The sequence below is a fragment of the Cryptomeria japonica genome, chromosome 5 (genome assembly GCF_030272615.1).
Source record: "Cryptomeria japonica chromosome 5, Sugi_1.0, whole genome shotgun sequence".
NCBI classification, from domain to species: domain Eukaryota; kingdom Viridiplantae; phylum Streptophyta; class Pinopsida; order Cupressales; family Cupressaceae; genus Cryptomeria; species Cryptomeria japonica.
In genome coordinates this window covers 381205112-381349290 of record NC_081409.1, presented here as the reverse complement: position 1 = coordinate 381349290, position 144179 = coordinate 381205112, and the positions used below count along the sequence as shown (strand labels likewise).

At 37.2% G+C, this 144179-nt stretch overlaps 2 protein-coding genes across 2 annotated transcripts; both read left to right on the top strand.

Annotated features, from left to right (window-relative positions):
* Positions 1-22818: 22818 nt before the first annotated feature.
* LOC131060470 (uncharacterized) lies at positions 22819-23859 on the top strand. Its single transcript, XM_057993710.2, has one exon. The coding sequence runs from the start codon at positions 22819-22821 to the stop codon at positions 23857-23859; it is 1041 nt and encodes a 346-aa protein (XP_057849693.2).
* A 10947-nt stretch (positions 23860-34806) lies between these two features.
* Positions 34807-108818, top strand: LOC131060463 (calcium uptake protein, mitochondrial). Its single transcript, XM_057993696.2, has 10 exons — positions 34807-34962; positions 35104-35493; positions 85000-85067; positions 85621-85844; positions 86177-86260; positions 104388-104601; positions 107320-107496; positions 107613-107732; positions 107864-108209; positions 108294-108818. Exons 2-9 carry the CDS (start codon positions 35181-35183, stop codon positions 108077-108079), a joined length of 1416 nt encoding a protein of 471 aa, XP_057849679.1. The 5' UTR covers positions 34807-34962; positions 35104-35180; the 3' UTR covers positions 108080-108209; positions 108294-108818.
* The last annotated feature ends 35361 nt before the right edge of the window (positions 108819-144179 follow it).

Below are 144179 nucleotides of genomic sequence, written 5' to 3'. Positions count from 1 at the left end.
ATTACACCCAACCAGTAACATCTGGGTTACAACATACCAACACATAGGTCTGGTAGAATAAGTCACAATCGGGACCTTGAATCAAAATGAGAATCACACTCTATCCACACCGGTTGTATCTGCTCTGCACAACGCCTGTTTTCTTCTTACACCTTCAACTCTACACTCAGTCAATCCTATGTCCCTCAGCTCTGCACTCTCCCTATCCTCTGACCTTCAGCTCTGCACTCAGCTAGTCCTCTGACCTTTGGCTCTACACTTTATCGATCCTCTGACCTTCGGCTCTGCACTCAGTCGGTCCTCTGACCTTCGGCTCTGCACTCTGTCGGTCCTCTGACCTTCAGCTCTACACTCAGCCGGTCTACCTCAAGCACCCTCTACTCTGCTAAATCCTTTTAGCACTTCCTCTCTCTCTTTACTCTTCACTTTGGATCGCCTTCTACAAGATCGTTTTGCAAATTTTACGATCAAGTATTTCTGAATGAACTCAAAATACTTTATACATTTTCTGCCGACACCTTCAAGTGTTCCCTCAATCAAAGCAATCACAAATTTTGAAAGATTTAAAATTCAAAATCTCCCACTCTTTCTCTATGTGCCCTGCAATAATTCTGCCAAGTGTTCAACTTAGCAATCATCTGACCCCATGTCTTAAGCTTTTCTTTACCTCTTATTTGTCTATCAGCTTGCAAATGCTCCCACCAAAGAGATGCATGACCTTTCAACTAGGTACAGACATATTTCACCTTCCTCTCTTCTAAAGTGTTTTAAAAATTGAAATACTTCTCCATCTCCGAGATCCAATCCATCAATTCATCTGAATATAACTTCCCATCATATTACAGTGGGGTAAAATGAGGTTTAGTGTTTGCCCTACTTAAAACCCTTAAAAACTTGTCTTCATCTGTATCAACTACCGGTAGGTTTACTTGTTATGTTGGGGCTTCTTCTCCTTCATCTTCACTTACATCTTCAATATGTCGGGCTCTTCTCTGGGCTATCTCCATGACTTCTAACCGGGCTGCTATTCCTCGCAACATCTCCATCACAGCAGGGTCTTCATTCCCACGCGCTCCACCATTCCTAGTTCCTCTTTGCGCCATTGATTCATGCTAGTCCTCTGCAATTGTAGGTCTAGTCCGCAATCCACCACCCTACAACAAAAATTCAGGATACACAACCTCTAGAATGAAACTTTGCTCTGATACCACTTGAAGCAGTCACTGATGATGAGAGACCTCAAAGAGATCAATCCGGACCGATCAACAATAGTAAACACAACGGAAACACACAGATATGATGGAGGCAATACAAAACAAATAGTTTTATTGCATGAAATTTGATTACACCCAATTGGTAACAATTGGGTTACAACATACTGACACATAGGCCTGGTAGAATAGGTCACAATCATGACCTTGAATCGAAATATCTATCTTCTAGGAACAATCTATCTATCTGATACTCTAATTGATTCTAATTGATTACATTCTAAAGCATGATTACAAATATATATATCGATCCAAAAGATCTAGTCAACCCAAAGGGGATCAAAACCCGAAGAACAAGACCTAACATGCAAATAAACAAGGTCAACCTCCGCCAAGAGATTCCTCTGGAAAATCCAAAGGATAAAATGTAGATCATGGAAAAAGGTCGGCCACACACCAAGGAACATCAAAATAAATGCCCAAGGCTCCGCAAGCTTCAAAATATGTTCCGGTAGATCACCAAAATAGGTCTTAGGCAACCGGTAACAAGAAATTGTCATGAAAACCGATAACGATATCTTGTCGGTAAGTGATCCAAATAAGATGCGGTCTGAAAGAAAGAAAGATGATCAAGTCTTCAAGTAGAATCCAACTCCACAGGATCCGGTGAGCCAAAACCAGGACACACAAAAATGAAAACTGAAACTACAAACATAAAACAAAACAAAAAGGAAAATGTTTTTTTGGTTGATGCAAGATTGCTATGAACCGCAGATGCTCCTGCATCACCTGTCCAATGATAACATCTTGAGGAGGAATAGGAATCTCAACATGCTTATTCTTATTCTTATCAACTTTTACCCTCGACAAATTTTTGGCTTTCTTGACCATCTTGGACTTCACAGGAACAAGCTGAATGAAATCAAAGTCTTTAGGAGAAATAACTTATTTCTTTCTTTTAGGCACATTTGACATTAACCAAGGAGGTAAATTCATGTCATCATCCTCACCAACTACCATCTCCTAAGAGGGATTGATAGAATCCTGAATGATGATGGTTACTATAGGAGAGGTCTGTTGGCATTGACAAAACCAGTCAATCCAGTGAACCAGTATATGATCTAAGATTTGTCATTGATGTCTAACATTGACCGGTGAAGTGGTATCGGTAGAGTGGTGTATTTCAGTAAGCAAAGGTGATGACTCACAAACACATGGAAACAGATGACCAAAAAATCAGTCAGCTCAAGGGAAGATAGAGTAAGACAATCAGTCTGCCATTCAAGAAGATCAGTCATTCTAATGATGATGAAGTCACAAAAGATGACTCAAGCAAGAAGACAATGGGTTATGGGAAAACCAGAACCTCATTTGCAAACAGGGGAAGAGACTTGATGCTAGCACAACAAATTGGCAATCAAAGGATAAATTGGTAATATAGAAGTGCAATGGTATACCAGTACATTGGTATGACAGAAGGAAGACAGGTGATCACCATAAATCTCATAGCGGTGATCGGTTATTCAGTTCCAATTGCAAAAGGTGAGTTGGTGAGCTTGTGTCTATGCCAAATCATAATTTGGTAAGGTAAACTTCATTTATCATGCAGTCAAGCATGATTACCTGTGGATTTTTTGGTTCACACTTAATTGATTGAACTCAACCCAGAAGTTACTATCTTTGGGAGATGCGGTGGCAGAATTCGTTGAACACTTGGCGGAATTGTTGTAGGGCACGCAGAGAAAGAGTGGGATATTTTGAATTTGAAATCTTCTGAAATCTATGATTTCTTTGATTGAGGGAACACCTGAAGGTGTCAACAGAAAATGTATAAAGTATTTTGAGTTCATTCAGAAATACTTGATTGTAAAATTTATAAAAAGAAGATCTTGTATAAGGCGATCCAAAGTGAAGAGCAAAGAGAGAGAGAGGAAGTGCTAAAAGGATTTAGCATAGCAGAGGGTGCTTGAGGTAGACCGGCTAAGTATAGAGCTGAAGGTCAGAGGACCGACAAAGTGTAGAGCCTAAGCTTAGAGGACCGACATAGTGCAGAGCCAAAGGTCAAAGGACCGACAGAGTGTAGAGCCAAAGGTCAGAGGATCGATTGAGTGCAGAGCTGAAGGTCAGAGGATAGGGAGAGTGCAGAGCCGAGGGACATAGGACCTACTGAGTGCAAACTCGAAGGTGTAAGAAGAAAATCGGCGTTGTGCAGAGCAGACACAACCAGTGTGGATAGAGTGTGATTCTCATTGTGATCTGATCAAGCTATCAGTAGCTAATTCAACAGATCATCCATTTGTTGCTTTCTAACCATTGCAACTTAAATCCCTTAACTGGGTGGACATTGACAGGTCCCTTTTGTAAAATCCCTTAATCGGGTGACATTTTAATTGATGTTCTTAAGTCCTTTAATCAAGCTACCTTTAACAGGGTAAAGGAACTAACCGACCTTAAACAAAATCCTTTAATTGGGTGGAACCTAACAAGTGTATTTGTAATCTCCTAACAGGGATGGCTCCTCACCGAGCATACTCTAGAAGAGTACAAATTTTGTGAGTTCCTACTCACACCGTGGTTGGGTTTCCATGAGATAAATCTTGGTGTCACTGTCAACTTTTCATGCATGCATATTATACTTCAGTGATTAAGTACATTGATGAATATTAAATAAGTGCAGATTAGAGTTACAAAATTTAATTGTGAAAATTGATCAAGTGTTGATTCACCCCTCCCCTCTCAACACTGGTTGGGACTAACATCTTGAGGAGGAATAGCAATCTCAACATGCTTATTCTTATTCTTATCAACTTTTACCCTCGACAAAGTTTTGGCTTTCTTGACTATCTTGGACTTCACAGGACCAAGCTGGCTGAAATCAAAGTCTTCAGGAGAAATAACTTGTTTCTTTCTTTTAGGCACATTTGACATTAACCAAGGAGGTAAATTCATGTCATCATCCTCACCAACTACCATCTCCTGAGAGGGATTGATAGAATCCTGAATGGTGGTGGTTACTATAGGAGAGGTCTATTGGCATTGATAGAATCCTAAATAGTGGTGGTTACTATAGGAGAGGTTTGTTCGGGTTTATGAACCTGATTTGCACCTATGAGGTGTAAATCAGGTTTATGAACACAAAATACACCTAAAAGGTGAAAAGAGCCAAAAGAGATATAAATTGGGTCTATGAACCCAATTTACACCTAAAATGTCTAACTTAGTGTAATTCGGGTTCGTAAACCCGATTTACACCTAGACTTCACATAAAAGTGAATAAGTGTAAAGCATGGGAAAAACATGCTTATGACAACAAAAATGTCTCGTAAAGTGAACCATAGAACAGGAAAAACCACAAATGAGTCAAAATTTGTGGGGTACCCTTTTTTTGGCTAATGTTAAAAATGAGGATAACAAAACTAGTTTAAGGAGAAGCCATTATGATAAAGATAATAAAGTTGTAATAATTATTTGGGTGCAACTGGATTGATCTTGTGTGCTTACTTTTCATGTATCTATGTAATCAATTACCAATATTATGCTTTGGCCTCAAAGAAAATCAGTTTCACCATCAATGTTTTCTTTATAAGGATAGGTTTTACAGAGCAACTTAAACTATATTGCATGGAGAAAAGAGAAAATGTCATAGAATGAGCACAAAGAGCCCCATGGACTGTATTAGAACAAAGGATGAGAAATGTTTCGAATGAGCTATCTAGAAAATGCAAGGAAAAAATTTATTCATGATGCCAAAATAGAGAAGACCATATGCTACAACTTATTGGAAATTACTTTGCAATTGTATACAAAGCATCAATAGTATGAGAAGTCCCAGATTTCAGCCCTACCTAGTTCATGGAAATAACACTATCTACTTGTTACACTATCTAAATTTTCAGTGTTTACCATAGTGCAAAGGAAGCTCTTAAACATACGATGATCTATAATTCGAACTCGAGTATAAAAAAACCCAACTAGAAGTCTTGGGTTTTAAAGGCAAGGTTGTAGGGTGGAATCCCAATACTATCTTTGTGAACCTCAACTGTAGAATTCTAGTCTTGTAGGGATTTTGTCTATACATGCATTTTCTCTATAGTGCTAGTATGCAAATATCTCAATTTTAAAGTTCGAAATAGCATACTAGATCTCCTTTTCTTCATTAATTCTTGTAAGATGTTTTTAACAAAAAAATATAAATTAGGGTTTTCTTGTTTTCATTGAAATTCATGCAAAAAGAAGAGGAAATATGTGCAATAATAACAAAGGCTAAGTGTCGAGAAACCCTAAACAATGTTCAACCAAATCCTGGGCAAGTTTATAAATAATTAAATTTTATAAAATATTAACTTATAATATTCAAACGACTTTTACCTATGTATAGCCATTGACATGAGTAATCTTAAACCTTGAAAAATGGAGAAATAAGAAACATTATGACCCATTTGCAGAAATGGGTTTTAGCAATGTATGACAATTTATGCTCATCTCATGCAAAATTTAAACAAAATAGTCTAGTATTAGCATAAATAGTAAAAAAAAATTGAAAATATTATTAGCAAAACAAATACACAAAATGCAACTGTAACATTTACATTTTCTATTCTTTGTAGATATCCATGTATGAAGCTTTGTGAATCAAATAACATTTCAATGAAAAATTTAAATAGGAAAATAAGAATCTGATTATGAGGGGAAGACATTATGCATGACAGACAACAAAGCCTGGTAAGGAGGAGTTGTCAGGATTGGCATCGAAAAAATGCATCTGTCCACGAAAAAATAGTAGAGATTGTGTGTGCTTATGAAAAACCCATGTATAAGAAGCAAAAAAGTATTAGCGAATCATTCACAAGAAAAATAATTTTTTCATAAATTATAAAGTTAAAAAATATGCATGTATACTTTAAGATAAGTTAAAAAAAAAAACTTAATTGTATACAGTTATAATTTATCCAGCTTGTCCGTATAAAAACAAACCCAAAAAAATTGACTGACCAAAATAGTAAAATTTGATCACCCATTAAAATCTGCATGGAGCTACAATTTAATGGTCCGAACTCCTAAATTATCTTTATATTTTGAAGGACAACATTTAATGCATAATTAAAATTTCACTAGCAATTGCACCTTGGTGTGCAATTGGTGCACCGAATAGGTGTGGAAGGTCAAATAGAAAAAGAAAACAATCTATTTTTGCATATATTTGTGCAATATATAAGGTCAATAGGAAGAAATAAATAATAGAGAGAGGGGAAAGGAGATGGATCTAGGAGATAAAGATAGAGAGAAAGATAGAGATGAAGATGAAGATGAAGATAGAGAAGGAAATGGTTGTGAAGAGGAAACAAAGAGTCTACAGAGAGATGGATAGAGATTGAAGAGATAAGTATGTTGATAGATCTAAAGAGGGATAAATAGAGATGGAAATAGAGATGGAAGAGATAAATATATAGAGAGAGAGTGAGAGATAAAATGATAAAGATAAAGATATAGGGGTAGTGAGATATAAAGATAAAAATATATAAATAGAGGGAGAGATGGAAGAAGAAATATGGGGAGATAGAGCTACAGATGCAATGCAATATAGTTATAGAAGTCTAGGAAGAGGGAGAGAGAGAGAGAGAGGGATGCATGTATATAGATAGAGATGTAGATAAAGGGAGATAGGAAGGGGGAGAGAAATATATATAGAGATAGAGCGAGTTATGGGAAGAGATAAATATACAAAGAGATAGGGAGATAAAGAGCATGTGATACATATATATAGAGGAAGTGGGAGAGTCGGAGAGAGATATAGAGAAATGAGACAAGTAATAGATAAAGAGAGGTATAGAGATAGAGACAGGGAAGGAGAAACAAGGTGTTTGTGTGTGAATTATATATATATATATATATATGAGAGAGAGAGAGATAGAGCGAGTTATGGGAAGAGAGAGTGTAATATATAATAATATATTAATTATAGTATTTAAGAATTTTTGTTACAGATTATTATATATAATACTAATTATAGCTAATATGGTATGTATATTAAATGTATTATGCAGTAATATTATAGAGATTAATTATATATTTATTTTTTAATAAGTTCTAATTAAAAATAGAATGTGTTAGTTTTTTTTGTCAATAATACACAACTGAGGTTGAATACAATATGTAATATTTAAAAACAATATTTATCAATATTTAAAAACAATATTTAAATATATTTTTAGGTATATGGTTAGGATTATGTCTACGATTAGAGTTTATATCATAGGGTTAGAGTTATGGTTAGGGTTAAAAGAAAAAATGCGTATGTCCATAAGTTTCTATTCCATTTTCCTTTTCCCTGTAAATCAATTTAAATTCTAAAATCAAACTCTGTTTTCCTTTTTTTAAAATTTTTAAATGAATCACCAGTTTTAGAATAAAATTAAAACTAAAATTAAAATATACATTTCTAGATATACATTTCTATTCTATCAACTTCTAAAATGAAAATAAATTCTACTTTTTTAGTAGTTAAATTGGATTAACAATTAATTTATTCTCAATTGATTTTTGAGATTTACAATTGACAAATAGAAAAAATAGAAAAATTATGATTTGATTGAAAACTCATTAATCATTTTTATATTAGATATAGATGTGGGAGAAATAAAACATAATATATTATATTGTAGTTTTGATTTGACAAATTTTATCAAGAATACCAATAAAATTTATAGATATATAAACATATTAATTATCATAATGTATTAATGATTTGATACTTTGATTCCAAGATATATAAACATATTAATTGTCATAATTTATTTATCAAAATGCCCATCATATTTAAATAAACTAAATATACCAAGCTTATAAGTTAAAAACTCTCAAATCACAACAATATGCGCTTATAAATAGCAACCCTAAAAACTTTAATATCAATGCAATAACTTTAAGTTTTAGGAAAAATTAAAATCCAAACGGCAATTGAATTGGCCTAAGCAAATTTATTTTTGACTGGAGGTAACACGTGGGAGAGGGCCTCCCCATGCAGACCTCCCCACGTAGCGTGGGTGGCAGGCCTCATGCCCCTAATTGCAAGCAGCCAAAAAAAATAAAAAGAACAAACCCCAGCCATGAAACAGAAACGAGAGCCAAATTAGTATTTGAGAAGCATCATGAAACATAAACACAGAGACCGATCCAAGTACATCATAAACACGGGATTACATTATATTTTGATAATCTAATCAAACACAGAGAAGATATATTCCACAAAGAAGCTATGAAATTTGTTATTCATGTTGCTAAAAATATAAAGTAAAAACAAATAGAAACACTGATTGTTTTTTAATGGAGTGAAACTGTCTCGTAACCATTTTGAAAACTAAATCTATTAATCTATCATTTATTTTACATTCTATATTAATTAATTATTATTTTAAGTCTTAAATAATTGAAAACCAAATGACCGTCAAAATAATTGAAAACCCCCAAATGTTGACGCATAAATTTGCTGCCATTGGAGAAGCCTCTCAGCTTAATAAAATAATATCTGGTATTGTGCAAAGCCAAGCGACCCACTTATTATGCTTTCTTATGATTTTATATAGAATGGTGCATTTATTGTCTAGCTGGGAGTTGCAAATGTTACTTGATCTTCCAATGTGGACAAGTTATTACATAAGAAATTAGTGGTTGGAGAATTTTTGGAGGGGGTTAGAAAAATGAGGGAGATGGGAGTGTTCGAGGTAGCTGATTTTGATAGAAGAGGAGAAGATTTGTTGTTGTAAGAATGACTCCAAAATATTATATCCTATGCATTGAAATCTTATATCTTGTTTTAATAATAATTATTTATTGCAGAAACTTGAAGCCTCTAAAATTGAGATTTCTTGTTTATATCGTACGCATTGCAGTCTTATATCTTCTTGTTTGTTTCTTCAGGTAAACATAGTCTTCTGAAGTACAATTTCAGAATAAAGTATGCTCTAATTTTCCCAAAAAAGGTATGTCCACACTTAGTTGCCAGAAACGCGACGCTCTTTCACTTTATTTCATACCAATTATTATAAGTGCAGTAAAATAATTGTTTTTAACAAATTTGACAGTAAAGTAATTGTTATTAATAGATTTGACAGTAAAGTAATTGTCTTTTTATTGATTTAACATTAACAAATTGATTTTTTTGGCATGTGAAATCACATGTTTCATGGCTTAACTTTGGATTGACCAGTAGATGCAAATTATAGTTTTCTAAGTCATGTTAGTTACATTAAATATATAACTAAATAACATTAATTACGTCGAGAGGCGTACCACTACAACCACAGTCATCCATCATAAACTTTTATTCGTTCTCACCTTAAATCTAGGAAGCAATTTCAATTTGCACCATTCGAGGGGAATATTATGGTATCAAATCTTTTTGCATACACGTTCCTTGTTTAAAATGGAAACAAGATTGTTAGGGTAGACTGTTATCATAATTGTACAAGCTTCGTATTCACATGTACATGATAATGCTATCAAATCTTTTTGCACTTCACATTTCAAACCATTGTATCTAACATTTGAAACCATCGTATCTACTACTCTGCACAGTATTCAGCTTCCCGACACCGTTTGAGGTGAATTTGATTACCCTACTTTTAGTTGAAGCTATAAATCGACAACTTTTGTTGCATTCAATAGCACAGTTAGTTGTGTTATGATTTCTTTCAATTAATAAATTGTTTCCTCCGTGGTATTGTTTGGTGCTTTTAGATAAGATCTTCCTATTTGTAAACAAACTTTAAACAAGGCAAATTAGCGATCATCAGAGCAGGTATGTTATATGTTCACTATCTACATTTTCTTTGAACTATTTTGTAATTGCTATTTAATGTTTACATTTGTCAAACAAGGAATTGTTTGCATGGCATTGAATAAATGATAAGAAGAGGGCTCATTAGAATATAGGAGTTACAGTAAGAGGGCATTGAACAAATTATAATGCTATATAATTTTACACTGTATGTTGTTGTCAAATACAAGTTAGGTAATGAGGCAAAAATCCCCATGTAGACGGCTTTTGCAGGTCCAACTATCATGTCCCCCGATGTATCTATTTTCTTCTAACGACCACAAATACCTCTATGCATTGCATCTCCTATCATGGTGTTGGTGCATACATCCACACCCGATATCTGTTCGAGCCATTAAGTTTTGGGATGTAAAACTTTAGAGAAAACTTACCTTTAAGATGAACACTGGATCAATGCACGTATACAGGAAAATCCATGGATTATTTATTTATATTGAAACTAGAAACAATCAAAAGAGCATTTGAATTTAGCATCTTTCTACCTTGCATGGTTAGGATATACTATTATATGTGCTTTATTTGTCCATGTCATTCGTTGGTTGTTGAACAAAACTAGCTTGCACACCTGCGTAACCCTATAGCCGCATATAGTTGATTTTCAGAGTACGCAAATTAAAGAGCCCAAAGAACGTCGATAAACGTTCTCCAATGGCAGCCATATAGAGGTTAGGCATCCGTGTAAAAAAAAGCTTCAGAGTAAATCTCGCTTGAAAGTTGAATCACAACTGTTCATAACAATATTAAAACTTAAAAAACATAATGATTTTATTGTTCAATAAACGAAATGGTTGTATTGTTCAATAAATGAAATTAGTGGAACTGAAATAACTGTTTTTGACTTTTGCGTGGAATGGGAAATGATTACAGTTCCTTCATTGAGCTGCATTTATACTTTGATAGGTTTATATTTTTATTAAATTCATTTGTAATTAAGTAGATTTATGACCAAAGTATGTTGTAAAAAATATTTTGAATTATTTATTTTACTAGTGGAACTGAAATAACTTTTTTGGACCTTTGCGTGGAATGGGAAATGATTATAGTTCCTTCATTGAGCTGCATTTATACTTTGATAGGTTTATATTTTTATTAAATTCATTTGTAATTATGTAGATTTATGACCAAAGTATGTTGTAAAAAATATTTTGAATTATTTATTTTTAAAAAGAATTTTAAATTATTGAAATGGTGTCATTATTACAAGTATTGAAATATCATTAACTTTGCCAATAGATTATTTATTTTTTAAAAAGAAATTTAAATTATTGAATGTGATGAACAAATATTGTTTTACATTATTGATAGCCATTGTTTGTATGACATCATTAACAAACACACAGATAATCAATGAAATATATTTTACTAAAGTAATAATAATCCAATAATTTTCATCTTGCATGTTTGTTTACTATTTTAGATTGTACAGAAATAATGGTATTGTTGTTTATTTTTTAGGTTTTGTTTTTTGAAAGTTCATATCTATACATAGCTTTGAAATTGATATATAGTTATCATTTGTTGAAAATAATTTTTTATTGAATTTATCTTTTTTAAATAGAACATGGATGCACATTGTTATGATGAAGAGTTTTGTAATGACAAAACGGAAACTCATAAATCTGTGAAATCTATGTTAGTTAAATGAGAGGGGGGGGGGTGAATCAAATAAACTCACAATTCAATAGTTCCAATCAGATTCAACCTCGGTAGAACTTACTTGATATGCAACTATGACTGTAAATCATTCAAACTCATAAACTGATAAACTTGAAACATCAAAACACATTTAACACCAGATTTAATGTGGAAACCCAAATAGGGAAAAACCACTGTGGGATTTCGAACCCACAAAGAAAATATACTCTTCTAGAGTATGCTCGGTTAAAAGCCAATCATGTTAAAGATTACATAAACACATTGCTAGATGTGACTCGGTCAAGGGATTTCCCTCAGATCTATCAGAATCTTGCACTTTGTTAGAAGTGACCTTGTCAAAGGATTTCAAACACTCAATTAGAATGTTACCTTGCTAGAGGATTTACAAATAAGACTGTTAGGTTCACTCGGTTAAGAGATTTCCTATCACTTACAAAAATAAATAACAGTAATAAAATATATCTGCAACTTCACATCTGAAATGTTATAGCAGACTCTATGTGCTCAAAATAATCTTATCATAAGACTTATCTTCCTCCTTGCTGGGCTTCTCACTCTTTTCTTCAATCAGATCTTCAATCTTCAGTACTCTGTAATCACTTCTGCAGCATCATTGTTCTTCTTTTTGTCCGCATACTTTGTTCATCAACTTTCCTTATTTATAAGCAATTCCTAACCGCTTAATCTCCTTAATCACATTTCCCATGATTAATATTAGCCATTAGATCTTCAAACTTGACTAGGTTCATTGAATCCTTCGAACTAAAAAATGTTTTATCTTGCCTTGAAACTTGTATTCCTTCCTTGGTACTTGTGCTCAGTTATGACCGTTCAATCTGTGATGTAGATCTAACTCTTGAATTTTCTTTGACGTTTATCCTTAACAAACTTCTTGCGCGACATTCCAATCTTCTATAAATCTCCAGCTCATTGGCATTCTGCATTTAATAATGTAGTTATTCATCCAATGCATTATGTTATTGCTCGGTTGAAGCTCGGTTAATTCTGAACTTTACTCGGTAGACATTATGTATTCATCTCGGTTACTGTCTCGATAGCTTTGCTTGTTGACGACGCTCAATGACTACTTCCTTCTTTAACCGACATCGAAAACCTTGGAATTTATCGACTGGCTCCTTGCTCGGTAAAATAGAATAGTGTCAAACCTTTACTTATTGTATTGCATGAAATCTTTTCTCCTTCTTAGTCAGTCTTCAAATACACATATATAGGATATCAAAACAATCAAAATATCATAATCTCATCACTGTCTAACTCGGTAATAGTTGCTCATTGAATAACTTATTTCTCCTCTTCATTTTCACATTCTTTCTGTGTCACTTACCGACATCTTTATACTTATCAAAACATACTCTTTAAGATATGGCAACATCATACTGAATCAGAAAATCAATTGCCTGACATCAACGACAAAATAATATTATTAAGACAGTAATCATCCTTTATCAATTATATCATCAATCTCCAACAACCTTCTCAATATCATCATACCAACAAACCTATTGTAATGCCAACAATCTCCCTCTTTGGCATTGATGGCAATACCAACTTGATTTATTCCAATTGATTCGAACTGTTGTTATTCTTCTCCTATTATCCTGTTATCCTTGAGCTGTAAACTTTTCCTGTCATTTTCTCCCCCTGTCATTAGTCTTCTCCCCCTTTGACAACAATGCCAAAAGTAAAACTGATCCATGATTACTTCCCCTGTGAAGTAATTTCCTTGTTTGTTAAAACATATACAAATATATCATCTCAGTCTCGGTCAGAGCATCTAGTCTTCATTCACTATTTCCTACACAACCTTAGACAACGTCCTAAAGTGTGTAAATCGGCATCAACTCACAAATCGTATTCTGTAGAGTCATAAAATTGATGCTTTCACCGAACTTTGTCAGTGAATACTAGATAGGGGTAGGACCCCTAAATTACTTCTGAGATACTCAAAAGTGTCCCTTGGCAGTGGCTTTGTGAAGATGTCTGCTATTTGTTCCTTTGTGCTAACATATTCCAGCACAACTTTCTTTTCTTGAACTTCTTCTCTTAGATAATGATACTTTATAGAAATATGCTTTGTCTTAGAGTGCATTACCAGATTCTTTGAAATGTTAATAGCACTTGTATTATCACAAAATATAGTTACTGGCTCGGTAACTGTCTCATTCATACCTTCCAACAGTTGTTTGATCCATGCTATATTGGTACAATTCAATGCTGCAGCGACATATTCAGCTTCAACTATTGACTGTGAAATGCATCCTTATTTCTTGCTAAGCCAACTCACTAGTCTTTCTCCCAAAAAGAAAGCTCCACCGCTTGTGCTTTTCCTGTCATCAATATTTCCTGCCCAATCAGCATCAGTATAGACTTTTAAGTCAAAATCATTCCTCTTTTTATATAGTATACCATAATCTTCAGTGCCTCTCAAGTATCTGAAAATTCTCTTGATTGTTGTCATATGGGTTTCTTTGGGATCTGCAGAAAATCTTGTAGCTATACCTACTACATGTGCTATATCAAGCCTGCTGTGAACTACTTATTGCAACTTTCCAATCATAGATTGGTAAAGTGTCTCATCAACAGATGTAGATTCGTCATTCTTTGATAGTTTACAATTAGTAGTCATAGGAGTACTTACAGGTTTAGAATCCTCCATTCCAAATTTCTTCAAGATTTCCTTTATATACTTGGATTGAGTAATAAAAATCCCATTTTTCATTTGCAATATTTATAAACCTATAAAATACTTTATTTCACCGATTAATGACATCTCAAATTATTTGCACATTTCATTTCCAAAGTTCTTACATAAAGAATCATTTCCACAAAAAATAATATCATCAACAAATATGGCTGAAATCAATATTCCATTGTCCTCATCATTCTTCATATAGATGTTGTTTTCACTAGTCCTCATAAATCCAATCTTTATTAAGTAAGAGTGCAACCTTTCATACCATGCTCTAGGTGCTTGCTTCAGGCCATATAAAGCTTTGTTCAACTTACATACCTGATCTTTATTCTTCTCTTCAATAAATCCTTCAGGCTGTTCAATATAGACTTCTTCTTCTAGTATACCATTCAAAAATGTAGATTTAACATCCATTTGATATACCTTGAAATTTTTGTAAGCAGCATATGCCAACAATGTTCTCACTCCCTCAAGTCTTGCCACAAGTGCAAAAGTCTCACCATAGTCTATTCCTTCTTCTTGAGCATAACCTTTGCAAACTAGTCTTGCTTTATTTCAAATGACCTCACCTTTTTCATTGAGCTTATTTCTGAAAATCCACTTTGTACCGATTACATTTTTCTCTCTTGGTCTTGGGACCAATGTCCATGTTTCATTTTTCTTAATTTGTTCAATCTCTTCTATCATAGCATTCACCCAATCTTCATTTCTTAATGCCTCTTTTACTATCCTCGGTTCAAACTCGGATATCAGACATGTGTTCTGTCTCAGTTTGTTCCTTGTCATCACTAGAGCATCCTTATCTCCTATAATCTGACTTGATGCATGATTTCTTCTGACATATTTTGCTAATATAGGCTCGGTAGGCTCTGTATGATCTTCTTCATCACTTAGTAACTGAGTATTTTCTTCATCGACTTTCTCAGTAAGACTTCTCGGTTGTACATATACAAACTCTTCATAATCTTCTGGTTCTTTGGAATTTCCTTCATCATTCCTTTCTGCAAATTCATCAATTTTCACATTTGCACTTTCCACTATTTTGTTAGATGATTTGATCAGACATTTAAACGCTTTACTCCTAGAGGAATAACCAATAAATGTTCCTTCCTCGCTTTTCTGATCAAATTTTCCATTTTTGTCATCTTTGTGAGCATAACATCTACTTCCAAATATTTTAAAATAACTTACATTTGGTTTCTTGTCATACCAAATTTCATACGGTGTCTTCATAGTTCCTTTCTTCAGTTGTACTTGGTTCAGGGTGTAAATTGCAGTGCTTATTGCTTCTCTCCAAAATGTTTGAGGTACTCTCTTTTCTATCATCAAAGTTCTGGCATAATCTACAATTGATCTATTTCTTCTTTCAACTATTCCATTTTGTTGTGGTGTTCTCGGTGCAGACACTTGTCTCTTTATACCATGATCATTGCAAAATAAGTTAAATCCATCTGAAATGAACTCTCCTCCTCTATAAGATCTTAGACATTTCAACTGTCTTCCTGTTTCTTTTTCAACTCTTGCCTTATAACATTTGAACATTTGAAAGGCTTCTGATTTCTCTTTTAAAAACATAACTAACATCATCCTTGAGTAATCATCCACAAATAATATGAAGTATTTATCACCATAATAACTTTGAACTTTCATAGGACCACAAAGATCAGTGTGCACACGATCTAAAATTTCTTTAGAAGTGTAAGACTTACTTATAAAGCTTGACTTTGTCATCTTACCCATCTGGCATCCTTGGCATATTGCATTCTTAGGTTTTTCCAAGCTCGGTAGACCTCTTACTCGGTGCTTCTTACTTATTTTGATCAGGTTATCAAAATTTACATGACAAAACCTTTTATGCCATAACCAGGTATCTTCTATTTTTGTATACAGACAATTGTTCCGAGTTGAGTCAAGATGAAATGTATTACCTCTTGTTTGAGTCTCAGTAGCAGCCAACTTTCCATGTTTGTCATGAACTTTGACAATTCCTTTCTGAAATTCTATTCGGTGTCCTGTATTGTTTAGTTGTGCTACACTCAACAAATTGTATTTCAGACCTTCAACCCAGTATACATCATCACATTTAGCATTGTCAAGAAGTGTGATAGAACCTTTACCTTTCACAGGACATGGTGCATCATTACCAAATCTTACATAACCTCCATCATAATCTTCTAATTTACAAACTTGTGTTTATCACCTGTCATGTGATGTGAGCATCCACTATCTATGATCCAAGAATCATTATTATTTATGTGTGATATTAAGGCTTTTTCTTCATACCTTTCTTCATCTAATCCATCTTTGATAACCACATATACAACTTCCTCTGTCTCAGTCCCATCAGATTTATCATCGTTGGATTCCTCATCAGCTACTAGGCATGTCTTTCTATCTCTCCTTCTGAAGTCTCAGTGCCCTATGTATTGGTTGTCTTTCTGTCTGTCATCTCAGTATTCTCTCTTTTCACTAGATTCTTTGTCAGGACAGTTAGAAGCCATATGTCCAATTTTATCACAGTTAAAACATTTTAAAGGTAACTTTCCTTTATACTTACCTTTGCCTCTCGGTAACCTTCTGGCCAATAATGCTTCAAACTCTTCTTGCTTTCTGATTTCCTCATATAGTTTGTATACTTCTTCCATGTTTTTGCGAAATCTCTCACTTGCTCCACTGTGATTTCCTTCAGCATACTTATACATTCTATCATTGTAATCATCATATTCACCAAGATGAAAAGAACTGAATGCAGATTCAACTTTATTTACTGAAGACCCACTATTATCAAAATTACTTAACTCAAAAGCATGTAGCTTACCGATAGTAGCATCCAAAGAGACTGGCATGTTTGGTACATACCTTAATTCATTAATTGCAGAGACTCAAATGGCATAAGCAAGTAGAAGTGTTCTCATCAACTTACTTGTTACATCGTTTTCTTCAATAGTTCCTCCTGCTCCTTTGATTTGATTGACAATTTCCTTTAACCTTGTACTATATTGGATTATGTTCTCACCTTCATTCATTCTCATGGATTCAAGTTGTCCTCTTAGACTATCTACTTTTGCTCTTTGAACATGTTCATCACCACCATACACAGATGTAATCTTATTCCACATAGCTTTGGCATCAATACAACCTTCTAGATCATTAAACTCTGAGTTGGTCAATGTTGATGTTATTTCAATCATTGCTTGAATATGTTCTTGCTTTGCCTTTATTTCTTCCATTGTCATAGGGTAGGTGCTAGGTGCAGTGTAATCATTCTCCAGATAATATGTTGCATATTCTCCAATTCCTAATAAGTGCAGCTTCATCCTTTTCTGTCATGTGGTGAAACTTGACTTGTTCAACTTTGGTGCATCCCTTTTATACATCTTCGGATCTTGCCTCAAGTTCCTTTAAAATTTTCTTTCGGAGTTCCAGCTCTGATACCAATTGTTAGTTAAATGAGAGGGGGGGGGGGGGGGGGGGTGAATCAGATAAACTCACAATTCAATAGTTCCAATCATATTCAACCTCGATAGAACTTACTTGATATGCAACTATGACTGTAAATCATTCAAACTCATAAACTGATAAACTTGAAACATCAAAACACATTTAACACCAGATTTAACGTGGAAACCCAAATAGGGAAAAACCACTGTGGGATTTCGGATCCACAAAGAAAATATACTCTTCTAGAGTATGCTCAGTTAAAAGCCAATCCTATTAAAGATTACATAAACACATTGCTAGATGTGACCCGGTCAAGGGATTTCCCTCAGATCTATCAGAATCTTGCACTTTGTTAGAAGTGACCTTGTCAAAGGATTTCAAACACTCAATTAGAATGTTACCTTGCTAGAGGATTTACAAATAAGACTGTTAGGTCCACTCGGTTAAGAGATTTCCTGTCACTTACAAAAATAAATAACAGTAATAAAATATATCTGCAACTTCACATCTGAAATGTTATAGCAGACTCTATGTGCTCAAAATAATATTGTCATAAGACTTATCTTCCTCCTTGTTGGGCTTCTCACTCTTTTCTTCAATCAGATCGTCAATCTTCTGTACTCTGTAATCACTTATGCAACATCACTGTTCTTCTTTTTGCCTGCATACTTTGTTCATCAACTTTCCTTATTTATAAGCAATTCCTAACCGCTTAATCTCCTTAATCACATTTCACATGATTAATATTAGCCATCAGATCTTCAAACTTGACTAGGTTCATTGAATCCTTTGAATTGAAAAATGTTTTATCTTGCCTTGAAACTTGTATTCCTTCCTTGGTACTTGTGCTCGATTATGACCGTTCAATCTGTGTTGTAGATCTAACTCTTGAATTTTCATTGCCGTTGATCCTTAACAAACTTCTTGCACGACATTCCAATCTTCTATAAATCTCCAGCTCATTGGCATCCTTCATTTAATAATGTATTTATTCATCCAATGCATTATGTTACTGCTTTGTTGACACTCAGTTAATTGTGAACTTTACTCGGTAGACATTATGTATTCATCTCGGTTACTGTCTCGCCAGCTTTGCTTGCTGACGACGCTCAGTGACTACTTCCTTCTTTAACTGACACCGATAACCTTGGAATTTACTAACTGGCTCCTTGCTTGATAAAATAGAATAGTATCAAACCTTTACTCATTCTATTGCATGAAATCTTTTCTCCTTCTTATTCAGTCTTTGAATACACATATATAGGATATCAAAATAATCAAAATATCATAATCTCATCACTGTCTAACTCGGTAATAGTTGCCCATTGAATAACTTATTTCTCCTCTTCATTTTCACATTCTTTCTGTGTCACTTACTGACATCTTTATACTTATCAAAACATACTCTTTAAGATATGGCAACATCATACTGAATCAGAAAATCAATTGCTTGACATCAATGACAAAATAATATTATTAAGACAGTAATCATCCTTTATCAATTATATCATCAATCTCCAACAACCTTCTCAATATCATCATACCAACAAACCTATTGTAATGCCAACAATCTCTTCCTAGCCCAACTGAGTCAACAAGTTCAAACATATTTGCCCCATCATTCATGGATACAACATTCCATGAAATCGAACGTCATATCCATGGCATTCTTGATCATTTAGAGAATATTGTTGTTGAGATAGTAGCAATTAATGATCGTGACATGCAGCAAGTACATGACATTCAGGAAATGATACATTTTTTAAATTTCAAGGTTCAATCACTAGACCAATTTTTCAAAGAGATCGCACATGACAAATTGCAATATCAAGGAGAACATTACAGGGAAATCAAAGAAGGCTTTGTTTTTTTCCTCAATCAATAGATAATGCAAAAAGTTCAAACTTCACAGTTAATATGTACATAACATATGTATAGTGTCTCTTCAGAGTTTTAAGTCTTTAGAGTTTAGTTTTTGTTTTGAGTGTGTTGAGTTTGGCTTTAGAGTTTAGTTTGTCCTCTTAATTGTTGAGTTTGTTTAGATGTACATGTATGTGGAAAGGTAATTCCACATTTTGTAAAAACAAATGTACATGCTTTTTTGAACTATGAAATACATGGATAATAAATTTTCCACAATGTTTCTTTCTTTCGTTTCTTGCACTTGCACACTCTTTTTCAATGATTACTTACATATATAATATAATACTCAATATACTCAGCTTAACTACAAAAGTTTGAATTCAATTTTTTATACAATGACTAAATAAATTGAATTAGGAAAATTCAGTGTCATAATTCAATTAAACATTCATTACAAAAATATTGAATTCAATTATATTTAATAATCAACTAATAATATTGCAATAATTAGATAAATTACAATAAAAATGAATATATTGATATTAATATTAATAAAGTTGTAAACTTGAAAAAGGTTGACAATATTAATAATGATTTGATAACTTGATAAAATCTAGATAGTTTTATGAATGTTAATTAGATCGATGTATATGACTCATACATTTCTTATTTGTTTAACAAATTTGTAGAAATGGGTCGATCGAAGAAATTATTTGAATCTGATGAACAAAGAAAGGAATATAAAAGAGAATATCAAAGAGAATATCAGAAACAATATAGGAAACAAAAAAATGAACAAATGTCAAATGCCAAAAAGGAAGAGCAAAAGAGGCGAAGGAATGAAACAGAAAGAGCTACATATGCATCTAGAAGATTACAACTATCAACCCAAGAATTACCGACACAAAATAGTGAATCTGAAATTTTACAGTTCATTACATGTCAACAACTAGTTCAAGATGCACACCCACAAGAAATCAGTTTTCAGGAGGAACCTCTCCGAACAATGTTGAATCAAAATAACACACAAAACGTTGGAAATTTTTGAGAAGGGGAATCCCAACCACCAATCGATTTCAATACAGAAAACACTGCAAATCCGAATGGATTATTTCGCACTGAATTAAAAAAGGTGCAAATGGCATTTCGTAATCATTTAGATGCCTACCAATCACCATCTACGTGTCATATTTGCCAAGAATCTTATATTGGAATGAAAGTATTTCGAAATCTGAAAGGACCTATTTGCAACAGATGCAAGCAAGAGAGAGGAATAAACAGATTATCAGCTATGAATAATATGGATTTGGGAGCCAACCACCCAAACTAGCATGTTTGATGCAAGTAGAAGAAATGCTTATCGCACATGTAAATCCAATTTTACAAGTTACGCATGCCATAGGTGGTCAGTTCAAATATAGAGGACACACAATTAGCTTTCCACAACACATCGAAAAAATAGCGGAAAAATTGTCACACTGTATTGCAAGCTTGCCAATAATTATAATACGAAGGAGAGATCAATGTGGGACGAGTTACAATTTTATAGTAAATAGAGAGCGTGTGTATAGAGCACTGCAGTACAAAATTCAGAATGACAAGTTTTATGCAAACGTGACGATTGATACATGTGCACTTGAAAGTTTATCAAAAGAAGCTGATCAAAATATATTTGAACAGCTGAAAACTGTAAAAATGGAATTACATTCTGATACAAATGAAATTGTGTTTGTCGGACTGCTCTTGGAAACTGAAGAAGATAACATTATTGATCACACGACATCGATGGCATCAAAACCACCGAACGCACAAAGAGAGATGGAGTTGATTTGTGCATGGATTAACAACAAAAACACAAATCCATCGCCATTGATCGAGTGGCCAACAATTAGTGGATCTCCAATCAACGAATATACTACATTGGGACTACTCGATATGGCATTCTTGACATTGTTTCCTAATGGGAAATATGACTAGTTGGAGCATTGGATCGAACAAGTACATCTCCATGAATATATAGAGCATCTAATTCAATACAGAGATAACCGTTCTGGGAAGCATCCTAGGTTCCGATATTATATTACAAATATAATTCTGAGGCATCGAGCACAAACGTCAACTGCTATTTTCATCAAAAGAAATCTAAGCGAATTGCCAATCACTATAATGGAACTACGTGAGCATATGGAGAATATTCCAAACCCACATTTGGCTGATAGGTTGATGCGATTTGGGACAAGTCTAAGAGGTACAAGATCTTACTGGACAAAATGTTGAGCAGAACTAACATACATGCTACATCAAATTGGAACGCCGACTATATTTTTCACTTTAAGCGTCACTGATTTGTATTGGCCAGACTTACATGCATTAATGTCAGGTATAACACCGTCAAATCCACGTGAAGCTCAGCTATGGCAAAAAAAAATGTCATTGATTATCCGCATATTGTTGCACAATACATGCATCTACGAAACTCTAATTTTAGAAAACATGTCCTTGAGAAAGGATTTGATGTTAGAGATTATTGGTATCGATATGAATGGCAACACAGAGGATCTGCACATGTACATGGATTTCTCTGGATACATGGATCACTAAATATGGATGACATTGATTGGTCGGATGATGTACAATGAAAAATATTTTGACAACATTGTTCATGCATGCAACCCTAGAGAAGATAGACATCAACGAAATCTACAGGTATGTTTGCAACTATTCGTTGATCTTTGCAAAAAACTTCATTATCAACATCCTTATAAAATCATAAATTAATCAATTCAAAAATTATTTGTAGACATTTTGATATTTCTCCTTGCATCCATGTCTGAAAAACACAAGACAACTTGCAGAAGCTGATTTTGACTATGACTACGAAGAAATACTCAACACGGTTGAAAAACATATGATGTGCAAAGAAGGAGCATGTCTACGTAAGAAAAAAGGAAAAATGGTTTGCAGGTAATGTTTTTGGTAAGAAATGTAATTTGACAACAATTTTCATAATAGAATACATTGATAAATTATACAACCATCTGACAATTCTAACCAACAGATACAACACTCCATGGCCAATTAATTTGCATGGTTCAAAAATGTACAATGATCTAGAGAAGGGCGAGAATAAGTTTGAACCCGCACAGAATGATGATAGAGTAAACACACACAACAAGTATGTATTACAACTTTGGAGAGAAAACATTGACTGGCAACCCGTTCTCTCTAGACATGCAGTAATTAAATGCATCGCAAAGTATGCAGCCACTTCAGATAAAAGTTGTGAAACACACCAACAGATGTTACTATGGTTGGCAAATATTGAAACCCCAAATGATTCTGCAACAAAGGCTTATCGAAATTTACTAACTAAAACAATAATTGAGAGAGACATTGGAGCACAAGAAACAAGCCACATGCTATTGGAATTGCCATTGGTTGAAAGTAGCAAAAAAATTATTAATTTGAATGTCTCAACTGAAGTTTTCAAACGTGTGGTAGAAGATGTTGAAAACAATGATGAAGAACACACAGTCTCATTCATATATGCATATCTAAACAAGCCATTTTCTATGGAAGCTATATCATTGATTGATGTAGCAAAATCATGGATATACAATCTGAAAAGAAAAAGTGACAACAAATGGAATCCGCGAAAAAAAGAAAGTATTGTCGGAGTATTCCCCAGGTTCACGTCCATTCCGACACGTGGCTCCGAGAAATGGATCACATTTTGTTTTTCAGAATTGCTACTATACAAACCTTTTCACAACATTCAAAGGCACATTGGGAATAATGATGATACAATACAGACAAATTGGGATAACTTCAATTACAATCAATGGCATGTGCAACGAAGAATAGAAATAGAGATTGATGAAAATATTGAAGTCTCGAAAACTGAAGAAAATGATACTAGGCAAGAAGAAACTACAGAAAATGAGTGGGAGATAATATCTAGGCTTCACCGTGGCCAATTAATGCAAACTTCAGAGATAGAAATTCTCGACAGGAGAGACTTAGATAAAGAGACAAATTGGTCAACTGATTATGAAGGTGAAGAATATACTGACAAGGCCATGAGTTTCATTGCCACCATGAAAAGTATTGGTTCTCTCATCCATGATGATATACCATAGATTGTCAACTATTGCAACCTCAACAATCAACAGGAAGAGGCACTCAATATTATCATTTTGCACTACCTCATAGATGGAACAAAGCCTTCTTTATTCATGATAATTCAAGGTACGATTGGAACAGGGAAATCACATTTAATAGGAGCTATAAATGAAGCACTAAAAAATGCTTCCATGCCAAATCAATCTCCTCTACTTGTGCTTGCACCAACCGGAGTTGCTGCCTTCAATATAGGAGCATCGACCATTCATTCAAGATTAAGAATACCCATAAGAGATTTTACAGATCTTCAAGGAACAAGACTAACAACCTTCCAAGAGGAGATAGCACATGTCAGATATATCTTGATTGATGAAATGAGTTTTATTGGTGAAAGGTTATTGGAGAACATGATGAATACTAAGAGGGGGGGGTGAATTAGTATGCCAAAAATTACTGTACTTAAACACTTTACTAGTCTAGTAGTAAACCGGTAAAACAGTTTAGCAAACAAACCGGTTAGCACACATGCAAACCAAATAGCAAATAATGCATTCACCCACAGAAGCACAATCACCATAACACAAGATATTTTGACATGGAAACCCAAATGGGAAAAACCAAGGTGAGATGAAACTCACGAGTAGCTATCTGCAGAATTGGAACCAGACCGGTTAAGGTCATACAATGTTCTTTACTAGAATAGATCCTGTTAGGAATCTCAATCTCTGTTAGGAGATAAGTCCGATTAAAGACTACCTTGCTAGAGGATTTTAGATTCACAGATGTGAACCACCTTGTTAGAGGATTTACAAAAGGCTTTTTGGGCCTACCCGGTTAAGGGCTTCTGACTTGTCGAAGATGTGAGTAATTAACAAGTGAGTGATCTAGCAAATAACACAGATTGCTTGGTTAGATCCTTGATAGCTCGTTCCTAATGCATTCTAGCATTACTTAGGTCTTCAACACATTCACACTCTACCTTCTCTCACAAACCTGAACTTCTCTTCTATAATCACACTTAAAAAAACTTATCAACCATCTTAAACCCTAGCAACACACTAAAACCCTAGACATGATGTCCTTATAAAGGAATCTGATTTCATGTCGGTCCAATAGGTTTACAATACAATTTTCTAGGCTCAGTGCATCTAGACATATTTGGTAACACGACACAAAAAGCACCGCCAGAGTGTCGGCACCGCAAAACAATCGGTGGATGGTAACTCATCGCAAAATGCCGGTTGGTAACTCATCACAGAGTATTACCGGTTCAAACAAAATACCGGTTTAAGCAAAATACCGGTTGCCGGTTTGACAAAATGAAGATTGGGAAATATGAGTTGTGCCACTTCGTTCCTTCGTACCGCTTGAGATCCTCGAACCGCTTGGGGTCTTCATATCGCTTGAGACCGGTAAACACTTTCTGAAAAACACCGATAGTCTAAAGACTATAATACATCATACCGGTTGGAACAAATACCGGTTGAGCTTTAACTCATACATACAAAAAGTGATCTCAAATCAAGTGTGTGTCCATCAATGACAATCACAACATCAATCATAAAAAATGCCAACAATCTCCCCCTCTGGCATTGATGACAACACTTAGGAAAATTTTGACATCTAAGTGTTTTACAACAAAAATATGCCATAATCAAAATTACTCCCCCTAAGCATATACACTATCCCTTTTGCAGAAAATACAATGTATACTACTCCTTAACAAAAAAAACATGAAAGTATACATAGTATGCATCAAAATTTAAATACCAGTATACTTCTCCCCCTATGCCAACAATGACAAAGTATAGCTGAATAACCCGTGTTCCTTTAGCATTAATAATTGATTTAAAGAGTTTATGACAATAAAGAGTGGAACTTGTCAAAAACTGATTTAAAGTCCTGCATAAATGTCTTCATGGATAAAGACCATGATTCAAGCAATGTGGTAGCAACCTCATGATCCGTTTACATCTGATAAACCTGCTCCTCCATGACATCCATGGTACTCATATCTTGAGTAACTGTGGCATCTATATTGAGGTAGCATTTCTGGATAATTTGCAGTCTTGGTAGTAGGACCAGTTGAAGTTCTTGCAAATTTCATGTCCGGTTGCTTATCTCTGCCTCTAGTCTTGCAGACTGAAGTTGAAACTGGTGAGCAGTTTGGCCATATGTGGAGAAGGAGTCATATGGCATCTTGAAGGTGCTAATAAATGACTACATATCAGTTTGCAGTTTGTCCTTCTGAGTGAGCACATCATCACAAAATAAATGAGGTTGGCAAATCTTGCTAAGTAGTAGATTGCCCTCATCCATTGCATCTCTAATGTCCTTTTGTGCCTTCTGAAGATCAAACCAGAGCTCTGTTAACTTTCTCACCAAGGCAGTGTCCAGAGCCTTTTGATGTTCCTTCTTGGCATTTTCTTCTGCAACCTCTTCTAGGATTTGCACCTGGTCTTCTACAACTGTGCATAGGAGCTTCAATTGTGCAAGTGATGAATCAGTACTGGGAAGGTTCATACCGGGTATCAAACCAGTAAGAGTGTCCACCGTAGCTTGGATCACATCTTGCTCCTTTTTCCTCCTTATCACTTCTAGGCGTTCTTGAACAACCTTAATGCTCTACAACAACTCTGATTCGTTTGCGGACTGGAGGTCAATGGGACTAGTAATGTCAGTCGGTTTAGCCTAACTACCGGTTGCCATTGGGGTCTCCACTTGTGTGCTCTTTACCGCTGCTTCCTTGTCCTTGGCTTTTTGCTTATCTTCTTGAGTCTTCCTCTGCTCCTCTTCTTCTTTCTTTCTTTTCTCTTCTTCTTGTCTATTCTCTTCATCTTTTCGCTTCGTCTCTTCTTCATCCTTCTTCTTCTCCTCTTCCTTCTTCCTCTTCTCCTCTTCCTATTTCTTCTCTTCCTCTTTCCACTTCTCCTCTTCTTTATTTTCCTCTTCCTTCTTCTTCTTCTCTTCCTCTTGTTTCTTATTTTCCTCTTCTCTTCTCCTCTTCTCCTCTTCTTTTCTCTTATCCTCTTCCTCTTTCCTCTTTTCCTCCTCTTTTCTCTTATCCTCTTCCTCTTTCTTCTTTTTCTCCTCTTTTCTCTTATCCTCTTCATCTGCCTGTTTCTTCTTTTTTGCTTCCTGTTGCTTCTTTTCTTCTTCTGCCTGCTTCTCCTGTCCTGTTCCTTCTAATGGTGTACCCTGAGTAACTTTTTCACCATCTAAGGCATCAATGTCAATGGGTTCCATTTGTTTAGTGACTAGTTCCCCTTCACTATCATATACTTCATCCGGTTTTGATATTTCTGGTTCTTGCTCAACCTTCTTGTTGGCTTGACACACTTCATGAGTATGTACAACAGTTGTCATATGAAGATGAGTGTCTTTTTCAACATCATCAATTCTCCCTTCTAATAACCAGAGTCTTCTCCTTTAGTGAAGAAGAGTCCTTTGTTTTGGTTAATAACTTCAAATAGCTTAGAATTGGATAGGTCAGGAAAGTATTGGGCAAATACTTTCTCCCTTATTTCCTGTTCCTTCTCTATGGCAATGCACCATTTGTAGTCTAAAGAATTATACAAAGAATCTGGTGTCTCAGATCTAAAATCTGAAGACGACTGATCATTAACACACAAATACTTAATGATTTCCTGTTCAACTTCTTCCTTTTCATCATCATTGAAGTCATCAAAACAATCAATTAAATCATTCAACAATTTTCTCCTAATATTCTTTATAGTTCTTTGACAATGTGTCAAAGGTTTGTAAGAAGAAATATCAATATTTACCGGTGCAGATGTTGCCGGTTCATTCTTTGTCTTTTTCTTCATTTGCCTAGTCTTCTTAGGCGGTTCTTTTGACATAGTTTCTTTTGAGTCCAGTGTATTGCTTTTTGTCTTTCGCTTCCTCTCAAAGACTTTGGCAGGTGCCACTTTCGGTTTCTTCTTAGCTGGTGACCGCTTGGTTACTTTGGGACTGGCTACAGTAACCGGTGCCGATGCTGAAGGAACTACCTTTCCTTTCTTTAGTGAGGGTTCTACAACCGGTGTAACCCTTTCCAAATAGGTGTCGGTTCTCTTTGCCTTAGGATCAAGGGGTGAGGCGATTAGGGTAGAAGCATACCCGTCCAACATATCATACATTACCTCAAAGCCCATAGGCTCCACTTCTTCCTGTCTAGGCTCAACGGCTTCCATTATGCATTCATCCACTTTGATGGTGAAGCAGATGTCTTCCTCATACTTTTTGACTATATCACTGGATATTCTTACCCTTTGGTTCATTTTGCATCTGAACTCATCAAAGTATTTGTTCAGTACTTTCGGATAGACGGTTCCAACAGCTTGTAGACTTTCCTTGATTTGCTTTATCACCGGTTGGTCAGCAGACCACTGAACGTCACCTACTCCTGGAAAGTAGCCTTGGAAGTAAAAGAACAACCCAATCAGTAATTGTCCGAACTTAAATCTCAGTGCATTGTCTTGTTTTATCGAATTAAGATTCAACAGAATTTGTCTTTGCATACAAGTGCACAGATCAATTGATGCATCTTCCTTGATCATCCTGTAGGCGGCATTTACCGCTGTAGCAGAGACATAATTAATTCTGCTAGCAGAGAACGTCTGGTAACCTATCACCATGTAGGCATACTTGACCAGATCATCCTTGATTGAGTTGATGGTCATTCCACGTGAGTCGCTCACTGAACTGGTGAGCTTGGACATTTCAGTCTTGCTGACCTTCCTTAGGGCTGGCACTTCCCCTGTGTTACAGAAATCGGTGACAACATGAATCACTTCAGGTGTGATATCATGCGTCCGTTCTAAGTACATCTTATCACCGTGTACCCTGCTTAGAATAATGCGAATGTGATCATCCAAAAATTCTTCAAGAAAATAGACCGCGTTGTGAAGTTTATTCTTTTCCAGAATGTTGAATTTCGGTTTAATCTTCTTATCCTTCCCGCAGAACAAACTTAACTAGGAGTGGATCACAAGAGACCCTAGGTCTTCGATTTTACAGTCTATGTAATCGGAAATGCCTTGTTCTACTATAACACCAGTGGGTATTTGAGACAGGGCATTGTATTTTGACTTCTGTTGAATAAAGTCCATAGAATCAACAGGTGCAGTAGAGCTAGCATGTGATGCGGAAGCCATGATAAACAGGGAATTTTGAAAAATACCTTCATAGATCAAAATTTAGGGCTTCACAATTTGAACTTCGCTTCACACTCATTCGGTTACTGAAATACCACTTTGCGTTCTACACTTCTCCAATAGATGATTGCCTCAGATTCTTCTTCAGGATTTTGATAAATTCTTTGAATCGCAATGTAAATCGCTTTTCTTCGCTCTAAACTTGAAAAACTTCTTCGCTCGAAAAATGATAAGTGAGAAATGATTTAAAAAATTCCGTTTAAACATGTTCTCCACCTACCATAATAAATGCTCCACTATTAGGGCGTAAACCCTAATTTGCCTTTTACCATTTTCGGTCTTCTGCTGACTGACAGGTATCTTATACCGGTTGTCTTTTACCAGTGTCAACCGGGGGTTCGAGATATTTCATCGTTTGCTCCCCCTAAGCTTTTTGTAGCTTAGTTTGTCGGTTCCAAAATTTCCACACTAGGTGCAGAAACCGGTTCTTCTTGCAACACTCCTGGTTTCTTTTTCCAGGTTTTGTTCATATCCGCTTGAATAGTTTCAATATCAATCTTTCCTTCCGGAGTGACTGGTATGTCATCTGATATGTTCTTTCTTGTTTTGCAGAATTTGGCAATGTGACCCAGTTTGTTGCAATGATAGCAGACCATTCCAGGTGCTCTCCATGGTCCATTATTCATGTTACCATTCTTCCTCCTGCATGTTGCAGCAGTGTGACCATGACAATGACAAATTAAACAGTTTGCTCTCCATCCGGTTGCCGCTTGATAGCCACCGCTACCTGACTGATGATTAAAGGTCTTAAAACGGTTGGGATTCCAGTTCACAAAAGGTTCCGGACCAACTCCTTGAGTCCTCTAAGGATATCTTCCAGTGTTGTTCATAACAAACCTGCATTCAGATGCTCTATGCCCAAACTTGTTGCATGCATAACAATTACCATTGAACTTATTGGATCTAGGTACATTGTTTATAAAGTAAGGAAAATTATTGTAGGCTTTGCTCCTACACACATTAGCAGTATGTCCTTCTTTAAGATAGTTAAAGAAAACATGTTTGAACTTTTGCTTACCTTTACCTTTGAATGTTGGTTGCTTCTTCGATGCTTCAACATTTGCACCAGAGGTCTCACCTTCCTCTTGACCGGAGTAACCAAGTCCATCAGTATTCTTGACAGGTTTGGCCGATTCAAGCTTTTGCTCTAGCTTAACAGTACTCTTGTTGAACTTAGCAAGTATTTCCTTCGACTCAAAGAGTTCTTTGGAAATAGCAGCATTTGTTTCCATCAAGTTTGCATTCTCGAAGATGGCTATGTTCAGTTCTCCTTGCATGTCTTCCTTTTCCACTTTGCTCGCATGGAGTTGAGCGGTTAGGGCACTGATTTCTTGTTTTAACTTGGAGATCTCATGATCTGTGTCTTTTACAAGATCTTCAACTTTCCTCCGGTTCTCAAGCTCTTGACACATTCGGATAGTCAGTCCTTCCAACTCCTTTCTTAGGTTGGAATTAGATTCATTCAACTTTTCTACTTCTTGAATTAGGGCTTCCATGTCTGCTTCATCAGAGGAACTGTTTTCAGTTAGCTCCATCAGTTTTTCAGCATGTTCTCTCCTTTTTGCCCGAGAGGCCTTATATTTGACCATAAGTTCATCATAGGCTTGCTTAGACTGAGTGAGCCGATGAGTAAGTTCCCTCATAGTGTATTCCCCCATATCTCTTTCCAAGTGGTTAGACTTATAGAAAGGTTGGCTCTGATACCAATTGATGAATACTAAGAGGGGGAGGTGAATTAGTATGCCAAAAATTACTGTACTTAAACACTTTACTAGTCTAGCAATAAACCAGTAAAATAGTTTAGCAAACAAACTGGTTAGCACACATGCAAACCAAATAGCAAATAATGCATTCACCCATAGAAGCACAATCACCATAACACAAGAGATTCTGACGTGGAAACCCAAATGGGAAAAACCATGGTGAGATGAAACTCACAAGTAACTATTTGCAGAATAGGAACCAGACCGGTTAAGGTCAGACCGGTTAAGGTCATACAATGTTCTTTACCAGAACAGATCTTGTTAGGAATCTCAATCTCTGTTAGGAGATAAGTCCGATTAAAGACTACCTTGCTAGAGGATTTTAGATCCACAGATGTGAACCACCTTGTTAGAGGATTTACAAAAGGCTTTTTGGGCCTACCCGGTTAAGGGCTTCTGACTTGTCGAAGATGTGAGTAATCAACAAGTGAGTGATCTAGCAAATAACACAGATTGCTTGGTTAGATCCTTGATAGCTCGTTCCTAATGCATTCTAGCATTACTTCAGTCTTCAACACATTCACACTCTACCTTCTCTCACAGACTTGAACTTCTCTTCTATAATCACACTTAAAAAAACTCATCAACCATCTTAAACCCTAGCCACACACTAAAACCCTAGACATGATGTCCTTATAAAGGAATTTGATTTCATGTCGATCCAATAGGTTTACAATACAATTTTCTAGGTTCAATGCATCTAGACATATTTGGTAACACGACACAAAAAGCACCGCCAGAGTGTCGGCACTGCAAACAATCGGTGGATGGTAACTCATCGCAAAATGTCGGTTGGTAACTCATCACAGAGTATTACCGGTTCAAACAAAATACTAGTTTAAGCAAAATACCGATTGCCGGTTTGACAAAATGAAGACTGGGAAATATGAGTTGTGTCGCTTCGTTCTTTTGTACCGCTTGAGATCTTCGAACCGCTTGAGACCGGTAAACACTTTCTACAAAACACCGATAGTCTAAAGACTATAATACATCATACCGGTTGGAACAAATACCAGTTGAGCTTTAACTCATACATACAAAAAGTGATCTGAAATCAAGTGTGTGTCCATCAATGACAATCACAACATCAATCATAAAAAATGCCAACAAAACATAGATGCATGTCTATGCCAAGATTTTCCTTCAAATGCTAATGAAAATTTCGCAGGTATGTCTTCTATTAAAGTTTTAAAAATTATAATTATTCCATTCTATTTCAACTATTGTACTATTGAAATGTTTAAATGTGAATATCATGATACATACAAATTAAGATAATTAAGAGTTCTAAAAAATGTTTAGGAATATCTATGATTCTGGTTGGCGATCTTGGACAATTGCCTCCGGTGAACGATAGGCCGACATATAATAGTAGAAGACGGGAAATTTTTTTGTGGGAACAATTTAGAACTATTATTACTTTGGATCATATCTATCGACAAGAAGGCCAAGACAGTGACTAAGAACGCTTTCGACAACTGTTAATGAACATAAGAGATGCCAAACCAACATTGGATGATTGGATATTATTAATGACAAGGTCTTCTATGATAATTGATACAACAAGCAACCAATAATTTGATAGCTGTGTGCATTTATTTTCAACAAATGACAATGTTCACAACCACAACAAGAAAACAATACAATCATTAAAAAATCCAGTTGCACGTAGCATTGCATCAAAAGTACGAAATGTTACTGTGAACAAAAGTGGAATGGATGATGAACTTGATGTAGAATTATTATTATCCAAAAATACCAGAGTAATGTTGACATCAAATCTGTGGATAAAAGCAGGACTTGTCAACGAAGCTTTAGGAAATATTAGAAAAATGGTTTATAAACCCGGAAGTGCACCACCTCAACCACCAGCATACGTGTTAGTTGAATTTGACAATTACTTTGGACTACCATTCGATGATCGTTATCCATCCACAATTCCAATTCCAGCAATTGAAAGAGGTGGTTCTTCTCAAATACCATTGCGATTGGCATGGGCACTAACGATACACAAATCTCAAGGGCTTTCTTCTCACAGGGCCCTAACATAAATTTGACGACATGGAAAACACAATGAAATTTCTATGACATCAATATCTTTCTGTACAAATGAAAATGTATATTACTCCCACTCCATATTATAGAATAAGGTTTTCAGTTTTTCCAACCATTAATTATAAATAATTTTACCTCTAAATTGGCATATTGTAAAATGTTAATATTAATGTCAATTGCTTTTGTTTTTAACAGGTGCTTCACATAAATCCGAAGACGTGGACACAAATTTTACATTCATAAGTACCAATTGTAAAATGTATTGCATTGACTATCACTGCCTCAATTATATTACCCTTCCAATTTCTATTTCTCTACTTGTATAGATGTTGAATGAATTTGTACATATGTTGGAACAAACCACACTTCACTCAGTGTTCTCAAATTTGATCATCACACGCTATAATTTTTCCAATTCATGATCGCTACATGTACAATGACTATGGTGATATAAAAATCATTTCGAAATTGGAGTATATTTTTCAAATGTATTTAATTAATATATGAAAGTTGTTCAAAATATTTCAATAACCTCACTCAATTAGTTTATTTCATTATTAATTGAATTAACATTAACAACTAATTCATTATTTAAATATAATCAAAATTCTATCAGCAATTTTTAATGAATCTTTTAAAATTCAGATATTTATTATACTGATGAAATATGAAAAATGTATTTAAATAATGTATTAAACTCAATTTATTTTACTCAAAATGTTTAAAATATTCTAATACCTAAATGAACACGGTAACCCCTACAACCGTAAATCCTAAGCATAATTCCTATGCATGATTATCATTAATACAACAACCAATTTATATATTATCTACTTATTTAATGTCTTCTATCTTGTATATATAATAAGAATATATATATGCTAGTTATACAACCTCATGCAAAATATCTCAATATAAATATCTACGTTTGATGCAATGCAATATGTTAATAATTTATCTCTTAATATAAATATCTACGATTCTTGCAATGCAATATCTTAAAATAATTTATGTTTATCTTCCATTATATCAAGATGAATTTTGTATTTTAGAAATTTTAATTTCCTACATTTTTAATTATGTGAAATAATTTTTTTTAATGAAACTATATATAGAACTTGCATGTTTTTTCATTCATGTAGAATAAATTTTTATAATAAAAACTTGCATATGCATATATTTTTATTGTAATAAACTTGCATATGCATATATTTTTATAATAAATTTGTATGCGTATATATTGTTTTGTATTTTAGAAACTTTAACTTCATATTTTTATTTATGTAAAATAATTTTTTTAAATGAAACTATATATAAAACTTCATGCTTTTTCATTTATGTAAAATAATTTTTTATAATAAAAGCTTTCATATGTATATATATTGCTTGACGATAGGAATGTGGTTTCTTTGTTTATGTTTTGATCATTGATGATTTATGCTTGCCCAAGTCTCTCCAATATTATATATTGGCTACGGCTTTGGCATTGGATGCACAAATATTTAAATTGGAGAGGTTGAGTATTGACAAGCCCAGCAATCTATTCGAGTAAGAAATCTTTCGTAAAAAAATAAATTCATTACTTGTAATGTCTGTAAACAGATTCTTCGTACCAGCTTTGGTTCAGCTATTATTCTCTTTAATATTATCCTTTTTTTATTTGGCCTTCCCCATCGGCACAGCGATGTGCACGATAGCAAGAGACGACATGTGGAAGTAGTGTTTACTCAAGGCCAAAAAGGAAAGGGTAACGGACGGTGACGGCGGAAAATAAAAAACCGGCAGGAAAAAAATCTAACGGCCAACGATATTTGAATCGTCTTGCATCCCTTCTAGCTCATTGCAAGCCGTTGATTATTATGGATGTCAGGTAATAAAATTGTTTCTGTACAATGAAGTGGAAAATTGAAATTGAAGAAAAGCTACGTGGCAAAATTATAACAGTAAATATTAGAAGACAAATTCGAGCATGAGCTGTCGTCAATCCGCCTCGATCGCCTATAAGTAGCCTGCCTGTTTTTCTGGATCAGTTGGCTGCCATCAAAGTGGTTTCAGCACACCGCGTTGGCCTCAGGTTTATTCCAAAGTAAGATTTGGCCGCATTTACTTTGTTTGCTCCTTCTGTTTTCTCTAGAATCTTTTATATCGGGAGAATCGAAATCTCAAATTAGGTATTTCGTAGCCTGTTTTGCCCGTAATGTCAACTAACTGATTCCATAAAAAATAGCTGCCTTCAAATCTGAGCAAGACGCAAGGCGCTTGTTGCGGAACAATAGCTGCAATTGCTTGAAAGGCTTTTGAATTATGGCTCTGAGGAAAGCTGTGAATTCTTCTCTTCTTCGACAGTCTGTTTCTTCGCCTACATTTTGCCGTACACTGACTAGCGCAGCGGACCAGGGTTTGGAGAAAGATTGCCGTCGAGAGGCAGCATCCGGATTTAAGTATGAGTCGTGGGCATTCGTGAAGTGGGCTTCGGGACTTGCCTTGGTCGGTAGTTTGGGTTTGTTACACTTCAGCGGTTGGAAAGGCGATGCTTTTGTCGCGGATTGTGCTTCAAATGAGTTTGCTGACAAACCATCGGCATCTAAAAAACGGGCAACTGGATATGTTCTTCGAGGTTTCTATTTGAAACTCACTCTTTTTTCTCAATTTATTTTGGTTTTGCCCTGTTTATCTCTGGTGATTTACTCATTTTTTTGTAAACGCACAAGGAAAAAATCCGAGAAGCCATAAATACGGAATTTTTAATCAAAATTTATTCATCAATTTCTGAATCTTTCTATGATTGGGTCTCTATAATTGGATTTAGTTTTTGCTTGGTAAATGTTGGGTGAGGTAATTGGCTGCCTTTACTAAGCTTTCTCGTGGTGTAAGCTTCAACAGCATTTTTCAATATTATCGATTTATCGAACTCTTCTTTGCGTGGTTTAAACTTGGATCGCTTTCTTTCAGGCTAAATGCAGATCAGTTATTGTTATGCAAATTTCTATCACATTCTTAACAGAAAATACCGCTTTCTTAATACAGCAACCATGATTTATTTTTTTGGTAAATCTTGGGTGCTGTTGTGGGTCAATTTGCAATGCAGTCCACCTTAAGTCTTTAGAGTCTTAGATTGCAAACATTGGAAGTGGCGTTAAAATTCAGTTGCCTATGGAAGGTAATTGGCTACCTTTCCTAAGTTTTCACAAGGGAAAACAAATCATTGAGATGAGAAGAAATGCCTGTGGATTATCTTACTTTTATATGGAGAAAAATAAAAATGTCAATGAGATGAGATGCGTTGAAGTGCGATGCATCTTTCAGGTCAAACTGATAGGTGCTCTTTTAGAGCAGTGTTTATATGGGCAATTAGTTTTACAGGAAATTGTCCAAACTTTGTTTGATAATGATTGTCTTGGTTTAAACTTCTATATGGTAGGTGATGATTGTTTGTTTCTAGTTTCATTATACAGTGTGCAGATAAACAGTATCTTTTTCTCAAAGCATGGCATGTTTAGTCATATCTTCTCGCAAATTTGTATCTGTCAAGAACTCCTTAATTTGAGTCACAGGGATTTTTTTTTACAATTTGTTTTAGTTATCATTTTGCTTGATAAGTTTTGGGTGAAGTTGCTGGTACCGTTGAACACAGTGCGGTGCAAGTTTTGGACTGCATTGTTTTTTGGGTCAAAGCATGGACCATATTCTTAGTTTTTTTAAACTTGATGTTAATGTACCTCAGTAATCCTGGGCCACACTTGAATGTACCCCATCTTCATCCCACAAATTTTGTACGATAGGCTTGGACTGTATAATAATTTAATTTTAAACCTGGGTCATAACCAAATTCATTCTATCACAAACATAGGTATGTTGCATCATCCTGGAGTTGGGCTTTATGCCAACCTGCCCTTGAAAGTATTATTGTTATTATCGCTTGTTCTTTGGAACATGTGGAAAAATGAGATAATAAAAGAAAAACCATGTCCATAGGATCAAAACCACATCAGCCTATTCAGTTTCCAATTTTTAGCCACATGGTCTAGCATTTGAAAACCAGATAATGCCAGGTAGACTGTAAAGTGGTACTGAACATCCCAATAGAGTGCATGCAAGTTTGATCAAAGTGGCGAGCAATTGTAATGTCCCCTTTTTGTGAATGCCCTAATTCACAATTGCCAAGCAAAATAAGAAATAAGAGACGGTTAGTGATATCATTTACCTGATTGACATCTTGCAAATATGTTACGAAGTCATTTGAAATATACTTCATAAAATAGACATTCCTTATTAAGAACATTAATTTAAATCAAAAGCATATACCTTTCCTACTAGGTTTTAAACATTAACCTAGTCATAAGATATCTCTAATCTATTGGGGGAATTCAACCATAGGGAAGCTAGGATAAGGTGACTTGATAGGGTGCCCAAGAGATTGCTACCCTAGGCCCAAGAGCGGGCCTCATGTGGCCCTTGCCATCCATATGAGGTGATGTACCTAGTGAGGTGTCCTATAACTGTTTCCCCTTCATCATGCCATCCTGTTCCATTCCCTATGATTGGACTCCTTAGTCTATTGATCCATCATGATAGGGGGTTTAGGTGCATTTACAATAGGGTGCCCTGAAAGTCCTTCCTTTTCAAGCCAAAGGGTGGTACTCCTTGTACCCCCTTGGCCTCATGGGACCACCAGTCAACCACCATGAGGTGGCATACATAGAAGAGGACCTCATTGCTGTTTCGCCTCCTTGTAATCCCTTACTACCCCTATCATGGCTGATTATAGCATATAGCAAACATATAAAGAATTTCACATTATGGCTTATATTCTATATATACAAGAAATCATATAATAACATCATATTCCTAGGCTGTATACAAAGTGTTCATTAGTGAGCAATTATAATTAAGATTTATTATGCTATATATATCACAAGAATTCCATACCAAATCACAGTTATAATGTCTCCTCTTCGATGCTGGAATGATCTTTTATATCCCTCTTTCTGTGGTGGAGAGTCATGATCTTTCCCATGGTTGTGTTGGTTGTGGAGAGACGCCTTCTTTATGGTTGACTGCTGCCTCTTCATGATTCACCCTTGTTTAGAGATGCCTTGCTTCATTTTATCTGAACCGTTCACTTTTAATCTTCATTAACCAACCAATAGTTACGAATGAGATCACTGCACCATAAGGAAGGAGGATTGATCCTTTAAAATTGATGCTGTTTAATATCTAGTAAGTCCAACTACATGAGATAGGCGATTTAAAGCATGTTATTTGATCTATGAAATTGTGAAGGTGACAATTTCATATATAGGTTTGCTATTTATTTGATGTCAGATCGGGGGCATGACAGTCTAGCCTTCCCAAGATTGCTTGTCCTCAAGTAATTTTAGATTTGGATGATAGAATATCTTAGCTCCTTCCTATGTTGCATCTTCTATAGGTAGACCCTTCCGTTTGACTAGGTACTCCTCAATGGTTTTATTCTTTATTCTTTTCGCTTGCATATCAAGGATGGTCTTTGGTTCCAAAATCAACTTGCCTTCATCATCCAAGGGTGGCAACTCTAGAAATGGGGTAATATGTTGCCCTAATATGTTTTTGAGGAGAGATACGTGGAACACATCGTGAATCCTGCTATTCATGGGTAGCTCAAACTTGTAGGCAATTTCTCCTATTTTCCTCAAAATTTTGTATGGCCCATAAAACCTAGGTTGTAGTTTCTTAGCCCCACTCTTTTTGATGGATGACTGCTTATATGGTTGCAATCTCAAAAAGATTAAGGCAATTTCTCCTATTTTCCTCAAAATTTTGTATGGCCCATAAAACCTAGGTGGTAGTTTCTTAGCCCCACTCTTTTTGATGGATGACTGCTTATATGGTTGCAATCTCAAAAAGATTAAGTCCTCGATTTTGAATGTTTGTTTGGTTCTTTTCCTATCCGCATGCACTTTTTGCTGGTTTTGTGCTTCATGTAGGTTGTCCTTAAGTGTATTCATGTAATCCACATTCTGTTGTATAAAGTCTCTAGCTTCCAACATACGACTCTCTAAGTGGATCATATCTCCAAAAGATGTTGCTGTGTATCTGTATAATGCTTGGAAGGGACTCATTCCTATAGACATATGGTGGGTGGTGTTGTAGCAATACTCTCCCAAATGTAGCCATTTAGCCCATGCATTATGTTGCCTGGTGACATTGTTCCTTAAATACCCCTCCAACCATTTATTGACAATCTCCCTTTGCCCATCTGTTTGCGGATGATAATTGGTATTGGGGGTTAGTTCTATTCCGGCTAATTTGAATATCTCTTGCCAAAATAAGCTAAGGAAATGGCTGTCTCTGTTGGCATTATGTGAACCGGTATGAGGACATAATGACATTGTATGTTGTCATTGATGTCAATATGCTGAAGAGGTGAGAACCGGCATATGAGAGAACCGACATAACACTGTGAACCGACATTTGTGCCAAAGTGAAGCGGTGTGCTTGTTCAAGGTGAACCGGCATATGGTGAACCGACATTTGTGCCAAAGTGAAGCGGCGTGCTTGTTCAAGGTGAACCGGCATATGGTTATGGGAACCGACACATGGAAGCGTTGTCTGACTACCGGTTGGTAGTCTCAACTTCAGGGTTTTCGGTTGAAGTGCTTCAAGCATGTGTGGCTCAACCGATGACATTGTGTGATAAGTTAGCATTGTAACGAAGAACAGATCATGTTGCCATGTCAGCCTTGTGCGCATGAAGGATCTTGCATGAAGGAGATTGTTCCTATCTACCTCGGGAATGTGCGAAGACTGTAAAACGGTGATAACGTGTAATGGGTTATCAGCCGCCATGAAATCGGTGAAAATGGACAAGGGAGAATGTCTTGAGATTGGATCAAGACTGTTGCAATTAATGGAGTGTTCTCAACGGTCAGGATTGAACCGTTTGAATTCCTTAACCTAACAGGTTTAGGGTTTATGCTATCGACCTATCTGTCTTCCTGTAAGGTCGATGTTGTGTCTCTTTCTGAGTTTGCTGGCAAAAGTTGTGTGTGTGTATCCAAGAGAAGGGATACGTGATTCTTGCCAGACCAAAAGGAGAGAAGTGATACCTGCAGAGTGTAGTGCAGAAGGTGAAGAGGAGCTTAAGCGGATCTGCATTGGCATTGAGTGCTGTTACCAGATCATTGTAATACTTGTTGATCTCTAATCACCTTAACAGTTGGAAAATCCCTTAATAGGGTAGCCTTAACGGGCTTGCTGTAAATCCTTTAACAGGGTAATTCAAAGCTATTGTGTTCGGAATCCTTTAGCTATTGAGTTCTTGAAATCCTCTAACAAGGTAACCTTTAACAGGGTTTAACCCTTAACCGGGTATTCTAGCCATCCCTTAACCGGGTGATCCCTAACAGGATCGGTTCCTAGCAGAACCTATTGTAATGTCTCTAACCGAACAAGGCTCTTAACAGAGCAGACTTCTAAAGAGTTCAAAAACAGCTTGTGGGTATTCATCCCCACCGTGGTTTTTCCCAGTTGGGTTTCCACGTGAAAAATATGTGTGTCATGTGTGATGCTTTTATCTTGTGATGCTTTCCTATTGTCTGTCAAGCATATGATGGTTCTATGTTTTATGCCTGTCAATAAAACATGTTGAACTAGCTGTTATTATGATCTGATGATAGATTACCTGTTTATGCATAAGGGTGAAATGGTAGTGTAGTCTTGAGTTGAGTGAAAAGCTAAGTGAGTAACCGGTTAATGCTTGTCTCAGTCATTCTTAGCTTTACCGGTTGTACTCTGTTTCAAACCGGTGTCACTGTTTGCCAGTCATTTGAAGTGTTTGCTGTCAAATAGGACTGTATTTTTGTTTGTACTGATTCACCACCCCCCCCTCCCCCCCTTCTCTCAGTACCGGGTTAATACTATCTGTTCATCATTGAGTTATCAGTCTCGACCACTTACAATATTTTGAGGTAGGCCATGCAATCTTAAGACTTCTTTAAAGAAAATTTCGGCCACTTGAGGGGCTCTAAAATTCGTTGATATGGCCATGAAATGTGCATATTTGGTTAGACTGTCTACCACCACATAGATGTAGTCTTTACCTTGTACCTTGGATAGTCCTATTATGAAGTCCATAGAAATGCTTTCCCACTTTTTATTGAGTATGGGCAAGGGTTGAAGAAGACCGGCTGGGAATGCATGTTCTTCTTTATTTCTTTGGCACACCATTCACTCCCTAGTATGTTTTAGTACATCTCCTTTGAGGCCTTTTCATGAGTCTTTTCCTGATTTGTTTGTAAGTCTTATAATATCCTTGATGCTCGGATAATGGATCCCTAGCATGTTTTAGTACATCTTCTTTGAGGCCTTTTCATGAGAATCTTTCTCTGATTTGTTTGTAAGTTTTATAGCATCCTTGATGCCCGGATAATGGATTGTTGTGATAGGTTTTCAAAATTTCTTTCTTTAGTTTTGACCTGGAGTGATGTATATCTTATCTTTGTAAAGGATGAGGTCATCAATGATTCAGTATCTCTTATCTTGTGCCTTCCCTTCTATTATTTTACTTGAGAATGTGTCCTTAGCATATTATGTGATTAAGGATGTTTTCCATTCCATGGATATTGTTGTCATGGAGCCAAGTGGGATCTTCGTGATAGGGCATTGGCTAACACATTGTTTTTGCCCTTCATGTACTCGATGTCGAAATCATATGCTTGCAACTTGCTTACCATTTTTATTGCCTATCATTCAAGTCATTTTGGTTGAGAAAGAACCTCAAACTATTATGATAAGTCTTCAATACAAATCACCCACATATGGGGTATTGTCTGAACTTTGCTAAGGCATGCATGATTGCTAACATTTCTTTGTCGTAAACGGAATAGGTTCTCTTTGATTCTTTGAGTTTTCTACTTTCAAAGGCTATGGGGTGTTTGTATTGCATTAACACTGCCCCAATGCCTTCTCTCGAAGCATCACGATATAATTCAAAGGGTGAAGAGAAGTTTGGTACTGCCAAAATGGTGCAGGAACTCATTACTTCTTTAAGTCTTTCAAAGGTTGCTAGTGCTTCTTCGCTCCAAGAAAATGCCCCTTTCTTTGTTAAGTCGGTTTGGGGGGCAGTCAATTTTGAGAAATCTTGGACAAATCTCTAATAAAAGCTGCAATGTCCCAAGAAACCCCAGAGATGGGACAAAGTTCTTGGTTTTGGCCAACTCCTTATGGCCTCAATCTTCTCCTCATCCACACTAACTCCTTGAGCACTGATTTTGTGCCCTAGGTACAAAATTTCCTATATTCCAACTTTGCACTTGGATAATTTGGCAAATAGTGAATGTTGCTCAAGTAGTCCCAACACTTCGTCTGTGTATCAGATGCTCTTCCCAACTTTTACTATGAATTAGGATATCATCAAAGAAGATTGATAGGAGTTTCCTTAGCTGCCCCTTGAAGATATGGTTCATACAAGACTGGAAAGTGGCTGGGGTGTTTGTTAGTCCAAAGAGTAGGACAAGAAATTCAAAATGACCATAATGACACCTAAAGGCTGTTGTGGGTATATCTTCCTTCTTAGTCTAATATGGTGATACCTTGATCGTGAGTCATTTTTTGAGAAGTAGACTACACCATTAAGTTCATCAATTAGCTCATTGACTCAGGGAATGGGGTATTGGTTTTTTATTGTCTTTTTATTTAGTGCCTTGTAATCAATGCACATTGCCATTCTTCTTTTTTGAAATTACAACAAAAGAGGCAAAGGGACTAGAGCTTGGTTGGATATGCCCCATTTCTAACAATTCTTTTATTGCCTTTTCAATTTCCTCTTTGTATTTACGAGGATGGTGGTAGGGAGTGTTAACAACGGGTTTTGCCCCTTCCTCAAACCCAATAGAATGTTCAAAGCCTCTCTTTGGTGGGAGTCTAGGGGGAATGTTACTAAAAAATCTTCTTATGTTTGTTTAATAGTGGTTGGATGTCAACATGAATTGATTTTCCTTTTAAAGAGGATTTGTCTAGGATCAAACTTTGGGCAACCCATTCTACTTGTTCATGCTTAAGGATTTTCTCCATCTTTTTAAAAGAGACTACCCTTGGAGACCTATTGAATAGCCCTTGTAAAAGAACATTTTTATTGTTATGTTCAAAACCTCCAATTTTGGGAAGTCTAGGTGTAGCAGCCCAAGGAGTGTAGCCATGGGGTATTGTTGTGACGTATTCACACATCGCCCCATTGCAAATGGGGACCCCTACTTTTTTGCTTTCTAGGTGTTTAGGGTTTGTCTATTAGCCTTTGCATTTTGAGTGTCGCTAGGGGATCGATAGGATTGTAGGCTTTGCTTGAGCTAGGGGAGTCAGCAGGTGCTCCAGGTTAGGGTTTCTTTGAGAGTCTTCCTTAGGGCCTGGTTTTGCTCTTGTTGCTAATTGTGTCTTGGTTTGTGAGTGGGTATCATTCTTGAAGGTCCGAGCTAGGTCAAGTTGGTGAGTGATGAAGTTTGGAATGTCATCCTGATCTTCAAATGCCCTGAAATTTGGCTAAGTCTGGAATGTCCTGATCCTGAAATTTGACTAAGTCTGGGAAACTGAAGAATCCTCCAAAAACTAGATTTTGCAATATAACTCTTGGAGGTCCGAAACCACTCTCAAACATCCTGGAAGTATATATGGAATATAACTTAAAGTATAAGAAAGCACTTATACTTAAATGTTATATTCCATAAAATGATCCTGATGGAGAGTCCAAAATGTCAAATTTCGCTCCTGACCCTTCCAAAGGGTCCAAAGCGAATTTCGCTCCTGACCCTTCCAAAGGGTCCAGAGCGAAATTCTCCATAAGACATTCTACTTTGACCAAAACCTAGAACTAACGCATTCCTAGGCTTGAATGAAGGTAAAAACGCTTGTTTGAATGAAGAAATGTGAAAATGAAGTTAGGATCTTGACCAAGAATAGGGATTTCGCTCCTGACCCTTCCAAAGGGTCCAGAGCGAAAACCCTTGAAGACCTCAAATTCTCATTTATCAAGGCCAAATTTCTAGTTCCTAAGGCATGTTTGAAGGTATTTTGGAATGTTCTAGCCTTGTTAAGATTGAAATGTGAAGGATTTTGGCCAAGATTAGGAATTTCGCTCCTGACCCTTCCAAAGGGTCTAGAGCGAAATTCTTGAAAACTCTCATTTTTCCCTTGGCTAAAGTTAGGATCTTGATGGAGATGCGTGAAGAAGGATCTATGTTTGCCTCTCAAAGAGAATTGGAGTTGAAAAGGTCAAGAATCAAGCCCAAAACATGATTTTCGCTCTTGACCCTTTCAAAGGGTCCAGAGCGAAAATCTTGGTAGCTCTCATTTCCTTCCCAATTTTGGCTAACTGTTGGTTTCCAGGGCATGTTGGGGGATGAATTGGTATGTTCTTGCCTTGAGATGGAGTTGATTGATTTTGAAGAACAAGATTTTGGCCTAAAGGAGAATTTCTCTCCTGACCCTTCCAAAGGGTCTAGAGCGAAATTCATCATAAACTTCATTTGCTACCTTGTTTGACCTTGAAACCTTCTTCCTTAGGTGGAAAATGATCTAAGTTTGCTTCTTGAAGTGGTTTGAAGTTTGAAAAGTGAGTAATCTAGCCTAGAATGAGATTTTCGCTCCTGACCCTTCCAAAGGGTCCAGAGCGAAAATCTTCCTAAAGCTCATTTCCTCCCTAGTTTGACCAAATTTTGATTTGCAGAGCATCTTGAAAGGAAGGATGGACGTGTTTGGACTTTGGAAATGTGTGAGAGCTTTGAAAAAATGAAGGATTCTAGCCAAGAAGGTGAATTTCGCTCCTGACCCTTCCAAAGGGTCCAGAGCGAAATTCCTTGCAAGCCTATTCTTTTGACCTTGTTTTGGCTTAAGACCTTATCCCTTGGGTGAAGAATGATGTCTAGTTGTCTTCTAGAGTGGATTGGAGTTGAAGAAATGGAGAATCAAGCCAAGAATGAGATTTTCGCTCTTGACCCTTCCAAAGGGTCCAGAGCGAAAATCCTCCTAGACCTCATTTCCTTCCCTATTTGACCAAATTATGATGTCCAAAGCATGTTGAAAGGGAAAATGGACATGATCTTGCCTTTGAGAGTGTTTGATAGCATTGAGGAATGAGGGTTTTAGCCAAGAAAGGAATTTTCGCTCCCGACCCTTCCAAAGGGTCCAGGGCGAAATTCCTTACAAGCCTACTTTTTGACCTTTCTTAGGCTTAAACCCTTGTTCCTAGGGCGAAGAGAGATGAGATTTTAACTTGCAATGAAGTTTCAAGTTGAAAGAATGATGATTTTTGGTCAAGAATGAGATTTTTGCTCCTGACCCTTCCAAAGGGTCCGGAGTGAATTTTCTCAAAACTTATCTTTTCCCTCAAATTTATGCCAAGTCTAGTGTGGGTCAAGATTAGAGGTGTCTTTAGGCATGTCCTTGAATGGTCAATAATTATCAAGTTTGAAGGAATTGAGCCAAATGATGAAAATCGCTCCTGACCCTTCCAAAGGGTCCAGGGCGAAAATTCTTCAACCACCTATTTCCCCTTGCAAAATCATGTCAAACTTGGGTTGGATGTGAGAGGAGAAGTGTTTTCTAGCCTTTTGAGGTGAATTCAACTTGAAATGATGGAGGAATAAGCCTAAATTAAGAAATTCGCTCCTGACCCTTCCAAAGGGTCTAGAGCGAATTTTCTCTAAATCACTTTTTTTTCCCAATTTCGTTTTAGGCCAAGTGCTGACTAGGGCGAGTTTTGATGGGAGAGGTCCTCAGGAATGACTTTGACTTAGCAATGATTATCAAACTTGAAGGAATTGAGCCAAAAAGTGATTTTCGCTCCTGATCCTTCCAAAGGGTCTAGAGCGAAAATCTTAAAACCACCTATTTTCCTTGCAAGTCTAGTCAAACGTTAGGTTTTCATGGCTTGGATGGGTGCGAGGAGACATGTTCTTGCCTTTTGAAGTTAATTGGTGTTGAAAAATGATGGAAATTAGCCCAAACCAAGGATTTCGCTCCTGACCCTTCCAAAGGGTCCAGAGCGAAAATCTTAGGATCACCTACTTTCTTTGCAAGACAAGTCAAAATTTTGATTTTTATGGCCTAGTTAGGAGTGAGGCAATGTGTCGTTAGTCTTGGAGGTGAATTCAAGTTGAAATGATGAGGAATGAGCCTAAAACAAGATTTTCGCTCTCGACCCTTCCAAAGGGTCCAGAGTGAAAATCCTAAAACCCATCATTTTCTCCAAAATTTGTGCCAAGCTAAGCCTAGACCTAGGTAAGATAAGCCTTAAGATTTCCCTTGAATGGATTTTGGTCACCAAAAATGTAGATTTTGAGCTAAACCAAGGATTTCGCTCCTGACCCTTCCAAAGGGTCCAGAGCGAAATCCTAGATAAGGGTCCAGAGCGAAATCCTAGATAGGTCCTGTCCCTGGCCATGATTTTGAGCGAATTTTCCCTTTTAGGCCTTCCGGGGATCAAGCAAATGTTGTCAAGTTGAAAGATAGATCCAATTGGAGACAGAGTGAGAAGAATGAAATTGAGTGAGGGAAGACGAGCTAGGAATGAATTTCGCTCCTGACCCTTCCAAAGGGTCCAGAGCGAAATTCTTCAAATCAACTATTTTTCTCTTGTGTGAGGCCAAGACTTTGATTCTTAGGGCGTGGTTGAGGATGGAAGGATGTTATTTAGCCTTGCAAGATAGATTGGAGTGAAGAAGATGAAGGATCAAGCTTAAAACTTGAATTTCGCTCTTGACCCTTCCAAAGGGTCCAGAGTGAAAAACACTAAAACCATCATTTTCTTCAAATTTTGTGCTAAGTCAAGCTTGGACTAGGGTGAGAAAAACTGTTTGGAATGCCTTGGAAAGATGTTTGACCTTCAAAAGTGTGAATTTTGAGCTAAAATGAGAATTCCGCTCCTGACCCTTCCAAAGGGTCCAGAGCGAAATTCTGGATAGGTCTTGTCCCTGGGGAGAACCTTGAGCAAACTTCATTTTGATATCTTCTTGTTGATGATTTAAGGTGTAAAATACTATGTTGAAATGAATTTATTATGTCCTTAATCATCTTTTGATTTGTTTTTGCAGATGAAAGAAGATCAAGCCAAGACAAGGATGACCTTCTCCAGTCCAGCATCAACAAGGACGGCCTTCTCCAGTCCAGCATCAACAAGGACGACCTTCTCCAGTCCAGCATCATCAGGGATAACCTCTTCCAGTCCAACATTTGAAGGAAAGGTACACCATCCATCCTGCACATCAAAGACAAAGGAGGTTAAAGCAAGGGTTCATTGAAGAAGCAGACAGTTCTAGAAGAGTTAATTAAAGTTAGCTTCTTAGCATCATCAAATTGAACATCAACCAAGTTGCAAGTGTCAGACAAGGTCGCGTCTCAGTCATCACTCCTCCAGTCGGGTTGGTCCACCTCAGCGTGTCCAGATTCAATGTACCTGACTCATCAAAGATGGCAGAAACTTCGATGTACCTACCTCGGTTATCCATTGGTCGAATATTCCAGAGAAGACATGTGTCCAAATAATGCAATTATTTCATTGGCGAGAATTGAGTTGTTGTAACAAACCATAATTAGGGTTTTCATTGTAAAATCTTGGCCATTGAACTTAAGATGTTTGACCTTCAAAAGTGTGAATTTTGAGCTAAAATGAGAATTCCGCTCCTGACCCTTCCAAAGGGTCCAGAGCGAAATTCTGGATAGGTCCTGTCCCTAGGGAGAACCTTGAGCAAACTTCATTTTGATATCTTCTTGTTGATGATTTAAGGTGTAAAATACTATGTTGAAATGAATTTATTATGTCCTTAATCATCTTTTGATTTGTTTTTGCAGATGAAAGAAGATCAAGCCAAGACAAGGATGACCTTCTCCAGTCCAGCATCAACAAGGACGGCCTTCTCCAGTCCAGCATCAACAAGGACGACCTTCTCCAGTCCAACATCATCAGGGATGACCTCTTCTAGTCCAACATTTGAAGGAAAGGTACACCATCCATCCTGCACATCAAAGACAAAGGAGGTTAAAGCAAGGGTTCATTGAAGAAGCAGACAGTTCCAGAAGAGTTAATTAAAGTTAGCTTCTTAGCATCATCAAATTGAACATCAACCAAGTTGCAAGTGTCAGACAAGGTCGCGTCTCAGTCATCACTCCTCCAGTCGGGTTGGTCCACCTCAGCGTGTCCAGATTCAATGTACCTGACTCATCAAAGATGGCAGAAACTTCGATGTACCTACCTCGGTTATCCATTGGTCGAATATTCCAGAGAAGACATGTGTCCAAATAATGCAATTATTTCATTGGCGAGAATTGAGTTGTTGTAACAAACCATAATTAGGGTTTTCATTGTAAAATCTTGGCCATTGAACTTAAGTTGATCTGAGCCATTGAATTGTATTGAGGGCACTATATAAGCCCTGGCTCCTCATTTGTAAAGGCTAATAGTTAGTCAATGGTTAGCTAATAGACAATAATTGGTCAATAGTTGATAGTCGGTGAATAGGTAGTAGAATAGCAGATAGAATAGCAATTAGACTAGACTAGGAAGAGAAGACAAGACATTGTTGCCTTAATTGTAAAGACTTCTTTTTCATTGAAGATATGGTGAAATATGTCGTTTCGTTGCAATATGCATGGTCTCTTGTTGAATCTTCATTTTAGATGATAGATAATTAAATTGAATGAAAGAAGTCGTTGAATGCACCTGTGTGGAATTCGTCTAATCCATACCACTAGCCTCTTACTGATTGTAAGTGCGCCCTGCGTGGTCAACTGCCATAAAATGAGCTTAATCTCAAGTTGTTACATGTCTATTGCTCATGCATTAACTTGAATGATGATCAGTATCTGATGGTGTCCGATTTGAATATATTTGAAGCATCCCCTAGAAGATCGCACTGAGCTGGTGTTGAATTGTTCAACTTGATGGTGAGACCCAGCCCAGTAGGACTCCACCTAGTTGTTCATTAATCTTCTCGCATTCTAGGTAGTAGAGTAGACTTCCTGAACCTTGCATCTTTTGCCATTTGTTTGTCTTCCAGTTAGTTAATAGGACTTGTGATTCTAGCAAATCAGACGTTTAGGTCATTGAGTGTAAGTCCCCTTGTGATTCCATCAAATCACATCATACCATGAAGAGCTTATCCACACGTAGAGATCCTACATAACAGAACCTTGGAGTTACTCCGACTGATCCTTCAGCGAGATCTTCAGCAGTCGGGAACTTTGTATGCCCCTTAATAACACTCCGAATTCTAAAAGGATGATGTTTGTATGCTCGTGATGGAAGCCAAGGTTCCACACACTCATCTTCTTTATCGTACCTCATTCTTTTGTTTGGGTCTTCTTCTCCTTCATTTCTTATCCCTTCATTGGATATTGCTTCGATATTATGAGCTCGGCTTCTTTTCCCGCATATATGTCCTGGTTCCTAATCCTCTTTGCACTTGTAGCACAAGTTTTTCTTTGTAAGGTCCCTTCGATTGCAAAAATGTCTAGGCTTCCATATTTCCTTGCACTTAAAACACAACTTTTTCTCTTGGTTTTCATCTTGTTTACAAGTGTGCCCGTGTTCCCATTTTCTCTTGCAATCAAAACATAGGCCTTTTTTCTAAAACTCTTCTGGGTTGTCAATAGAAAGAAATGCTCTCTTGTGCTTGTCCTTCCCATAGAAGTGTTTATCTTTTGATGTCATTTTATTGGAGTGATCTTTCCCCTTTGCTTGGGCGGTATCAAGTCGAGTAGCTTTTAAGATTGCTCTTGGAGTGTGGGGGGATCCAAGGTGATTACTAGACCATGAGTGGTATCTAACAATCCCTCTATAAATGGGAAGGTGAGCCTTTCCTCAGATATTTAACTGCTAGTCTTTAGAACTCTATCACATAATTCCTCAAGGGTTCCTTCTTGCCTTATTCTTGTCAACTCTTTAAAGTATCTTTGGGGATGTTTTTGGTCAAACCTCTCAATGAATTTTTTTGAAGGCATCATATAGGTCTTTATTTTTCGATGGTGTTGGGTGATTAAATTGCGGTGCCACCAATCATGAGTGACCCCTTCTAGATGCAATATGGCAAATGTAATGGCATCTTCCTCTAAAATGGGGCTAGGTCTCTAGTTTTGGATCCATGCATGGGCTGTGATTTTTCCCGACCCATCAAAGTTAGGGATGGTCAAGTTACCTACTTTGTGTTGTAAATCTTTATTGGTTTGAATTGTTTCTTTTTTATGATTCATTGTTGCCTCGGCCCCAGAATATACCGTGAATGGAATGCTCCTCTTGACTTCAGGGTCAAACCTTGCATATGCTTGGGCAAGTTCACTTAAATCAAGATTGGGTGCATTAATCTCCCCTTCCCTTGATGTCCCTTCCCTAGTTAAGAAGGGAGGTCGAGTTGGGTTGACCATAGTGTAGTTCTATTGTCACCTTTGGATTGGCTAGGGGTGACATCTCTTTTCCGGGTTGGGTTTAAGAGTACTTATGGTGGTGTTTATGTTTTGTAGGGCTTGGGTTATTTGTTCCATGAAGGCCCTAAATTCATGTTCCATTTGCTCATCCCTTGTGTGGTCTTGGTTGTGGTTGTTGCTTGTGGCAATTTTCTTCTTTTCCCTCTCTAGAGCTCTCAAAGCCCTTTGATGAAGTTGCGTCAATTTCTATTTGTCCCTTAGGCTGGCAGAATCATGCTCTGATACCGATTGTAATGTCCCTTTTTTGTGAATGCCCTAATTTTTGCCCTAAATCACAATTACCGAGTAAAACAAGAAATAAGATAGGGTTAGTGATATCATTTACCTGATTGAGATCCTGCAAATATGTTAGGAAATCATTTGAAACATAATTCATAAAATAGACCTTCTTTATTAGGAACATTAATTTAAATCAAAAGCATAGATCTTTCCTACTACGTTTGAAACACTAACCTAGTCATAAGATATCTCTAATCTATTGGGGAAATCCAACAATAGGGAAGCTAGGATAAGGTGACTTGATAGGGTGCCCAAGAGATCCTCTACCCTAGGCCCAAGAGCAGATATACCATCCCTCTTAGCCTCATGTGGCCCTTGGCGTCCATATGAGGTGGCGTATCTAGTGAGGTGTCCTATAACCGTTTCCCCTTCATCATGGCTTCCTATTCTATTCCCTATGCTTGGAATCCTTAGTCTATTGATCCATCATGGTGTCCCGAAAGTCCTTCCCTTCCAAGCCCAAGGGTGGTACTCCTCATACCCACTTGGTCTCATGGAACCACCGGTCAACCACCACGAGGTGGCATACTTAGAAGAGGACCTTATCACTGTTTCCCCTCCTTGTAATCCCTTACTACACCTATCATGGTTGATTGTAGCATATAACAAACATATAAAGAATTTCACATTATGGCTCATGTTCTATATATACAAGAAATGATATAATAACATCATATTCCTAGACTGTATACACATTGTTCATAAGTGAGCAATTATAATTAAGATTCATTATGCTATATATATCACAAGAATTCCATATTAAATCACAGTTATAATATCAAACTGCTGTATGCCTGAAACTGGTTAATTTATATCAGACCTGATTCTTCGATGTCTCCTCTTTGATGCTGGAATGATCTTTTATAACCCTCTTTCTATGGTGGATAGTCATGGTTGTGTTGGTTGTGGAGAGTGTTATCACTGTTTTGAAAATTGGGTATTCTTGTCCCATAATCGGCTAATATCTGCAAAGATGTGTTTGACATAACCTTGTTGCCTCTGTGTTTTTTGGATCAAAGAGGGTTTAAGGTTTTTGAAAGATTTAACCCTTCCTATGTTTTGAAAACCCTTGCATTCTATTTCTGCATTACTTTTTCCACTTAAGTGGAAGGGTCGCTCCGTCATGAAAATGTCCCCCCCTTTAGGTTTTCCCTAGGCGGTCTTTTAAATATTTTCAATTTTTACGCCTTTACCTATGTCTTGTTTTAATCTTTGTCGGGCTTCTTAACTATTGTGCAAGTCAAGGTTGATCCTGTAGTGTGGGTTGTTTCGCTGGGCGAAGATGCCTGCAGTTTAGCGTTCGCGAAGTGGCGAAAGGGGTAAGCGGGCCCGGCCAAAGGATTTGTTCGTCAGGTAAAAGGAATGCATCTTGTATTGGATCCAACGGCTTGCGTTGCTTCGCTAGCCCAAGATACATGTGATTTACCATTTGCGAAATAGCGAAAGAGTTGGCGGGTCTCAGAGGTAAGCGGTTCCTTTGGTTAAAGGACGATCGGTGTGGAGTTGATCCAATGGTTCGCGTAGATTCGCAACCAAAAGATGTCCATGTTTTACCTTTCGCGAAGTAGCGAAAAGGTGGAGGGCCCGGGCAGGGTGGTCACGAAAAGGTTAACAGGCGAGCAGTTTCCAACTATCTAACGATTGTCGTTGCTTCGCGAAGAAGAGTTGCCTGAGGTTTAGTGTTTGCGAAATAGTGAAAGGGTTGGTGGGTCCGAAAGATAGGCAAGTCACGATTTTAAAGACCGATCAACTTGGAGTTGATCGGACGGCCCGCGTGGATTCGCAGCCCCAAATCAAACGGAGTTTACTATTTGCGAAATAGTGAAATGACATGGTAGTTACACGGTGGATGACATGGCAGGACAGGTGGGTCGCTTGGTTGAGGGAAATGATGACTTGTCAGATGCACGTGGCTCCAAAGGATTGTTTGGGGCCCGCTTTGATTTAACTGACGATAGTGTTGAAACCCATGGTGAAGTAGAACACGTGGCGGTCCTAGAATGGAGCTCACTGGAGTTCTTGAGTGAATAGGACACTGACACGTAAGATTCATTTGCCGGTGATGAAACAAAGCACGTGGTTTCCAAGCCAAGGGCCCACTTTAAAGGTTTGAGTCCGTTAAATGGTGTACATCTCGAGGTGGATCCAACGATGGGCGTTGTTTCGCAGCCCGAAGATGCCGGGTGGTTAGTTTTCGCGAAGCGACGAAGACCGCTAGCAGTGATGGTGGTGCGCGGTTAGCAAAAAAGATTGGCGGTCACCGTAAGCGGTAAAGATCGAGCAAGTGGAAAATGATCGGATGACTAGCGTTGTTTCACGCGATTGAAGTGCACAAGGTTTAGTGTTCGCGAAGTAGCGAAAAGAAGGTGGGGCCTGTTACTAATGCAGAAGGACCGGAAGAGTAAAGGCAGTGCAAGTTTCCAAGGATCCGACGAACGTCGTTGCTTCGCGAAGGAAAAGTGCGGGGGTTTTAAACTCCGCAAAATGGCGAAACAACGAAATAGTGAAATACTCAGAAAACTTGTGATCCGTTGGAGCCTGTTTTTGAATTTGATTTGCGAATTCAATTTTGAGTTGATGGCCGAAGCATGCGGGATTAATGTCTCAATTCAATACTGAGTTGCCGTATTAAGGTCCACATCAATTGAATATTGGCACCATTTCGACGAGTTTGTTGTAGAGGAGCTGGTGCAAAGCGAATTTCTTCAGGAGACTAACAGGTTTTTGTGTCTTGCTTGCTAATTACAGTTTGAAAATCGGTTCTTTATTGTGTGCTTGCCTTGTCAGAGTTTTGTTTGAATCTCAATTGATATAATTGCATTAACGGGATGGCACCAAGAAGGGAGTTCACAGGGAAGGTAAATTATCAAGATAGGAATATATGTGATGACTTCCTAGAACAATAGACCATGTCCTCAAATGCTGCGGCCAAAATCAAAGAATTAGTTCCTAAAGCCCCCCGTCTAAGGATTGGAGACGGTTTATATGACAAGGGTAGATGGTTAAGGGATTCACAAATAGGGATTTCAGGGCTGGGTCTTTTTAAAGTGGGATTCAGTCATAGACATGCCAGTGCCCCAATGAATAGCATGTGGGAACTAGACGTGGGGAAGCTCGTAGTCCCTGGGGTTTTTATGGATGTGGACTTGCTAACCCAGATTGCACACAATTATGATCCTGTTGCTAGATGTGTGAGGAATGTCAATGGAGGAGCCCTGATAGAGATCAATGATGATGAATTCAGGAATGTTTTCAAGCTCAGTGAGGCATCAAATTTATTAGAGCCTATTGATTTTGAAACATTGGCCCAGGTTTATGATGTGCAGAAAGATCACCTTAGGAGTGGCCCTTTGAAGGAGTTTTTTGTTAAAATAGGAGGGTTAACTGTAGTGGGCACTAGCACCATGGAACCCTTCTCCTTGAATTTGTTCACTTTAAGGGCCAAGGGCATGTATTGGTCACTATGTCAGATTCTTGGGGAAGATGCTGAAACAACCATGCCAATCCATTATATGTTAATGATGGCACAGATTCTGAACCCCTCTCTAGCAGTGACATTTGATTATGCACCTTACCTCACTGATGCAATTCATGCAGGGCTTGTAGGGATAGACCTTGTAGGATAGACCTTTTGGATGGTATTCTCTTCTAATGCACATATTTTTGTTCAAAGGATCTGATTATTTTGCTAAGGAAATGGATTTGATCAAAGAAAAGGAAGGTGAGGAGATGCCTGTGCAACTGTGGAGCACAATTTTGTCTTGGGACAGAGAGGATGCCAGTTATTTGAAGTAGATGCTTTGCATCTAGGCTTAGGATTCTTCTATGCCCACAGAACCCTAGGATCCCAAAGGCTCTTTTGGAGTTCCTCAGGCCTAAGGAGTTTGCTGAAGGTATTAAGATTGTTCATAATTGGGGTGATATGTATTTGTACCCTGTTTCTACAGTTTTTAGAGTTTATGGTTTCAGAGGCACTCCATATTTATTGCCTTATCAAGTCCCATTGAAAATAGGGATTGCAGAGGTCTTAAGGCAAATTGGAGGTGTGCAAGAAGCAAAGCTGACAAATAGGGGTAAAGGGACTATTTTCCCAATTATTACCATGGCCCATCAATTTGTGATCACCAAAGGTGGTTGGAAATTCTTTGATGACTTTTTTCAACTGTATAGGTTGTCTACTGCAGTAACCAGGTTTGCTGACCCTGAGGATTTTTTCAACGGTATGTTCAGGAGAAGAGCAGTATGCAAAGGTAGGCCACACCAATTTCATTTCCCTGAGGACCTAATCAGAAATGAATTCAGTTTGGATGAGCAAGAATTGAGGAAAGAAAAGTGGGTGGCATACAAAAAGGGTTTGGATTTCATTCATCAATTTGATAGTAGTTATGACCCTCTGTCTAGCTTCAACCCCGTTGAGGAAAAGATCAAATTCTTAATTCTTTACTTTGAAGATTTAATGCAAACTCTGAAAGAAAAGAGGGAGGCTGCAATAAGAGATAACCCTGACAAGGCTAAGTTAGTTCTAGCTAAGCCTATCTTTGCTAAAGCCATCCCTCCCGGTGATTATGTGATGCACAAAAAGTTAGTGTATTGATGCCAGTAACAGGTGAGCCCTCCACTTCAAGAGGGAAGAGAACAATTGAAGATGTCATTGACATCCAAGAATCCCCTAAAAGGCAGAGGGAGGGGAAAGAAGTGCAAATAGGTGAATCTCTGTACTCTCCATCTCAATCCCCTATCCATATAGGAGATGAACAGGCAGTAGCAGAACAGTTGTTGCAGTTAGGAAGCCTCAGAGAGATTGCTTACACCTATGAAGAGACACAAGAGGGAATGCCAGAAGAGCCACCTAGTGCCGAGATGAACTTAACTGAAGATGAGTTCAAAGGTAAAGAGTTAGACCTGGCTGTCAAGCAAGCTAGTGAAGAGTTCCTAGCTGACAGCAATTTTGTCACAACAGGGGCATTCATGCAATTTATATGGAAACAAAACATTGAACAATTCAAGGCAAGATGTGAAAAGAGAATGAGTGAGCAGCCTCACAAGGATACAACCTTAGTCGAGGAAGAAGTTAAACAAGAAATGATGGCTGAATTCAAAGCCATCACTCCTGAAGCAGGAAGGGAAATGGTGTCAAAGGTTGGTGTTCTACTCCTCCCTGAATGGGATATAGCAGATGCCTTGGTACTTGAAGCAGTCAGGAAAGAGACCAAGCCTATGGAGGGAGTGACATTCAGCAAAGATAATGCTGCTCTGGTCATGTGGTCCCTAAAGAGGGATGAAAGTAGAAAGGAAGGATACCTCAGGATCTAGTTTTCTAGGAGGCATGATAGTAAGAAGAGTTCAAGATATAGGGGTGGTAGAGGCTGCTAGCACAGTTTTAGAAACTGCAAAATTCAATGTAGCAGTGGCAGAAAAGGAGGCAAAGGAAAAAGCTAATCTCCAGTTGAAATTAGAAACAATCTTGAAGGCTTATAATGAGGCCAAAGAAGGAATAGCTAACCGAGATAATATCATTGCTGAATTGAAGTGTCAATTGGCAGGATAGTATCATCAAGGTGAATCCTCTACTCTAATGATAGCTTCTTCTCCTGCACAACCTCCATCCACTAGTCCCATCATCGAATTTCCCCCTTCTCCTATGCCTTCTGGTTTTCAACCAACTGAGACCATTCAGCATGAATTGGAGAAGTTAAAACAGGCTTAGGTCCTGTTTGCAAATAAATATGAGGAAAAGGTAAAAGCCACAATTTTGAGCTTTGTTGACACAATAGGGTCTTCCATGGTGCACAATAGCATGAAGAAGATTTTTGATATTTGGAATGAGATGAATGAAGACAAGGCTATTCTGGAGCCAATTTTGGATAAGTGGATGCCAAGAGAAGTGGATTTAGAACTTATGTGTGCATCCTATGATGAAGCAAGATCGGATGCTATTATTAAATCCACATGTGAGTTAGCAAAAGGTCTGACCAAGTTAGCAGAAGGAAGAACCAATGTGGAGAGGGAAGCCAACTTGTATAGGAAAGAATATACTGAGCATAAATTTGAATTGTTTCCTGGGGGTTATTGTTAACCAAAGTCAGTTAAGGACAAACAGGTATGGCTTGATGAGCTGGGAGCTAACTTGTCTCTAAGGGTGAATGGAATCATTAATATAGATGACACATCCCTATTTGTCAAGACAGTGGAAGAAATAGAAAAGATAAAGTCACATTATGGCTTTTTGAATTCAGAGGTTGATAAAGTGATAAACTCTTGGAAAAGGTTACTTAAGTTGAAGGAGAAAATTGTTGGCTACTCATGGCCTACTGATGACGTGTTCCAAGAGTGGACCAAGAAGTATGCGGTGCTAGAAGAAGGAATCCCAAAGCAATTAGAAGATGTTACAGAGGAGCAACGAACTGAAGAAGCTGTTGATACTGAAAAGGATGTGTAACTGTTTCTTGGAGGACATTGCAGTTTGTAACAAACTTTTCTTAGGAATGTCCGAAGCTTGTATGCATCCATGATGTTATAAATGGATACCAGGACTAATAGAAAGAGGGGTCACAAGAATTTTTGTAAAGAAACTCTGCAGAAATATATCTGGGTTTTTTTTAGCTATCACAGAGAATACTTTGAATCATGTAAGATTATTTTTCAAAAATGAATATAAAGATACATATCAACACTTTTCAGGCCTAAATCTGTGTTGTCTTCTGGTGTGCACTCGTTAATTTGCTGGTTTCATTTGAATAGTCTAGGGTTATTTGATTGAACATGGATTGTAAGGCAATCATATGGATGTGTTTCTAGCTTTTCTCTTCAAGGGAGAGGAATTAAATATGCATGAAATACCTCTATCAGTAAATCAATTGATTGCTCATTTTGAATTTGATGAACGGTTTTAGTTTTAAGAGGATAAAACTCATGTATATGTTAGGCATGTATGGGGTTAATTAAGGCCGAGGTGGTGAAATTTATGCGATTGTTCAGTTTTGGAATTCTAATTTGATTTGGGTGACTTTGTAGCCCGAATAAGGCACTGGTATCCAGTTGTGGTTTTCTTTCTATTTCTCTTGGAGATCAATACTGAAAATGAGTATAAGCTTTTCTATTAATGTTTCAGTTCTATTAAGGTGATGAAGTCCATAGGTTTCTAGCATTGGTTTACTATGGATCTCAAATTTTAAAAGTGTGAAAGTTTTCACAGAAGGTATACCCACCTGAACTTTGGATAAGTTCGAAGTGTAGAAGGTTTTGTTTAAAACCCTGTTATATGTTTTTCTGGAGTTCTGTTCTTCTTCGGTGTCCTCTTCATATGCAAACAGAGTTTATTGTATTCCTAACAGGGAGGAGAGAAGGGAATCAGAATTTGAGAACAACAGAGAGATGCCTTTATATGGTTGACCGCTGCCTCTTCATAATTCACCCTTGTTTAGAGACGCCTTGTTTCATCTTATCTGAACCGTTCCACTTTTAATCTTCATTAACTAACCAATAATTCTGAATGAGATCGCTGCACCATAAGGGAGGAGGATTTATCCTTTAAAACTGATGCTGTTTAATATCTAGCAAGTCTGACCACATGAGATAGGTGATTTAAAGCATGCTGTTCGATCTATGAAATTGTGAATTTCATATTTAGGTTTGCTATTTATTTGATGTCAGATCGGGGGCACGACAGCAATGGAATTAACTAGAGTAGAACACAAGCATGACAGTGGTAAATCCGAGGCTGCAAATAAATCCTTCTGTAACATAAATGCAACAAAAATCATTGGGTGCCTACCCTGTTCTTGTCAACCATAACAAAAAGGTGAGTATAATCACAAATTTCTTGGAGTTCTTCCTAGCCGTTTTGGAGAGGATGAAAACACTAATTAGAGAAGGTTGGGGCGGAGGCAACTTTGTAAAGAATTTACAAAAGCATGCAAGAAGATGACCACCAACAACCATGTTCTAAGGAAACAAGGAGGCAATGAAAACCAACTTGTTCACATCAGGCAGACCATTGTGAGAAGTTGAGCATGGCCTCAGGTGGCTGTTAGAGAATGGTATGGATGGGGACATCTTGCGGTTCTTCCAGGACTTTCTTGAAGAGAAAATATACTATCACTGGCATCATGCCAACAACCCAGTCATTGATACAAATGACAATAAGAGCAAGAATGCAAGCAGTGTTGTAGAGGGATAGCATAACTAAACAACCTACATGAGAGGAAAACACCATCAGAGCATTACCCTAGCAGTATCTCATCAGACTCAAAATAAGATAGTGAAAGACATTTGCAGATGCAAATTGAAAAATTGAAAACCAATAATGGGAAGTAGAAAATTTCTGGCAGTACTTACCAGCTTTTATTTAAATTATCTTGATGCCACCTCATCTCAATGAATGTTTTAAGTGGGGTAAGGAGTGATGTTAATTAGTTTAACATGTCCGAATGGAACTAAAGAACCAGTAAACAAATGACCATCTACAACCATATTCCAAAGACACAAGGGCAGCAACAAAAATCATTTTGGATTCATTCAGGTGTAATATTGTGAGAATCAGAGCATTGATGTAGGCTGCCACAAGCTGATTGTAGATTTGTGAATGCCTTGCAGGTCTTTTCACAAAGATTTTCTAGATGTGCATATGGTACAGCTACACAAATCCTAAGAACAACCCAGCCACTGATACAAATGTGTCATGCCCCTTCTTAAACCCTAGTCACAGCAGTCATAAACCCTAGATGCGGCAGTCTTAAAACCTAGTTGCAGATTTAGGTAATTAAGTATAAATAAATGCAAGGGGCCGACCTAGGGCTAATTAAATCCAGTACAGGGGCCGACTTGAAGCAAAAGGATTAGTAGATAAATTAATATTAAGTAAGGCTGACTTGAGATAAGGAAAATAAATAATAATAAAAAAACAAAAAAGAAGAAATTATTAATTGAATAAAGGCCGACCCTTGAAAGGGAATGGATTGCTTGAAGAGTTATTGATGCAGAGAGTCTTGGAGCCTTGTTTGTTACACCTTCTTGAGTGACTTGTCCTACTCAACCCTACAATTACTCAGGTCCTTCCTATGGCACTTGGCAGGGGTTATGATAATGAGACCTCCAAGGTCTGAACCTTCTTGACTTGCCTCCTAGGTATAGCCAATGGTTTCTGGACAATCAACTCCACCACTTGAGGTTGCCACTTCAGTTTCCCACACACTCCTCTCTTGGGCTCCAACCACTACTGCAAGGATCTAAACACACAACCACTTCCTATGGTTTCCCAATGCATCTACAAGGTGTCTTCAATGTATTTTGAGGTTTAAGGCTCACCAAAACCATCGCCTTAGCTTCCTAACCCTTTTAGGTCTCTACCGGCACCAAAATAGGCCTAATTGCATTAGCCTTCCCTAGGTGGTTTTAGGGTCTTAATTTGCAAAAGTCCCAAACAAGCCTAGAAATAAATCATGGATTTGAGTACCCTTTTGGAAGTTGCAAACAATACTGGAAAAGTGCATCTGGGTTATCCGTACAAGTGGGGTTTCCAATGCTGCACTATTTCTAAGGGTTTTAGGCTTAACCGGTGACTTGGCAAGATGGGTCTAAAACTCTTCACCAGTCAAGTCTCTTGCTTTAAACAATTTGGGAACCTTCAAGGGCACTCAGAGGGCTTTCTATTCATGTGCCACTTGGTCTTGCACCAATCCCCATGTGCTCACAAATCGCTCTTTTCTTGCTGTCCTAACTCACCTACTCCCAGCGGTGAGCCTAGGGCTTCATTGTTTCTCCTCCTCCTGGACCTGCAACACCACACACCCTATTCTAAAGCTATGTACAGACCCTAACCTAGCATTCTTAGTGATTTCAACAGGTGCCATCAAAGAATGCCTAGGTTAGAGCCATTTTCTTGCTCTTAAACCCTACTTATAAGGGTTTTGCTCCTATTTGCAAAGAATGGAAGAAATCTTTACAACCTAGGACAATCAAACCTGCAAATCAACCTTAATGAAAGCTAATACAATGAATACCTAGAATTGCAATGGATTTACACCATCTAGTCCGTACTGGACCATACAAACAATGGAAAACAACACAAAACTGTCCAAAACCGGTGGAAACAAAGTTGTTTCACAAACCAAAAACTTGCTCTTGCATTTCCAATCCTCTAACCCGCGGTTCAACCAACTTTTAACACCTAAAACCAAAAAATGCAACTTTTGCAAGAAATTGCAAAATGTTGCTCAACAACTTTTGACAACTTTTGCTTCAGGATGCAATTTTGCATTCTAATGCATTTTAAGACTCCCGAAGGCCCTCAAACACCCTAGAAGACCTAAACACAACTCAATTGACCTCTAATACATGAATACATTCATCTGGAGTATTTTACCTATGAACTACCTAAGCATCTCACCTCTCAGGCTGTCAGCATCCTGAGCACAATTGACTCAAACCAAAACTTGGACAACTCAACCATGGTTCTACTGAGTCCTCAATGGTTGGTCCATTATTACATCACAAATATAACACACAAACTTAAAAGAAAACAAAGCTTTCATACTTGGAGCGTTAGGTGCCCTGCACCAGTTATTATCCTCTTTCGATGGGAGAAAAGAAGGGATATATTTGGATAGAAAACAAAGATTTAGGAGCATACCTAAATAAGGATTATAAGGAAATCTAAAGGAGAATTGACCTTTAGCAGACCTAGAAGAAAAGGTAAGCAGAACAAGAATTGAAGAAGATAAGCATCCATTATCTAATACGGACTCATCAAACAAGGGCAGAAGTCAGCATTCAACAAAGGAAGTAGAATCAGATCCGATTAAAAGCACTCATTTAGTTGTGAATTAATATTAGGATGAACCTCTACAAGTATTAACCTATTCGCTCATTAAAAGAAATCAGACCAGGTATACACATCTGCAAACACTAATCAGTAGACTGGTAATTCCAGCAGGCCTTAAATCAAGACTGAAAATTGGCAATTTGCATTTCATAAATATACTTCATACCTTGTTAGGGAATTATAGGGTAAAATAGAGGAAGATCCTATTAGGGGACATTACAAAATGCCAGTAAGATTGAGATTACGAGTGCTGCTGTAGGGAGAAGTCTTAATGACACCACCAGCCATAGGGGAAAATGCCTTTACATTATGGTCCCCTAGTTTCTCTTCATACTTAGATTTTGATAGAGACTAGCATTTTCATAGAAGCAAATTGGGAAAGTGAAAACCAAGAAAGGGAGGTGGTAATGATTGACAGTAGTCACTAAGTTTCCAGTACTCACTAAATTTCCACGCAGTGCAATCTCATGTCAATGATTGTTTTTAGTGTGGGCTTGTCATTTTTGTGTGAGGGAGTCCTCCTCTCTAGAGCATTAATCCCACCAATGATTTCATAGAGACTTTTAAAGAGCAGTATATTTGATGCAGATTTTTCTCCGATTTGTAAGGAAAACTCTAGATACAGCTCATAACAGTGAGCAGGAAATTAAATTAAACTAACAGCAGAAGTAGAATTTATAACAAATTGGACAAACACTCTTATTTTTGAGCTTGATTGCAATGCGAATTCTCTTCAATTTCTATCACAGCCTAGTCACTATAACTCTTCTATCTCATCCCAGCAATGCATCCCCCTAATAAACAAAGCTGATGTTCAAGAAAGGAAGAGCTCCTAAATAAGTCACTGCAGTAGCTACCATGGCAGTTGCAACAAAACTTCCATTATTAACTAAGCACAAAAAGAAATTGATGGTTAGTGGGAGACATGGCATTAAAGGTTCTCCACATTATCTTCCCCATATTTAAAAAAAATTTGAACCTTCTCATTCAAAGACCTCAAGAACCTGACTGCCATGGCTTGCCCTTCTACCATGTTAGATACTTATGCAATTTTTCACATAATTCTTCCTCTGCTTCCAGCCTCTTGTTGGACCATAAATTTTCCTCCTTTGCCAATTTGTTTTCTTTTTATTTTCCCAACTTCTTGCTGCCTTAGACCCATTTCTAGTGGTCCTACTCCCCTAAAAGCCATCATGGCTCTTCTCATTGCTTTTCCAATCTTCTGTTGTGCTTGCACATAAATCATTAAAAATAGAAAACAAGTGAATAAAAAAATTCTCGTAGGTGTTTCATCTTTCTCTGCATTATCCCAGGTAGGCATGCATTCCAATTTTTTTTGTAGCTTGTATCTTTTCTATGGTTTTTTGCCCTATAACAGATTATCAAGATTCCATTTTCCTCTGTCTATTTTGGCAGCTATTTCAACTTCTGACATGCTCACAAAATCGTGCCCATAACATGCATTCTTCACTGTGTCATCCTCTTTTATGAGATTTTCTTCTCTGTCATCAAATATTGGGCCTCCAAAGATCTTCGTCTCTGTTGCTTTATCTCTAATGTGGATTGCTTTCAGAATTGCAACATCTTGGGCCACATTTAGTGATAGGTTGCATCCTTCTTCCTTGCAGTCCAATTCGTCTCCTTTTCCATTGTTATCATCAACATTTTCTCCTTCTTTGGGTAACGCAATTCAATGTCTTTCATCCCACTCATCCTCTTCATCTTCATCCCACCCATCAATTTCCTCTCTCAAACTCTTGGCAGAGCACATTTAAGGGTCTTGCATCCTCTAGTAATTTTGCTAACTCTTCAAGGGATTTAATCATTCCATGCAGCTCTATCCCTTGGCTAATCCTAGATTGTATGGTTTTCCTATTTGAAAATAGCTCTTGCTTACAAGGTGAGAATTTATCCTCATCTATCTGTGTTTTATTCTCACAAACCTTGAATGCCTTTGCTTTGGCTTTCTCATTATTACTTGCCTCATACTTCTCCAGAATCCACCATAATTCCTCTGATTCAAACTCTAGCTTTTGCACCTTGGTTGCTTATCTTTTGTTTTCTTTGGCCTCTTCCTTTGTCTTGTTTCTTCTTCCAACTTGGTTATCCTCTTTTTCATATCATGCAACAGCTCCACCTTTGCATCCATAGCCATAACCACAACTCTCTTGTAAAGTAGTTAGAACCCTTTAATAGCTAAGGCTGTCCCACAAACACTCTACTCCTTGCATCTTGGGATGCTCTGTACCAAAACTGGTGTAGATTTTTCTCTGATTTGCAAGGAAAACTTTAGTTGTGGTTCATAGCAGTGAATAGAAAACTAAATAAATAACAACATAAGTAGAATTAACAATTTGGACAAATATTTTAATTTTGAGCTTGGTAACAACACAAATTCTCTTCAATGGCTATCCCAACCCAGACCCTAAAACTCTCCTGTCTCATTCCAACAATGCACCACCCTAGTAAAAAGAGTTGACACCCTAGTAAAAAGAGTTGATATTTAAAAAAAAGAAAGCTTATAAATAACCTATTAAAATAGTCAACAATGATAGTTCAACAAAATGTCCAAAATATCTAAGCAGAAAAAGAAACTGACGGGTAATGGGAGACATGACATTTAAGGTATTCCATACCAATATTGAAGCATCCCTTAGACATAGTGGTAATCTAATAATGCTCATCCCTTCTAAACCCATTTTTTAAGGCTCTAGAGGTAAAAGGGAAAGCAATCTGAGTAGCTTTCTCCATTAATTATTGTGTCGTAATCAGGTCATTAGTAATGTCTACATGAAATTTTTCATCTTGGGGAAGGAGGAGAAATTTTTAGCATATTAATCTGTTTCAAACAAATTATGTGCATCTTTCTATTTAGACAAATTAAAAAAGACTATTTTATGGGTAAATATTTGACAAATGTTAATCCTTCGAAGTTTTCACAATTGCATAAACATTTGGCTAATTGTTCTTTGAAAATTTGTTTGTTAGTTATTAACTAAAAAATAGATATCAAAAGTTTTTGAGTTATAGTGCAATTTTTTTAAGTCAAGTATGATTGTTCCTGTTGGTTGGTGTTTTGTGACCACACCAACACATAATAAAGTTTTCCAACGGTCACTTTATCCTCTCTTGATCAAAATCAGATGTATGCTAAGATTGCAGGAAGGCCATACATTGACTCTAGGTTCCAATTGTGTGTACTAGCGACTTTACTGTGGATATAGACTCGTTTGGTTGATGTTGCTGGTAATCCAAGGGGACTTACGCACACTTAAAGAAGACTTAGACAAATTTATAACTTTAAGTAGACTCTCGCAAATGATTTGGCAATGATAACTCTCTTTTTTTTGGTGAATTTTCAATTAGATGATGCAGAAAATAAAATGGGAAAGGGTCTAGGAAAGCTATTCTAATCTAAGAACTCAATAGATAGCAATGATTCGGATGAGATCAACCAAACTTTACTTTGCCACTAGCATACAACTACATAAAGAGGGTGCAATCTTCAGAGGGTGTGTTTGTAAGATTTTAAACCATTAACGAACACCATCAGAGAACAATGTTCATGCAATAGTTCAAATTAAGCACACACATATAAGAGCTCAGTCCAACCTTGCACTGTGGCTAGAAATCATCTATCAACAAAAGGTATGAGCAAGTGATCTCACCATAAAACATTGCAATCAACTTCATTCATCTAAATGCTTAAAACAAATCTAAACTAAGTGAGGAAGGTGAAACCATGCAAGTTTTGAAAATAACTTAAGTGAACACCAAAAGCCAATGTATCACTATTATTATGCCAGAAACTTATCACAACAATTTCATACAAATCTCACTCCCTTACAAATGAAGGGGTGACCACCTTTTATAGGCCTCCAAGAGGAAAATGGATGATCGAGATTACAAGCCAATCAACGGCTAAGATCAACATGCAAAAACCCTAATAAGGTGATTGACCAATAAATTCCCAAAAACATGATTCCAAGTAGTGGGGAGAGTCATAAATAATGAATCTCGCCGACTTTACATTAATTATCCTTTGCTCAAAATGGTGCCCATAATGCATTAATTACACCACTACATCCACATTCGCCCAAAATGCAATAAATGCACCACTATCTCCTCAAATATGACGGCTGCCATGCATTGAATCAACTACCACTTGGTCAAACATTCCAGTAATGAATGCGACACCATGCCTTCATTCAGTCAAAAGATTCTTGTCCAAAAATGGATGACCATTATCATGTTCATTAATGGCGAATGCAACGAATTTGGTGATGACGACATCTAGCTCCCCAACTGAGACACTTGGCACAATTTCCATTTTGAATTCTAGTAACGAAATATCCTCTTAACACTTGGAGAAAATCTTCTCCCAACTTGACGCTGCTTCTTGAGTCCTTCACATCGTGCTAGAGAATAAAGAAACATTTTCTAAATGTTCTTTAGAAAAGGATTCTACAAAGAAGAACTCGTGCAACCTGTCCTTTAGGAAGTCAACTGTCAGCTCTTCATCAGTCAACCTTCTTGCAAATAATGCCTCAACTACATAATGGATTTCTTCCTGAACCTTTCTGACCGATTCTTTCAACGATGTTGACTCTTTGTTGAATCTTTTAAATAATTCCTTCCCAGTGCAGACAGTATAAAACCACCGAGGGAAGTCGTAAACTTCATTCTCGTGGACAACCTTCTCATCAATCAAAGTCTACCTGAGAATTCTCATTAATGCCCTCAAGCGCAGAATTGTCAGGTCTTGAAAGATATGCTCATCTTCCCATGAACTATCCGTAGTCTCAAGCTTGTTCAGGATAGCAAGAATTCTCTAGTGGAAGTGAGCTAAGTCTTCAATGAATTTTATAGTTGAAGCGAAGACATCCCCCACCCATTCCTTAGAAGATTGAGCTCTTCTCCTCATTTCTTCAATGCTATCAATGGATTCCTTGGGAAGAGAAGGGGGAGGAACAAAGGGTGGATCTTCCTCTTTGAGTGGATGCTTCAAGCACCGCAAATATTTGCACAATGCCTTGTTTTGGCTCTTCAGCTTTCTATTCTTCTCTTTCATTCTTTTCATTTGCTCTTTTAGTGCTAAGGAAGATTCATCAAAGTCTTCCACCACTTGTGTCATGGAAGCACACCCTAAGTTGACCTCTCTGATTTCATATTCATCGAGCGTGATTTCACTCCCATCCTTGTCCACTTTGGGCACGGCTAAGTGCAATGTCCTAGATCCTGACTTGTCTCTTGTGATCTTGGAAAACTTCCTAGCTGCCTTCTCCGCTGACTTATCAATTCTGCTTAGAAGTTCTTCCAATTCTTGTGCAGGATCCATCTCTTCTTTTGGCTCTTTCCTCATCCTTTCCTTTAGCCAATCTGGAGCGGCTACAGTTTGATCCTGAACTTCTAGTTGCGCCTTATCCTGCGAAACTTCTGCAAAAGTTCCTAAGTCTCCAAGATATGTTTCCATGAAATAATCTTGATCTTGTTGTTCTGGATTAGGAGGAAGTTCCTACCTTTGATTCTCCTTCTGAACAGGTCTATGGGAAGCACTAATGTTGAGAACATCCCGTGTCTGTAGCATGTCAAGATCATCTTCCTGCGGTTGATTTTTCTTGCAACTTCCCCTGTGAACATCTCAACCTCATGCACGCTGTAAGAACTAGTCGGTGATTGTGCCTCTTCTATTCTTGTCCTCTTTTGCTGTGGCTCCTCTTGCTGGACTTCCTTTCTTTTCTTTGTTTGTGAATTCCCAGAAATGTTTTTCTCTTTCCTACGCTTCGTTCTTTCCTGTGGAGTTTCCTCTTCTTGGGCTTGGGCTCTTGATGATCCTTGTGTTGCTTCGCTATGGGAGTCCTGGTCTCCCATCAATTTGTAAGTCAGATGAGCATTCTTTGCCTTTAACTTCGTGACGTGCTGCTGAACCTAGTGCCTAGTGAATTTTAGGACTAGCCTACTTAAAACTTTCAAATCATCAACGTCTGGCTCTAACCAATCTGGAGCCTAAATAGGACTATCCTTCAGATTTTCATGCTCTGGTTGAATCATATTTTCATCTTCCTCAACCTGATCCCACACCTGTATGACTTCACAAAATTTTATTAGCCGATAGGCTATTTTAACGGAGGATCTCCCCGTCGGAAATGTCTCATGTTTGAGACCGGGAAAGTTTTATCGACGGTGAAAAGTTTTTCATTCCGTGGGTTTTGACTTCCGTAATAACGTTTACTAACTTGCAATGAATATTTTGGGGAACCTTACGCCTGAAAGGATGAGCCCATACTTGGAACACGTATATCTTTGTGACATTCTGCTGTTCAGCTCACGTGCCTCGTCTATTCTTCCTGAGTCTATCCAGCAAGCCACGTGCCTCAGTAGTGCCTCCGCATTTTGCATGGTAAATCACGTGCCTTCCCAACACTAACAGTGCTCTCTGATCTGAGGCCTTCCAAGGAGCATGACTATCCAATTCATTTGACATGCCCCACGAAAAACAATCACCGTAAACAATCACTCTTGATTAGTATGTTTTTCCATATTTGGGGCAATAAGGAAATTTGTGGTATCCAGAGCCCAATTATGCTGGTTCTGCTTTTTACTATCCCAGAGTTCTAAAAATGTGTACCATGTGAAAGATGAAGGCCACACTAGCTTTTGTCAACATATTATCTGTTTGAGAAAGCTAGGCAACTCCCATGATGTGCCTGAGATCAGAAATGGACTGTACAATACGGATCACTGTAGAGGATTAACATGGTAAGCTAGAAATTACAAGGATTGTAATGCAAAATGGCAAGCATCAGATATTTTATGATGTTTTGTAATTGTATTTTAACTACTTACTGTTACTAATTCAATTATTTATAATTACCGTTCTCCTTATTTAAATTTCAGAAAATATATTTAGTTGCTTGTGGACACCATGGACAAATTTGATAGTATATCACTTCTGGTAATAAGGATCCTTGACATGATTTCTTAAATATTAAAAAGTGGTGGCTGCAACATTTGTTTGGTACCTGTGTTCATTCCTTTGAATTAGGATGAATTGATACAGACATTGTCACTGTATCGATCCTTTGTTTGAGCTTGTAAATGTTTCGTTCAGTTTAATTTTGAACTGGAACAGAAGGGATTTAACATCACAACCATCGATATTGTAGATATACATCTAAGTATGTATGTATGCAACCTGAATGTCTTCATCACTGAATATTCAGAGATGCGTCATCTGCTCTTTATAAATTAATGCTCTTACAACTTAAGCATCATTCTCCAGAGAATAAACAAATGTTAGGCTAGAAGTCAGAGACTTGCAACACAACTGGCAAACCTTACATTTATAATCAAATAATTTGGAGCAATTAATTTTGATAAATATTTATGTCGATACCAATGGACTCTATTAGTCATGGGTTTTTTGTACAAACTGGGAAAAAATTGTAGCAACTTATAAATCCACCTTTCTGAAATATTCAAAGGCCACTGGGAAAATAAGTACAATTTTGGTTTGATAAGCTATGGCTAGAATTCATTCCAACAAAATATTGTTTACGGTTTGCACAAAAATGAGATGAGTGGTTCAATTAAAAGAATTTTGAATTGTACAAAGTTGTGTAGTCTTTTGTTAATTGTTTTATCAACTTCAGAGGGCAGATAGCTCCTCAAGAAATTGGAAGTTTACTTGGGAGGTAGAAAGTGGAAGTTATATATCAGTTTCCACAATTCAGGCCTCACGAAATGACGTGGTCAAATAACAGCGATTGGTCAAATAACAGCGATTTCTTTATTTCATGCAATACTTTATATAAAACCAATGTAAATAGATAATTAAATTTCATAAAAAATTACTTAACAAACAAGAATGAATAATTAATATTAAATTAGAAATTTTATCCTGTATGACTTCAAAGTCATCCCCGACATTGGCCCAGTAGTCTTCCAGCTGAATCTTGTGCTTGTGCTTTACTCTAGCAACCATTCTGATCTTGTTGTATGGGTCAAAGAATGACCTTGTCGTATGGAATGTCAAGTGATAGAATACTAGATCATCTATTGACTTTTCAGCCGCCGCCAAGGTTGGACACATTTCTGCACTGACAACTTCCTCTTCTTCTGGATTTTGTCATAGGTGGTCGATTGCCTGGTCATCTCCAGTAGCGCCATCTTGTCCGTTGGATATCTTGGCAACTTATACGACTGATTAAAAAACCCTTGGACCCGAATGTAAGTGAAATTTGGAAATTGTATATGCCAGGCTCCGTACTTTTTTATTAGCTTCCTAGCCTCCTGCGACAACCTCGTATGGAGTCCACCTTGTAACAACCTTATTAGCTTCCTAGCCTCTTGCAACAACCTCGTATGGAGTCCACCTTGTAACAACCTGGTTAAATGCACTGTGAAAGTGTTGCTTAATATCTTGAAAGCAGTAGTTTCACACAAGTGCAACTACGGATAGCACTTATGAACTTTCAATTTTCTTGGTCCACATCCCATGGGGCCCTTTCCTGGCAAACCATTGAACTTGCCCATTCTTGCCAGCAAGTAGATGACATGTGAACCCATATAGAAGGATTGGGATTGCTTTAAATTCCTCAGTTGCTGGTCCAAGTCGCGACTGATCATCTTTGCCCAATCCACCATTCCATCGCCTTCCATTACTTCACTGATGAAGAAAAACATCCAAGGTTCGAACATGAAGGCTTGTGGACATCCCATAATTCTGCTTAACATCAGCACAAGGTCAACATACTCTTGCTTAAAATCCACGCTGTTGATCTATTTAGGTAGCTTGGAAATATGTGGCTTTGGCCTTTGCATCCAGACTTTGTCAATTATTCTAGCACACTCTCGAGACCAACATCATATATCGTTGTTGCTCTTTCCTTGCTCCTGTAGACCATGGATTGGTATGTTGGAATTCCAAATGTTTCTCCAATTGCTTCAACTGAAAGGTTGGCCAGGAGTCTACCATCTGGGGCTAAAATTGCCTCCCTCTTAGCATTATAATGTTTCTTGCACTCCATAATTAGCTTTGGGCATTGGATGGCTGGAGGGAACCAGTAGCTGCAACAATCCCGCTCTTGACAATCCTAGTGGCAATGGCTAATGGAGCACGTCCAGCCGTTCCATAAACTCTCTTTTGGATTCTCCTAGTCCGAATGTTCCTAGGTTAGTGTCGTTGACTTCCTTCCACTTGGAGATGATTTTTGATTCTGGAAGGAATCCTCTTTGCTCATTTTTAATTTGCGCGTGCTGGGATGTGTTCACTGCCTTGCTGGATTTCGCCATTCCTACAAAATAAAATAAATAACATTAAAATCATCTTAAAGGAATTTAATAAATCCATGGAGGAAGGAATTCCAGGCTGTAAATTCCAAACTTGGAATAAAATAAAACCTCCAAGAACAAGAACTTCTAAAATGATAATAACACTTTGTTTTTGACTTTTCTCCACCTCTCCCTAGCTTCAAATTATAACACTTCGCTTTTGACTTTTCTCCACCTCTCCCTAGCTTCAAATTTCTCCAAAATCCATTGTGAGAAATGAATTCCAATTCACCGTTTAAATAGAAGTCTCCCACTAAAGCTGCTAAGTTGGCGAGATGTTAAAATTGGCAGTTGCATTGATTTATTACATCAAAGAGTTTAACCCAACTAGGGAGCATGGCAAGAAAGCATATTTAGGGATAGTTATTAAAGGGAAGGCAAGGCTGTTACTGGCTCAATTAAGGACTGGTTCACATCATCTCAGGTGTGAAACGGGCAGGTGGCAAAGACCCAAAGAGGTTTGGGAGGAGAGAACTTGCTTGTTCTACAAGGCAGGTGCTATAGAGACTGGACGATACTTTCTCATTGAGTGCACTGCATATGATGATATACATGCTCAATATGAGTTTATCTTGAAAGTCGACAACATGTATCATTTATTCGATGAGGACAAAATAACCAAACTGATAGCTATCTAATCAAGATTCATAGCACGAGATCAGACATGGAAAGGAATTCAAAGGGTCTAGTGTTTGATTGTCTTGGTCCCATAGACTGATCAGTCTCGTGAACGTTAGTAAAATCATTCATTCATTCATCATGCGTCATGTTTCCTTCGACAACTCGCCATGCAAGTGGACCCCGTCGTCGTTTTGAGTTCAGAAATTGGAAACTTCCATAAATTCTTGAGTTGTGTGTCATAAATACGGAACATTCCCTTTGCATGTTGCCAACTCATTAATTACAAAAAATCTTTCCATTTTGGTCGCACAAAGATATAATTTGAAAGATTTTCCTACCTTGGATGAATTTTATCGATTTTGTCCACTTGGAAAGGAATCCGGTATGTTTGGAATTTTAGGAGAGAGAAAATCCTTGTAGAGAGATTTTTTAATCTTGAAGGAATTTTGTGTGTTCTTGCTCACATCTCGTCTTGAAGGGAGATTTTTCCGATTAATTAACCATTTATCCATGTCTTGGAAATTTAATCAATTTGAGTCCTCGTGCCTTGGAATTCTTCATCTTGGGAGAATTTTCACCTTGGGGAGAAATTTTCTTGACTTTTGAATTTTTTCCTCTTGCTTTGAATTTCACGTTTTCCTTTGGTTGTGCATATTTTTATCTTGGAAGGAGGAATTTTGGAAATCGTGAAAATCTCCTCCTTGATCCCTTTCCAACGCTCATCTCCTTGCTTGGGCAGGAATTCTATTGTTGGAGGAAATTCCTCCTCATGCCTTGGGCAGAATTTCTTCATGGAGGAGGGAATTATTGTTAGAGTAAAGTAATTAATTAACTTTGCTCTCCTCTTAAGATTTCTCTTTATGCATACATTAGTCATTTAATAATTAATATTTAATTATTAAATGCTCACACCTTAGGGTTAGTTTTTCCTTTTGGTGTTGATCTCCTTTATAAGGATTGATCTCTTGTATTATTCATATTCTTGATTCATTTTTTCTCTGATAATACATCTTTTCTCTTTGTCAGAGCCAAAACCCTTGTATTCGTTCTCTCTCTTTCTCTGTGACAGGTTTCTTGCATGCAGGTTTCTTTTGGGTTTTGTGGATTTGTATTTCTCAAATCCTACATGGTATCAGAGCCAGATCTGCGGCAGCTTGTTCAGACTTTTGAAAGATTTTGAGATCCAGGTTTTGGTTGCATCAGATCTGTGTTTGTCTTCTGTTTTTTATTTTGGAATAGGGGGTATTTTTTTTCGGTGCACTTTGAGCCCAAACGGACCTCACCGTTGAGCTCGTAGCGCCCAAAAACCCCTATTTCCATATAAAATTCGTCCGATTTGGACACAGTTGCACCAGGGGGCAAATTTTTTTTGGCCCCAAGGCCGTACGGCCCTAGGGCACAAAAACTGAGACGAAAAATAAAAAATAAATATAAAAAATGAAGTTTTTTTATTAAAACAAACGCGCAGCCAGTTGAAGCCACGCGCCGCCGCCCGTGTAGCCCGGCGGCCACCGCTGCCGGCGGTAACCCCCACCGTGCCGCCCGCCGCCGGCGGTAAACCCCGCTGCGCCGCCTACCGCCCACCGCGCCACCCGCCGAGAGCCCGCCGCCCGCCACTAGCAGCGCCGCCCCCGCGCCGCCGCCCCCTGCGCCCGCCCCTGGTCGCCCAGAGGACCAGGGGCTTATTTTTTTAAGCCCTTGAGGGCTTAAAGGGCCTATTTGGGCTCTTTTGGAGCAGTTTTACAATATCGGGTATAACTCGGGCATTTTAGCTCGGATTTTCGAATGGAAATAGGCGTTGGAAAGCTGGTTCCGAGTCGGATCTAATTGATGTAGGTCTTTTTCTCTGATTTTGCCGTTTTGCAGTGTTTTTTGCCAGTCAAAGTCAGAACAAGTTTTTTGCACTCCAGGAGCCATATCTTTTGCATACAGACTCCGTTTTTCGCAAGCGAATAGGCGTCGGAAAGGTGGTTCTGTGCTCTTTCCAAATCTACAGTCTATTTCATCAGAAAATTCTTCAGGTGCTCCAAATTTTGTCTCAACCCGTTATTACTTTCTATCATTTTCTGGCTTTCAGTTTGTACTGGGGATTAGTTTTTTGCATTGTGGGGGGGTGTTTTCTCTTGCTTTCTGTTATTTACATCAGAAAACCAGAATTTACAAACACCAATACAAAAAAATCAAACCCCCTTCTGCATCTTCTGTCTAGTTCTGAAAGACCACTTAATAATAATTAAAAATTCAGAGCAGTTGAGGCACAGTTCACAGGATGGAAGACAGACCTATTGAATCTCTCACACCGCATAATTACCACACTTGGAAGGGTCGCATGATGACTCTTCTCCAGTCAAAAGGGTTATGGTCCTGTTTGGATGAGGTTCAGCCTCAGTTGACACGTCCTTTTGAGATTATGCAGCACAGGAACAATATGGATCAGGCTATGGGATTGATGGCTTTACACATTTCCGACAGTCTCCAATTTCATCTTGAGGGTTGTATCACTCCTCGAGCCATTTGGACCAAGTTTGAGGGACTTTTTGGTACTGTCAACGAGTTCAGAGCTTTGCAGCTTGAGGCAGAGTTAACTTCCTTGGTACCTGATTCGTTTCCTTCTATTGAGGACTTTCTGATGAAGTTCAAACAGCAAAGATCAATCTTGCAGGGTTGTGGTAAGACTAAGACTGATACAGAGTGCATTTTTCTGATTCTCTCCAAGCTTCGGGGTCCATTTCAGATCTTCTCTTCGACCTTCTATTCCACCATGGATGCCTTGGGTGCTCGACATGTCATGCCTTCTTTTGAGGTCTTTTGTGATCGTCTGACTCGTGAGCAAGCTAAGCTTAAGCAGTTGGATTCACTTTCAGGTTCACAGAACCAAGCATTGGTAGCCCAGTCCTCCAAAAGAAAACAGAAGCAGAAACCGAAGCCTAAGAAAGATTCAGAGGTTAGTGAGAATCCCTCCAAGCCACCACCTAAGTCTGATTCAAAACCACAGTTCAATTCTAAAAAGGGCAAATCTTCAAAGTCTGGTGAGTCTTCCTCCAAGACTAAGAAGAACTCTGGTGATCCTTGCAGTTTTTGTGGCAAGGAAGGACATCCCGTTTCCAGGTGTTGGAAACGTTTAGAGGCTTTGGAGGAAGCCATGCAGCAGCATAATATCAGTGCACCTCAGCCTCCTTCACAGCCCACAGGGAAAGGTCATGCTCTTTCTGCACGAGCATTGTCCTCAGCTTCCACTTGGATTCTAGATTCTGGTGCCTCTCACCATATGACACACACACAGGATTTGGTCACCGCTCTTGCTCCTACAGGCACTAGACATATTGCAGTTGGTGACTCAGCACAACTTTCCGTTCAGGGTTCTGGTACTGTTTCATTGGATGGTGGTTGTCTTCAGGATGTGCTTTTGGTTCCTGACATTTCGACAAACCTTCTATTCGTTTATCAGATTTGCCACTCTGGCTCTGGTAAGACAGTTGAGTTCTCTCCACATGATGTGGTTATTCGAGATCTTCATGATCCTGACTTGGTTGTGGCTACTGGGAGTGTGGATTCTGCATCTCACTTATATAGTTTTGATGGCTTTGAGAGTTCAGACACTGTTGGTTCCTCTCTTATAGCACATGCAGATTCAGTGAGCAGGCTTTGGCATGAGCGTTTTGGTCATGTCAATTACAGATATCTACAGCGGATGAGTACACAGGCACTTGTGATTGGGCTTCCACAGATTTCTTGTACAGATGGTGTATGTCATGGTTGTGTCCTTGGCAAACATCATCGAGATCCTTTTCCTAAGGGTCGAGCCTCTCGTGCTAGGGCAGCCCTAGAGTTGGTACACAGTGATCTTATGTCCTTTCCGACTCCTTTTTCAGGGGCCCGTTATGTACTCACTTTTATTGATGACTTCTCCAGACGTACATGGGTGTACTTTCTTAAGTACAAGTCTGATGTCTTTGACTCTTTCAGGAAGTTTAAGACATTTGTGGAGAAGCAATCTGGACTTTCTATTAGGAGGATACGCACAGATAATGGGGGGGAGTATGTAAATCAGGCTTTCAGAGATTTTTGCACTGAGCATGGTTTACAGCATCAGTTTACAGTTCCTTATACCCCTCAACAGAATGGTGTTGCTGAGAGAAAGAACAGAACCTTACGGGAGATGGCAAATTGTATGATACAGTCTCGAGCTATGAGTTCTTCATTTTGGGCTGAGGCAGTCAATTGTGCCAATTATATTCAGAATCGGATGCCCCATAAGGCATTACGACATATGACTCCTGAGGAGGCTTGGACCCATGTCAAGCCTGATGTTTCTACATTCCGAGTTTTTGGTAGTGAGGCTTGGGCATTTATTCCTGATGCTCAGCGGAACGCCATGGAGAGGAAGAGCCGACCACTCATATTTGTTGGCTACTGTGAGGATGTTAAGGCATACAGGTTGTTTGATCCTGATTCCAGAGAGGTCTTGTTTCGGCGGGATGTCCAGTTTGATGAGTGCTATCCTCAGATGGATTCTCCGTCACCAGCTTCTCCCTCATTGCCTACTCCTTCCTCTTCATCTCTTGAGGATTACTTATCTCTTGAGGATGATGTAGATCATGATCCAACATCTCCACCACCACCAGTTGCTCCGTCTTTGCCGAAGTGGGCCCGTGATACTGTTGATGCAGCTGGTTCTTTGGCAGGTGATCCTTCAGATACTCGTCGCACTCGTGCTCAGACATCTGGTTCTAGTCTTTTGAGTCATACCCTTTCAGATGATCCTCAAAAGTTTTCAGAGGCGACAGGACACCCAGAGTGGGATAGGGCCATGGATGAGGAGTATTCTTCTTTGATGAAGAATCATACTTGGGATCTTTGTCCTCTTCTTAAGGGAAGAAAGTTGGTTCGGTGCAAGTGGGTGTATCGTACCAAGTATGCTGCAGATGGTTCTATTGATAAGTATAAGGCCCGTCTTGTTGCGAAGGGGTTTTCTCAGGTAGAGGGTATTGACTACTCTGAGACCTTTGCTCCTGTCGCCAAGATGAATTCTATACGCCTGGTACTTTCACTTGTAGCTTCACAGGGATGGACAGTGTTTCAGATGGATGTGAAGAGTGCCTTCTTGCATGGAGACCTACATGAGGAGATCTATATGGAGCAGCCTCAGGGTTTTGTACAGGACACTTCTTTGGTTTGCAGACTTCGACGTTCATTGTATGGTCTCAAACAAGCCCCCAGGGCTTGGTATGAGGAGATGGACTCCTTCTTGCTTTCCTCGCACTTCACACGCTGTCATTCCGATCACACAGTCTATATTCAGCGTCAGGAGGGTGATCTTTTGATTCTAGTGCTATATGTAGATGATCTCATCATTACAGGTAGCTCATCCTCCATGATTCAGAGTGTTCAGAGAGCTTTGATGGAGCAGTTTGAGATGACAGATCTTGGTCTCTTGCACTTCTTTCTGGGTCTACAGGTTATTCAGTCTTCGGATGGGATTTCCATTTTTCAAGAGAAGTATGCTCTTGATATGCTTCATCATTATAGGAAGTATGCTTGACCCCACTTTATACAGGCAGTTGGTTGGCAGTCTGTTGTACCTGACACATTCTCGTCCTAATCTTTCCTTTGCGGTTGGCCTTGTCTCTCGGTTCTCCCATGATTCTCATGAGAGCCATTGGCAAGGAGCCAAACGTATTTTGAGATATATTCGGGGCACCACACATTATGGCATTCACTACTCTTCAGGATCCCCTCACATCATTGGCTTCACTGACTCCGATTGGGCTGGTGATGTCAATGATCGGAAGTCTACTTCTGGCTTCGTTTTTTGCCTTGGTTCTGGTCCTATTACATGGTTTTGCAAGAAGCAGTCTGCTATTGCATTATCATCTACAGAGGCTGAGTACCGTGCAACAGTGTTAGCCAGTCAGGAGGTTTTATGGCTTCGGCAGTCGCTGACAGAGTTTGGGTTTCCTCCAGATTGTCCCACTATTCTTTGGTGTGACAACCAAAGTGCCATTCACATTTCTCGCAACCCAGTGGAGCATCAGCGGACAAAGCATATTGAAATCCACATGCACTTCATCAGACAGTTGATTCAGGATGGTTCTCTCATCTTGGAGTATATTCCTACAGAGGAGCAGGTTGCTGACATCTTCACTAAACCTTTGGCATCTCCGCGCTATCTTCAGTTGCGCTCAATGCTTGGGGTGAAGGAAGTTGTCCTTGGGGGGTCTCAGTGAGGCCTTCCTTCCTTCATGTTTTCTTTTCAGCATGATTCTTTATCTCTTTTTGGAGAGGAGTTTTTTCCCACTGGGTTTTCTCCTTTACTCCGCTTTATAGAGATTTTCTTGTATTCGGGTACCTGATCAGGCCTTGTTGCCGGGACCCTCTTTTGCATTGTAGTTCCTTTGCTTTCTTCTGCATTGTTTGTAGCTGCATTGTAGCTCATCTTAAGGGGGGGTGTTAGAGTAAAGTAATTAATTAACTTTGCTCTCCTCTTAAGATTTCTCTTTATGCATACATTAGTCATTTAATAATTAATATTTAATTATTAAATGCTCACACCTTAGGGTTAGTTTTTCCTTTTGGTGTTGATCTCCTTTATAAGGATTGATCTCTTGTATTATTCATATTCTTGATTCATTTTTTCTTTGATAATACATCTTTTCTCTTTGTCAGAGCCAAAACCCTTGTATTCGTTCTCTCTCTTTCTCTGTGACAGGTTTCTTGCATGCAGGTTTCTTTTGGGTTCTGTGGATTTGTATTTCTCAAATCCTACAATTATTGCCTCGGGAGAATTTTCCTTCTGTATCCCTTTCTAGCGCCCATTTCCTATCTTGAGTGCCATTTCTACCCCCTCTGCCCATGAATTTGGCGCCCCTCTCCACTCTAGAGTGCATTTTGACCAAGGAATAGGAATTCGTCTTGGAGGAAGATAATCCTCCTCCACCTTGTTTTGGCGCTCTAACCTCTTTTTGGGTGCATTTTCACATATGGAAAGGATTATGAGGAATTTAACAAATTCCTTCTCTTGACACTTTTAGCGCCCTCCTTGCTTCTTGAGCGCCATTCTACTAGGATGGAGGAATTTTGAAATTAGTGAACTTTCCTCCTCACCCCCATTCTAGCGCCCATATCCTTCTTGGAGCGCTTTTTGACCATGATGCAAGAATTTGACAAGTTTAGAAATTCTTCCTTGCCTTATGTGTTTTTTGCTCATCACCTGGATTTGGATGCCATTTTTGGATTGAGATAGATTTATCATGCCTTAGAATACTTTCCTGCCTTTAATAGGTTTTTCGTGCCTTTTCCACTTTAGGAAAGAATTTTAGACAGCCATTTTTTGATCATTTGCTTACTTTTTCAATTTTCCGGATTTGGACTTGAATTTTCAGTAATGCTCTGCCATCAGTGTCCTTACCACTACTTGAGATGGACCTGCCAAAAATAGACTTACTAAAAATAGTAAGTACTTCCAAACATCAAATTAGGGCAAACTGGGACAGGGTGACACTTACTAAAAATAGAAACTGGTAAAAATAGTTTGTTTAAATGCAAAATTAGGCCAATCCGGGATGTAGTGAAACTTAGTAAAAATAGTAAGTGCTCACTAAGTGCTCAAAATTCGCTCAAATTTCATTGGTAGCTTCCTTGAATGGGTCTGACTTCATTGCTATGTTTAGATTTTCGAAAACCCTAAGGAAATGAGCTCAAATCTAAGTCTGAAGGGCAAAGACCCTAAAATAGACAAAACAAGCTCTAGACTTAGTCAAATTCATTCAAAACACTTGCACACTTGATCAAAATAAATCAAAACACTTGCAGATCTGGGGAGATTAAAGGGATTGCTGCGAAAAGACCACAACCAAAAGACCAAGTGGACCTAAAAAGTAGGGGGTCCCATTTGGAATGGGGTGATGTGTGATTGGGTCACAACAGTTCCCTCATTAGGCATTAAATTCAATAAATTGGGGACAGTTATGGTTAGAAGATGTGTGAAATCATTTGACTTGTTTTTCCCAACTAAAGGTTATGTTAATTAAGTATATCTACAATAAGTTTCCTCCCTTATCTTAAGATGATATGTATAGTCATAGTAATATTGTCATCGTGGTATGCATTTAAGTTCAACTGACAGGGAGAGAAAATTATAGTGGGTAAAAACAAATTTGCTAGAGTTTGTTATATACATAACAAATCTATCTAAGATTTAATCTTTATAACCTAATCATAAAGCCAAGAAAATGAATAAAGAATTTTTATTTTCAATAATGGAGCATTATTACAAAGAGTACTATACAAATATAGAGGCCTCTTGGATCCATGAATTAAGGAGATGACATTTCCAAAATACAGGAGTTTAACTTCCATTTAATTCCAAACGAAAGGAGAGTTAACTCACTCTAACTAGCATGGTGGATGGGGCGTACCTCAACCTAGACTAGCTAAGAGACAATTAGGTGCATAAACTAAAGCACAGTAACTGATTTACTCTAGCCTAGTGAACTAACATGTACTTAGACTGGTTACAATTTTTTATTATCAAAATAAGCCCCCTTAAGTACAACTTGGGGGGGGAGGAAAATAAATCATGGGTCTTGACAACTTGGTTTGATCAGGTACCCGTGAAGAATGATAAGCTCCCTAAAGAGAGAGTGAAGAACCCTCCAGAAAGAGAGAGAATGAAGAGAGAGAATAGGTAGCCTCCTTCAAATGTGATGCCTCCTATGCCAATTGGGGGGGGTGCTTGATGCTAAATGTTGAAAATGATTCATGCTTGTTAGACAGTATTTCTTCCCTTAGGAAGAAGGAAATCCAAAGGTAAATGTAGAAGATCATCTCATTCTAGAAATGAAAATGAGGGCAAAAGAAAAAGGATGATCATTGTAAACTACTCATGTGCTGCCAAGTCATTGTTGAAAGCTGTCAAGATGAGATTAGGTGTCCCAGGCCTAACTAAATATGGTGACAATTTAAAGCATTGCATAGACCATCGAAGAACAAGAGCTAAAGATGACAGATACGCAATTGTGGAAGCAGTGTCATCAAAGAGGAGAACTAAGTCCTTGATGGTGTTCTCAAGATCCTAAAGATAGGACTCATGAAATATCTGGCAGATAGATGTCCTTATGAGGTGGATTAGGAAGACAGATATGAACCTGCTTAGAAAAACACAATGAATGTCTATGGAGAGGCAGAAATATACTCTATAGAAGCAACAGTAGATGATAGAGGGTTGCCAACACATGCCTCTAGAATCTTAGTCAGTGAAAGGACTTGGATGTTCAAGTGATCATAATACTCATCTTGTATATTGTCCACACTAGATGCTTGAGTATGAACATCTGCCAAAGGAGTATTAAAAGAAAAATGTGAGAAAATACAGTTTAGAGTGATCATTTGCTACCCTCAACTGCAACAATGTCACTGCTTTGTAAATCCTGAATGACCATAGAATCAGGTTTAAACTCAAGAGTCAAAACTTTTACCCACCCATTATGTGTAATTTGATAGATGTAGAGGATATTAGTTACAAGGTATGCAAAGGACATCATTGAATGATCCTTTGATCATGTCAACAAACTCTCTCCCACTAGCACTCATAGAAGTGTTGTTACCCGCTAGAATATGATGTATTGTCCCCAATTTTTAAAGTGACAATTAATAAAAACGATTTTTATTAAGTTATCAAAAGATAAATAAAAATTTAAAAGATGACTTAATATTAATTAATTTAATTAAATAATAATAAAATATTTTTAGAAGGTCCCTTTATTAAATAAGGTTCTCTTGTCGGCCTAATCTTCTAGATGTTTTCTGGAGGGCTTTATAAGGAGGTCCTGGGGTTGTAGCAAAAGCATGGTTATGCATGTGATAAACGATTTATGATTTCTGGAGACGAAAACCTTCAAGAGTTTGACAGAGGAGCTGGACAAAAACCTAGTTCTTCCAAAGGGGTGGATTCGTGACGGAGTCTACATCTGTGCCAAATTTGGGAAGTCTCTATTGGAGACAAATTTTCAGTAATAAGGAAATTTGTACATATCAGGTATTCTATTTCTGGTTTGGAAAATAGAGAGATTTTATTCAGAATATTATAATTGCTGTGAATATTCATTTAGGCCTGATTCTGGTTTTGGCAAATTCTCTAAGGCTGTGGTTAATATTTTATGGTTTCTAAAGTTTGGGATCACTGTAAAAGGTTATTTGAGCAGACTCTGTGAAGGTCTTCACATAAGGCTGATATATTAAGGTAAAATATTTATGTGGCTTTCTGTTGGTATTGCACATCTGCACTTTAAATTGGCAGCAGGCTGGGGAATATTATTTCTATGAAGGAAACTAAGGACTTCAGCGCAGGAGATGAATTCATTGAAATATAATATCAAAGTATATTGACGGAAAGCTATTGTCGAGTATATTGCTGTTAGATAAAGATCAGATCAATTATTTCTGGGATTCAATTCTGATATAAATCTTTATGTTCATTCCTCTGCTTTATATTGTTTTGAATCTGTGTAAAGAATTAGACATATAAAATATATCAGATAGTTGTAGTTTTAAATTGAGGTCTCTTTCATACGAGGTATAGAATAAATCTCAAATGAAGAAGACATATAGAAATGGTGGACCAATATGAGGAGAAGCTTTGGAATCAAGGATCCATCTCCTTGAATTGGAATCTGCAATAGCAACAAAGGCCTTATCCTTGTATGTTCCCTTTTGGGATTGCCCTAAATCTTGCCCTTGGAAATATCAAAGTTTGCTAATTTTCACCCTTGTTAATTCTGATATTAGATATTGATCCATTGACTTTCTTGTCTTCTTTGATCTTATGAATGATTCCTCCAATTCCCCCTTCTCAATTGAATAATCTCTTCTTTATATCTTCATTTGTGGTAAGTCACACCTCTTCATAAGAAGTGAGTCATCACTCTTCATTGCTGCCCTTTGAGAATAATTAATTATTCTCCAAATTGATCTCCCTTGGATGTCCTCCTCAATTGAGACTTTCTCCTTTTTATATCCTCAAATGTGAGGGAGAGGTCACACCTCTTCATCATGTATGCCCTTTGGCAAAAGACACACCCTTTCACCAGTAGTACCCTTTGAAAGAGTGCAACTCTTCATTATTTATGCCCTTTGAAAGGGACAAAACCTTTCACAATCAGATCTGCACTTCTGATTCCCATATTATCCCCCTCAAATAAGGTTCTCTTCTCCCTTATATATCTCATGTTTGAGGGAGTCACAACTTTTCATGCCCTTATATATATCTCCCTTATATATTTCATGCCTTTGACCATTTATTAACTTAATTATATTTAATTATATTCTTTTATATTTTAATTTTAATTTTATTATTATCATTTATCATTAAATTGTATTTCGAAGTGGGGACATTACATGAACCTTGTGAGAAAGTTGAAGGCAATTTGATATTATTCTATTTTAGAAGATTCTTCAACTTGTCAATCTATTTTGTATAACATTGATGTTATCTATACCTTAATCTTTTGCAATATGCACATGAAGGCTTCTCCTTCTTAGATGAAATCCCTCTTGAGGAAGAGGATTCATAATTTTCTTTAAATAATGATTATGTATTATCTTTCTGTGGCTTTTTCTTCTTCTTTTGTTTCTTTTCAGGATCCTCTCATTCTTTTCATCATTTGGTTTGACTAGCGATTAATGCATGTGGCTTAAAAGGCTTTATAATACCAGTTTAAACTAATTTTTCTGTTTTAAAAAATTCTTCAATTTGTCAATCTATTTTGTATAACATGGATGTTTACTATACCTTAATCTTTTGCAATATGCACATGATGACTTCTCCTTCTTAAATGATATCCCTCTTGAGGAAGAGGATTCACAATTTGCTTTAAATGACGATTACGTGTTATCTTTCTGTGGCTTTTTCTTCTTCTTTTTTTTCTTTTCAGGATCCTCTCGTTCTTTTTGTCATTTGGGCTGACTAGAAATTAATGCATGTGGTTCAGAAGGCTTTATAATACCAATTCAAATTAATTTTTCTTGTTCTTGATTTAGAAGTTAAGAAAATACATCAAAAGTAGGTGTAATATATGCAACTCCCATAGACAACGAAAGGGTATGAAATCTGGAAACAAAAATTGAATATTTAGAACCAAGCTTAGATAAAACATTTAGAATCAATTGTAAGTCTTCTTTATCAGTGCTATAGTTCTTTAGTTGGGTTAGTTATTTTATCTTTGAGATGTAGTACTAGATGCAATTAAAATTGTTGGGATCAAGGTTCGTCAAATCACTATCAATTTGACAGCCTCTATTTTTATTAGTTTTACCAAACATTCTAGCAAAATCTAGCATATGGAGACCAGATGAAGGTGCAATGTTTTTTCTGTGAATCATTATTTTTTTTGCCATTGTTTATGTTTGTTTCCTATCATTCTTCAAATGTTCTGAGCTATTGCAGTCATGGTTCTATTTGATCTGTATTACTGTTAAGCAAATCAATGGTTGACTTTTTACCAAATTCTCAAATTTATGGCAGCACAGAATGAATTAATGATACTTTTACTTTTGAGTAGTCTGCAATCAGAATTTTCTTTCATCCTTTTAGTGCTTTTTTCACCATTCATCATATGTCTATCCCAGCTTTCCAGGCATAGACATTGATTCATCATTTCGTGTTTACATGTAATCTTTGTTGTTCAATGTTCAAACATACATGGAGTACTTGGAGGCTTTGTTCTTTGGACCTGCGAGTTTCTTTGACATTGTGTTAGGTAATATCAAGATCTCATTCACTCAAACTTCACTGCATCTGACAGCATGTTACAGGACTGTAATCATAACTGATAGTCATTTACTTCACCTGTGATAGTGCATTCCCGAATTCCAGTTGCCAGAGACAATTTTATGGATGTCGATCTTGTTTAACTGATTGACTGACTTGTTTGGAGCTTTACCTTCTACTATTGCTGTTCGCTCCCTTCTTGCTGCATGCTTGTATGCATGACAGTTTGAGGTTTCTAATTAATATCTGTGTTTTTGTATCCAGAGTTTTAGTCTATTTTTGCTGGAAACTACAAACTCAACGTGTCGATTGATGATGTGTAGTGGGCTTGCACGGGATAGCAGTTTAGTATTTTGGTGTCAGCTATATAGTGAGCCTCATATTTGGTTTTGAAATTAATAATTTAATAGAATTAAAATTTTAGAGAAAGTGTACAAGGATAGTTATTTTCTGTTTTTGTAATTGTCTTTGATTTTTTGTATGCATTGTATTGATGCCTGAGCTACATGTTTTCATCTTGAGTTGGTTATGCTTTTTCTATTCTTGCGTTCTTTTCAGGGTTTTTCAGAAGATTGTTAGCATTATGAACAGAAAAAGCAGTCATGGTAAGGAAAACACCTTAGGTTAATTTGAGACCCTAGTTCCCCGTGTATTGAATTCAGAAACCCTGCCATTTCCTCCTATTAAACCATCTCTCATGTTTCCAGACAAATACCATTCATCACAGACAGAATTGAAGACAGGGCAGGTGAAACTATATGGGCCAACAATGATTTTTTAAACTTTTAATGATGGGTTTGTTTAAACATGTATGCACAGTATATTGATGGCAATTTTGTTTTTCTGAATTGAAGATTCATACAGGCAAAGGGTTTTTTTCAAATATGAGAAGAGAATCAGAATGCGAAGTTCTCCAGAAAAGGTATTTCTCTCTGCTTTTCACACTAGCAGTAGTGGTCAGGAAGTATATAAGATATAAAGAAAAGATTATTAAAATTAGGTACCATGCTGGACAAAGAATTGAATTTATTTCAAGTTCTTCCTCATCTTGTCGAAGCATCATAGAGTATGATCCAAAATGTTGATGCAAATTATTTTTACACAGTTACACCAAGAAACTCTATTAACCATTGTCACGTACATACCATGTTTATTGAAGTTCATCTTCATCCTGATGAAAGATCATGGACTGTGGAAATACTTAATGGTTTTACTAGTTTTTCATATATATGCAATTATCAGGTTTAGATAAAGTGCAATTAATTAATTCAGAGAATGTGTATTCTGATGCCCCTAATAGACATACGAAATGCTTATGTTCGTTATCTGCTATCTAGCTAATATGATGCCTCGTGCTGTGTCTTTACTATTGCTGAGAGATATTTGCTTATATACTGATTTAGGTTCTCTCTGTCATCACTTCAAGGTTATTGAAGTTACTAAAATCTTGTCAACTGTATTTGCTTATATATCAGGTATTTGAGTACTTTGCTTCAATCCAAGGTCCCGATGGAGAATTTCTGATGACTCCCGCTGATCTAATGAGAGCTGTTGTTCCTGTATTTCCACCATCAGGCTCTGATATAATTAGAGATGGATCTTTAAGAGGGGAACAGCCACCTGGAGAACTTATCTGCTCTCCATCAAAATTCTTTATGCTTTTTGATATTGATGAAGATGGTCTTATCTCCTTTCCAGAGTAAGTCATCTTTCAGCTAAAGGTGTGTTTAACATTGTTTGGGTGTTTTCTGACTGTCAGACTAACATGCAACTTCAATCTCAGCATCTATGTGCGTATTTGCTTTCAAAGGGTAAGGCATATCTTTATAAGTCAAAATGAACAGTTCATTGGTGATGCTAACTAATTAATGGCATTAGTTTCTATGAAGCCATTATGATCTTGCAAAATTTAGGTCCTATTATTGCTTGTGATTGATAATGCTGTATGCAAAACCAGTGCTTCTGCCATAATGATATTTTTTTTATGTTCTTAGCATATTGTATGCTTACATGTTTTATTCTGCAAAACAGGTATATCTTTTTTGTAACTCTCCTGAGCGTTCCTGGCTCGGATATTTCAGCTGCTTTCAAAATGCTTGATCTGGATCATGATGGGTATGCACACTCTGTTTAGTTAGAGATTTTAATGTGTAGAATTTAGCTTTTCTGCTGTTTGTACATGCAAGAATTAACCGAGACAAACAAAATTTGTTGTATGGTAATTTTGTTCCCAGGTTTAGATATTGAGCCAATCCTAGAATTTGAAACTAGTTGCTTTTTATTTATTTTCTGTATACGTATATTATGAATACATAGAGATATGAGACCAAGAGTTGTAGATGAACTGTTAGATCCCTTACTAATCAAATTCATTCATAGCAGCAATATGTTAAATTGAAATATTAACATGGGTGCAATTGCATTGGTAGCATAGGCTAGCTTTTCTACTCGGTTTGATCTATAAGTAGAGTTTTAAGCTTCCATTGTCCAATAAAATAGAAAAATGTTTATGGCAAAACCCATGATCAATTATTTTTATATTGATGTTTCAGATCACACTGTATTCTCCATCATTAAGATGAAGATGTGATTGAATTGCAGATTAGAGCTCTTAATTTCACCAACTCTCTTACATGCACAAAATGCCAGATGGGCCTACTTACAAAGGAACAGTTAATTATTTTTTAATCAATAGCTAGTAGTTAAAACTAGCCATTACAAAAAATTGTTATGACTTTCTTATTTGTTGTTTCCATGAGCGGCTTAGATTCAATCTTTTGTCCCTGCCCACATCATATGAATGTTTAGCAAGCTCCATTGATTTTTTCAGCTGTTGTCAAAGTCGTCCTCAGTAATTACAGCCTTTTCAGGACAAACATGGTGTTTGCTCAGACCTAGGTGTTATGTCGAAGTCAAACTTTCCACCTTATTTGGATGAATGTCTGCACTATGTTTTAGATGAGTTGCCCTGCCTGTCTCTTCCACATAAGGTCTGCACACAAGCACTAAATGCGGTATACTCCATTGAGGAGCTTTGCTTCCAAAATACAATAGAGCTCATTCAGGAACTTTGATTCCAAAAAATCATTGGAGTCTCGAAAGCACAATTACAAAGTTTGGAAATCTGTGTACAAAATCGGGAAACCCTGAATTCTTGAAGAAATTTGGGAAGCTTAGTGAGAGGAAACAATTATATATATAATATATGTATAAGTATATATTTTTAATGTGTATGTCTAAAATTAAATGTTATTCATACACACATACAGAGATGTGTTTATAGATCTATATTTATACGTGTATGTATGTTTATATAGTAGATGTATGTACATACACACTCTTAATTCATATAATGTAGTGTGTATGTAGGTGCATACAGGTATATATGTAAATTTTTAATTGTTGGGGTGAGCAGAACATGTCAGATTCAGAGAAGAAACTTTATTTTGAAAAAATAATAATAAATATCTAGATTTGATCATACCAATTTGGTATTTCTGAAAAATCTTAATCTGATAGGGTTCTGGTAATCATTCTTGAGAATCCTTTGAATAAAAGCAGTCTTAATCTTCCTGCAGTCAAGATTTTGATAAGCTTTGTTTGAAATCTTGTCAATGCATACTACTACTACCAAGGTAGATCTTTTGAATCTTATATTGGGGTTCTTTTTGGACCCCAACCTTGAAACCAAAGCATGATCACATTTCAAAGGCTTATAGATTTCATATCCAAAACAACAAGAGGTTGTCTAACATGTTGCCATATGCCACAGCATCCTGACGCCTTAACCTTGAAACCAAAGCATGATCACATTTTAAAGGCTTATAGATTTCATATCCAAAACAACAAGAGGTTGTCTAACATGTTGCCATATGCCACAGCATCCTGACCATACAAGCCTCAAGGGCTAATAACAGTTCAGAAGGAGACAAAGAAAGCTAAAATATCCAAGATGATCCCTACTACAGCCTATCACCTTAGTCTCAGCATTCTTTACAATCCAAAGCTTGACCATTTGCCTCCACATACTTCACCCAACTTGAAGTAGTAAAATCATGAATGCTCTCCATATTTTCTTACAGCAAGCTTGGATGAGATGTAAACCTTATATCAAAGCTGATCTCCTTTTGACAATGAGTACTGTGAAGAAAACCGCCACAGAAGATAGGCATCAAGAAGTCACTGCCACCTCCACATAACTGCGCTTGTGACTGACATGCAGACCAACAAGGACTCTTCTAGCATTTCTGTAGTGGGCTCTCAAAACTGCCAACCCCTTGTGCACTATCTCCAACTCTTCCATATTGCAATCCCTTCCATTTTTTTTACTGCCAGTATAAGGGAAGGTTGTGGCCCATCCTTTGGTGCCACCTCCACCATGTGCCCAAATTATGACCAGAGAAAAAGCTGCATTGAACACAACCTAATCTCTACATCAGGCACATACTCCACAAGATTAGTTATGAAATCTCCTCTAATTTCTACCTTTGGCCTATTAACAACGAACATTCACATCCCACCAAGCATGACTTGGGATTCCTAGGATAAAATATGCATCATCTTCTTGTTTAAGAAGTTAGACTGTCATTTATTCTTCTCTTTGCCTAAGCTCCTTTTGCTAGTGATGCCAACTTACAATCTTGCTAATCCTTTGTTTGCAAACAACAAGAGTATAAGCACAAGAAACAAACCATAAAAGTACTGCACATACACCATACATCCATATCAATAAGATATGACAAATTGCCACACACAACCACTAAGCACAAGACTTCTAGTGCTCTTCTTGTAAGTTTGGAAAATGGGTTCACTAGTTTATGGATGAAAACTATGAATCAAACCCATTTATCACACATTACCGTTATCACAAAAGCTTGCACCCTTGCTGAGCTATCAACTCAACAACCTTGTGAAACATGGAAACAACCCCAAAGTGTGGGACCTTGCGCAAGGGGGTTGAGTCTCCGGAGAAGGCCGACTTCCTTCTCAATCCAGGTGTAGGTGTTGAACCAACTCAACACTTCAAAACTTACTCCTAAGCCTATCCTAACAACTTGCAGAGGAAAAAGGAAGACAAAAATGCTTAAAATGAAAGGAGGTGATGCACCAAGATAAAAGATGTTTCTCTCCCCACCCGAAATGGCACAAAGAATCAACTGAAATACTTGTTGTGACCATTTCACACATCGCCCCATCAAAATGGGGACCCCTTCTTGGTTTTAGGTCTTGTTTTCTCTTTTCCTAGCTTTTCTCTGCTTGTTAGATGTTTTGGGTGAATTAGTGGTGGCCTAGGTCGGGTAAGTTAGGGTTTTTTCCACAGAGCTTGCCTGGGGTTATTTTTTAGGTCAAAATTGAACTAAGCTTGGGGAAAATCATTTGTTCTGTGCCTAGAGCCCTAGAGCCCTGATGTAATTTTAGCAGGATCTTGCCTTAGAAAGCTGGAGAATGTTTATTTTGCAAAGAGGTTTTGAAGAGTTTGAGTCAGGATGAGTCAAGGTTGCGTGTTGTTAGGCCAGAGTCTTGTCTTCTGTTGAGTCAGAGTCAATTGGATGAAGCAAGTGATCAAAGTGTAGGCATGAGGGATAGCATGAACAAGCTTGGAAGGATGTAACTATAAAGAATTTGAGACAAAAGGAGAAATTCGCTCCTGACCCTTCCAAAGGGTCCAGAGCGAATTTCCTCATATCTATTTTCTTAGTCCTAATTTGCATCACAAACTTTGCTCCCATGACATCTTTGAAGGGGATAAATGCACTTGGAACGAGAGGCGATGAAGAAATTGAGTCTAAGCATCAATTTCGCTCCTGACCCTTCCAAAGGGTCCAGGGCGAAATCCTTTGAGAAGACCTAATTTGTTATCAAAAGGCAAATGGACTTGATTAAGATGAAGGAAAGACCTAAAAAAAACCAAGTCTAAGAGCAAAATTGAGGGGAAAATGAGAAGATTGAGCTTAAAACCTCAATTTCACTCTAGACCCTTCCAAAGGGTCCAGAATGAATTTCCTAATACCTCCCTTTCTGGTCCTAATTTGTATAAAGACTTTGTGCTTTTGGCATGATCAAGAAAGAATTGATGTATTCAACAAAGCAAAGTGATGAAAAGGTCAAGAAATTAAGCATAATTGCAAATTTTGCTCCTGACCCTTCCAGAGGGTCCAGAGCGAAATTTATTTAAGCACCTGACCCTTCTAGAGGGTCCAGAGCGAAAATTCCCAAAAGACCTAATTCTTCACCTAAGTCATTGAATGTTTGGGCAAATTTGCAAGATTAGGGAAGGAAAAGGATCAAAGATCAAGTTAGAACAAAGCCAAGTGAAAATGAAGTCAATTTGAGCCAAGAAGAGCAATTTCGCTCCTGACCCTTCCAAAGGGTCCAGAGCGAATTTCTTCGTAAGGCATTATACCTTGCCCAAAACTATGAACTAATCCTTGTTCCATGCATTTTTGAAAGCAAAACACTTGTTTTGATAGGGAAAGGTTGGAAATGAAGTCAATTTGAGCCTGAAACATGAATTTCGCTCCTGACCCTTCCAAAGGGCCCATAGTGAAATCCTTAAACGTTGAAAAGAACATCACCTTAGAGCAAGTTGTCTTGAGTATGACGAGGTAAAAGTCAAAGGGACGAGTCCAAGGCAAGTTGAGTGTGAATTGAGACAAGAAAAGAAAAATTCGCTCCTGACCCTTCCAAAGGGTCCAGAGCGAAATTCATCCAAGCTCCTGATCCTCTCAAGGGGTCCAGAGCGAAATTCTTAGCTAGACTCTCAATTTCACCTAGGTGCACTAAGGCAACCTTGTTTTGATAAGAAATGGACTTGATCATGGTAAAGAGAGATTGGATAAGACAAGTTTGAGATGATTTGAGAGAAAAGGAAATGTAAAAATGAGCGTAAGGAAGAATTTCGCTCCTGACCCTTCCAAAGGGTCCAGAGCGAAATTCTTAAAAACCTCTAATTTGCTCATGTTTGAGATCAAGATTTGGATTCCTAAGGCATTGGTGGAGAGAAGATTCATATATACTTGACTTGAGAAGCAATTTGGAGCAAGGAAATGATAGAATTGAGACTTAATCATGAATTTCGCTCCTGACCCTTCCACAGGGTCCAAAGCGAAATCCTTTGAACTCCCTATTTTCACCTTGTTTTAAGCTAGGCAAGAGTCTAGTTGTGTGATCATGATGGGAGGAGGTTTGAAAGGTTAAGTTCAAAGGTGAGAAATGATGAAATGTGAGGTAAATTGAGCAAAAATCGCTCCTGACCCTTCCAAAGGGTTCAGAGCAAATTTTCATCCTTGCTCTCAAAATCCAGCTTCTTATCATCTTCCTTACTTGGCTTGGATGGAACTTTTGATTCCTCTTGAGATGCCTTCTTGTGCTTAATATTAGTGTCTTCATGATTGTGCTTTCCCTTAGAGGTAGAAAACTCCATGTGGTGTGCTCTCTTAATGGCATCGGTAAGAGTAGGGTGGCTCAGTCATCCCTTTCCACAAAAAGAACAACCAATCTGTGCTCTAAAATGTTGGTGACCATAATTGAAAGCTTATGAAATTGCGACACATATGCATCAACTGAAACTACTTTTTTCAAATTAACTAACTCACAAAAGTGTAATTTGGGATCTTTCTTATCAAACCTGTCAATCAAATGTGAAGTGATGTTGGCATATGAAGTGATGTGAGTATGTCCCAAGGTGACCAATCCATGGTACCGCCACTCATGTGCTTCGCCATCTAAGTGAAGAGTAGCATACTTGATTGCTTTTGATTCTGCCATCAGACTCAACTTAAAGTATGTATCCAACTTCTGCACCCATGACAAGTAGTGCATCGGCTAGATCCATCAAAGTTTGGAATGGACAACTTGACCACCTTCTGCTGCAAATCTTTGCTATGGCCTTGACCTCCCTCATTCCTGTGCCTGTTCTTGTATTTGATGGTGCAAAAATTTGCTAAATACATCGCGGCATGAAATTCATCACCAAGTGGTTCATACTCCCTTCGATTGTCTTCAAAAGTTTCACCACCTTCTTGCTGCTGTACTGCTCCTCTAGGTTCTGCTAAAAATGTGGGCATTAATGGCCTGGTAGTTGTTCTACTTGCTGCCCTAGAAGTTTGACTTCCTTCACCTTTCTCATTTTGGCCACTTGCTTGCCGCTCACTTCGGCTGTCTGTTCATTGCTCACTTTGCCTCCCTTGGTTATTGTTGTTCATTAATTCTATCGATTGTTATAGTTTCAACTATTTGGTGTTGTCCTCTTGCTAAATCACTTAGCATTGCTCAAAGACTTGGATCAGTCTGTGGATGTTCATCACCCATTGCACCTTTTGAATCAGAATTGGATAATTGCGCTCGCTACCTTCTTCTCTGATAAGTGATGTATGCAGCCTTCCCAACTCATAAATCATTAACCAAACAGGCTGGTAGGGTCAAAGCTCTGATACCACTGTGAAGACCCCTAAGAACTTCCCAGTTCACCTTCTCATTTTATTTTATTTCTCATTATACAATGTTTGAGTACTGCTGTGCTTTGCATTTCAGACTTGCCAGTTTTACATGGTTTATGTGTCACGATATACAAAATGCAAGATAAAGAGCAATAATTGAATCGAGTAACAGAATATCAAACTAAGTGATATGATGTATTGCAAGCAATAGTCAGACACACATTTTGCCAACATCTACCATAAGTATCAGATAATTCCAGGATATGATTTCATTATTTCTAAAAGGTTTGAATTGAAACATAGATTAACTGGAAGGCACCTTTTTATAGCATTGGAAGACTTGATTCAAGTAATAATGTTCAACTCTGAATTTGGAAGGAAGGCCGATAGTCACTCACTTTAGGAAGCGATAATACATTCATAGTGTTGAAAGGCACTATCAACAATCGATGGGTATTACCAATGTGAGCTGTTTCAAGGTCTTCCAACAAATGATGGTGATAGTTGGCCAATAGAGAGTCACACAACTCCAGTTATACCCACACAACTTAGCAATGAAGATTTTCTCAGCACTTAACAACATGCGCTATGCTAATTGTATACATAGACTGCCATAATGATTACTTGTCCACCATATTCAGATGTGCATCACAATTTATCTCCATAGACTGCAGTGTTCGTGGCTTTGGTTCAGCAGAGAGTCACACAGCTCCAATTATATCCACACAACTTAGCAATAAAGATTTTCTCAGCATTCAACAACATGTGCTATGCTAACTGTATACATAGACTGCCATAATGATTACTTGTCCGCCATATATAATTGCGCATCATAATTTATCTCCATACAGTGTTGATGGCTTTGGTTCCAACTATAGGCCCGATTTGCATAAACTCATAGTCACATGGAACCGTCGAACAATAATATGCACCCAGAACCGTCGAACAATAATATGCACCCAGATAATAATATATCATACATACAACTGGAAACTCACGGCTGTACTGTCTCATATAAGTTGCGATTCATATTCTTATATTGGTGTTAAATATCAAATGATAATAATCTTTTCTGAATTGGCTCTTTTCAATAACATTTGCAATACTCCTTCAAGCCCAAATGTGAATTCCGTCACTACTCCATCCTTTAGAAAGAGTTAGGTTTTCGTCAAACCCTTTTGTCAATTTTATGAAGGTTTTCATCCTCAGAAATCTGCTTCAAACAAAGCTTCATAAATCCAATCATATCAAATCCATAAGCATGCCTGACTACACCCAACGAGCCTCTTTATAAAGAACTATAGGAAACATCTAGAAGATTGGGTTAATTTAATATTTGTCACAGCTGGAGAAATTTATTTGATAAAGTGATTTATTTTATTATTTTATTGTTTTCACTTTATTTTTAATTAAATAAATAAATTTAAGTCATCCTTTTGAAATAAAAATATTGTTTGGACAACTTAATCAATTAATTTAATTAAGTCAGTTTATAAAAATTTGGGGAAGTTGCATATTATAATTGTAAATCTGAAATAATCAAAATTCTAAAACAACATTTTCAATTAATTGGGAGTATAAAATATTTATTTTAAGCAAAAAAATGAAATTCTAGAACGGGACATTACACTAATGGTTACAGATGGGACTTTCGGAGATTGAAAATTGTTTAGGAATTCAAACTTGAGCATGGTCCATTTGAATTGTGTAAATGACACTCCTCAATGAACCATTTAAAAGCTTCATCTCTCAAATTCCAAATAAAGACATAATTTAATTTGATTGTGTTTGATATACAATCTCCTCTTTGTAGATTTTGTAAAATATAGATGCTCTTTGGCCTCCTTGGTGTCTTTCCCAAAATGGGAAGATTAGTTTGGTTTACGACTGTTTGGTCTTGTTGGAGCAAATGGTTTCTATGATTTATCTTTGTGTTTTTTTGGTTTTTTGCTACCTTCCTTATATTTTCTCTTTTGTTTCAATTCAGAATCCTTTAGTCCTTTTTTTAGCTCTCGATCACTTCTAACCTTATCTATAGGTGCTTTAGTTGTAAAGAAATCTTTTCTTAAGATCTCTTTGCACACACTTATAAGTTTGTTCTCTACTTCTCTTTTCATTCCTTGTTCTTCCTCCTTTTGGATGGTTTTACCATAAACGTATCTTGTAGAGATCTTCTCGCCTCACTTGGCATAGGGGGCTCATTTCCTTGTGTCTCTTGACCTTTGGGGATGTGCCTTTTATAATTTGTCATTAGTTAATAAATTTACTTTATTCAAATTCTTTGTTTCTTTTTGCTTCAAATGATTTCAATATTTCCTTATATATTAGATTTTGAAATTTTCTTCTACAACTTTGCTTCCTCTCGTGTTTCTTCTTTGGAACTCAAAGTCTTTCTCTTCGCAAATTATAATACTTACTAATTTCAGTTTTCAAATGATTAGCATTTCACAAATTGGATTAACAATTTCTGAAATCCTTTTGTAATTGTCACCTTTAGATGTGATAACTTTGGATCAATGGGAGTTAAAAAGCACGTAAATTGGCTAATCTCTCCTACTTATAAGCCTTTGTTGTTCAAGTCTTCCAATCCAGTCAATTCTTCATATTCCTTTATTTGTTTTTCCATCCATATCAAATTTTCTTTGGCCTTCTGTATTAGGGTTATTGGCCGCTTTGGTTCTTCAATATAATCAACTTTTCTTTGGCTTTCTTATTAGGGTTACCGATTGCTCTTGTTCTTCAATATTCATGAGTGTCATATTGTTTGATGATTTTTCTTACTTGGACTTGTTTGGGTTTTCTACAACAACTCTCTTGGTGTGCTTTGTTGGTGCTTCACGCAGCTTCTCAATTCTCATGATTTGTTTTAACCTCTTTTCCCGAGTGAGGATCAGCTTGCTTCCTCATAAGCCATTTTGATCTCCACAACTCTATATCTCAACTTCTTGTAATCACCTTTTGCCATTGATGGTTTAATTTTTTTTCTTATTCATCCCCAAAAGCTTACACTAGATTTGACTCAGTATTTGCATCCTTTTAGGATGCCTCCCCCATTTTAGTGTCACCCCTAGGCACTTAACTGCCTTAAGGGATATGACCTAATCTATGCTAATGCTTATAATTGCAATTGCTTATGTTGGCATCTATAATCACTTTTCCTTGTGGCCTCACTTAGCACAACTCTTACCCTAGGTTTGGTCCTTTCCTTCGCCATCAAACTAACATTTCAACAACAGACCAAGTGTTGACATGAAAAAGCAGAGTAGCTGTCTAAATATATCTAAGCAAGAGTTGTATTTACCTCAATGTGATGCATAATAAAAAAGATCAGATTATATGTGATAAGATTATAGAATAAAACAAAAGAAAATGCACATGCATCCATACATCATTTGCACATTCATAGGATATAATCTAGTATTCTTCATGTTCTCATTACATACTTTTTGTGTAAACTCATTTATATTCTATTCCAAAATCATTGAAATAGGTTTAACTTGTTTCTTCAAGGATTAAAGCACCTAAATTTATACGTAACATTAAAAACACAAAAATGCAATTTAAATTATTAGAATAATTAATTCTTTTTAGTTAGTTACCTTTAGTTGTTCTATTATTGGTCATTTAGTTTGTCATATAATTTTTTTTGTTTGTTTAATTAAGTTTAACTACTGCTAGACGGATTTAGCTTCTTAGTTATTTTGCTTTTTAGCTTTTTAGCTTTTTAGTTTCAATTAAATGATTTGTTCTTTTTTTAGAACATCGTCTTGTAAACCTCTATATATACGTTGTATATTCGTAAATATAATCATTCAATTATTTTTCATGGTATCAGAGCGGGTTGATGGGATTTTTTTACGATTTGGACGAATTTTTGTAAGGTGAAATTTTCAAAGCTCGCGTTTTTGCAGATCGTGGTTTTTGTTGGATGAATTTTTTTTTGGTGGATTTTTTCTGTAGATTTGTGCTTGTTGCATGTTTGTTTTTGGGTGTGATTTTTGGCTAGGGTTTTCGACATTTTCTCTTTATTTTGTGCGAACCCACATCGTTTGTTCTCTCCTGTTCGTGCACACTTCTTTGCAAGCCCGCATTAGGGTTTTCTTTCTGAAGGTGCTGCTTTTCTCAGAATATTATTCTGAAGCCGAGCATCTGTTTTTTTGGTGAACTTGTGTCGTTTTACCTTTGCAATTCATGTTGGCTCTGTGCGGCAGTCAGCGTTTTTAAACGATCTCTTTTCGTGTTTTCTACTCCGTGAAGGTTCTTTATTGAGTTTTTTGGCGCGAAGTTTCAGTGACCCAGCGAGTGGGTGTGTTTTGCGTGTCTATTTGTGCACTTGTGGGTGATTTTTTTGCGTTGCTCAGACGTTTTCTTCTCTCATTGCTAAAGCCGCCAATGTTTTTTTATTTTATTTTGTGGCTCAAGGGTTTTAGGTCGCATTTTTCGCTTATCTTTGTTTTTTCACAAAATCGTGTTTTTTTTTTTTCGGCGACGGGCTTTTGGTTTAGCTCGTGATTTGGGCTTTAAAAATCATGGGTGTTGTGCGTGCGAAGGGAAAGCTTCTTCTCACGATGGAAGTCTTGGTTTTTATTATTTTTTTGGGTTTTCCACAATTAAGGACAAAAATTATTTGCGGGGTTTTGTCCCTTGAAAAAAAATATTTTTTAGATTTTCCTGTTCGGGTTTTTATAGTTTTTCCCTTCAAAATTTATTTATTTTAGGTTTCATAATTTTGGCCTTAAACAAATTATTTTCTTGGTTTTGTTATTTTTTTCCACAAAAATTATCTTTCTAGGTTTTCTGGTTTTTTTGCCATAAAAATCATGGGAGAGTTTTTACGATTTTTTCCTTAAAAATTGTTTGTGGGTTTTCATGATTTTTTCCTCAAAAATTGTTCATAGGGTGTATAATTTTTCCTTAAAAATTATCATTTGTAATTCGTGAAATTTGCGTTGGATTTTTGGTTATCTGGTTTTACCTTTTTTCCATAAAAAACGGTGATATGTAAATCCCGCTTTCAAGGTTTGACGGTTTTTTTCCACAAAAATTGTGGTTTGTTCTAGTCAGTTTTGGGTCGCACCTGGAGTTGTTGGGCGAACATCTGCAACTGTGGTATCTTGCAGTCTGTTTTGGAGTTGATGGAGCAAATAGTGCTCAATACTCTTCTACAAAATTTTTTCCGTTTTTTGCTAAAATCGTGTTTGTTACCCTCTTCCTCAAAATCATGGTCTTAGGTTTTTTTGCTTTTGTAACTCCCATGTGACGGTTTTGTAATTCACGTGTGAGGGTTACATCAGCCGGACGGAATGAGCTTTTCTTGGTAATTGACACTTTGTAGATCCTGGGAGGGTCTTTGCAGCAGTAGAGTGTTCTTGCATTTGTGATCAAAAGACCTGTAGTGTCTTCTATAGGGTAGTTAGTTGATGCAATGACCTTTAAGGGAGGGTATTACCTTAAGTTTTTCTATTAATGGTCATTTAGTTCGTCATTTAATTCTTTTAGTTTGTTTAATTAAGTTTAACTACTGCTTCTTTTATTAGAAGACAGAGTTAGCTTTATAGTTATTTTGCTTTGTAATCTTTTTAGTTTCACTTAAATAGTTTGTTCTTTTTTTAGAACATTCATAGGGTATAATCTAGCCTTACATATTCTTCATATTCTCATTGCATACTTTTTGTGTAAACTTATTTATATTTAATTCCAAAATCATTGAAATAGGTTTAAGTTGTTTCTTCAAGGATTAAAGCACCTAAATTTTTACGTAGCAACGTAAATTACATGAATGAATAGTGTATTTTATCCATTTTAAATGTATTTCACCTAAATAGAAACTATGTTAATTCCCTGAATGGAAATATGACGCTTTGCTTTTGAAATGAGGAAAACTGGAAAAACATTTACAAAATTTGGAAAATGAGTTGAGAACTACTTGGACTTAACAAGAATCTAGTAAATGAATTAGAAAGTGATTACAATATTGATGCTAGTGCAATTCCTAGATGACAGTGGCACATGCTATAGCATCCAAATACGTTGTAGTCCTCTTAATTCACATAATAAATGCAAAGTTCGAGAAACTAGAACACAACACAAATAACCAGTAATGAAATCTAGTAATGGGAATGTAGAAGATAAGAAATTAATCCAAATTTCTCAAAATGTGATCTACAGGCTAAATTAACTAACAATAGAGAGATATCAAGGGAGAAGGAATATGAAACCTTTGTGCGATAGAGCCACCAAAAATTGCCTGTTGCTGAAATAGGCAGAAGGGGTGTGACTACTTTGGAGCTTTCTAATGTGGTCAAGACCTTACTATGGTCTTTTGACCTCTATGGGTAGTCAATGTGGTCAAGCCCTTAATATAACCATTTTGATATTGCAAGGATGGATGAGATGATAGTGGTACAAATATGGTTTTGAAGAAGAGCATACGGAGCTTGTCTCTAGACAACAGGCAGAAGGGGTGTGACTACTTTGGAGCTTGCTAATGTGGTCGAGACCTTACTATGGTCTTTTGACCTCTATGGGTAGTCAATGTGATCAAAAGCCCTTTATATAACCATCTTGAAATTGCAAGGATGGAAGAGATGATAGTGGTACAAATATGGTTTTGAAGAAGAGCATATGAAGATTGTCTCTAGATAAAATAATGACATTTTTTTGCAATCAAATAAAAATCTGCAAACAGTTTTGAATCTTTTCCAGTTTACTCTGATTTTGATTTGTCATTAACTAATTACTATTGTGTATGAAACTTACAAATTTTTATGATTAATTTCATGGACTGCATGTACAAAGCTTAGAAAGTTCCCTGATTTAAAGCAAGCTTCAACAAGTCTTTTCTTACAAGTGGAAATCTTTCTACTTAAGAAATTATAAGAATTTAGAGTCTCTAAGTTAATTTGTTTTCCAAGACTAGCACACCATCTTCATGCCCTCTAGAAAGCTCTAGAGGCCCGCTCATTTGTGAAGGTTCTGCTATTGAGTGCATAGATGAAAATTTCTGCACCTTTTTCAAAGACTCGCGAGTACTCGCGGGTCTTTCATCACTGCGAGTAACTCGCAGACGAGTTATTTTGAAACTCTCTGCGATTTTTTTGTGCTTTAAATCGCCAAAACTTGAACGGAATTGGGGTAAGACTCGTCAGTAAAAAACGGAAAAAAAACAAACTTGCGAAAACCTAATCTTTAACCCACTTTTCAACCCGTTACAGAGACATTTTTGGGTGTTTAGCGCAAAGCCCGATAACTATATACTTCTCCTTAATAGCATCGATTTATTTCATAAGAATAATGTATGCAACGTTAATCAATATAAAACTCATCAAATGCACAACCATTTCTTGCCTAATATTGACACTCACTTTTTTATAATTAAAATTTGAAACAAAATATAACAATCATTTTTAATTTTTTATGCATAATCCACTTGTTTTTTGGTTTATGCTATGTATTGAACTCAAACTTTGATTTATATATCATGGAAATCAGTTTATGTTCTATAAATTTGGTGTAAATGTGTGTTTTTGAATAATATTAAAAAAAAATGTATTTTCAAATGTTCAATAAAGTTGTTGAGTTATTCCCCGAGTTTTAAAAAAAATTTGGGCTTGCCGAGTCATTGGCGAGTCTGAGTTTTTCAACTATGATTAAGTGAAAGCATCATTTCTACTCATTTTGAACATAGTAAAAATGCGTGCATCAAGGTCAGAATGGTCTTCTTGTTTGTTAGCTAGCTCCAGGCCTGCTCAATTGTAGAAGTCCTGATTTTCAAGGAATACTTGTTGAATTTTGCAACACAAGCACCTGCAAGATCAAACGGCAAACAAGAACACCTTCCACAAATGAGAGCTGCACAAATGAATGCTATATTACTCAAAAACAAAGAATACAAAATTAATTACAATTGTACAATGATGTGCTTATAAAGAAAGTACAAAGTTAAATTTAGGAGAACTAAAGTGCAAGCATGAGGAGCTAAATAAAGCTCAACTCTAGCTAAACTAGATACATAAAAGCTAAACTAAGTGCACAACTAAAATAAGCACTCTTAAGTGAACTAAAGTAAAAAAACATTACTAGTTGTGAAAAAAGCAACTAATAACTAAATATGCTCTAACACCTTTGCTTAAGTGAATTTAGGGTGAGTAAAAAAACTTTAAATGCATGAATGTCGAAATGGGTCCTAGTAACAAAATGCCTGATTAGGTACCCATGTACAAACCAATGAAGTCTCTCTAAGTGGAGAAAATGAGAAAAACCACGTGGGAAAAAATCCCTCTCAAAAAGCAAGGGATGCAATGTATGAAAAAAAGGTACTACATGTGACTAAGATGGAATCCAAGTACTGAATCATTCACATAAGTACAATCAAGATTCCCCCCATAGGAGAGAAAAGAAGAGACAATGTATCCCCCCCCATAATGAAGAAGCTTCAATGCCGAAGATGAAGGCTCGAGGACGAATGCTGATGAAGATCCAAGAGTGGCAAACCACGTTCCTCCCCTTAGGAAGAAACAAATCAAGTGGCCAAGGCTGAATCAACTCCATGGAAGGAGATGGAAGGAAAAGTCTCATGATGTGTGCCATGGAATCGAAATGTCTGAATCAAAAGACCCCAAATCAACTGAAGCAAATCCAAATTAGGCACTGAAGATTGAATGACAAGAATGCACAAACTGCCATATTCTCAGTCATGCCCCCAATGTTAGGAGTGTGTGATGTATCAAATAACCCTACAATACTTGGCAAGTACTCATCCCACTCCGCTGAAACTGGAAGGGAACAATCAACCTGCTGAACTAAATTGATCTCTTAAGAAGCAGAAGGTGGAGGAGGATCAACACAAGTCTCATGAACCACTGCGGATGATCAAAGCACACATAGGTTCAAGTGACCAAACCTCTCGTTAGATTTCTGATGTACTCTTGATGCATGAGAGATAGGACTAGTCAATGGAACTACATGTTCAATGGGAGCAAAATGTGATAATTCATACGATCGGGATGCATGATCAACATTGCCAACTCCAATAAGCTTTCTACTATGCAGATCTTTGATAAGCACTGAATCAAGGGTGAATTCAACTATTTTGCTTGCCCCACAATGAGTAATCTGGTAGATGGAAAGAAGGTTGGAAGATAATGCATGGACACAAAGAACATTATTGAATGTGCTACCATCAATTTCAATAGAACCACTCCCATTAACACTCATGTAAGTGTTATTACCCATCAAGATCTTTGGAAATTCATGATGTTGAAAAGAAGAGAACATACCCTTTGATGATGCCATATGATGTGAAGCTCCTAAATCTAGAAGCCACCTGGAGGATTGAGAATGTGTCGATGCAAAGAGAGCATGACCTTTCATCTTGTCTTCACCACGTGTCATAGATGAAGGCCCAAAATGTCCAAGTCTTGAAGTGGTGAAAGAGGATGCACTAGAAGGTGGTTGAATATTATTTCGAAGTTCTTTTAGCTCATCAATCTACTTTGCATAACATCTATGCTCAACATCGATGCTCATCATGTCCTGGCTTGGTGCAATAAGCACACTTAGGCTTTTCCTTCCTGGATGAAGACCTCTTGGAAGAGGTGGAAGAATTTGAATCATGTCCATGAGACTCTGAAGCTAGAGGCGGCTGAGTAGATTGTGTACCTTTGTTCTTCTGCTTCTGCTTTTGTTTCCTTGTAGATGTAGGAGTTTGAGCAACCAAGGCCTAAGATTTGGAACCAAAAACTGAATCAAGTTGTGATAGCTTGGCCTACTCAAGTGTCAAGCACTCACATAACACCTCAAATGAAGGTATAGTGAATGCAGTACCCAAAGCATCCATGGAATAGAATGATGAAACAAAGAACTGAAATTGGCCTCGAAGCTTGGACAAAATCAGGAAGATTCACTCCTTATCAGTCTTTTGCTTGCCACAACCCTATAATTGTGATTTGATGGATTTGAACTTCACTAGAAAGCCCTCAATGGAAGGAAACAAATTAGGTGTCAATGATGTCAAATTTGTCTTAAGCTGAAAACCCCCCAAAATTTGCTCAAATTTGAGGCCACATAGCCCTAGGAGTGGTGTAGGAATCAATATGGAACTAGCGACTATGTGCAACATGTAGAACAATCAAACCCATACCCTGATCCATCTTGTCCCTACGTTGAATGATCTCATACTCACTAGTCAAGTTGGGTTGGGTTTGATCTAAACAAGTCCATAAACCCCTAGACCAAAGCAATTTGATCATTGTAGTCTTTCAACTATGATAGTTAAGAGGGGTGATTTTTTCAATAGAAGGATCCGCCATTAAGATAGGGTTAGAGAAATACACGGATTTGAAAGATGATGATTCTACCCCCCCACAACAAAAAAAGCCCTTTTGCACTTGTATAAGCTAAGAAATCACAAAATGTAGAAATGACAAAAAACTGAGATCACTGAGTACCTGGTGAATATTCTAGGAAAAATGATTGTAGATCTGGATAGGGAACTTTGAAAGCTTTGTGACGATATGCGGAAGTAAAAAAACGAAGTCTGTTTGTCCAAGTTATGGCCTCAGAAGTGCAAACTAAAGGTTGACTTTGGAGGTCTGGTATGGAAAATTGGTGCAAAATCTGATCAAACCACCTACAAAATCGAATATCCCTCTGAACCAGCTTTCCAATGATATCTGGTTTGCCCGATTTTGACTCCGTATGACAAAGTTATGAGCAAAACATTGAAGATTGCTTTTTAGGGCTTGGAAGGCTTGATGAGACCCCAAAAATGAAAAACATCCGAAAAATAGCAACCATAAAATAGAAACTTGTTGAAAATGGAAACTTGACAAAAATGGAAACTTTTTGAAATTTTTTTGCAAAGAATTCCCTAATCTCTAATTTTGATAAATTGATAGGCGATTTTAGGGTTCTCAAGTCTCTTGAGCACAATGGTGACATCCGTTTTGCCCTCGGTGACATCTGTTTTCCCCTCGAAATTCGCGTCGATAAATGTGCCCTCAGCTAATTTGACCCCAAATTTCAATTGTTTGGATTTTGACGAAACGACAGTCAATCTTTGGGTTTTTTGACATTGCAGATGCGATTGTGATGCCCATTTTGCTTCAAAGTTGATATAAAATTGGCCCACCTCAAAATCCACAAAAAGAAATATATGACCCTGCAACGCTTCTGAGCAAAGAAACTCTCAAAACTTGAGAAGGGGCTTGCCAAATCCACGCTTTGATACCATGTTGAAGTTTCAAAGCTATTTAAAAATTGAGCTCTGATACCATGTTGAATTTTGCAACACAAGCTCCAGTAAGATGCAACACAAGCTCTAGTAAGATCAAACGGCAAACAAGGACACCTTTCACAAATGAGATTTGCACAAATGAATGTTATATTTTTGAAAAGCAAAGAATACAAAATGAATTACAATTGTACAATGAGGTGCTTATAAAGAAAGCACAAAGCTAAAGTGCAAGCATGAGGAGCTAAATAAAACTGAACTCTAGCTTAACTAGATGCATAAAAGCTAAACTAGGTGCACAACTAAAATAAGCAGTCCTAAGTGAACTTAAGTGAAAAAGATTAACTAGTTAAAAAAGCAACTAATAGCTAAATATGCTCTAACAATACTACCTACGTATGTAACAGTTCCACAATGGTGTGCTAATAGTGGAAGCTTTTGTACTCATCTCTTTTATGTTTTTTAATTAGAAACATTTACTCCATAATATTTGCTTTTCCATGTTTATCTGCTTGTTTTTTACCCACTTGAACTTAGAAATATACTTGATGGGCATAATTTCATGTTTCAGGAAGATTGATAGAGAGGAATTCAGGAAGGTGATGAACTTGATGCGAACTAAACACAGGCAAGGAGCTGCTCATCGTGATGGTTGTCGCACAGGGTTTAAAGTTGTGGAATCTGTAGAGAATGGAGGACTTCTGAAATTTTTCTTTGGAAAGGATGGGAGTAGTCGGCTCCAGCTTGAGGAGTTCAAGAAGTTTATTAGAGATTTGCATGACGAAGTAAGTGTCCATCCTTAACATTCTTAAGCTAATAACATATCACATCTGAAATTTAGTTTCAGGTATCAAAATTAATTTCTTTTGCCAAGTGTATATTTCCTTTAGGATGAAGTGAACATTGTTTGAAACATAAAGAATAATAGAATACTACTAAATTATAAACAGATCAGGCTTACAGTTGTAATAAAGTCACCTTAGTGGCAAGTTTTATTTCTATTTTTTTAAGTTCACTTTTTGGTTTTATGCGAGTCATATAATGTTTATCCATTTGGGTGGTTTCATTCTCCAATCTCTATATAAGGAGATGAAACTCATTCTCCTTATTTAATAGAATATTAGAATATTGTATTCTATTAATTTTTGCAATAAAGGATGCTGTCAGTTTAATAAGGGTTTCTTCTGTGTTCAAAATATTTTAGTGTATCTCTTTTTAATGGTTGTAGCTATGTAGTAGTGATTTGAGAATTGAAGACTTTTATTTGTGTGAAATATGATACAGGACTTAATAAAAGTAAGAGATTATTGTTGAACTTTGTAGAATACTCTCCAAAATACTACATATGATCTAGAGGCTCGTACACGGGAATAATTGGCAGTGAACTAAAAACAAGCAAATTATTCCTAGTGAGGCACAACAATTAAATGTTGACATACAAACCTACAATATTATTCTTTATTATTTCTTTTCATCTTAAACATGCTGCCCCCAATTTGTTATCATGAATGGGATGATGAATTGTAAAATTTTTCAGATTGCAATCAAAGTTTGTGAATGCGACAGTTGAAAGCTGTCTCCAAACAGAACCGATGTTTTAGGTCTCTTCAGGAAAAATTTGTTGATCATGCTGCAGTTTACATTTATTGCTAATATATCCTTAAACAAAGTCAATAATATGGAAAGGCATCCTATTTTTCTGTTTTTTTTTAATTGTTTGCTGTTTTTTCACTTTTATCGAATAGAGGTCTTTATTTATTTTTATAATAAACATCTGTTGATTATAAAACAGAAAATAAATATATTACACTGAAATCTATATTTTTAAGAAATTCTGTGTGATAAATTTTGATCACAAAAAATGTGATCTGAACTAGCAGTTTGTGTCTAGTGATATCCTTTCATGTGGCATTGGGAAAATAGTACCACATGAAATGTTTAATAGAAGCACTTACATAATGAGAATGTCATGTACAATTGACTTAATCGATTTTTCTTTGTTTTCCATTATTGGGGTATACTATTTTTCAGAAATCCTTAAATTACTGTGTGGTCCACAAGTGAGATACATTTATATATCCACCCACCAACCCAACCACCCACCCACTCATATCCATGGTGATAGTGAAAGGTATCAATAAAGGTGCAAGAGTAACATCTATCTCCATAGGTGCAAAAAGAGCAACAATCAAGTGAATGAGAAGCAGGCTTTGCACAGGGGATTTTTGGTGCTCCCTTAAGCCAAAATGTCTTGCAAACTAAATAATAGTGGAAAATTTGAGTGCCTAGGTTTGCTCTCTTCCAAGAGCTTTTGTCAGGATATTGACTGTTTGCTCTTGTATCTGGACAATATATCAATTTGAATCTACTGTCTTTCACATTATTCTGATTCAAATGGAATTTGGTGTTGATGTGCTTGGTTTGGCTGTGAAATATTGGGTTTCTTGGCATTTTGATTGCAGAAGTGTTGTTGACCATGCATGGTGTTGATTAAAACCATTTTTCGTGCAAATCCTCAAGATTACTCTTGAACATAAAGAAGACTAATTGAACATGGAATGGAAACTAAATCACATATTGAAGACACGGGTTGATGAGACACACTTGCTGGAAAGATAGATTGTCTACTTAATTGAGAGATTCTATATCAGTACCACGAAGTAGGACTGATCTATAGTCATGTCACTTTCATACTTATCCTTTTTGGAAAAGCAAATGCAAGTGTTAACATAAACATTAAATCTACCGAGGTCATGCATTTACCTTATGATAGTTGTAACCCATAGCCTTTGGACATCTTGTTGTAATTTCTATATAATATATATGCACAGTCAGAATGAAATCAATGAAATTTTGTTAATTTGTGTGTGCAATCAGTTAAATTCTCTATTGAACTCTAATGTTAGATAATATGGTTCTGTAATGTATATGATGAATACTTTATATGCGAATAATTGAAATTTCCCATTTAAAAAGAATCCTTAATTTTTTTATTGCTGGCCCTTGCCGTCCCTTAAGGAAAGGCCTTCCATTCCATTCCATACTGTCCAGAAATGCATCCCCTGCCATCTCTGTCCTGGAAACTCGGTGGAACATAGGTATTACAAGAGAGATAAATCGTTCTGTAGGAATATTTCATTTATAGCACAAAGCTAGGAAGAGAAATTGATTTCTCATGTGTACATTGGAGGATTATAGCTGGAGGTATGAATAGTCATTATTTGTGCATAACTTTTGCCAGTTGATATGCATTAATGATTATTTTGTATTGAAATGGTTCACCTCGATGTTATGACAATTATGATACATCACTGTTAAAAATATACAAATGCAGTGTGTATTTACTGTTTTCTTGTTGGGCATTGCTCATATGATGCATCACTGTTTGAACTTTGAACAAAGGTTGAAAATCTACTTTCTGTGACAATTGAACTATGTGCGCATATCCGTTTTCCTTGTACAGAAACTTATAATTTACTAATTGAATGTGGATTGCTTGTCAGATAATACGCTTAGAGTTTGAGCATTATGACTATCAATCAATTGGTACCATATCAGCTAAAGATTTTGCACTGTCCATGGTTGCTGCTGCTGATATGAAACGTATAAATCAGTATTTGGATCGTGTTGATGATATGAGCAATGACCCTGCTCTGAATAACATACGTATTACACGTGATGTATGCTTCTTTCTTGTGGACATCCCAATTATATTAATTTCTTATCTTGTGGGTATATGGAGGAGGATTCGCCCCTCTTCACATATCATCATGCATTGTTTCCTGTGTCATTACAGGAATACTGGAGCTTTGTTAAGTTACGCAGGAAACTACGTCCTTTAGCATTGGCCATGTATACCTATGGAAAAGTCTATGGCTCATTGACAAAGGCAGATTTTCAACGAGCAGCAGAACATGTAGTTTACTGATTTTAAATCTGTTAAATTTTGCTTGCTTTTTCTAATACATCCATTACAATTATGCACGTTCTTTGAGATACTCTTTTATACCTTGAGCTAAAGTTTGTGGTAAGCATTGGATTGTGCAGGTGTGTAAGGTTGAGATTACGAACAATTTAGTGGATATCATATTTCATATTTTTGACTCAAGCAAAGATGGGAACCTTTCTATAGATGAATTTTTGGGGGTACTAGACCGTCGGGAATGGGATATCGCATATCCTAGAGAATCTGGCATTATTCACTTGCTGACTTGTTGGTGGGACTGTACAAAAGATTGTCATTCGAAATGGTCGTGTTCATGATTCAAAGAAATGTGGTTGGTTTGGATTGAGGATTTCTGCAATTAAGTTTGATTACAGTCAACAGGTGGTGGAATTTGCCACAATAAGCATCACAATGAAATTCGACAATCCGACAATCAAATGCTTGAGGGTAGAGCATCCTTTCCTTCCGTTTACTTCTTATATGGCATGTTCATAATGTGTGTGGTCACTCAAGGTGTTGTTCTAATTGCAGCTTTTGCGGTGTACATAGTGGGCTTGACTGGACTTAGATTCGAGAGACCTATTCATGGTGTCTAGGAGGAAAGATACTGCTTGACACATGAGGTGGAAGCAAGGTAGTAGCCTCGCAAAAAATGAGAGGTGCTAATGTAACAAGATGAATCTTTGCAGCATCAATTCTATAAAATTTGGGGAGACGCGACTTTTTGTTTGCGTACTTAATTAGCCTAGCTGAAGGTGACATCAACCTAGGAAGGATTTGATGCCTGCCTTATTCAATAGGGAAACTTTTCTGTATAATAATTTTTATTTAACTTTATATTCATAGGATTTTTATTTAACTTTATATACATAGGAAAAGATAAGTAATTGTGATGTCTTACTTTAACTTTATGTACAAAGGAAAAGATTAAGGAATTGTGACATCCTTTGGGTTTCAACTTCGTACAGGAAACACTCGACACGGGAAACCTCCATTTGTTGATTCTCAAGTGTTTAGCATTTAAAAGGAAATGAATAATCGCATTACAGTTTATTAGCTCATGTTGTTTAAGCCTATGTTGAAATCAATAAAATCGTTATTGAGAATAGACTAAAATTTCTTTCTATTTTTTAAATAGATATATTTAAGATATTTATAGGAAATGAATAACCATATTAAAGTTTTTTAGTTCTTCAAATCTACCAGCCTGATAAATCCATCTCCTAGCAAATAGACCAAACATTAATATTGTCGTGTTAAGTGGGGCATGACATGATTCTGTTCATATACTTAAATTTAAATTATAAAAATAATTTTTAAGTAAATAAAATATTTTTTTATTGATATTTCAAGTATTGGGATACTATATTTATTGAAGAGTTATTTTATTTTATGAAAAATTATTTAATATTTTTATTTTTTCTTGTGTTATTGTAGTGTTCTAAATTGCGCCTAGTGCATTTATGATACTTACACATGGCGCCTAGTGCATTTATAATGATTCTATGATCAAAATTATATCATTTTGGCATCTTGGGCTCTTAAGACTGTCTCGAAATGCCTTGAAACCCCCTTTGCGCCTATTTTTGGATGGATAGAAGCGCGACGCGGGGACGTCCGCGCGTCGTGCTAACGTCCCTAAAAGATGGTAGAATTTCGAATCTGACAGAGAGTCGAAAGCTAGCCGATGCGTGTCCTTTGGCTCGCGTTTCGCCATAATGGCTCTCTGTGCCTCTTCCGAGTTTAAGAACCCTTCCTAGCTCATTTTGAAGGGTTCCCATCTTGGGTTCTTGGCTCTTGGCTCTTATTGCGCTCTTGATATCATATTGTTCTCTTCATGCTCTTGGACATGGACTCTACCAATATCAAGCTACAACCATCTTGTGGAAACTCCTACCAACAAACGCTATTGCGGGCTTTGTCACACTCATATCTTCAACAAAGAAGGGTTTGGCTTCACACCTTGTCTTCTCTTTTATATATTTTATTTACATGTAATGAGTCGTTTGCATTGTTGATTGTATCTATCATCTAGGTGCATTCATTATCTCTCACACTTCCAATATTTTCAATATTCAATGCATGCAATAGGGGTTTGCTTTCGTTAAGTGTAACATAGTTTCTATTTGCATATTTTCCAATTTTCCAATTTACCAAGTTTTTAATTTATTTTTCCAATCTATCTATTTGGCTGTCCGTGTCAGTGGAAACACCTAAACAAGGGTTTGACTGAGGCAAGCCCTATACAGCTCCAACAATTTTCCCCATTCTAGTGTGTGCAGGTGATAGACAGATTCCGCGCACAGGGAACCATATGCAGACTTGTTCTTGGGATTTTCTCTGTTTGCGGGTCGTACGAACGACAGCGTGCTGCGCGGTCCAAAATTCGAGAGCTCTTCGACTGGAAGGCATAATATGCTTTCAATATTGTATCATTATGTAAACTCGATTTTTTGTGTATTTATTGCTCCTCCGTTATAATTCCGTGCTTTAGTTAGTTTAGTTATTTGTTATCCATTGGCTCACCTTAGCGCCAGTTTGAAGAGGTAGCAGCGGATTGATTTGCCTTCTAAGATTCATCATCTTGGAGGGGGCAAATTTCCTCCCCTACAATTATCATTGTAGTTCAAATAAGTAATTAAAATAATTTAAGATTGATAACAACATGGATTGTAATACATGAGCATTACAATGTTAACAAGAGGTGGAGTGTAAAGAGCAAGTAGAGATGGTAGCGGGTTGGAGAAAGATGGCAGTGCTGAAAGTGACAGAGATGGCATGAATGATCTAGGACAGATAGTTGGTTTTCGAACCTTTGCTAGAGCTGTCGTGGGCGCAATATCTGAGAGCAATTGTGCGGTTTCTTATGACCCATCGCCTCAGGTGGACCCAGGTAAGAAATTGACTTTCAACAATGGTTTGAACTTTCCCCAAGGGGATCCGCGTGATGCCAGGGGCCCTGTTAACAATGCACAGGATGGCTCCACTTTGGGGCCCAGTGTCGGTGACTCTGTTTCTAGCAGAAACATTCAGAATTTAAGTTTGAATTTGGGCGGGAAAGAGGTTGGGGAAAAAAATCTTGGGCTTCTCTCTTTGGAGTCAAGCCAAATGGTAAATCCTCTTTTCCACTTGTAAAGGTTTCTTCTGATACTAGTAGTGGTTGTGTTTCAATATCGGTTCCAGACTTGGCGATTGACCACAACATTTCCCTAGTGGCATTATCTTTGGTTGGGAAGTTTATGGGTCCAAGGCCAAATATCAAAACTGTTAGAGAGTTTGTGAGAAAGAAATGGCGTTTGAAAGGGCAAGTGGAGGTTGTTGCTTTGCCTAAAGTTTTTTTCTCCTTCTCATTCTCATGCAAAGAGGACATTTCAGTAGTCCACTGTGGAGGGCCTTGGGTTATTGGCAAGTCATCGTTGATTTAAAAAAAATGGGCTCCTAATGGTCTTGATTCTAAAAACTTCTATGAAGTTTTCTAGTTTGAGTCAGGGTTCCTGGGCTCCCCATGGAATTTTGGAATGATGTGTTTAGAGGAATTGCAAGCTCTTTCGGGGAGCTATTATCGATAGATCAAGTGACTGTTGCTAGGAAGAGGTTGGTCTTCGCTAAGATCTGTGTGAGTATTGTTCAATCCATTAATCTCCCCTCTTCGATTGAGATTCTCTCTAAGTTAGGGAAATGGGTTCAACTGATTGAATTTGAGACCCTTCCTTTTGTGCGTTTCAACTGTAAAAAATCGGGTCATTGGGCAAAAAATTGTTCGAACAATGCCACGAAACCAAAAGGCAAGGCAAAAAAAGTCTGGAAAGTTAAGAATGATCCTCCAGAAGGAAAAATCCCTTAGGAACCTCATGGTACCAAGGAAGCGGTGGCTGGTAATAGTTCTACCCTTGATGGTGAAGAGCATCTAATGGAGGCAAAGAAAAATGCCCAACTTGAAGGAAAATTTTTGGAGGCGATTTATGGTGAAAAAGGGGAAGAGATTGTTTGGGATTCTCTTCAGAAGGAAGATAATGTCCGTAGGTCTGTTGAAAAGTAGGATCATAGAGAAGAAACTCATCATGAGGTGATCCTTGACTCTCCCATCCTGTCTTCGGAGGAAGCTTTGAATAGCTAGAGTGAGAATGTGTCTCAAGACTCAAATGAAACTACCAGCTATGTCAAATCGACTTTCTCCTCGGATGGCCAGGATGTTTTGGGGAATGCTATTCAACCTACCACCGAGGAGCACATCCATAGTTTAATGCCGGAAAAGGAAATAAATGGAAAGCTTAAAGAGAGAAATTATGATTCGGGCAAAGAGAATTTGAGTGTGGAAGAAACGGATTACGATGAGGACAGTGGGTTCTCTACAACCATCAGAAAGAAAAGTACTAAGAAAAAACAAGCTCCTGGAATGTCTACAAGGAACAAAACAAGAGTTGATGTGGGGCCGAGAGGAAGCGTTGGGAGAAAATCTTTTAGATGGCATAGAGAGCAAGATAGTAGCCAAGACATTGCAAATGGGATACAACGTACTATCCTTGAGATTTGTAAGAACCTAACTCCAGGTAAGCAATGAAGATAATGTCATGGAATATGCAAGGGCTAAATAGCTCTCAAAAACAATAAATTTTGCGTAATCTAATTAGAGATCATAAACCAGATATTGTTCTAGTTCAAGAGTAAAAAATGCCAAAGGATAGAGTGGAAATATTGAAGTTCTTCACCTCCAATGGTGTTCATGGTAACAACTCTGAGGGGGCTTCTGGAGGAATTGCCTCGTTCTGGAATCTTAACATTATTAGTGGTACTCCTATTTGGGAAGATTCTAATAATGTAGCTACTAAATTTCATCATGTTAGAGATAACTTTAGCTGGATTCTATCAAATATCTATGCCCTAAATGGTAAATCTGCAAGAAGAAAGTTCTAGAAGTCTTTGGTTGAATTTAGAGCCAAATACCCCAATGATATCTAGATTGTTATGGGAGATTTCAACACCTCGATCAATGATTCAGAAAAAATTGGTGGATCCCAAGTGAAGTTGGATAGTAAATTGGATCTCTTGGAGTTTATAAACAATCATGGCTTGATTGATATGGACCTTAAAGGTGCCTCCTTCACCTGGAGTAATCAAAGTGTTGGCAAGGATCTTATACAGGTCAGACTTGATCAAGCTCTAGTTTCTAATGATTTGTTGTGTCATTATTTGTGTTCTCTTTCAATGCTTTCAAGAACTGGTTTTGATCACTTTCCAATTAGTTTTGTTGTCGACTCCTTTTCAAAGAAAAGAAATCTCCCGTTTAGATTTGAGAAAATGTGGCTTTCTCATCCTTCTCTCCACGATAAAGTCAAAGAGTGGTGGAATCTTGGTATTAATGGTACAACCATGTTTAGAGTTGCAAAGAAGCTAGGAGAGGTTAAGAAGAATATCAGAAAATGGAACAAGGATTCGTTTGGGCACATATTCATCAATAAGACTGCTATCTAGATGGAGTTAAAAGAGATCTAAGACAAAATCCAAGAAGAAGGTTATAACGATGGTTATTTAGCTAGAGAAAATGATGCTCTCTCTAAATACCATGACATTTTACTAAGGAAGATGAATTTTGGAAGCAAAGGTCGAGAGCCATTTGGTTAGCTTTTGGTGATAGGAATACCAAGTTTTTCCACCTATCTACTATGAAACACCGAGCTTCCAATAGAATCAACTGCATTTTGAGAAATGACACCAAGTTTGAATCTGAGGAAGAAATTAGAGGTGAAGTGGTCCTGTACTTCAGTGAGCTCTTATCTATGATTCGAGATTGAATCCCGAGGCCCAACAATGTCTCATTGATTCCATTCTGTGCATACTTAATGATGAGCATAATAAAATGCTCTCGGCTATTCCTTCCAATCAAGAAATTAAAAAAGCTCTCTTTTCTTTTGGAGGCAATAAGGTTCCAGGTCCTGATGGTTTTCCAATGTTCTTTTTTCAAAATTTTTGGGACATTGTTGCTAATGATGTTTGTAACACTGTGAAGGAGTTTTTTGGTGCTAGGAGAATTTTAAAAGAGATTAATGCTACTTTCATCGTTCTTATCCCCAAAGTTCTTGGAGCAGATTCTTTTGATGCTTTTCGTCCCATCAGCCTTTGTAATTCCTTTTACAAGATTATATCCAGAGTGCTCACTTCCAGGTTGTTGTTTGCTCTTCCTCTTCTCATTTCTTCTCAACAATCTGGTTGTCCCTGGGAGACAAATCCTTGATTTGATTGTTACGGTGCATGAAAATATTCGCTCCCTTGTGGAATCCAAAAAACAAGGTTTTTCGCTGAAGCTAGATTTATCTAAAGCATATGATAGAACATACTGGAATTTTCTTTTGAAGGTCTTGGCGGCTTTTGGTTTTGGTAATAAGGTTTTGGAACTTATCTGACAATTGATTTCTACGACCAATATTGCTATTCTGGATAATGGTTCTCCTTCTCATTTCTTCCAATATTCTAGGGGGATACGACAGGGAGACCCCATATCTCCAGTCCTCTTCACTATAATGGCGGAAAGTCTAGGGAGGTACTTGCAAAAGATGGTTAGAGATGGTTGTTTAAGGGCTCCACCCCTCATCTGATACTACTATTTGCTCTCATTAATAGTTTGTTGATGATACTATTCTCCTGAGAACTTTGACAATTGGAGAGGCCAGAGCCTTCAAAAAAGTTCTCGTCACTTATGAAGAAGCATCATGGCAGTTTATTAATAGAGGTAAATGTTAATACTCCAGCCGAAAGACAACAAAGAATTGCTAATATCTTGGGGTGTTGTAATTGGGGATTTCCCTTCAATTTACCTTGGTCTTCCTTTGGGAACTACGTCGCCAAATTCCTTTTGGCTGTCTCTTGTGGACAGATTTTATAAGAAGCTTGTTGGCTGGAAAGGTGCTCTTCTCAGCCAGACTGGGAAAATTCAATTATTGAAGGCTACTTTGCAGAATCTTCCTATATATGCTCTGAGTCTTTTTAGAATCTCAGCTAATTTTGTTGAAATATTGATAGACTTCAAAAGAGATTCTTGTGGTTTGGTGTTGAGAATAAAAAGAGAATTCCTTTGATCGCCTGGAATGAGGTGTGCAAGCCTAAGAAATTAGGAGGTCTTGGGTTGTGGGACATAATAACTTTTAATGAGGTGCTATTGGCAAAGCAGGTGTGGAGAATTTTCTCTAATAGAATGGAATGGAATTCGATATTGCACAGTAAATACTTGCGTCAAGTTACCTCTTTCAAGGATTTCATTTCTTTTGATTGTTTACCCCGAGGATCCTATCTCTCGAACAATATCATTAAGGTTAGAAGTCATGCTTCTAAAGGTGCTGGATGGAAGTTGGGTAATGATTCTAGTATCTACTTTTGGGAGGACTCTTGGATTGGAAATGAGCCTCTTAGTCTTAACACTTCATTCAATCCCTTCAGAGAAGATTGCATTAGAAGATTTGGCCATATGGTTGTAGATTATTGGAGGGAGGGTTGCTGGGTTAATCTAGTTCAAATTAGTTTGGAGTTACGCCCTCTTCAAATTCTTCTAAACTCGGTCTATTTGGACTATTCAAAGGACATGATGGTGTGGAAAGTTGATTCTTCTGGTTTGTATTCGGTTTCCTCTGGCTTTTCTCTTCTTTCTCATAATCATAATGCCTCAAACCTTGTTTGGGCCAAGGCCTAAATTAAAAAACTTATCGCAAAAGTTAATATCTTCACCTGGATTCTCCTCCAAAACAAGATCCTTACCACTAACAACTTATGCAAAAGGGGTTTTTTTCTTACCAACATTTGTCTTCTCTGTATGGCCAATGCTGAATCTGTTTCCCATATTTTTATTGAGTGCCCCTTTGCATAGGAAATTTGGGGAAGAATGCTTCAACTTTGGGATCTTTGCTAGGTTTTTCCATCTTCTATGCCAAAATTGTTCCTTCAATGGAGAGCTCCTAGTCAAAATCAAGTAATCAAAAGACACTGGTTTTATACCCTTCCTCATCTAGTTTGGGTATATGGAAAGAAAGAAACAATAAGATATTTAGAGACTCTTCCTTATCAGCTGAGATTGTATTCCATAAAATCTACAAAGTAGTGAAGGAAAATTTCAATTGTCTTAACAGTTTCTAGGTGAGAAATGAGATTCAAAGTTGCAGTGACTATGACCACAGGATTGCAAATGCTTGAAAAATTTAGTTGGATATTGCCAGAATTTTCAAGCCTATCAGAAAACCCCATGACGGTACTTATTGGCATGTGCCTCCTTCGGGTTGGGTTAAAATTAACTTTGATGGGCAATGAAGGGAAATCCGGGTCCAACTGGGTGTGGGGGAGTGATTAGGGATTGTAATGGCATTTGTATTTTGGCAATGGTGCTCCCCTTGGGTAGCCAGACAAACCATGTTGCCAAAGCCATTGAAGCCTACCAGGCTCTCTTGATTGCTAAACAGATAAATTGTTCAAAGGTGTGGATAGAAGGGGACTCCAAAAACATTATTCATTGTCTCAAAAAAGAAACTAATCCCTCATGGAACATTGCTAGCTGGATTGGTTTATCCCATAAAATTATTGACTCTTTTGAAAATTGTCACATTTCCCACATATTTAGGGAAAGTAATAAAGTCGCGGATTATTTCGCCAACGTTGGAGTTCAAATTTATGATAAAAGAATACGGTGAAAAGGGGACCAATTGGATGATGAAGTGATGGGATTATTAAGGCTGGATAGCCTAACCAACAAAGAACTTCACTTGCCATGATTAAATTTGCTATGAGTGTATGTTGAGCTTGTTGTGCAAGGAACATGTCTTTGGCTCCTCGCATTAATTTCTATTCTAGAGGCTTCTCCTCACACGTTTTATGGGTGCGATTGGGGTTATTTTGTGTTCACCTTCAGTTTGGGGCCATTTCCTGTTCGAAGAACTCCAACGCTTTTGTCAAATACATAATATTTCCTTTTCTTGTGCATATTGGTTATCACAAAATGGGTGGGGATTTGAAACGGGTGGAGTTGATGGATTTCACTGAGTTGAAAAATAACAAAACCATATGGCGTATTTTGGAGAAGGGTGGTTTTACCGCTTATATTGAAAAATTGCATGGTGTCAAAGCCAAGGTGACGAAAGGGTGTCAAAAATTACAAGGGGATGGTCACCCTTTTTGGAAGGGAAATTTCTGTTAATGAAGACCTTATTGCAAAGGTTACTGGTCTTTCAACTGATGGGGCGAAGTTTTTATAAAGACTGAAAAAATTCTCTGATAACGCAGTCAAGATTTTTTCGAAAGAGGATAAGGAGAAGAAAGACTTGGTGAGAGACAGGACCACAAGCTACAACACAACAAAGATAAAGACTATCTGGGGTGATGTCTTGAAAGTGCTCATGTAGTACATTACCCTTGATGGGCGATACAAAAGAGCTTTTGCCTATCACTTTGCGCCCCTTAATCACTTTCGACATAAGGTTAGAATCTCTTTCCCCTTCTTTCTTGTGTCCTCGTTGAATGCCAACATTGTAGAACATAAGAAGGATCTTGTTAAAAACCTTGTCTTGCATGAAGGTTTAATCCTTATAATTTTTTAACATGCTAAGTCTCCACCGCCCGTGTCCTCCTCCCCCCTTGAGGTTAATCTTGACTCAGATGATTCTCAGTCTTTGAGGGATGACTACCATACTGACACTGATGATGATGACTTCTCTCCCAGAGCGTCCCCTCCTAAGACCAAGGGTGAATCCCTTGCTGTTAAAAGCCTCGAATCTAAAAAACCTTGTAGCTCTAGCTCCCCTTCCCCTGTCCGAAATCTTCACCTGGGCTCTAAGACTGCTGGTGTTTTGGATGACTATCCTTTGGTTCAAGGCAAGCATCCCTCTCCTTCGATTTCCATCAATTCTCAACCTAACCTTAACACTGAGAGGCGATCTTCTTTTCCAAATATCCTTGACCCCTCTTCGCCTCTACCTAGTGCTGAGAAAGAGTCTATATTTGATGTCCTTGCCTTAGCCAGAGATGGGGCGGTGGATACTTTCAAAATTTTCAAATGGATCTTCCATGAGATCAAAGATATCCAACTTAAACAGAGAGCAAATATCAGCAATTTGGAGGTAATGAAAGAAAAAGTTAAGGATATGGGTAATGTAGTGTCATAAATTTGTGACCCTAGCAATTTTCGACTGCATTACGGTCCTCATGCATGCGAACTCTAATCCTCTAACTTGATTAGAGACCAAAGATTGCTCGGCTTGCGAAAACAACTTCTTCCTTGGCCTCTGCATCACCTTGATTGCATTCTGCCTTGGAGAAAGGGGTAGGACAGGGGCGTGGTGCCACTATCCCCCTTGGACAGGGGCGTGGCACACTTGTCCTCCCTGGATAGGGGCGTGGCACCCCTATCCTTGCCCTATTTTGGGGCAGGACCCTTCCTAGAGCATGCATTGTGGGTTGTGCTTCGAGTGGGAAACTCTCCCGATGTCAACCTGTGACGAAAATCAAATCCACTAACATGTATTTAAGGGGCATTCATCCTCTCATTTGCATAAGTTGAATAAGTCAAAGTTGGATGAGATTGGAGTTGGTCAAGTTGCATAAGTGATCAAGCATTCTTTTCCAGCATTGAGCATTCTCAAGTCTCCCTTTAAGGCTATGAGTTGCATTCAAGTCAAGGATTCAACCATTGAAGAGGAGATTGATTCCAACATTCAATTCTACACAAGCATTTCTATCAACATTGCTACTACAACCTCCCTTGAAGTGATTTACAATTCAGTCTTTCATTTACATCTACTTGCAAGTACTTTCTTTCATTACTTGGTTAATTCCAAAACCGGGGTTTGACCTAAAGGCAAACCCCCAATCCCAACCCATTTTCCTCTCTTTTCTATGTCCAGGTTGTAGGTGCCCAGCTTTACTTTCGGATTCAAGCTTCATTTGCAGAGGCGGAAAAACCCTTTTTCGTTTCATGAATTTTTCTGAGGACCGTGTACATTCCCACCATGGTCTGAGCAACTTTTCCTCAAATTCGCAGGGTGACTTCGTCTCGACATTTTATTGCTAGATCCAGGTGTACAACTTCATCCCATATTCCGATCTCAAGTTATAATCGATTTTTTGTCACTTTTGCACTACATAATTCAATCATTTCCTTTCCAAATCAAACAAGGAAAAGGGGGATCATCCTAACGTTCTCAATTCATTTAGATTTCAATCTATCATCTTTGTGTGGAGAGATTGAATCTAGTGAATTATCTCATCCCCTTCTTCCTAATGTAATGGTGAAAAGTGCTTGAAGGATAATCAATAGTGAAACTCTCATCTATCTTTGAGGGGAAGGGTAGTTTTCTTCTTGATCTATCACTCATTATTTTCCCACCATTACATTTTGGTGAACCCGACAACTTGCATGCTTTCCTTGAAACAAAATTGCATATTTTTTATTTACAAGTTTCAAATTTATGCAAACTTAGTGGTTAACTTATTAAAAACCCTAGTTTTTAAAATTAAAATTGAACTTGTGATTTGTAAATGTTGCTTGTGGTTATCTTAGATCTAAAAAATCGTTTTGATTGTCAAATTCAATTTCCTCATTGTCTTGTTCAATTTGCAATTAAAATTTAGAAAACTAAGAGGTTACTTATTAAAACCCCAATTTTCAAAAATCATCTTGAACTTGTGCAAAATTTGGATTTCCATTTAATTTTCAGATTTTTGATTGTTCTCAGATTTGTCTTCAATCCTACAATTCAAATTTTCAATTTCACCCATTTTTTCGTAAAATTCAAATTTCAAAGTTAAGTGGTTAGGTCATTAAACCCTAAATTTTCAAATCAATTTGATTTACATTCAGATTTATAAATATTTTCCAAAGTGTCTCTATCCACTAGGTTTGACCCTTTACAAAATTGCAATTCAATTCCTCTTTTTCTTCAAAACCCTAATAGGGTCCTATTTTCACATTTGCGCCTTCATTTCATCCATTTAGAGATTGTAAAATTTGCCAATTTTTGGGGGTTAGCATTAAAATCTTCAAAATATCCATTCCTAAAAATTTCGAAAAAAGTTGGTCGAACCATGTGCGTTTCCACCATGGTCCTCAACTTTTTTCCCGAAATTTTGGGAGACTGTTATGACTCTATTTAATAGCCTAAATCCGGAAGATTAACTGATTTTATCGATTTTTGAACCCTCTAGAATCGGAAATACCTTCAAAATTCAACATTTCAACTTTCAAGAATTTTTTTAAAATTAAGAGGTTAATTATTGTCTGCCCTGATTTTAAAAATTCCAATTTTAAAATTAAGTGGTATTCCCTTGGCCCTAATTTTAAAATTTCTAATTTCCTTTCATTTTTGGAAATTGTGTCATCCTCTTCCCCCAACAAAATTCAAATTATGTAATCATTGTTTTCTTATATTTTGCATTACTCAATTTTGTAAGCTTTTTTCTACAGTTCAAAATTCAAAATTTTCCCTCTAGTGCATGAGTTTTACAACTATTAGTCCTACCTATCCTATCACTATTAGACAAAGCATTAGAATTAATGCTTCCCAAGGTTTAATTACCAAGGAGATGGACCCTAATTTGGGTGACTTCTTTAATGAGGATCATGTCAATTCTTCCCATCCTAATCATGTGCCCATTAATGGATCTCATGATGATGAAGAAGCTTTAACTAGGGTTTCTGTAGATCAACTTTCTACATTGGACAATCAATTTGATAGCTTTCAACAATGGATGTCCCAAGAATACCTTAATAGTGAAGCTCTTCCATTAATTGAAGGTCTTAAGCGCATGCTTCAAAGTGATAAGAATAGAATTGATATATTGCATGGCATTGCATATATTGTTGATTCTAATGTCATGCCTATCAAGAGTTGTGCCGAAACCTTAGGTTACTCACAACCTTCAACACAAGTCAATTCCTTTATTCCTTTGACTAATCCTATGACTAGTATTCCTACTTTCACATCTAACATCATGGTTACTTCAACTCAAAATGCCATTCCTACAACCATAGGCCATGGGGGAAATCCCTCTTCTTCATTTAATCCTCCATCGTTACTTATGACTTCCATGAGTATTTTATTTTTCCTCAACCAATCAGTGTGACACAAAGGGGCAATTCCTTCAACAACTTTATTCCTCCTTTAAGTGTTCCTTTTCCTACCCAATCATCACCAATGCCTACTTATCCTAATGTCCCACCACCTTATTCTCAGTCCATGCCTTCTTTCCACAAGATCACACTGCCTTCTCAATCCCCTATGTCTAACATCAATTCTTCTACCAAGATGACAATTAACAATCTTGCTCAAACCATGTCTTCCTTACAACAATAGATTGCTTCTATGAGTCAATCCAAGTTTAGTGTGCCCATCTTTGATGTTGCGAGCCCACTTTCTCTTGATATTGTTAAAACCGTGCCACCTAGACATGTTGAGATCCCTCAATTGGAACTCTATAATGGAAAAGGTGATTCTCTTACGCATGTCAAAACATTCCAAACCTTGTGTACTGATTTTGCTTATGATCAACGATTGCTTGCAAAACTGTTTACACGAACACTAAGAGATAAGGCCTTACAATGGTATTGCTCTCTGTATTCTTATTCTATCACTTCCTTTCAACAATTGGCAAATGCTTTCATCCAACAATTTCAAAACAACATTGGTCCTAAAATCACTTTGACTGATTTAATGCATTGTAAACAAGGTGTTAAAGAAAAAGTGACTGATTTTATTGGTAGATATAAGCATTTGTGTGCTCAAATTTATTTTCATGTACTTGATAATGCTATTCAAAGAATTTTCATTTCTAATTTACAAAAAGATATCAGGGTAAAGCTTCTTTTGTTTGAGTTTACTTCCTTTCCCCAGTTGTGCGCAACACTCCACAATTATCAATTGACTGTGAGTCAAATGGAGCAATCCACTCCTATGGCTCCGAGTGATAAGGGGGAGAGTGTTCAACAATTGTTTGTGAAGTTCAAACCAACAAAAAGCTTCATCAAGTTCAATGATCCAATCAACAACAACCATGTGAATGCTACAATAGGTGTGCCTTCTATTTCTAAATTTTTTCAAAGAGAAAGACAGTTTACTCCTTTGACAGGTGTGCATAGTATTATGTCTCAGTTGTTGCATATAAGTGTTATCAAACTTCTTCCTATAAAACAAATTTATCCTTCCAAACTTGCATCTCCTTATTTTGATAACAATTTCTTTTGCCAATTTCATCATCAACCTGGTCATGATACTGAGAAATGTTTTGTATTGAAAAATAAGGTTCAAGACTTGATTGATAATAATACTATATCTATGGCAGGTATGAATAATAAAGGGAATAAATCAGTTGCTCCTCCTAATCAAAATATTAAGATTTTCACTGATCCCTTGCCATCTCATACCTCTAACGTTATTGAGATTGTGCCTTATTCTCTCACTTCTGAAGAATTCACCTGTATGGATCCAAACTTGGTTAATATGGTAGAAACAAAAGATTTGCCAAAGCATCCCTATATTACATTTGACCCTAGTGAGACAATTAGAGCATCCGATGGCCCTTTATACATAGTTGCGAAGGTTAAGGATATCCCTTGCCGTGGTGCCCTGATTGATCCTTCTTGCATGGTTAATGTCATAATTGAAGAGTATCTTTTAACTTTGCGATTGCATAAAGCACTATATGATGCTTCTAATGTGGTTGTAAAGTTATTTGACGGTTTCTGTTTTCCTACCATTGGTTCTATCACCCTTCCTACTCAAATTCATACTAAATCCTTGGATGTTGACTTTTTTATCATACCTTCTTCTGAGCAATAACATGTGAAGTTGGGCTATCCTTGGTTATCTTCCATGAAGGCTATTGCTTCTCCAATCCACAAGTGTCTTAAATTTCCTCACAATGGAGAAATCATAACTGTGAACCATAGCTTATTTCGTCCATCCGAAAGAAGCCCCAATGTTCATATTGATCACTTTTGGCTTAAACAATTTCAATCTCTTCCATCAAAGAGCGATGCTCTTTTTCAATCTTATAAAAAATGGAAGAGCGATATGATATTATCCTTAAGTCAACCTAGATCCCCAACACTTAACATTCCTATTATTCTTCAAGATGAGCTTCTTCCTCTCTCAGATAGAACTAATCTCCCTCCTAAGGAAGATTGTCAACCTATACCTATGGATGTGACTTTACCTTATCTTAAGGAGAACAACAATATTCCTCTAAAGGTTAGACCTATACCTCCTCCTTATGAGGGACTTGGTCTCCTTCCTACACCTAATATTCCTCCTTTCTATGGTGCAATTCCATCTCCTTCTTATTGAGAGAAGAGGCCTGCTTCTCCTATTGTTCAACGAAAAATATCTCAACCTAAACCTTCTACTATCAAGGAGGGAAACATTCCTACTTTTTTAGATGTTCCTCCTCCTTCTCAGCGTTCCACTAAGACTTGACAGAATCGTTGTGCGAGAGAATGCCGACGAAGATTCCGTGTTCGAGCTCGTGAAGCTATTTCTCGAAATACTCAATCTCCTCAGACTCCAACAGTTGACATGATTCTCTTTTCTCCTAAGCAGGATGCTCAACCAACATCTCCAAATCATAAGTTGCATAAAACATGTGATGGTTTTACTCCTATTCGTGTTCTTGCTTCTCTTTATTTAAACTTTGATGAAGAAATGGGTGAAAATTTTATTCATAATGGTAATACAACTCCTAATGCTTCTGATAGTGAGTATGAGTATTTTGATGTCCTAGCTCCTAGAATCGAACAAAGTGACTTACAACATGAGCATAGTCCTTGTTTGGATCTTGTGATAGCTCCATCTGCTGTGCTCAATATCGCTCCTCTGGCATGTTGCTCGTCTTCCTGAAATAGTGATTAGCAAGTTCGGGAGGCGGATGTCGTGCTAGATTAGCGATACTAGCACTGTAGATCTTCTCTCTCTCTTCTTTCTTTCTCTTTTGTGACCATTCTCTATGTGTATCCCTGTTCTTCTATTGTTCCCTTAATTTCTACTTGGGGACGATGCAAAGCATTGAGATATTTTCTTGGTCTCTTTTCATGTTGACTCAAAAGACATCCTCTCTTCCCTTTCTTCTAAAGTAGTGTCCTTCTTTTGGGAATGAAGATTATTATATGCATATACATACATGATATACATGAGTTATCGTACAACATATTGACCCTGAGGAAAGCGGCACTACCTCATGTTTTACGTTCATTATCCTTGGGTTTATACCTCGATTGGGGGCTAAATCCTTGCGATAACGTGCTCCCTTTCTTTCCTCTCTTTTGGGTGTATCCTACTTTAAAGCAATCGCTGCCGATAAGACGCGTGCAATCGCTTTAACGTGGGGGCATACACTTCGCTCATATTTTCCTTCTTGTGATACTTAGAATTACTTAGTGAACTTTGTTTTTCTTTGTAATGTTTGTATCCTTGCTCTCATGACTCATAGTGAAGGGAACTTTTCTACTTGCAGTCATGGTTCTCTCCTTCTCGACCTTCCCTTTTACTTTGTCGATCAAAGTCGTAAGATCCTAAGTCCACTGGGAGCTTGGTGCATCTTGTCTCCTTGACGTGGTAAAAGTTTTTCAATATTATTTCCTTGTACTTTACCGACAGTATTGGCATACGCTTATACTCCCGCTAAAGTGGGGGCTAAATGTAGTGTCATAAAATTGTGACCCTAGCAATTTTTGACTGCATTAGGGTCCTCAAGCATGCGAACTCGAATCCTCTAGCCTGATCGGACACCAGAGATTTCTTGGCTTGCAAAAACAACTTCTTCCTTGGCCTCTGCATCACCCTGACCGCATTCTGCCCAGGAGAAAGGGGTAGGACAGGGGCGTGGTGCCACTGTCCCCCCTTGGATAGGGGCGTGGCACCTTTGTCCTTTCCCTATTTTGGGACAAGACCCTTCCTAGAGCATGCATTGTGGGTTGTGCTTTGGGCACGAAACTTCCCTAATGTCGGCCTGTGACAAAAATCAAATCCACTAACATGTATTTAAGGTGCATTCGTCCTCTCATTTTCATAAGTTGAATAAGTCGAAGTTGGATGAGATTGGAGTTGGTCAAGTTGCTTAAGCGATCAAGCATTCAAGCATTCTTTTCCAACATTGAGCATTCTCAAGTCTCCCTTAAAGGCTAGGTGTTGCGTTCAAGTCAAGGATTCAACCATTGAAGAGGAGATTGATTCCAACATTCAATTCCACGCAAGCATTTCTATCAACATTGCTACTACAACCTCCCTTGAGGTGATCTACAATTCAGTCTTTCATTTACATCTACTTGCAAGTACTTTCTTTCATTATTTGGTTAATTCCAAAACTGGGGTTTGACCTAAAGGCAAACACCCAATCCCAACCCATTTTCCTCTTTTTTATGTGTAGGTTGTAGGTGCACAACTGTACTTTCAGATTTGGGCTTCATTTGCAGAGGTGAAAAAACCCTTTTCGTTTCGCGAATTTTTCGTAGGACTGTGTACATTCCCGCCATGGTTCGGGCAACTTTTCCTCAATTTCGTAGGGCGACTTCGTCTCAACATTTTATTGCCAAATCTAGGTGTACAACTTCATCCCATATTCCGATCTCAAGTTATAATCAATTCTTTGTCACTTTTGCACTACATAATTCAATCATTTCCTTTCCAAATCTAACAAGGAAAATGGGGATCATCCTAACATTCTCAATTCATTCAGAATTTAATCTATCATCTTTGTGTGGAGAGATTAAATCTAGTGAATTATCTCATCCCCTTCTTCCTAATGTAATGGTGAAAAGTGTTTGAAGGATAATCAATAGTGAAACTCTCACCTCTCTTTGAGGGAAAGGGTGGTTTTCTTCTTTATCTATCACTCATCATTTTCCCACTATTATAGGGTAATGTACATGTTTCTGATGAGAACAATCCCCGGTCTAAGAAAGAGAAGGCTTATGTTATCAATTGCTTAAATACAAGTACAGAGGCCTTTGATAATTTCAAAAAAGACTATGAAGCTAGGATGACGACCTAGGAAGAGCAAATTGGGAGAATAAAGGATTCCATTAAAGCTGTTGTTAAAACTGTTAGGAATCCCACAAATACTGAGAGGGGGGCTGAATCAGTATCTAACTGGTAACAAGTATTTCTTAACTTAAAATATGCAGAACATATTATAACAGTGTACCGGTATGCAAGAAATAATGTAATTAACAGAATTAAGAACATCCACATGAAAAGCACACCATAACACAAGGATTTAACGAGGAAACCCGGTGTGGGAAAAACCTCGGTGGGATTTGTGACCCACAATATTCACTTACTGGCCAATAAGCGAATATTACTTACAATAGGGGCCTGCACATGTAGGAAGGCCAACTGCCTAGAGCTCACTGCTCAATGGGAAGTCTCACTGACTTACAATGTGGACTATACAAATCCAATATCTTGTACTACTTTACAATAGCATCTATAATGCCTGATCCAGTACCGGTTGCTGCTCTGCTTCTTACATAAACCCTTCAACCTATATTTCACATAATAGGTCTGCCTTAATATTTCGCATACATCACTTTCTTTTCTTACTTCCTTACTTACAAAATGTCTACAATGATCTCTTTTATATATAAGAGTCATTTTACAACATGCCAAGTCGGCTTACAAAGTTTTTATAATAATAAACAAAATTTAATATAACAAAATCATGTCGGCCTCTGTGCTGGTATACTTCCTTTCTTTGTGCCGGTGCCAGTGTCCTGAGTGTCAGTGTAGAGTGTGATCTGCTGATGCTGGTGCACTAAGTTGTCGGTGTAATGCCTTGCCGGTGCCATAGGATTGGAAGGTTGCCATCAATGACAAAACCTTCAATCACCTACAATGTCTCATTGGAGTGTGCATATGCCAACAAAAACTAGTCATGGTGTGATTGGTGCCACGGTCGAGAGCTTTAAGAATATGATTAGCAGTCTTGAAGAACAGTTTCCGTTGAAAGACATTGTAGATGTGGACACCATTAACCATCAGGATATCTCCTCAGTCCCCAACAAAAGATCGAGAGGCATTTTGAAGAGAAAGGCAGTGGGACCTCCTCATGATTTTCAGAAGCTAAAGAAGATCACCAACACAATGATTGAGATTGAAAAGGAAATGACACAATCAATGAAGTTGTTGGACAGGTACTGGTGTTCTGCTGCCTCTTCGCTGGGTTTGTTGCCGTTGGCATTTTTGTTCTTTGGTTTTCTCTATTGTGTTTAGGCTTCTGATGTTTTTGTCTGTTTTTTTTTTTGGCCCCCTTTCTGTTATGAAGCTTTCTGTATATCTTATGGGGCAGTTTGGTTTTTTGTTGTCTCTTTTTGGCTTAATGCCTTGTTAAGTCTAGACTACTCTATGCTATGTTGTTAAAGGTTTTTGCGTCCCTTCAAAACCTGTTTTTACTTTAATAAAAAAAAAGAGGTGGAGTGTAATGACATGAAAGTGTTAATAAAAGATATAATAAGAAATTGATTTTAAAAATATCAAAATTATTTATATGAAATAAAAATAAAATAAGAGAAAGGAGCTTTCCAAATAAAAATAAAGTAAACGGAAAATAGTTCAAGGAATATTGAAGGAGAATGTGGAAAAAAAAAAAGAACGAATGAGGCTCGTTTATGAAGTAAGAAATTGATTGTCATAAAAGGCATATTATCGTTTACAATTGAAGATGAACATGAAGCATCCAATCAATGCACAAGAGAGGAGAATTTGGAGAGACTAAGATAACAAATATGAGATCTTTGAGCAATGAGGAAATTGAATCCCTAAGTTGAAGGTACATCATCTTTCCCATCTCAAGCTGAAGGCTGCATATTAAACATTTGGGAATATTATAAGTTTCCAAGGGTCCGATTTAAAATACCTTTCTTACAAGGTATGTGGGAAAAAAATATTGTTGGATGCAATGTTCTCCAAATAAAAAGCCTTATTGATAGTTTCTTGCAGTGTAAAAGGATCGAATGCATCAAGTTCCCTAAGATGCTTAGACAAATCTTCTACTAAATAATATAACTAGTCTTCTTTCAGCTATGCCAATTACCATAACTAATAATTTTTGAAAATTAACAACATACTCACATTTCCTTTATGTTGAGGCGAGCAAACTCTTTGAAGTGCTCATCAAAATCACATCTAACAAATCTCTTAATCAATCTATTGTAGTACTCATTATAATAAGATAACCTACATCTTTTTTGGGAAGCTTTCTTATTCCATATATTACCTATTGATTGGTAGACCTAGATTTTCTATTCTATTGAAGAAATTGTGACTCAGTAAATTCAAAGTTTAGATACAAACAAAACACATGATGCAATAAAATAAAATAATGAAAAAAATTCTTTCAAGAGAAATTGTGTTTTTTGAATCAAAATTTTGAATTGTAGTCAACAATCCATCATTCATCTTCTAAAAGCATTCTTGTTAATAAAATATGAATTATTAAAAATATATGTCAAATAGTATTTTTAATAAAATAAATTTTAAATAATTTAAAGATAAAATATTCTTAAGTAAAAATTAGTCATCTTGAGAATGATATTTCTTGATATTTGTACATAAATTTTCCTAAAGATAGGTATACTATATATACTATATCTATATTCAATATTATCTACTTGATGACATGATACATTGTAATAGTTAAATTTAAATTTGAGTTAGATGAACAATATGCTTTTTTTTTTAATAATTGTAAGATAGTAAAACATCTTGTAGATAAAACTAACACAATTGACATATATTTAAAAATTAAAATTTTATAATAACTCAAATTTAAATTTTTTTTCTTTGAATAAATACAAATAAAATTACTTTTATATAAAATAGAAATAGAAATAACTCTTTAAGAAACCACCATTAATTTTTTTTGAATGAATTAAAATCTCCTTACAAAAATTGTAAGCAAATAAATATGAAACACAAATAAAAGAATCAAACTATTAGATCTAAATCCTATTATATAATTAAAACTAAACCTTTAGATTGAGTTAAGAAACATGCCTAAAAAAGACGAAAGAATAGAGAAAATCCTTCACCTATAAGTCCCTTTTTACACCAATGATGGTTGTCCTTACAACAGATTAGTGTGAGATTGAAGTAGTCGTTCACTTGGACATCATGACTTTGGCATTCAAGGATACCCCATTCAATTGCATATCCCTTCCTTCCATCTCTCAACTGATGTTCTCGTCCTAATCTATTTTTCCTTCTACTAATATATATTATCCTCCAATCCCTTCTTCCCTCATCTATCCTCTGCATTCATCACTAAGAATATTTTCTAGCATCTTTTTTGTCCATGTGAAAAAACCTGATTATTCTCTCAATGATATATCTCTACCTCATCCATCTTCATCATTCCCCTCTTTCCAATAATTATGTCATGTCCCCTTTTCAAAAATACAAGTTTCTTGCCAATATAGTAATTACCTATGGATGAAAAATAATAGGTTGATAAGATACATTGAGAAATATTAATTATTTAATATTTATAATGTCCCAATGCAATTTACATCATTTGGGAAAATAAATATAATTTTTTTAATTATGTAGCCAACTCAAGAGGCATTAATGACATATTTTGTGACAAATTGTGATAGTGGGAATTACAAGTTGTTTTTAGCTAAGAATCTAAAGACAACTATGGGAATTCTTTATGAGTCCTATATGGAGGGAATATTTGAAAATATCGTTAGTTAATATTAAATTTGGCCTCTTGGGATGTGTGTCCTTTGGATTCATGTAGCAAAGAGTCTTAAACAAGAAATGCCAGTTATAAATGGAAGGGGCTTTTGGGACAACTCAAAAATCGGCAACTCAATGATCATAACAAGGGCTTCTTTTGGAGGGTGTGAGGCCCTACCCCGACTCATCCTAACATTTCAGTGATTTTCATGTTGAGACTATTATGGATGCTTTATTTTTATGCATTATGGATTTAGAACTTATATGATTCCATGATTTGGATAACATTGATGTATATTGATGCTTCATTTCTATGCATTATAGGTATAGAACTCTATATGATTCTAGAATAGGATAACTTTGAGATGATGTATGCCATTATTGGATTTGCAGGACTTTACTATGATGATAGAAATAGGATGCATGTCTTATGTATGGATCAAAATTATGAGGATTATGATAATTACTTATGTGGATTTATTTGGATATAAGATATATTGATTTTGTTTAATGTCAATTGTATGCAGAGTGTTTGATGTGTATTCTTATTCATGTGTTTAATTTTATATGAGGTTATTTGGAATTATTAATGTGTAATTGAGTTGCGCAGGAAAATTATCCATGTGACCATGGAAATACTATGGAGAACCAAACCTAGACCTATGTACGTTCTTAAAACCAGGGGTTGTCTATTTGGAGAGACAACACCTCATATGTATCTTATTTTATTTGTGAAAGTAAATGTTGCATGTGTGTTAAATTGAATTTATTAATTTGTGTAAATCCAACAAGAGACAAATTCCATGTGTAATTTTGTAATGTATTTTATTGTGTCACTTGACACATGTGCTGATTTGTGTCTTGATTTTTGACTTGTCTCTTGGAGGGAGTTGGTTCAACCATAGCCCTTTTCAAACATTTGAATGTGGTCCCAAATTTTCCTTGGGTAGAGAGTCTTTGGAGTGGTCAACTCAGGTTTGACCCGAAAGTTAACTTCAAATGGGTTTCTAAGGGGTCAAATGGACTCCTAGGGGTAGTTTAAAGGTTTTTCCTAAAGTCCATAAGGTATACCTATGGTTTAGGAGTATTTTTAGGCATGTGACTACTCCCATGTGACTGTTTAGTCACCTCAAAAAGTGGGTTTCCTAAGGTGAGCGAAAATTCAATTCTGAAGGTTCCATCTAGGTTAGATAACCTTCCTTATTGATGTGAGATTTTTTTCCCCACTTTCTCTTACTTTTTCCTTTTTCAGTTTTAGTAACCTGTGAGAACTCTCACTGAGGCCTTCTTAGGCAAGGATAGGGACTTAATGGGTAATCACCCACTCTCCATTTTTTGGAGATCTTGCAATTTTGAAAAGAATAGTTTTAGGATAGAAATTTGGCTAAGTGTAGAAGAGAGGATTGTGGAATTGGGCTGCTCATCCTCAAAATAGTCCTAGCAAACCTTTGGGCAGATTGAAGGTTGGTTCATCTTCTCCCTTTCATGTTGCATGTTTATGTTGGAAAGATTGTTTGTATGTAAAAGTTGTTTTCTTGTATTTTCCTTTGTGAAATTATTATGTGACCTATATGTTATTTCTTTTATGCATTTTCTTGTGATTTAAGAGTAACCAAGGCCTTCTAATCTTCTGAGAGTAGGATGGTCTTGTGGGTGGAAGGAGTTTGACAGCCTTCGAGTGAGAGGCTCTCATTATGAGAGTGATCTCAAGGGTTGTATATGTGACCCTTGCAGCATAGCCTTGTTTATGCATTTGGGGGTCATAAGGAGAGAAAGTATGGCATGAATGCCTTGGGGGGCATAAGGATGTGGGGTTAATGAACTTATGATATATCTTTGTTTTCCATGAGATGGCTTTGTGATCTATCATTCTTGCAGTGTCCTCAGGGTATTTGGTCCACTTCCACCTTTGTAAAAATATCACATTTTGTGATGAAGTGTAGCCTTGGTTGGGAAAGTGTTGTTGTGTGTTTTTCCCTTGCTTCTTGTGTTTTCTTGAGTGTAACCTATCTAGGGCTTGGTTCTCCAAGCTCAGGGGTGGCTTTTATGATGGAATGGGGTTTGGGATAGACTAGCCTAGTCTATGCTCTTGGATCCCTCCCTTGGATCATCTAGTGTTCTCTTCACACCCTAGGGTCTCTAGGACTTCCCTTGCCTGAAGAATCCCTTGACTTTGCCCAATCCACCCCAATGAGTTGCAATGCTGCTCCAAAGGTCTCACCTACTCATGAAACTCAAAACCCCTTACTATGGCTAATAAGGGCTTGGCTTGTCCTACTACTTCCTAGGTCCTAGCAAGGTTAGGACAGGTCTTAAACCATGTTTTACATCCATTCATGTGCCCCCAAGAGGTTTCAAGCTCCCAACCCCTTACCGATTTCACTATTTAGTATTTTTGCCTACAAAATAGGGCTACAAGGATTTTGACCAATTAGGCCTCCTACCCGGTCCTTTAGGGCTCCCTCTCACAAATGATGCACAAATAACCCAAACTCTAGAAATGGACTACCATTCATTTGGCAAGGGCTCAAGGATTTCTTTGGTTTTGGGCCTCCAAGTGGCCGTACAGTGCCTTGGGCGAATTTTGGTGTTTTTAAGGGTTTTGTGAGGGTTTTTAGGCCTGCCAGGGATACTGTGTAGGTTTTTTGCTCTTGCCACCTTGTTTATATTGGTGGAAGATCCTCCTTAACACCAATGATTCTTCACTCACCCCTCTACAACTCCTCCAAAGGGTGGCTTCTTTTCTGTCCTTCCTTGCTCTCCAAGACCTCTGCAACTTGACCCTTCCTAGCCGGGCACTGTCCAGTCTCGCCTAGGATTGGGTCTTTTGATGGCCTCCCTGCATTTTCAAGGGCCCTACTTGCATTGGACTATAGTAAAGGGTCTATACTCTCATTCCCCATGGTTTCATGGTGATTCCATAATGGGGAATGGAGTTATGAGCCCATTTACTCAAACCAGTCCAAAACTGGACAGAGAGAATGCAAATTAACTATTTACAACACACCACACTTGCCAAATAAAAACCTAATCTATATGCTCAAAATGAAATTATTTACATCATAGAAGACACTACACATAGTTTTTCTCGCAAATCAATCCTTTAACACTCTTCCTTTACTCCATTTGTGCCGACTGGCAACAAAATTGCAGTCACAGTCAGTCAGTTTGCTTGGGCCGTACAATGTCTGACATCCAACCCATTAATTTAGGGTTTGCAAATACTTATACTACCCTCTCCTCGGTCTGTGTGCCCATACTAGGGTTTTCCACGCTAACCTAAATATTTTAACCTCATGGTGGAAAAGTTGCTTGACAACTTTTAAAAGTTGTCATGCAACTTTTGCAACTTCTGAGCAACTTTCGAGCAACTTTCCCAATGTTGCTTTTCTTGAATCCTAGACCCACATTGGGCAAACCTAAGGAAACCAACATGCTAAGAAGGACCCCTAAACACCTCAAAAGCACACATACCCTCAATTTACAAGAAAATCTCAATATTGACTTATGACCCTAAGACCTCAACTAGGACCTTAACTATGACCAATGAGCACATGGCTCTCTATTTTATATACAATGGCTTCATAAAGAAGCAAGAACACAAACAAAACAAATGGTGGGAGCCCTTTTAAGGGTGCTCCTGCACCATACTCCCCCTCTGCAACAAGCTAAGGAATTAGGGGAGTGAGAAGAGCCGGATCAATGCCTAGCTTCTTGAACTTGCTCTCCTCCACCCAAGTTGCTTCAGATATAGGTTGGCCTGCCCACTTCACCAGGTGTTCCATGTAGACCTGGTGTCTGGTGGAATTCTTTACTCTGGATTCCAAGATCTCCTCTTCTATAGGTTGCTTCACTTGTGGTAAGGCATTCACATCCAAGTCTTGTAGTACCTTGGCTTGGTTCTCAGTCTGCCCTTCTATCTCACCCTTGTACATGATCAGATCAGCAACATTGAAGACTGGTGAAATGGCTAAGTCTGAAGGAAGTTCAACCTTATAGGCATTCTCACCATATTTTGCTAGAATTCTACAAGGTCCTACCCTCTTCATTTGCAGTTTAGTAGGCTTACCACTTTGCATCCTAGCTTTGCTCAAATGGACCATCACATAGTCACCCACCTTGAACTGAACCTCTCTCCTTTTCTCATCCATTTTTTCTTTCAGTTTTTAAGTGGAATCAAGGATGGCTTTCTTGACTTGCTCTTGAACTTCCTTGATGGTTTGAGTGAAGTCCTCTGCTTGCCCACTCTTCATCTCCATAGTACCAAGGTCTCTTAACTCACATACTCCCCTTGGATGTCTGCCATATACAACCTCAAAAGGACTTCTACCAGTGGTCCTATTCACACTATCATTATATGCATACTCTGCTTGAGGAATGATTAGGTCCCATGTCTATCCATACTTCTTAGTTAAAAACCTCAACAAGTTGCCTAACACCCTATTGATAACTTCAGTTTGACCATCAGTTTGAGGATGGTAAGCTGAGCTAAATGACAAGTTAGTTCCTAGTCTCCTCCATAATGTTTGCCAAAAATGGCCCATGAACTTGCTGTCCCTGTCTGAAACAATGCTTAAAGGGAGTCCATGAATTCTAACAATCTCTTTGAAGAAGAGATGTGCAACATAGATATCATCATGTGTAGTTCCACATGGAATGAAATGGCTCATCTTGGAAAATCTATCTACTACCACATAGATTCTATCCATACCTGTCTTTGTCTTGGGAAGTCCTACTACAAAGTCCATGCTTATGCATTCCCAAGGTCTATTTGGGACCGACAATGGTTGATAGAGACCAACATTGCTTGATCCTCCCTTTGCTCTTTGGCATACACCACATTGCTCCACATACTTCTTCACATCTCTTGGCAACTTTGGCCAATAGTAGTACCTCTGTACTAAATCCAATGTTTTGTTGACTCCAAAGTGTCCAATTAAACTGCCATTGTGTTTCTCTTGGATGAGGTTTTCCCTCATGGATCCTCTTGGTACACACAATTGATTACCTTTGAACAAGAGACCATTTTGGAGAGTGTAATATGCATACTCACCATGGAAATGCTTCTCAAACTCCTTGCAAACCTTGTAAGCTGATGAGAAGTCTTCATCTCCTTCATAGAGGTCCTTGAAATCTTCTATTCCCATGCTCTGCAACTATAGTTCTTGAACTATCAACAACTTCCTGCTTAATGCATCTGCCACCTTGTTGAGTTGCCCCTTCTTATGCTTGATGGTGAAGGTGAAGGATTGGAGGTATTCCATCCATTTCAAATGCCTGTTGCTAAGCTTCTCTTGAGTGTTAATGTAACTCAATGCCTGGTTGTCTGTGAACACCACAAATTCCTTTGGAAGTAGGTAATGCCTCCATTTTTTAAGAGACTGCACTAATGCATACAACTCTAGGTCATAGGATGAGTACTTGTTCTTTGCTTCGTTGAGATTCTCACTGAAAAATGCCATAGGTCTTTCCTCTTGACTCAATACACCCCCTACTACAATTCCACTTGCATCACACTCCAATGTGAATAGCTTATCAAAGGTAGGTAGGAGAAGGATAGGTTTTGTGGCTACTTCTTGCTTCAACAATTGAAATGCTTTGTTAGCCTGCTTAGTCCATTTAAACTTAGTTTTAAGGCCTCCTTTTATGGTGTCAAGGACTGGTGCACATATGCCACTGAAGTTCCTCACAAACTTTCTATAGAATTGGGCTAAACCATGGAAACTCCTAACTTCAGTCCCTGTTCTAGGTGCAGGCCAATTCAAGATTGCCTCCACTTTGCTTGGATCCATTTTCAAAGTTCCCTTAGACACCACAAATCCTAAGTAGACCAACTCTTGCTTCAAGAAGTCACACTTCTCTAGGTTGATGGATAACTTCTCCTCATGCAATCTCTCTAAGACTAACCTCAAATGCTCAAGGTGCTCCTCTTTGGTTCTGTTAGAGATGAGAATGTCATCTAGGTACACCACCACAAATCTGCCTATGAAATCTTTTAACACCTCATTCATCAACCTTATGAAGGTGTTTGGGGCATTGGTGAGTCCAAATGGCATCACAAGCCATTGATACAACCCTTCTGTGGTCTTGAAAGCAGTCTTTCACACATCACCCTCCTTGATTTTAATCTGGTGATAACCACTTTTAAGGTCCAATTTAGTAAAATACATAGCACCTCCTAAACAGTCCATCAAATCCTCTATTCTGGGAATAGGAAACCTATACCTTATGGTGATCCTATTGATTTCCCTCGAATCAGTGCAAAGTCTCCACTTACCTCCTTTTTTGGATGCTAGCACTACTGAGACTGCACATGGGCTGATGCTCTTCTTAATCAGTCCGTGTTCCAATAACTCCTGCACTTGTCTTGCTACCTCCTTGTTTTGATAAGGTGTGAGCTTATATGCAGCTTTGTTAGGTAGGGATGTTCCGGGAACAAATTCTATTTGATGGCTTATAGACCTTCTTGGTGGGAGTGTTGCAGGTGCTCCATCACTCACTATGTCCTTATACTCTTGCAACATTTGCTTCACCTCCTTGGGTACTTCTACCTGCAACTTGTCTTCTTCCTCCTTTGATTTCACAAAGATGACACACTTCACTATCTCCTCCTCATGTAGAAAGTTTAAGAACTCTTTACCAGTAGCCAATAAGACACTAGGTGTTCTTGAATTTCCCTCTTCATTCTCTGTCAAAGACTGAATCTTAAAGGTCTTGCTGTCCTTCTTAAATGAAATGGAATTCTCCTCTTCATCATAGATCACCTTCCTATCAAATTGCCAGGGTCTACCTAGTAATAGGTGATAGGCATCCATAGGTAATACATCACAAAGGATCTTATCCTTGTATCCTCCAATAGAAAACTCTACCCAAGTCTATTCATTGACAAGCACACTCTGCTCATGATTCAACCATGTCACCTTATATGGGTTAGTGTAAGGTATCCTTGTGAGTTTCAACTTCCTAACTGCCTCTTCTGATATGATGTTGTCAGTTGAGTCTGAATCAACTATCACCTTGCACACTTTACCAAGAACTTTGCATCTTACCCTAAACAATGCTCTCCTATGTTTGGGTTCCTCCTTAACTGGCTATCTGATCAAAATCCTATTGAACATCAGATTCTCACTAATTTCTGATTTAATCTGGTCCACATCCAATGTTTTTTTTCTTGATGAGTCTTCATGTTCATAAGCAACCCTCTTTCCACTGTTTGATGATGTAGGCTAGTCAGGGCATCTATATGCCGGGTGTCCCAATTGACCATAATTGTAACATTTCATAGTTCCAAAGTAGGAGTTACCTCTTCCGGTACCTCTACCCCTACTTGGACCACCTTGTGCAACTCTTCCTCTAGAATGCCCCCCTGTAAGATTGGTTTCACTTCCATGTTTAGTCAACTTGGCTTCTCCTTGGTTCCTCTACTCATTTGCCTTGCTTTGGTAACCACCTCGGTGATTCATTTGTTCTCTACCTCTGCCTCTACCCCTGTTATTGGAGTCTCCTTTCCTTTTGTTCCTCTCTTCCATCTTGACAGCAAGCTGATGACATTTTTGAACAGTAGTAGGAGTCCATAGGCTTATCTCCTCTTGAATGTTCCACTTTAGGCCGCTTAGATACCTAGCCACCTTAATAGATTCATCTTCTTGGACTTTGGATCTAAGACAAAGTTTTTGAAATTCTTCAGTGTAGGAGGTCACATCAAGGTCTTTTTGCTTCAAACCCTGTCTCTTCTTATGAAGTTGGACTTCATAATCCTCTGGTAAGTAGTTCTCTTTGATCTTACTCACCATGGCCTTCCAATTGGCAATAGGTAGCTTCCCCATGCTGATCCTCTCTTCTTGCAGGTACTTCCACCATGTTAAAGCTGCTCCCCTTAATCTTGATTTGGCAACCTTAACCTTTTGAGCCTCTATCACTCCCTCACACTCAAAGTGGTTTTCTATGCCCTCAATCCATTCCATGACAGTATCAATGTCCATCCTTCCACTGAAATGTGGCAATCCTTCAAAAGCTTTGGTGTTCAAAGCCTTAATAGCTTTTACAAATGGTTCTTCATTGAACAAGGGATCAGGTTCAGGTATGATATCATCTATGTCTATATTTTTCTTGCCTTTATCCTTGGCATCTTCTCCCCAAGGTCCTTGTGTCCTCTGATCCACCACTTCCTATAGTTTATCCCTTATCTCGCTCATAGCTTCTTCGAGGAGTCTATTCTTCTCCTTCTGTTCTTCTACCTCCCTAACCAGCTCTGCATTAGTGACCATTCTGCTCTCCCCTACTGATTCACCAGTATATAGAGACATACACAGTCCAACAAATCTTTAACTTGCTTTGATACCAATCTGATGGGATGAGGTTTGGGATAGACTAGCCTAGTCTATGCTCTTGGATCCTTCCCTTGGATCATTTGGTGTTCTCTTCACACCCTAGGGTCTCTAGGACTTCCCTTGCCTGAGGAATCCCCTGACCTTGCCCAATCCACCCACCAATGAGTTGCAATGCTTCTCCAAAGGTCTCACTTACTCATGAGACTCAAAACCCCTTACTATGGCTAATAAGGGCTTGGCTTGTCCTATTGCTTCCTAGGTCCTAGCAAGGTTAGGACAGGTCTTAAACCATGTTTTACATCCATCCATGTGCCCCCAAGAGGTTTCAAGCTCTCAACCCCTTATCGATTTCACTATTTAGTGTTTTTGCCTACAAAATAGGGCTACAAGGATTTTGACCAATTAGGCCTCCTACCCGGTCCTTTAAGGCTCCCTCTCACAAATGATGCACAAATAACCCAAACTCTAGAAATGGACTACCATTCATTTGGAAAGGGCTCAAGGATTTCTCTGGTTTTGGGCCTCCAAGTGGCCATACAGTGCCTTGGGCGAATTTTGGTGTTTTTAAGGGTTTTGTGAGGGTTTTTAGGCCTGCTAGGGACACTGTGTAGGTTTGCTACTCTTTCCACCTTGTTTGGATTGGTGGAAGCTCCTCCTTCACACCAATGATTCTTAACTCACCCCTCTACAACTCCTCCAAAGGGTGCCTTCTTTTCTGCCATTCCTTGCTCTCCAAGACCTCTGCAACTTGACCCTTCCTAGCCGAGCACTATCCAGTCTCGCCTAGGATTGGGTCTTTTGATGGCCTCCCTACATTTTCAAGGGCCCTTCTTGCATTGGACTATAGTATAGGGTTTGTACTCTCATTCCCCATGGTTTCATGGTGAGTCCACAATGGGGAATGGAGTTATGAGCCCATTTACTCAAACCAGTCCAAAATTGGACAAAGAGAATGCAAATTACAAACTATTTACAACACACCACACTTGCCAAATAAAAACCTAATCTATATGCTCAAAATGAAAGTATTTAGACCATAGAAGACACTACACATAGTTTTTCTTGCAAATCAATCCTTTAACACTCTTCCTTTACTCCATTTGTGCCGACTGACAACAAAATTGTAGTCACAGTCAGTCAGTTTGCTTGGGCTGTACAATGTCTGACATCCAACCCATTAATTTAGGGTTTGCAAATACTTATACTACCCTCTCCTCGGTCCATGCCCATACTAGGGTTTTCCACACTAACCTAAAGATTTTGACCTCATGGTGGAAAAGTTGCTTGACAACTTTTAAAAGTTGTCATGCAACTTTTGCAACTTTTGAGCAACTTTCCCAATGTTGCTTTTCTTGACTCCTAGACCCACATTGGGAAAAAATAAGGACACCAACATGCTAAGAAGGACCCCTAAACATCTCAAAGGCACACATACCCTCAATTTACAGGAAAATATCAATCTTGACTTATGACCCTAAGACCTCAACTAGGACCTTAACTATGACCAATGAGCACATGGCTCTTTATTTTATATACAATGGCTTCATAAAGAAGCAAGAACACAAACAAAACAAATGGTGGAAGCCCTTTGAAGGGTGCTCCTACACCATTTTAGAAAGCCTAGGCTGGGAGGTGAGCTCTCCATGGTCATAGCCTTGTGATTTATTTGCAGGTTGGTTGGAAAGAAAAGGAAAGAGACAAGCTAGGAGTTGCTGGTATTACTTGATTTGCAGAAAAAGATTTGGGAATGGGATATTATATTTTAGTTGCAGCAATGTAAAAGAAAAGCTATATGTTGTATTTATTTTGAAAAAGAAATGTATTCATTTTATTTAAAGTCCTCATTTAATAGAAATGAAAGACTAGATGGGTATCTCACCCATTTGTAATGTTGACTATATTGTATTTTAAATATGCTGTAAAGAAATGCATTATTCTATTAAGTTATTATTGCAAAAGAAAAGAAATGTTTATTTTTGGTTTAAGTTCCTATAGTTATTGAAATAATATTTGTTGTATTCATGGTATATTTTGAAAATAAAAGTTCATTTTATCTCTTTATGCCTATTGAAATAATGGAAATGAGAGAAGTAGTAAGCTTGCATGTTAGTAAGAGAAAAGTAAGCATTTTTATTTCCATTTACAAACTTTGGTTAAATAGATTTAATTTGTTTATCTCTAAGGATTATTTCAAATGATTTCTAGTCTAATATAGTTGTTGTTAAAATTTATTAAATTCTGTCATTTTATTTATTTACAGTAAATAAATCTAGGCTTAATAGGCTATCTCTAAAGTTAGCAACTAGATTTGTCAAAAAAAATATACCCTATTTAAATCTGTTAGTTTTGAAAAAACCTGCTTTATGTGATTTAAAAAAAAAGAGAAATATAAACAGATTGCTTAAAGTAAATAAACGAAATTTTGCCTCTACTTCCATGCTATCAATACTTTGTTAATTTTTGCATAATTTTAGAAAGCAAAGAAAATATATTCATATTTAGTTAAATTTGAAACTAAGTCTATCCCTAACTTTATCATATATATATATATATATATATATATATATATATATATATATATATGTATATATATATATATATATATATATATATGTATATATACATACATATATATATATATATGTATATATACATACATATATATATATATATATATGTATATATATACATATATATATATTAAAATTAAAAAAAAAATAAAAATAAAATAAAAATAAAAAAACAATGTATCGGGGAGCCTCGGGCCCTGCGGAACCCCCGCAGGGTGGCCCCCCCTGCGCTGTGGGCGGCGACCCCCATTGGCGGCCGCAGCCGCATTGTGGGTCGCAACCCACAGACGGGGTGGCTTCGGCCCCCCTGTGGGCGGTGCCCCACAACAGCGGCGACAACCGTGCTGCGGGCAGCGTCTCACAGTGGCGACCAAGGCCGCCTTTGTGGGTCGTGACCCACAGGCACGACTGCGGCCGTCCCTGTGGGGAGCCCCAATGGCTTCCACCACCGTTGCTACCTGCATAAAATAAACATGCGCCCCCCCTCTCTTGGCTCCGCCTTGCATTTCGGCCACCTCCTCCCTGCACAAATACATAAAACCCTAACCCGGTTCGGGTTAGGGTAGTTTGAAAGTTATAAAGAATTAGAATGAAGAAAAAAAAAGAAAAAAAAAAAAGTTAGTATGATTTCCTTGTTTTACAACTCTTAATTTTAGGGTTCGTTTGTTATTTTAATATTTAAGAACTTTAAAAAAAAAGGGGGGGAAAAACCCATTCAATCTTGAATAGGGTATCCCCCATTATTTCCTTTAGGTGTTAATGTTAGTTTTTATTTGTAGAACCCTATATATATAGGTCTAATTTTAGATTAATTATGTTATTATGTATTTATATTTTATATATGTTTCATATAAACATATGGGTATGTAAATATTCGAATATGATGTTTAAATTTTAATTCTTTTGAAGCTTTACATTTTAGGAAATTATAACGATTCGTTTTGTAAGATATTTGGCCATAGGGGATTAACTTTAGTCCACCTAAATTTAGGCTCTTCAAGATTAAATGTAATAGGGCAATTTTCTTTAAGGATTTATTTGGTGCTATAGTTGAAATTTTATATACATTATAATTATTGTTAAATTGAATTATAGGTTTTTAAAAAAAACCGAAGTGCTAGAGTTAAATTAATTAATTCCTACAACAATTAAAAGATTAATTGAGATTAATAATATCTCTTGTTAATTAATTTAGAGATTTTTGCTTGATGAATTTATTTATTTATTAATTGATGAGATAGTAATAATTTCTTTGGAGAGTTAATAATCCGCACTTGATTTAGATTATCTCGCTTACGTGATTTAGTTGTTTAGATTAACTTTAGTTGAAGAAGAATATCAAACGTAGTTAAGACAAGATTGGTTACTGCGTTATTAGGTTATGTTTTTTTTAAAAAAATTATTCTGTTTGTGCCCAAAAGTTTGGGCATGACAGAGGGAAATTGATGATGTTTCATTTATTTTCCAAGATTTTGAGGGGTTGCTTTATATATTTGGAGGTTATTTCACATTTTGGGCATCCTATCTTGCTCATTCTAACCAACTTATTCTGCATTTCTTTAGAGGTTGATAAATTTTTAAAGAGGGATCTCTAAGGATGATAAATCGATGAAGAGAGATCTCTAAGGTTGAAAAACCAAGGAGATTGAGGCTCAAAGGTAGTGGTCCCTGTAGACACCAAAAATTGTCTCGACACATATGAATGACATTTGCCTACTTTTCTTCCTATTTAATTAAATACTTTTAATTATTTAATTAAAATAACTTTATTCTTCCATTTCAAATTCAAATATCAAAATTTCTTTCACTTCATTATTAATTAAATAAATTTTGATTATTTAATTATTTTAATATCTTTTACCATCAATTAATTTTTTAATTTAATTAATCCTTTCTTGCACAAACAATTAAATAATTTTATTTTTTAATTATTCTAATATTTTCTATCACTCACATTAATTAAGTAATCTTAATTATTTAATAAAATGCTTTTCTTCCACTTTCTCATAATTAAATAATTACTTTAATTATTTAATTAGCTAACTAAGTCTTCTATAATTAAATGAATTGTTTAATTTATTTAATTATTCACTTTTCTAAAATAAGTTCTCCTAAATATTTATTTTATTTATTTATTCTTCTCAAGCACATGTTTAAATAATTTTAATTATTTAAATACTAGTTAAGTTCACCTCTTAATTAGCACTCACTTTGAATTCTTCAAATCAGTCAATCCAGTTTACTCTCAACCAGTTCTATTAATAGATTCATCAATTCACTGAGCAAGACAATCAATCCACTTAACTGATCAATTAATTTCCATGATGCAATCAGTTAACTCTCAATCAATTCCTCTCATCAAATCTCAACCATTGATCATCAAGTCTTCTCCTTAGATCACCATCATTGAGGGACATTGAATAACTTATAAAAGAAACCTTGATTATCTATCATACCTAACCACAGTCTTTGAGATTTCTTGCACCCATGTCCAAATAGTGCTTAAGATAATTTTTGAGAGCAACAATACCATCAAGATTTGAAAGTGAGAAGAGCAAAGGAGGCCAAAAGGAGTAATTTGCATAAGGCATTATTTATATTATGTTTTAGTTTGCTTTCATTTCAATTCTCCATTGTTGTGATCCATAATTCATTATGTTTCTTAGGCTTTCGTGGTTGGCTTATTATTGAATCACAATGTTGAAATTTCTTGGTCATACACTTTGGCATGCCCCATGGGACCTATGTCCCTAAAACTAAAATTTTTTTCAAGAAATTTTGAGTTTTTGTAAGTACAAGTATCTTACACTGCAACTGCACAAGGCTCTGTACCACAACTACAAGGTTGTACTATGCAATTGTAAGTTTTTGTAACACAATTGAGGATTCTACACCATAACTGACTGGTTTTATTTTCTAGTTACATGAATTCTAAGATGTAGTTTCTTTAATCAATGCCGCAATAATTGTGATCTTTAATTTTTTAAATTTATTAGTTTAATGATTACGTATTCTCTATGTTTATTTCTTAAATATGGTGTTTATTGAGTACTAACAAAGAAACTCAACAATTTGGGGCATACTTGTGTTTGCTTTTTTGGTTTAAAAATCTAGCACCATAACTGACACATCTTGTGACACAGTCACAAATTCCTATGTAATACATCTAATAGATATTTTGACGTAGTCACCCTATTTTGCATTGCAAGTGCTTATTTATGTAACATAGTTTCTCAATTCTGCTACGTAGTCATTGAAACCAATGACACATCTGTAATTACAATGACGAAACTGACTAGTAAAGTGGAGGAGGTATAAACTTTTCAAGAATTCAATTATTTCGGGAAAATTCCTTTATGTAGATAGAATATTTTTTAGTTACTAATTAGGTTTATGCAACACATTGGAAATCGTTGGGAGAAGACAAATTTTTTAATCTACTAACACATTAGTTGTAAATTTGTGTGTTTGTGTTTTCTAGTTTAGATAACACTTCAATTTCATTAAAGGAATGAACTCTTGTTTTTCATTACTGGTGCACTTGCATGCCTATTGTTGTCATTCCAAATTTTGCATATGCATATCCTCTCCCCTTGCATTCTTGTATAAGCATGGGTGTAAGAGAATCATATGCAACTTACCAATTTTTATTTTAGTAGAGGGATTTGCTTTGGGACCTCATCACCTATTACTTTGACTCCAAGCATGTATCTCTAGTGAACTATATAAAGGGGAAGAGAGAAAGATATACTCTAATCTAATCATTGTTATGTTTGGCATATCCTTGGGGCCCTTGTGATTAATGACACAAGTTGAAGAGAC

Coding starts and splice junctions, on each gene's coding strand:
- LOC131060463 (XM_057993696.2), top strand. CDS start 35,181: ATGGCTCTGAGGAAAGCTGTGAATTCTTCTCTTCTTCGACAGTCTGTT. Junction 85,845..86,176: donor GGTCTTATCTCCTTTCCAGA/GTAAGTCATCTT, acceptor TCTGCAAAACAG/GTATATCTTTTTTGTAACTC. Junction 86,261..104,387: donor CTTGATCTGGATCATGATGG/GTATGCACACTC, acceptor TTCATGTTTCAG/GAAGATTGATAGAGAGGAAT.
- LOC131060470 (XM_057993710.2), top strand. CDS start 22,819: ATGTACAATGATCTAGAGAAGGGCGAGAATAAGTTTGAACCCGCACAG.